The sequence below is a fragment of the Aplidium turbinatum genome, chromosome 10, assembly GCF_918807975.1.
Source record: "Aplidium turbinatum chromosome 10, kaAplTurb1.1, whole genome shotgun sequence".
Taxonomy (NCBI): Eukaryota; Metazoa; Chordata; class Ascidiacea; order Aplousobranchia; family Polyclinidae; genus Aplidium; species Aplidium turbinatum.
The window spans coordinates 17,862,129-18,006,307 of NC_137481.1; the positions used below are offsets into that span (position 1 = coordinate 17,862,129).

The 144,179-nt window shown below is 37.6% G+C and overlaps 5 protein-coding genes and 1 non-coding gene across 11 annotated transcripts; 3 read left to right on the top strand and 3 right to left on the bottom strand.

Moving 5' to 3' along the window:
* Positions 1-3,976: 3,976 nt before the first annotated feature.
* On the top strand, positions 3,977-4,079 carry LOC145779185 (U6 spliceosomal RNA). The gene has a single exon (XR_014290533.1). It is a non-coding gene; the product is annotated as a U6 spliceosomal RNA (small nuclear RNA).
* A 1,399-nt stretch (positions 4,080-5,478) lies between these two features.
* Positions 5,479-11,683, top strand: LOC145779023 (uncharacterized). Its single transcript, XM_082590605.1, has 9 exons — positions 5,479-5,615; positions 6,016-6,165; positions 6,605-6,791; positions 7,884-7,977; positions 8,491-8,550; positions 9,393-9,542; positions 9,875-10,092; positions 10,673-10,962; positions 11,458-11,683. The coding sequence occupies exons 1-9, from the start codon at positions 5,479-5,481 to the stop codon at positions 11,681-11,683; spliced, it is 1,512 nt and encodes a 503-aa protein (XP_082446731.1).
* A 5,867-nt stretch (positions 11,684-17,550) lies between these two features.
* On the top strand, positions 17,551-23,906 carry LOC145778848 (uncharacterized). 3 transcript variants are annotated; one of them, XM_082590432.1, is made up of 5 exons: positions 17,551-17,660; positions 17,739-19,053; positions 19,420-19,539; positions 21,221-21,313; positions 23,638-23,906. In XM_082590432.1, exons 1-5 carry the CDS (start codon positions 17,552-17,554, stop codon positions 23,852-23,854), a joined length of 1,854 nt encoding a protein of 617 aa, XP_082446558.1. In that variant the 5' UTR covers position 17,551; the 3' UTR covers positions 23,855-23,906. The 3 variants fall into 3 exon arrangements, with proteins under 3 accessions (XP_082446558.1, XP_082446557.1, XP_082446559.1); XM_082590431.1 differs by having other exon boundaries at positions 17,551-19,053; XM_082590433.1 differs by lacking the exon at positions 21,221-21,313 and having other exon boundaries at positions 17,551-19,053.
* A 1,059-nt stretch (positions 23,907-24,965) lies between these two features.
* On the bottom strand, positions 24,966-46,539 carry LOC145778136 (papilin-like). 4 transcript variants are annotated; one of them, XM_082589559.1, is made up of 30 exons: positions 46,443-46,539; positions 45,123-45,157; positions 44,892-44,912; positions 44,193-44,225; positions 43,895-44,009; positions 42,500-42,578; positions 42,052-42,184; positions 41,305-41,482; positions 40,058-40,177; positions 39,427-39,478; positions 38,321-38,453; positions 38,051-38,216; positions 37,180-37,299; positions 36,746-36,785; positions 36,352-36,484; positions 36,076-36,241; positions 35,194-35,313; positions 34,760-34,799; positions 34,368-34,500; positions 34,100-34,265; positions 33,242-33,281; positions 32,850-32,982; positions 32,582-32,747; positions 30,846-30,965; positions 29,950-29,989; positions 29,183-29,315; positions 28,014-28,179; positions 27,520-27,639; positions 26,449-26,769; positions 24,966-25,215 (listed from the first exon to the last, which is right to left on the bottom strand). In XM_082589559.1, the coding sequence occupies exons 1-30, from the start codon at positions 46,486-46,488 to the stop codon at positions 25,145-25,147; spliced, it is 3,339 nt and encodes a 1,112-aa protein (XP_082445685.1). In that variant the 5' UTR covers positions 46,489-46,539; the 3' UTR covers positions 24,966-25,144. The 4 variants fall into 4 exon arrangements, with proteins under 4 accessions (XP_082445685.1, XP_082445684.1, XP_082445686.1 ...); XM_082589558.1 differs by having other exon boundaries at positions 40,058-40,180; XM_082589560.1 differs by lacking the exon at positions 30,846-30,965 and having other exon boundaries at positions 40,058-40,180.
* A 14,480-nt stretch (positions 46,540-61,019) lies between these two features.
* Positions 61,020-91,646, bottom strand: LOC145779024 (alpha-1,6-mannosylglycoprotein 6-beta-N-acetylglucosaminyltransferase A-like). Its single transcript, XM_082590606.1, has 14 exons — positions 91,638-91,646; positions 90,424-90,597; positions 73,825-73,986; positions 73,373-73,542; positions 72,760-72,897; positions 72,172-72,305; positions 71,714-71,835; positions 71,162-71,308; positions 69,735-69,866; positions 67,611-67,668; positions 63,072-63,154; positions 62,741-62,863; positions 61,736-61,926; positions 61,020-61,380 (listed from the first exon to the last, which is right to left on the bottom strand). The coding sequence occupies exons 1-14, from the start codon at positions 91,644-91,646 to the stop codon at positions 61,257-61,259; spliced, it is 1,767 nt and encodes a 588-aa protein (XP_082446732.1). The 3' UTR covers positions 61,020-61,256.
* A 13,402-nt stretch (positions 91,647-105,048) lies between these two features.
* On the bottom strand, positions 105,049-132,189 carry LOC145779025 (alpha-1,6-mannosylglycoprotein 6-beta-N-acetylglucosaminyltransferase A-like). Its single transcript, XM_082590607.1, has 14 exons — positions 132,178-132,189; positions 131,804-131,968; positions 130,839-131,000; positions 130,515-130,684; positions 129,918-130,055; positions 129,110-129,243; positions 128,512-128,633; positions 127,982-128,128; positions 113,834-113,965; positions 113,282-113,339; positions 108,138-108,220; positions 106,319-106,441; positions 105,686-105,876; positions 105,049-105,189 (listed from the first exon to the last, which is right to left on the bottom strand). The coding sequence occupies exons 1-14, from the start codon at positions 132,187-132,189 to the stop codon at positions 105,060-105,062; spliced, it is 1,767 nt and encodes a 588-aa protein (XP_082446733.1). The 3' UTR covers positions 105,049-105,059.
* Positions 132,190-144,179: the final 11,990 nt, after the last annotated feature.

The following is a 144,179-nucleotide window of genomic DNA, read 5'->3' on the forward strand; positions in this document are numbered from 1 at the left end:
AGGCTGTTGTTCCTCAGAGACGAAAGTCACAGAACGATCAACCAATCCATCGTGATAGCAAGGGAGGAAATTCGCCAGGTATGGAAACATCATTTTGGCGTGGGTTTGGTATTTAGTAAGAAGAACGAGAAACAATCTGGAACAGAGAAGGAATCGTGTAAGGTTATTGTTAAAATGCGGATATAGACCGGCATCTGAGGAGTTTGTATGAAACTTGTTATCAACTAGAACTTGATTCTAGGCGTGAGAGGAATAAAAGTGATTTATTTAAAAAACGTTACCGTGATATAGAAGAAAAGCTCAAGGATGCTCTGAATATATCTAAGACTACCTCGCAGTCAATTCTCATGCATTCTGGTATCATTGACTGGGAGACAGATCTGGAACATCTGAAAAATCAGCTCCAGCGAGATCAATTAGGTTGCGCATTGTGCACAGATGCTCTGCAGAAGAGATGGGACTTAGCTAGAGAAAAACTACACGTGCAGCTGGTGAAAGGAAATAGAAAGAGGATGTTTCTGACCTTAAAACAGTGAAGTTGGAGTAGGCTACAGATGAAGAAATATAAAGCGACAACTGGAAAACTCCTGAAAGGAAGAGAAAGAAAATGAATATTATGTTGCCTACAGCTTTAACATCTGATCGACTTGGATTGAGCTATCGGCAAAGAACAATGTTCGTGGCTGCTGTGGCTCGAGCGTCCGGCATACAAGTCTGATATTAATATCTCAGCCACAATAGCTCATACTGGCTAATAAGACTAGGTCCTCTCACTCCCAAAATATCAGAGATGAGTTCCAGGCCCCTGATTTGGAAATATTTCACTGAGACGGTAAGATTCTGAAAATGAGAGGATATGTTTCATCAGAACGTCAGAAACTAAACAAATTCACTTTGAACGTAAGGGTGGTCAACGATATTGCGGAACGCGGGATTAAGCTATTCACTGATTCTATTGACAGGTGTTCGGACGAGAGCCACCGGCAAGCACTCTTGCTTGTTGTGCAAAGGCACAGAGAACAGTTTTCAGATTACAAAATGCTACGTTAGCCAAACTCAATTGTCAAAGAAATTCGTCAAGAATTTAGTGAATTGGGTGTTTGCTTAACTCTGGTATTGTGTTGATGATAATAAAGGAATAGCATGCAGAAGAAACAGGGATGGATCATGTCTGAGAGTGATTAACTCAAATTGTTTGTAAATGAATCGTGTTGTCATTTCAAAAGTTTGACAATAGTTCAGGATTATTCATTCTGGCGTGAGGTATTCTTGATCAGGTTGTGTCCATGTCTGTAAAATTTCACCATTAATTTCAAGGGGTAAAACTTCACTTTGCAAAATTGTTCTCGTAGAGCGTTTTTGATTTCAGATTCGTGTTCTTTGACCCCAAAAACCCTGTAATCGACATATTACATGATCACATTGCGCCAGTTTAAGGCTGTAGATCTTCATGATATCTCATCCGGCCGCCATTTTTTCAAAATGGCGGCAGAACCACAGTTTTGGCGGGAAAATTCTGAAACTCCACCAAAATACTTTTTAACAAAAGTGGAAACCCGTGATACATAGCCGCACTAATTTCTAAAAACTTTTTGAAAAATGGTACACCCTAATATACACCTTTATCGATACACTCATTGAATAAGTTGGTGAGGAAAGGGGCGATTATTGGTGAGGATAGTTTGACAAATTTTATAGGTGTTCCATCGTGTCCTGTACTTTTAGAGACAGAAAGATTATTAAGATGTTTTAATACTTCTTCTTGAGTGACAGGTTTTAGGAAAAAGGAGAATGGAACACTTTGCAATTTCAGTAATGAGCCAGGAGACGGCAGAGGGATTTTAGATGCTATGGAAGGACCAATTTCTGTGAAATAATCATTAAAACAGTTACTTATTTGTGCAGGGTCAGATATTTTTTCATTGTCAGTGCTAATTATTTCTTCTGGTATGTGAGCTGTGTGCTTATGTTTGTACCTGATGATTTCATTTATGGTTTTCCATATTTTTCCAGTGTTGTGCTTGCTTTGCGTAATAAGAAAACTGTAATGCATTTTTTTGCTTGCTTTTTGGTATGAGTAAGTACATTTCTGTACTTTTTGTATGTTGCTTGTGCAGAAGTGTTTGTTGGGTCTTTTATTTTTAAGTGATATAGTCTGTTTTTAGTTCTGTTTTTAGTTGGTTCTGTTTTTAGTTCTGTTTTTAGTTCTGTTTTTAGTTCTGTTTTTAGATTTAAAACGTCTGTTCATTAAATAGCCTACAACACTCCCATTTCTTCCAGTGCTGCGGTGGAGAGACTTTTCTCTGTTGAGAAAGATGTACTTAAAGCCAAAGCGGGCAGGACTTAGTCACTCTCATTTTGAAATGCTCGTGTTTTTGAAAGATGCGTAACAAAAAATTTCCCCTAGAATGTGTTTTCTATAACGACGTTAAAATGACCGTATAAACGAATGATAACATTCGTTTTCAAGGTCATTTTTGCGTCACTAGGCAGTTGAAGAGTGTTTCCTAGTGTCATTTTAAACAAAAGTAGCGGAAGAAGTAGTGGTAGAGCGCGCTACTTTAGTCCGAGTAGCGGTAGCGGGTAGCACGCTACTTTTGCAAATTGGTAGCGGGTAGCAGTAGCGCGCGCTATTTTGGTCCAAGTAGCTGTAGCGGGTAGCGCGCTACTTTAAAAGTAGCGGGTGCCCACCTCTGGGCATTGGTTTGGTTTTAAATCTTTATCCTCGGAATGACAAAACCGTAAGTTATTCCTGGTAGTCTACTTGTAGGTCTGCTGTCCTGTCATGCACTTGAGAGGATTTTGACGAAAAGCGGTTACCGAGATTGGCAGATTGAAGTTTCCGATAATTGAGGTGTTGTTGCCGGGAAATTATTCCATTCATTAGATGCCGCTGAAGCAGTTCTTGAAAATGCATTGCTTAAGCGCACACCCCGAGAGTCAAACCAGCGCCGCTTGATCTTGAAGCTTCTTCGTTCACGAAGTCACGCGCTAACTAACTGAGCTTTCAGGGCACGACTTCGACGAATACCTTCAGTTTTTTTGGCTGGAATGTAGGCATCTGGCATAATGAGTGGGCGTGTCAATTAAGGAATCCAAATAACATGAAAAAACAAACGCAGAACAACGCTATTTAAATGTCAAAAATCCTACAGAAAGAAAAAAAGGTCAGCCAGGTAAAATAATTTGAGGTATTTAGAACCACTGGTCAAGAACGTTTGCATCCAATCTATTTTATTTAGAGGCGACCCGTCTGCTTTTTGAGGAAAATACATGGCTTAGGCCAGGGGTCACCAACCTTTTTTGCATGCGGGCCACTTTCGCACTAAGGAGAGGTGTGGTGTGGTGGGCCGCACTAATAAAATGTTAGGTAGGTTGACTCTTATACTAAAAAAGAACGCATTTTGTACCTAGTATCCAGCGTTACATGTTGTTCATATTTATGTTAGAATACCGCAGCAACAAAATTAATCGAATAACGCTACTGCCAGGCCAAGCTTCTTTTACAACACTTTTAGCTTTTTTTAACAATGCCTAATAAACGAGGCCACTGGTTTTGCGCACTTATAGCGAGGCGAGCGGTTTCATCAGAATATTCATCGCCAAGCAAGAGTGGTGTTGTCACTTTGCTTCACAAAAGATATCTTGCAATTAACAATTTTAGTAAACAAGGAAATGTTTGACACATCGCAATACAGGCAACAATAGTGACCTACAAACACATCAGCGAAAAATAGGCTCCAATAACAGGGAAAAAGAAACCAGGCACCATGAAACAAATGCTTGTAGAAATCACCCAAAAATCGTAATTCTATTGTCATTCATGAACAGTCTTCCCTTTAAAAAAGCAATGAGTTGGTTTTTCATCCTTTTTGTGAGAGTCTATAAAACCGTCTTTCTTTTGTTATAGACAACTGTCACTTGCGATGCTTATCAGCGTGGCAAGAATTTGTTGATTAATAACATTTTGCAGAACTTGCTTCGGCAGTAGATATACTAAATTTGGAACGATACAGAGAAGATTAGCATGGCCCCTGCGCAAGGATGACACTCAAAATCATGAAGCGTTCTATATTTCTTTAAAAAAGGAAAAAAAAAACATTTTGCAGTAGGCTACTAAGCTAAATATTTTCATAATAGGCTACAATCAGAAAAAGTCCTTAAATTTATATGTAATATTTTGCCAATTTATTATAAATTGAGTTGGCACACCGACCTATTTTGCCAACAAAAACTTGCATAAAGAGAACACTGATCGTGAAACACAATAACGGTGAAGCGCACACTAGTGTTCACATAACATTTGCAAACTTAAAATAATCAATCCTATGCTCGACATTTTCGAAATTCGAAAACAGACGTTTTAATCAATCACTGGGACAGTGTGGCTGGACATCGCATTGGAATAGCTTTAAGCAACCCCCACCTAGAACTATAATCTGCTTGGTCGGTCGGTGGAATCGTATGCAAAGCGAAAATATGCTTCCCGGAAAGTATTTTTTGCCTTCGTGCTCTTTAACTCTTCAAAAAAAGTATTTTTGGTTATACTTGTATGCTGATACCTTCCGCGGGCCGCCATTTGGGGGCCCCTGGCTTAGGCTAGCCTATAGCCTATAGGCTACTGGTAACTTTTTCGATGATTTTGCAGGCACAGTACGTATTGTCATGTTCTTTCTTTAATGATTTGTCTAGTTTTTTTGCTTTTGAAGAGATGGCTTGTTTTTTTAGCTGTAGTCTAACTTGTTTAGGTGACTTGAAAATTTTATTGGCACCTAGCCCATACTAACCTTTCAATGGCCCGGCTGCCATTATCGTCATGTTGGGCAATAAATCCGTTCTGTTCATTTTTGGAAGATGAAAATGCAACTAATTAGATGGTTAACATTCTTAAGTGTGTTCAAAGTCTAATATAGTGTGTTCAGACGAAAATATCGTATTGCCGGAGGCGGTTAGAAGACGTTGGTTTGAAAATGTATGTTTTAGTTGCGGTACAGTTTGATTTTAACAGAAAACACGACTGTATTGTAATATTGGTGTTTAATTGGTGTTTAGTCTGGTTTTGTCTGTAAGAAATTTCTAAGAAGTTATCTTATACGAAAGCAATAATTTCTACAAAGGTGCGGCCTAACATGTTTAGTCAAGTAGCCTATTCAACTGTAAGCCAAAGAACTAAGTTTATATCATTAAACACGACTAAACTGCCGCGTAGGCAGTAAGCTATCTTTTTATGAAACAAGTTTAAAAAATGAAATGGCGAAACAGGCGTAGGCTATTAACTAATGTAAATTTTAAGAAGTCCTACGCCTGCCAAGAAAAAGCAGCTCGATTTACAATCAAAGCCCAGCTTGCTTGAAAAAAATGATTGGTTCAATGGTCATTATTGTTATGAGTTTCAATAGCCCATAAACTTCACTTAAGTGACAATCTCTTGCAAAGTTTGACCGGCAGGCCTAACCTTTGCAATGGAAAGTAGAAACGATGTTTCATGAACTCATGAATCATCAAGCAAGCAGAGTTGATGAGCTGCTTGAGCTCACAGTTGCAAACACCAGTTACGTTGCAATATGGGGTCCATTAAACCGAGTCAAACAAGCGGGATTGAAAAGTAGCCCATTGTATTTATTTGTGTTTTTTTAATCACTGAAATCCATTTCAGATTCTTAGTTTTTTTTTTAGGTTGAATCAATGCTTTCTATAACAGTTCCATGAATGAAGTTCCTAGCAGAAAATTTGTGCTGATGTGTTTGCTTTTAAACCAGCTTATAATTCAATGATACGAAGACGGCGCAAAAGCATAGCTGCATTCATCACATTTTTTATAATATTTTATTTATCTTTTGACTATTTGACTTCAACTGCTTTGAAAAAATTTAATGAGGTGAGAAGGTACAATGCCAAGTTCAATAATAAGCAAAGAAGACATGGTTATTTTAAACGAACTAACATACTGTCGCTTAACGCCAAGAATTTTCAAAAAGTAGAATCAACAGACATAAAGCATGAACCCACGTTTAGCTCTTGCACTCGAGAAAACTCTTCACCAAAAATAAGACCATTTTACAAAACTGATCCAAAGAAACTTCTTATCCCGTCTCTTTCTAACGGACCCAGTAACCAGTTGATTGGATTTCATCAAAGCATTCTCTTGGCTATAATGTTGAACAGGTGAGTCTGCCGATAGAAAAACACACAGCCGAAGAGTTGAATCATTATATAACTTGATCTTTGGCGTTTCTTCCTCAACAGAGCTGAGTAGTTAGGCTGATCACTGAAGTTTCCTTCCCAATTTTCTGGGTGCTAAGCACTTGAGCAGTAGCGTTGATAGAAGGGGTTCATAGGGTAATATTGGACCCTGGTTTGAAGTGGTTTAAGGGGTCTGGAAACTTGAAAAAAACATCTCGTATTTTTTGGATATGGCGTGATTTTTCTTAGAAATGCCTTAATTTAAGGCCTACGGGTCTAACGAGCCCAAATTCGTACCTGATCCAAATTATCCTCTTCATGGCCGTGATGCTGAATGGCTATACGTAGCTTACTCATAGAAAATTACTTTTATAACCTATGATAATATTTTAATGACCATTTTGTTTTTTCTATATTCCAGAACGATTGTTATTCCTTTGTTTTATCAACATGAATTGACCGGAGGAAAACGAATCAAAACAAACGCTGAAGATAGATTTGACGTAAAAGCTTTAAAAAAATTGGTTTCAACTATTTCCATGTCAGAAGCAAAACAAATTTGTCATGATACATTTGATACATTCTTCCAAGCCGCAGATCTCGGTGAGGTATGCATTTCAGTAAGGTAAAGGTCTCGTACTCAGTTACTGAGCAATGGGGAACGAGAAGATAAGGTTCTCATCACACTAAGCCTTGGCACTAATGAAAGTAGGGTGGCCAGTTCCTTTCTCTCGGCCGCCTTTCCTTCAGCAACTATGCCCACCCAATTCATTACACCCTGGGTAAAGGTGAGCAGTGTTTATCGACAACCAGCATAAGCTGGGTGTCGAACCAGGTTTGCATTACTGGAAAGCCAACGCCTTATCCGCTGCACCAACCCAACCGCTGTTTCAGTAGCTAACATAAATTAACCCGTAAGTCGAAAACTGGTCTCATGTCACATGTTTTTACCGAAATGCTTTGTTGATAAGCTACATTTATTTTTTATCTAACAAACTGTAAGACGAGATTCACACCGAACATGCACAACTGTCTTTAGTAGGCCATACAAAAACGTCGTACCAAAAATGGCGCATGTTTGTTTCGTTTTACCATTCACACCAGAAATAGTATTGCTAGTGTGAATGGTAAAATTTCACACCAGGAATACAACTCACACCATTTACACCAGGAATGCAATTTTTGGTGCAAATGGTATGAGGAAGCACACATGCCCCAATTTTGCGCCATTTTTCGTGCGATGTTTTTGTATGCTGAAAACAGTTTTGTATGTTCGGTTCGGTGTGAATCTCGCCTTAACAGAACTTTGTTATTTAACCAAAGCTCCTTGAGCAGATGCGAGGTATTTTTTAATAATAAATTTTGTGCTATATATAAATTACGTAGTCTAGCTTATGCCTGATTTTGTCTCTTTTGCTGACAGTCAGATAAGCTCAAAATGAGGCTGCCCTTTCACTGGGCAGGAGCAGTAAGGTTTGCGGAGGCATTCTTCTCATTTGTCTGAAGCATTTGCATAAAAAAAGCTGCAATTGCATGAAAACATGAGGCCGGTAGAACACTTTCTGCTGCATTACTTTTTTTCTCTTGCTCCAAACCTTTGGTGAGGTAATCGATGGCCTAAAACTCCGGGACTTGCCAAACCTATTTTGATTTCTGGCTGATATTTCAAAAGTCATTGTATTTTATATATTTCACACCAGGTTTCTTTGCTGAGACCACTTATCAAGACTGAATTGGAAACAGGAATAAAAGGACTCAATTACACAAAAGGCGTCACCATTGCAATGCTTAAAGGTAAAAATTTGTAAACTTTTTTTTCATGAATTTTTAGTTGTAAAGGTATTTTTATGCAAAAAGTTGTACTTTATATATTTTGAAAACGTAAAGTGTGTGTTACGATATAAACTTTGCTCTCAACAACTTCAAAACAAAGTCAATACTTTTTTGTGTTGCTTACTATTGAAATTGAAAGCCTGAGTTCAAAAATTAGATAAGTCAATATTTTAAGTTTAGCTAAAATTGTTTATATTTTAGTAGTGAACGCATCTTCCCGTGTTAAAGCATATTTGGTAAACACGTTGAATACGTCACACCATGGGTCACACTAACCCACACAATATCGTTCAATGCCTAGTTTGACAAATTTTGTTTGTCTTTTCTCACAGTTCTCTTTTGCTACCTTAAAGATGGAAGTAAAATTACAAAAGCCAATTTTTTTCATGTTGATACAGCCTTCATTGTGAAACAATAGTGGTCAGATGTCAGCCAACGTGTAGGCTTGATCAACACAAATCATCTATATTTCAGAATACATTGCTGTCGAAGGAAAAGATGTTGGGCCACTCGTTGTTCGAAGCGCTTACTCAGGTTTGATTGCATCGAACGTTGTTTCACCAAATGTATCAATAAAGTATATTTGAAGTTATTAACTTCTTCTTTGTGTACCATGTCTGTTCCAGGCTTAGGCGTTCACGCATGGTTCTTTCCAGTTATCCCACTATTTAACTGTATAAAAATTGTTGCGGTTGGAACGTGAAGATGACCCTTGAGGTTACTGAGAAAAGTGAGAAGCTGTTTTCCACGAGCTCGTTTTCCTTTGATCTTTCCACAAAAAGCAGTTTGTTCTAATTGTTCCATTCCTCATGACATGGCCATTAACAGTTAGCCTATATTGATGCTGCTTCTAAAAATATTGCTCAAAATTTAAACCACCTATACTAGCTATCAAAGATTAGGATATTATAGTCAAAAGTGTAGGCTATTAACCTGGCACATTGACTTTTTAAACATTTAAATACAGTATAAATTAACTTAATCCATTTTCTGGGATGTTTTATAAGCTACAGAGCCTGCATGTTCGACTCCAGCCACCCACACTTGCTGTTGTTTCTCTGGGCAAGAAACTTTACGATAATTGCCTCTACCCAGTGATCGATTTAATGGGTAGCACCAAATTTAAGTCATAAGTAGAGTAGACAACCGGAAACAGACATTGCCGTCGGCTGCAGCGTGGGTCAGGTGTACGTCGGAAGGCGTACACCGATGCATAGCGCTCAAGTCCGCTTTCCCGCAATGCAGGATAAAGATATGAAAAACAAAGAAACAAACATAGGCTATAGTTGGTTCAAATTCAAATTAATATTAAATTAATAATAAAACTGTAACAGCCTGCAGGACACCACCAATTAAATTTAATATTTTTCAACTAGATTTTAGATTAAATGGGCCTTTTCACAGAGGAGCTCGTTGGAAAGGAAAGAAAACACTTCGAGAGATATTAGCATCTTACGAATCGAGTGCCCCTTGTGCTTTCTACTGCTGTCCTTTTCGACAGTTGAAAGCGGACCCAAGAAAAAAACGTAAATATTTTGAATAGAAAGGTATACTTAGCTACAATGTATTTAAGCCGTCTAGAGTGTAATAAAAGTAGGAATCAATTTTTTAAATTTTTAATTTGATAAAACCTAGGCTATTTGTTGTTCGCGTTTTGATTTTATTGTCAAAACGAATATGAATCTAACAGTTTTTATTCTTCATACCAACTATTAAAATTTCTTTTAACAATATTTTCGAATTGTGCCATTGCAATAGTTTAACGCCATTTTAATTTGGTGAGCCAGTCCTCAATTTTTAACACTTCCTTGCATTGTGTAACCTAACTAACGTAATTCATAATCTATGGTTTCACAAGTTCCGGTACCTTGGCCACGAAGTGAAAAAGAAATATTAAATAATCCATGGAAGAACATAAGAACAAAGGAAGATGCAGGAATTATGCTGAAAGAAATCATTCTCCATACACCTCCAATTCATTTAGTCCGTCGTATACAAAAGGATTTCATTGAGGAAATTTTGAATAAAAACACTCAGTCGAGCTACCTGGCCATTCATTGGCGTTATGACGAGGAGGTACGCTGTTTTACGTTTAGTATAAACTAAACTTTTGTGCAGTTTTGTGTCGATACTTAACGTTATTGAAGAATATTCTTTGCTGAAGAGTTACAAATTGTATGAGTTAGGCTATGCGGCATGGACTTGTTGTAATCAGGCATTAGTATGTATTTGAAACTTATATAATTCCTTTCCCATTTTCGAAGCGGCATGTGATCAAGTGCCCATCACTCTTGGATCCCCGCTGCATATATCGTGTTTATCTAAGAGAATGTAGTTTGTATTTACTGTAAATGATTTTAAAGAAACTAAATTGACTTTAAATTACTCTAGCGTTGTTTGTCTAATATTGAAATAGATTTAATGAAAAGGCATTATAGGCCAATTACGACTTTATTGAGAATAGTGGGCTATATAGGCAAAGACTCTATTTGGAGTAAGTAGCTTCACATCCTGTGCTTCTGAAAGTTCATACTCTTACTGAATTAGCCTATTTGGTTGTGGACACAAAGTATCGAGTCGTAGGCTTTATGTCTGTTCCAATATTGGCTAACGCGTGATATATTCTCCTATAAACTACAAAGGCTTTTTTACTCAGGATTTTCTCAAATACCTTTGCGGAAATCATTTCCACAAAAAGCGTAAAGATTCGTGTGATAATGTGAAGAAGGCACTGAACTCCAGTGCATTTGCTCAAGCCATCGCAGGCAAGGTGTTATCCCTTCAAAAAAGAGAAATTCCAGTTACATCAGTTTATGTCGCAGCTCCCGGAACATTGAAGAAATTCATGGATGAAACTAAGAAACAATTTGAGTCCTTATTTCTTACTACCGTTGCAAAATTCTTCAGCGTTAAAGATCTGGAACAATACATAGCTAGCAAAGCAAAGTGAGATTTTGCCGTTACTCTTACTTATTTATTTTTAGTCATATTTAAATCTTGTTATCACCACATCTGCGTGGAAGATTTCTGAGAATGAACTCAGGCTACAGCATATTTTTGACATATAACTGACTTTAGTTAAATTAAAATATCTTCACCGCAACGCCAGAGCATAAAAGTCACTACTGTTAATGCAACTAGGCTTCGGGGTAATGCAGAATACGTTGCAACTAAAACTAAAATAAGCACAGCCCATCCTGTTTCTAGAAAAATATCAGGTGATGTGTATTGTGTAGCCCCCACGTGGTGGAGAATGGGCTCACAATTTTTTTGTTGGCAGCCATAATTCTGGAGTTTTTAACTAAATAGATTAAGAGACTAATGCACAGACCAATTCCCATTAAAAACAAAAAGTCGTGATAAAAAGTTATTCAACTTTGTTTTTTCGAAACAGAGGAAGCCTATAATCTATTGATTACGTAGACAAATTTTGGGTTTCAGATATGGAGTACGAGTACGGAAAGATCGCGAGTTTTTAGAAAATGTAATCTCCGAAGTGGAAATGGAAATTTGTGGGAAAAGTGACGTGTTTATTTGGTCCAAACAAAGCACGTGGTCGCAGAGAGCTTTAGCGAAAAAGGAAATTGTTTTTTCAAAGGACAATCCTGAAGGTGAACCCGTGGTAAAGATGGTTTTGAATTCAATGAGCCTGATGAAGCACGATTGAAATATGTTACTTGGTCTTGCTTATAAACAGGCCCATCGAGTATCGGACTATCATCATAGAAAGGACATTTTAGCAAGAAATGGAAATTTTAAAAACTATTTTTTTTTAATTAGGACCATAGCCTACTACTTAGATTTAGAATAAAATTTCCAAGCGGTCACAGGTAGTTTTTTTATTTATTTAATATTAAAGTGATGGGTTTGCTATTTATTTGACTATTGCCTTTCACATGTTTCGGTAGCATCCAATTGTTCTAACAAGCTGTCTCAAATGAAATCGCCGTCTCTGAAATCGCGATATGTATAACGATAACTTGCTACTTGGAGTTTGTCATGGCCTACATTTATTTTGATTATTGAATTTCCAGGCAAGGTATCCTTTGTATCCATAATTGGGCTTCTCTCTTGCTCTGCTTTCACCAGGCGTACTGTTGTTCTTTAATATGTTAAATTTCTTGGGCTTACCTCATTTTTTTGCATCCTAAAACAAACTCTCAAATCTAAATCTCATGTTTCTAAATACATCATAGATGTGAAAAGAGAAAACAATTTTACCTTATACTGTAATTAACATAAAATTTGTTTAGATTTTCATCAAAATTCGAATTATTATTGCTATACTGTAATGAACCTTTGTTGTCACAAAAATGTATTTGGCTTCAATATCAATATTGCATATTTTCAATATGCCTCAACTTAATAACCTCTAAACCCTTAATAAACATTATGTCTTTACTTTGTCCTTTTACTTATATCATTGAAATGGGACTGTCCAAGTATAGCCTACTTTAGATTTAAAAGGCAATAGAGCTGTAAATTAGTTATGTAATTAACTAATTATTATTCCTTATTTGAATATAGCCTAGTCCTGAAAGAAACTGTGAAAACTATGTAGGCCTATACTATGATAAATGATACTTCACATAGATAATTTTTTTACATAGTTACAAAACTTCTTTCGTTTTTGTTGTAACCTAAACGAATAAATGTCCTGTTGCTTTTCTGTTTTGCGTTTTCATAGGTAGCCTACCAATTACAGCGGTGTTTTGAATTGCATATTTTTATTTCGCATTTTTTCGCTTTACTATGTTCGACTATTGTACTGCTGACCACAGACTACGTTTTTCAGTTCACTGATTAATCAGCACAGTGGTAAAGTGATAAGCTTTCGATTTCAGCCCGCCTTACTTTAATTCAAAGTTGGTTCTACCACGGTGCTGGTTTCCAACCTTTTTTTAGTCACGAATCTTAGTTACTAACTTAAATTTTCAAGCCTGCGGATTTTTATCTAAAAATTTCCAAGAATTCGATCAGAAAATGTCTTATGCATATACTACTGCTAAATTATGCTACTGCTAGCGATTCCTATGCTGCAGGAGGCATGTAATCAAGCAAAAGTGTTTTGCAAAGAATCGGGATAAAGTTAAGTTTTTTCTCCGTTTTGAGGGGAAGCACTTGACCAAGTGTCCTTCTGGATTCGTTACTGGATATACATGGTAAGTGCTGGACATTTTAATAAAATATTGTAAAGTGCCTTAAACGAAACCTGCGAGACTTGAACGTTCAAGAAAAAGATCTACAGCGTATGAAAACAAACAAAACACAAAAAAACAAGACACAACAAAAACGATGATGATAGCTTGTTGTGAATTACTTTTTTTATTTTATTTTTTTACTATTTTCTTCCTTTGTTTCGCAAACAATCGAGATTTAAAATAGCGTACATGCAGCCAAATACCAAGAAACTCACGGATTTTTTCCTCTATCTCAAAGACTCCCAAAGGGTCCGCGAATGCCAAGTTGGGAACCTGTGCTCTACAACAAACAGAACGGTTGAGAAAATACTTTGGGCCCGGTACCAATGAGATCTTCAGATCAAAATGAAAACACTTCTTAGAAACACTCACTATGTTCAAAGAATAGGCTGCTGTGGTCTTTGCAAGTTCCTGGGCCCTTTGGAAAGGTTACGGGCCCCTAAAATTATTCCGAACCCGAGTTCAAAAGTACCTTCTGGACGCCCCTGCCAATGCTACTGATTACAAACCTTTTGTTATATAAAGTCAAGATAAGGCCGAGTAATACTGAGATGGCGTTGTTAAGCTGTGATACAATTTTGATAAAAAGACTATACTTTGTAGACAAAGAGCAAACAAAATCAACCGACACTACCGGAGCTTTTGAGAAGATAATTTGGGCCCCGTAAACTATCGATGAGATCATCGGGCCACAAATCATAACATTTCTAAAACAGCGCACTGTACCCTAAGAATACGTGGTTGCAAGATTTTTGTTTTCCAGGTCAAAGTCGTTCCGTTTGCATTTTTTTGTTTTTTTGCAGCCTATTTACAGTGTTTTTTATTGCACGTTATTTAACCGTTAAAATTGGCACAGTCGCAACCCTTCAGAAAAATTTATCATAAAAACAAAAACAATTACAAAAAAATAAAAACAACAACATATATCCAGGCTATAGCTTTATCAGCTCATATGGCTTTTAGCTGATTATATGTTTAAGACTTTTATAAATATACACTTCTCAGACAGCCACTTGATCTTGTTCTGATCTTCACCAGGTCGTGTACGCATCTGACCAGATCTGGACCAGATAAAGTGGCTGTCTGGGTTGCTATGAAAATCGGCCATGGTGTGTTATCAAGAGTGCTGATGGTCATGAGGGAAACACTAGGGCCTACACCAGTGGTGGCGTTAAGGTTTTGTGGGCCCTGGGCCAGTGCCGGTCTTAGGGTATTTCGGGCCCTGTGCGGAATATGCTTTGCGGGCCCCAATGACAATGATCCAATTCAGTAGCATAGCTAGGTATTTTGAAAGGAGAGGGGGTGGTTTGACAGTCGGCGGGCGAAGCTTGACAGCATGATCGCCGATGGCGATACCCAGTGGCGGGGGGTCTGAGGGGCCTCTCCTTAAATTTTTAAAAAAATTACTTTAAGATTGGGGCATTCTGAGAGCATTTTCAACAAAAATTTGGGTATGAATATTACTGTAAAATGATGCTGTCCGGAGGCATAGCAAAAGGATAAGATCATGCTTTCTTTGGCATTTTTTGGAAATAAAGCTATGTCTCTATGTTGAGTCTGGATGCAACCTATTTCGTCCCCTGAAAAATTCGTACCCCGATTTCGTACCCTGAAATCGGATTAACAAAATCAAAATTCTACCTATTTCGTTCCCTGAAAAGATCAGGAGAAATTTTGAAATGTTTGCGGCAACTCCGATCAGCGACTTTGGCTATGTTTTTTTTTTCTCGATCTTTTTAGGGTACGAAATGTTCAGGGGACGAAATAGGTTGCACCCGTTCAGTCTCCATGTTTTCTTGTTGCTAATACCTTTGTTGAATTCACTTTTTGAATTTTCCCATTGGAAATGACAAAATTACTGCATTTTTTGAGTAAATTTCGGGCCCCCTAATTTGCGGGCCCTGTGCAATCGCACGGTTTGCACACCCCAAAGACCGGCACTGCCTGGGCAAGAAGTAATATGAGAGCAACTACAGCCCGGTATCGACAAATTAAGGTACGCAAACTCAAATAACCATAAATCACAATAACAGAAAAAAGGAATTAACATGATACAACAACAAACAGCGATGGTAAGTTAGAAAGGTGCATGCCATGACATCTTCAAAGAATACCATCCATTCACACTTAAAAGAATGTCTAGTTTCCACCATAAATTCAATCACAAAACAGTAGTAGGCCTAGTTACGTGCAAGCAACGGAGTGTCTGCAACTGAAATTTACAAATTTCCAAATCAACAATCAAAACACTACAGTTCAGGAACTGACTGGGCCGCCCTAATGACCGACAAATAGGATTAAATTTAAAAAAAATTTTTAATGTTTGTAATGTGTTCTAGATGTAGTTTACTACTAAACATTTAAATGTTTAAGTTAGTAGTAAATACATTACAAACATTAAACGTGATTTTCATCTTAGGCTACTTGTCAGTAATTTTTAGTAGTTTAATAATTAATTAATTGTTGTAGTTTAATTACAGTCTCTAGACTGTGGTTTATAGTCCTTGACTTTCCTTGTCGATCATTAGGATCACCGAACTGACTATCAGACTTGGACAACTAGAATTTTTGTAGTCTTTCGAAATTAGATTAGAATTATAATTAGAGTAATTTAAGCTTTTACAAATTATACCAGGATTAGAATTAGAGCTATCCAAGTTTTCACAAATTAGAGTAGAATTTAAACTAGATTAGAATTAGTTGGACGCAGTTGTCACATATCATTTTTTGGTTGGATAAAAACGCCAGTGTGGCAACTCGAGATCAAAGTGTCATTCCACCATCACAGCAGAGCCACTATATACATGTATATAGTGGCTCTGATTACAGCGCCAAAACCACTTACGTCATAATATACATTGTAACCGCCAGTGAATTGATGAATTAATCGAATTTTTCATGACTTTGCTGCTCAAGGGATTGAATGACACTTTGATTTTGATGGTTTTATTGCATTTTTTGTATAACGTTGATAAGAGCGCAGTATCCTTCCATTTGCCAAAAAATACTGTTGGACAAACTAAAATTTTTAGCAAAAGTCGAGATTAGATAAGATTAAGAACTACAATTATAGCAAACAAATTTTTACCGAATTAGATTACAATTAGAATTATCGACATTTCGCTCTAATTTATTGAATTAGACAACTAGAATTGTATAGTTGCCCAAGTCTGCTGACTATCATGAAGAAAAAAACACCTATAAAAGTAAAAAAACGAAACACCTTCAAACAGGGTTGCCAGGTGCTAGTTGAAAAAATATGCAAAACCAACTCTAAAAAAATAGGGAAGCAAACTATAAACTAGGATGGAAAAGTTTAAGTTAGCCTACTGCTTTCTGCTAGTGCTTAATGTAAATTTTATTTGCGCATATTTTGGATAAGCAAGGGTCCCATAAATTTGCATCCCTGAGCGGTCGCCCAGTTTTCCCACCCCAAAGCCCACCACTGGCCTACACATCTTGATGCGTTTTGCTCATAGCAAAGAAGAGCAAGATGCATAAAATTCTTGTATTTCTCAGCTGCATAACAAACAGAAAAAAAAATTGTAAGAAATTCTGTTGTTTCCTCTTTTACCGATTTTGAAGTGAGATTTCTTTAAATTAGAAAAAAAGTGTAACCTCTGCGTCTGCCTGAGTTTGGAGGTAAACCATTACACATGTCCATAAAATTGACAAGAAAGAAATTTTAAGTCGTCGTTTTCGAAACCCACGCTTTACTTTCCTTACAGTGCATGCTTCTCTTTGGCCCTTGTTAATTCTACGATCATGTGTAACGGTTTACCGAGTTTGATAGGTTCTAGTAAAATCTGTAAATAGTCCTTGTTTTGATAGTCCGTTATGTAATTTCAATATGTGTGTGTAACTGTGTATATTAGTTTGTTTTTGTGATGTTGGGTTCAGTCGTGTTCTCATTGCTTTAAGAATTGGCGCTCCAGTTGTTCCAGGAACGAGGAGGCGACTGATTCTTAACTAATTCATCAACTTATTTTAAAGTATCAGGTTTGGTGGCCGTGCTTGACTATATTTATTGATGCATATACCGCAATATTAGATCCTTTCACGCACGTCTTAAACCATTAAGGTTTTGCCACCTTTTCCTTTTGTTAGTTTTGTTACTGTATTTCTTTTTCTCAATATCATTTCTTTTGCATTCTGACAAAGAAAAATAAATTGAATTGAATTGAATTGAACTAGTTTGGAAAAGTAGCAAACAGCTTTGTAACTTTTTATGGGCTGTAACAGTAATCATAAAGAATAATTGTTGCCTAACAATGGAACAATGTCGATTTCTATCATAGGAAGGTGAAAAATTGTCAAACAAGTTGTAGGCTACTATGAGGATAAGGCATTTGTTCAATATGAAAAGCAAAAAATCCTTGAATCAAAGAAAATGTAAAAACAAAGACAAAACACAAAAAAGAAAGGATGACAAGATTTGTGTCAGTAAGTTTGTAAAGAAACCAGCTAAAACTAGATCAGGTTTAAACTATTTGGTAAAATTTAATGCTAAACCTTTTTCAGAATGCGTATTTGGCTCACATCAACATAATAAGAATATCAAGACCAAGAGGTTTTTCAGAAGTTCTAACGCTCTGCTTTCTTTGAAATCTGTTTGTGATCCGTGCCGTTGCAAATCCTCAAAAGAAAGGCATGAGAAGGAAGAAATTAATACTTTGGTTTGCAATAGCAACAGAGCCAATGCCAATTTGAACAAAATTCATACACACAAAGATGTTGCATCTGCATTTGGTCCAAAAGTAAGCAGCGCTTCACAAAATGACTGGATTAAAAGTAACGAAAATTTGGAAAATGAGTCATGGTCAAGAAATGAGACAGAAAAGCAAAGCAAATTGCTTTTGAATTACGTGTTAAAGAAAAAACGAAAAGAAATCAACAGCTCTTCGACTTCTGACAACTGCATATGCTGTTCTAATTGTATGAACAAATTGTTGGCGTACATCACAGAGGAGATTTCGAAGCAGCAAACGAAAAAAGCAATAAAGCAAAGATGGGTTGATTCTGAATTTTCTCTTAATCGACATCAATGTCACAGCAAAAGTAAAAATAGATTAGTTCCGATAAGAAAGCATAAATCTGATACTTCTGTGCCACAAGCAAGTGCAGGAATAGTTGGTTCACAAAATTTTAAAATTATTCATTTAAGTGACCAAAACAATATTGTTTGTCTCAGTGCGAAACCTCGAAAACGTAAGTGTAGGTTTGTTGTAGCATTTGTGCTGGTAGATAAAATTGCCAGCAAGAAAAAGCCTCAGAGTAAAGCTAAAAGCAGAAAAATAACAAAACCAAAAAAGAAAAATACGGTCAGTCCTTCAACCAGATGTGTAAAAGTTCAACAGAAAAAACAAGCCCATATAAAGAAGCGACTACGAAACCATAAAAGAATGGGCCACGGAAAGATTCGTGGTAGAAAGAAGCTGACGCGATCTAAATGGAAATTGCTTTCCGTAGCGGCTATAAGGAAGTTAAAAAAGCAGTTACAGGAACGCCTCGTGACTAACGATGTAAAAGGAAACGAAGTATCCAAAGACAGACTGCAAGTTCCTATGCCAAGAGCTGGCAGACGAGGTCCTGCGAAAAAGACCTGTTTGCAAAGCGTCAATTCCTTGAAGAAAAATCCCTCATCTTCAAATGAGCGTAATTGGCCATCCGCTATCAACAAACATACATTAAACAAACAATATCAAAACATTGCGAGTAGATTTTTTCCTGCAGCTCCTGCTCCGAATGGTCGTGTCCCCACATACATTGCAATGGTGAAGACAGCTATTCGAGATCTCAAGCAATTTGCTTTGACGGGAAAAGATGCCATTTCTAAGTGAGCTTTTTACATTTTATTAGAGATGTTAGAAATGAGAACAACCTTTTGCAAATTTTGTTTCGACATAAAACTTCTTTGTTTCGAATTTCTTTTAAATTTAGTTTTTCTTAACTGTGAAAGCGAATTTCTTTGGAACTACCTTTCAAAGAGTGATCCTTAATAATTGTTTTGTTATTCCCAAACATTGTTTTATTTGTTATTCTTAGTTGTTTGTTTTCGTTCGCTTATATTTCAAATAACATACCACTGGCAATTTGTTTTCTCCTGAGTGCGTGTCGATCAACGGTTTTGTTATAGACATGTAAAATGTAGATCATACGATCCGATTATGTGACAAACGATGATAAATTCGTTTTTTTGCAGATACATACATATTCGATATAACTTGCAAAACGACCATCTTTTAACATATGTTCTCAAATGGATGTGCGATATGGGAGTTCTGCGTTGCAAAGAAGGGCAATACAGCTATAGTGGCAAAAAGTAAGTTATTATTGCATGAAATTAAATCAACCCTGATTTGGAACTGAAGTCAACAACTGCGTTCTTTCAACGTTGTTTAATCGTTTATTTCTAAGCAAACACCACGGTGTGTCATAGCGAAATTAAGCCGTTTATTTTTCAAACCATATTGAGCACGGGGACAGGCATTGACCAATTGACCATTACACAACATATTTTTGGTGATAACTCAATTTTCACAAAATTCTTAACCACAACTTCGGTCTTCAAGTTGTAATCAAGGCCTATTTTATTGAATCTGACAATGTAATAAGTACTTTCGTACAAACAAATAATTTATTTAATATCAAATTCGGTTACTACTCACCAAAGCTCTTCTTCGCTTTTTTGCTTGGCATTGAGCACTTTTGTAGTATCAATAATATTTATTGTATAATTTATTTAAAACTCCACTATGCAACAGCCAGAGATGTACGTATACGCCGCAAATTCTACGTCGTAGACTTTCGTCGTAGACTTTTTTACGGCCACATTTTTTGGATAGTTGCCGCTTGAGGCTACGCCGTAAAGTTTTCGCGTTTTTTTAGCGTATAGCGTCAATGTATACTTCTGTCTTAGCTGTTGTTTGCATTTTTTTTGTTATCAAACTGCGAAATTTTTTTTCGCTACAATACGCCTATAGGCCTACCTTCCAGCGCTGCGGTTGAAAGAATGTTTTCAATGGGCAAAGACATATTGAAACCAAAACGCAGCAAAATGTCAGATGAACACTTTCAGATGCTTGTGTTTCTTCGTGGAAATTCAAAATAAAACTTGTTTGTTTCAAGTGGTTTATACCGTGTGAATGTTTAGCACCTAGTCAGGGATATCTAAAGAAGGGGTTACGAAGGCTTTTATTACGTGTGACAATAGAAGGACTATTGTTCATCGCAAATAATCTCTGTTTATCGTAAAATGACAATTGGCACCGATAGTAGTTTAATAAATCTTGTTATGATAACCTGCATTGCGCTGTTAGCATCAGGCCTGGATACTCACTGCATGCTTATGGTTACTTGTTAATTCAACTACCCGTATACTTGCTTTACATTTAGCCTACCGCAAAGGCTTTGTTAGAAAAAACAGCATTTTGGTAACTTTTCAACTGTCTTTCCAAACAAGTATTCTTTAAATATGTTCTATGTAACATTTACTAATTGTCTTCTGTAGCTGACTGTACCAGTTGCACTACAAAACTTTCTGCAATTTTGAAAAGAACCGCATGTTTCACGCGCTGCAAACTACCGCCCTGGTAGTGTCATCAGAATAAGGCAATCGCTGTGAGCCTTCATATCCCCTTCTCTAGATATCCCTGCACCTAGTAAACAAAATGAGAGTTTACGCTAGTGTATGCGCTGACGCCGCCAACTTTTTTTACAAGTTATGTTGACGCATATGGCGCATGGTTTTTCGAACGTTTGCGTTTACGCTGACGGCGTCAATATTTTTTGTATACGCGTACATCACTGGCAACAGCTTTTGATATTTATAATCAAATCATTATTTTTATTCTACTTTCAATTCGTTTTTTTTTTGCATTTTTTTTAAGAATGAAAATCTAACTTTTCATTTCCTGGTTCTCATCAAACTAAATGGGTTCAGCAAATGATTTGATATATTTTATTTTGCTGGACAAGATCTTTCAATTAATTCGATGTTGTAGTATTTTATTTAGATTAATCAAAAAGGACACAGCTACGGTGTTAAGAAAATGCAAAAGAAATGAAATAAAATCTCTTCTTTACCGAGACACAAAGTGAGATGTTGGTTTCTTTTAATTGCTTCAAATTGCGAATTGTCTGTGTGGTTTATTATGTCTTATTTTACTGTGATATGACATAAGCTAACGAGTCTTCATCCTGCGTGGCTTGTCACTAAGTTTTCACTAGTTTTTGGTTCCTTGGTTGTTGTTACAGTTTCCCATTGGGCAAGACATATGTAGGCTAATCGTTTTTTGTTTTTTTGTCAACGAATACCTTTCAGAGTTGGGACGAATTGGTGTCTTGTTTTATCAGCCGGCGGAAATACCCATAAAGCAGTGACGATCGGTGAGGGAAAGCAAGGAAAGCAGTGCTTACCTGAGCGAAAACTATGCAAAATATAATGACTGAATTCTAGGTTTAACTTTTCATTATTTTTATCACGTCTATTTTAACTTGAAAATTACTGTGTTCGTGACTAGAATTACTCGTAACGGTTGTGAGTAGTTTAAGTCCTTACCAAACCGCAGGTCTTGCCTATAAATGCCAATTAACGCAAACGCTCCTGTCAGAAACAATCACTGAGGCTCCAGGGAAATCAACTATCAAAGTTGCTTTCCCCACGTTCAAAAACGTCAAAAAACGCCTTCATTTTATCCAATTCTCACTCGTTTTGCAAAACGTCACCAGCTGCTTACCCAATCAGATGTGTTATGGTTAGAGTTGCTTTCCCAGTGACGTCAATGCGTACAATTGCTAGACTATCTCGTCATACGCACAGAATGGTCTCTCGTCACGGTACACAGCACAGCATCATAAAGACGAAAAGATTGTTGCTGTTTTTTTATGTCTCCTCGCCATGTACTTTAGCCTACTAGCTTTCATAGTCATGACTTTGCCCTTTTTACAGCTTTGATATAACGTTACTTCGCCAATGAACTTTCAGGTGCGGATGCAATATTTAGTTCGTTAAGCTTCTATACGCAGGAGGCAAACTTATCCAGCTTTTTGTACAAATTGCTTGCGGTTGTAATGTTTAGGCCTAAGTGTTAAGTTTTGTAGTGTGGGCCTAACTGAATATCTGAGAATGAACATTCATGACAAATTAAATATTTAGACAACTATTATTCCATGTCTAACACTGGATTTTGGTGCTGCAACGTTAAAATTAAGATTGTTCATGACTTCTAAACATTAAATGGATGTATGATCACGATATAGGCGAAGCACAATTTGACAGATTTTCATTTTTGATTTGTTTTGGAAATGCTCTCAGAGCGCACCAAATTGGAAGTGTTTTTGAAAAATTTCTGGGGGAGACCCCCCAGACCCCCCGTTGGAAGTGTTGCTTTCGGCAACATCGGGCATCGCCCCGACGGTTACGCCCTTCGTGCCTACTACCTTGCTGCAGCATATTTCCAAGTTGCTTTCCCAACGGTTTAAGCCACCGAACGTCACTGCCATAAAGAGATCCATACATTTGAGAGTGGGGCAAGATGCTCTTGTTTTCAGTGTCTATAGGGCGTAGCCGTAGACCAAGAGAGAAAATACTGTTTATTTTCCGCGGAAAAAGCTTAGCGGGTTGTACACTTGTACAGTATGCTTGCAAAAATAAGTATATTGTCCAATAGTGTGAGACGTAGGCACCTATGGTCCCAAAGCGCGAGGTGTCATTGACTGGCGTTGTTGTGACACTGTGACAGTGGTACGACACCAAACAGGTGCATAGTATACACTCTCACAAACGTTGAATCATGATGTTTAAATTTATAATAACTTGAAAACTAGTTGTAATAGGAGCTAAACTTGTCCTTGTATAAAACGCAGGTTTATTTTGTTGTGTTTCTCACACTATACTCGGCATATTTTAAGCTTGTTAAAAGAAATGTTTTTCTTAGTAGGCTGTACATTTTTTTCTATGTAGAGTAAGCAAATATTCCATTAGCATAGTATCTTATAACAATTTTTATTATCATTGTCTAACTTGCAAAGATGTAAACCTATGATCATATATCAGGATGATAGCAAATTAACTGGAGGTAAAACGCTTTCTCCTCATGGCAAGTCTACAGTTGTGTAAAACTTATTGCCTCTCTTTGCTTATATTTTGCCTCATAAAATTTAAATGCTTTTGCCCACCGAGGCTATTTTTGCTGAGATGCGCTGTTATTCCTGTACTCTGACAGGAACAGCTAGTTTTTCATAACATTGCTCACGTATCACCTAGTCTTTTGTGAAGTAACATTTGGATAAGTCATATGAGTAAAATGTTGAATCAAGTTTCATTGTTGAATCAAGTTTCATTAAAAAACACTCTTATAATGAACAAGCTCCATTGGTAGTTATAAATTTTTCAAAGCTTTAATGTTTTTCTTTTTAGGCCGGTGGAGAGATCATGTGGTTGGAGAGCGCCCGGAAAGTGCTGTAAGAAACAATGTTCAAAGCATAGAAAAGGTGTCAGCGGCAGGAATTACTTACTACGCAAATCGAAATGCCCGTGCTCTAAAAAACTGTGCACGTTGAAGAACCGAATCAAACTCAGAACTCGTTACGTAAGAAGCAACGGAAAGATATACAGAGAAGAAGAATTCATATAAGCCACAGCATGTTTTTCTTGTGAAACAGCGCAATAAATAGATCATAATCACCTTTATTGTTTGTTTTTTGTTGAATTGTTTTTTATTGATAGAATAAGAGTTGGTCATTTTTTCTGCTGTTCAACGGTAGGTAATCATCATACTTGCATCTATCAAATGGCTTCATAGTCGGATTTCTCTTCTTGGTGTGAGGAGGCTACCCGTTAAAAAGTTAGCGGATTAGCTTTGGCTATGAATCATTCTTTATTGCCAAAGTTACTTGACAAATAACAAGTTATTTTTCGCTGTAAAGCTGGCTTATCAATAAATTCTTAAACTTCGCTCTTTTTATTAAGATTATTAAAATGTCTGTATTTAGTAAACTACTCATAGCCAAAAGTATTTTTGAAAAGTCACAATTTGAAGCCTAAATCAGGGGTGTTCAAAGTTCGGCCCGCGATAGTTTTTTTATGGCTTGTTGTTTCACAATGTTTTGTTTTGGCCCGCACACACACAGAAATCATACCAATTCAACTTGCATCATTAAAAAAAATATTTAAGATAAAATTTCCTTACAGACAAAAGAAAAGCCGGCGAGAAAAGTCAAAATCCTTATTGCGAATTCAACTATTGTTGTCCCGAATGACCGATATACGTTCATTCATTCATTCCTTGCTGGCGAATTCAACGAAGGCTGTAGGGATATTGCCGTAATTGAAACGTACTTATTGCTCTTCACATTTTTCTGCGTGTTGCCTGATGAGGCTCCTGCTTACCTGCAGTTAATATTGAGCTTCACTGCAACGCCGAAGTGGACAGTAGCCTACATATTTCCCTTGTGTTTGTTTTTTTACCAGCAGTTGTATAGCCTAAAAGAAAATCCAGAAATGCGAACGTTTACAAAGAAAACGTTGATCTTGTTCGACTCAGCATGTTTATGCTTGTCCACCACTAACCTCGAATTAAATTTGACCTGGATATTGAAATCAAGACGTCAGTTTCATCCTTCACATCCTTCACAAGTGTTTAATTTTTTCTCACAAAACACTCGGTATTTTGACTTAACCTGCATATAGAATTGCCTTGTTGCGCAGTATATAAAATTGCTTTGTTAGACAGCAACGAATTTGTTTTGAACGAACAATCATTTTTATTGTGTACAGATGCAAAAACATTAGGCTACAATACAGTCCATAAAGCAAAAGTTAAGCCCACAGCAGATCTCTCACATAGGCTAAGCTACGGTATTCAAAAAGTTTATTTCTAAAAGACGTCCGATTTTGCTAAACTTTCGGAAAGTGACATTGTGCACTACTCCAAATTGGCTTCTTCGACCATCTTTTCTAATGCGGCTTCAACCTCTCTTCTTGCGACTTGCTCGTCTGCAAAAATAAATCAATTTCAAAATTGTGGTTTACACAAGAAGAATGATCCACAATTGCAAGAAGGAAGAATTGCATGCATGCTTCTGATTTAAGTTTCTTGCATGCAAGAAGCTAAATTAGCTTATTTTTAATTGCTTTATTCATAAATAGGCTAATATTCTAAACTTAAGCTACAATACATAAGTAAAAAACCATGCAACATTGTACACTATTTTCAACTCTTGCTGTTGCAATTCTTTTGTCTAAACTTTTGCCTTTGGACATAAAAAAAAAGTGGCCTCATACTTGATGTCAGGCGGCGGGGATAAGAAGATAAAGTTCTCATTTACTAAGCCTCAGTGATTGCCCAGTTTGTTTGTCTAGGGCGCCTTTAGCAACTACGTCAGCCAATTTGTTACGCCCTGGGTAGAGGTGAGCATTTCTTTTTGAACAATCGGCTTACGCTAGGGCTCCAACCAGGATCGCATAATAGGAAAGCGCTCGCTTTTCGAAAATTTGGCGTCACATGTCAGCACTGAAAAAGCTGATCATCAAAGCAGCTCACATGCTGATTAATTATTAAAAGTCACAATTTTTTTCAAAATAAAATCCAGGACGTAGGACTAAAATGTATCTTGGCCATGTAAATGAAAAACAACTTTGTTGTCACAAGCTCATTCCATGGAAGATTAGTCGGCAGCAGTGGCCGAGTGGTTATCGCGTTGGGCTCGCAGTCGAGAGCCTGCACGTTCGACTCCAGCCACCCGCACTTGCTGTTGTTTCTCTGGGCAAGAAACTTTACGATAATTGCCTCTACCCAGTGATCGATTTCGAGTAATGGGTAGTACCAAATTTAAGTCATAAGTAGAGTAGACAACCGGAAACAGACATTGCCGTCGGCTGCAGCGTGGGTCAGGTGTATGTCGGAAGGCGTACACCGATGTATAGCGCTCAAGTCCGCTTTCCCGCAATGCAGGATAAAGATAAACAAATAAACAAAAGAGCCAATGGATTGCCTTTCAAGCTTATTCTAGGTAGCTTATTTCTCGTCTAGAAAGCACACGAATTATGTTATTTCAATGCAACATACTGTGCATTCTAACAAAGTAAAAATTGCAATACCAAGATAGTCGCATACCACAACAACAACATCTGAGCAAACATATCGGTCGTGTTGGTTGTAACTACTAGATTTGCTATATATCATGCTATTGAATGGATTTCATTTATTAGAATAGCACTTTCGATTACCTAACTCTTTTTCTGGTATTGGTTTTTCCGCTGGTTCTTCATAGCATGCTAAAGTATTCCTTTGGGAATTAGGAACTCTTGTCCCTTTAACTTCTCGTCCATCCGGATTTAAGACACACCAACAGTCATCCCAATAACATTGCATTGAAGAAAATGTACCATCATCATCACAAGATGGAATGAATGGCCCATCTTGTACTTTCCCACTCAAAGCCAAGCCTTCTTCTCTTTGGCTTTGACATTCAGTCAACTCGACTACATCTTCCTCTGGTTCTATATGTTCAGGCGGAAATTCCGTCGGTTCCACTGGTTCAGGATTTTCTGAACAATTTTCATATGAATATCATCATAAAAACAGAAAACTTTGTTGCTTTCTTGTTTTTGTTTTTACAAATTTGTGCAAGCTTTGGTATGGATCGAAAACAATTTACCATTATTTATGCTAACATTTTTTCGGCCAGATACTTCATACGCAGCTGAATGTTATTCAACATAACCATATTACCAAGATTTAACCAGATTTTTACATAACCAAAGTTGGACTTGCTAATTGCCGATTTTTTTTTTGTTTGAAACGTGCAACAAATGACAATAACATCTCTGCCGGTACGCTGTACCAAAGAGTTTTAGCACAGCAGTAGGCTACAGCACATCTGATATGGTCATCGAGAGAAACACTGCCTTTGTTTACCACAAATACAAATGTAGGCCACCGCATCTATAAGCAATCAGTTCAACTTCAAAGTCAATAAGTCCTTTTCTAAAACAAGAATATTTCTGCACAGCTCACAGAAAGCAGACTTTTCCTTTTTGATTATTGCTAAGCCTTAGTCAGTTTTTGCCGACAAGGCACAAAACAATGCAATTCTCTTAAAAATAAAAACAAGAAAATTAAAAATGCAAAAAAAAAAATAGGACATTTGAGCATTTATGAGGGTCCTCAGGGGACAATTTGTTTTTCTCGTCAAAAGAAGACAAATCTTCTTATAAGAGGACGTAAGGTAGCCTTAACGTATGCTATCAATGGAGTAAATCAGATAGTTTTTGGTTTTCTTGATCTGCTCTAGTTACCTGCGCATTCACACAATTCACATCCATTTTCATTAACAGCGAGTTCTCCTGGGCATTCGAGCATTTCTTTTGTGCAACCATGAAGAGGACAAGGAAGAGGTTTTTCAATTACACCAGCATCTGAATTGCAATATCATGACATCATTCTGACATATAGTCTTTTAATTAACTATTTATGTTACAACAATAGCAGCATTTAATCCACGTAGCCTACGTTTGGAAAATGACTAATTGACTATGTGCATTTTTGGTGAATGTGCTAATCGTAGGCCTAATGAATGCCGAGATCACAGTTTTAAATAAATGAAATAAAACAATATAAAACAAAATTACATTAAAACATTGAGAAAATAAATAGGCTATTGTTTGTTAAAAAAATTGTATCAAAAAAAAAAAGATAGGGATAATAGTATGTACTCTAAAACTAATTTGTGACATCAAAGTTGTAACGCATTTTGGAATCAAAGATATAACATACGATGCAATTCAAATACCTTCGCATTCGCATAGTTCGCATCCATTTTCACTCCTAGCAAGCCCTGTTGGACATTTCAACATTTCAGCAGTGCAACTGTGCAATGGACAAGGAACGTCTGGAGTTTCAGCAAGATTATTTGCCTCACTTCCTCCTTCACATGAGATCTCACATTCTTTTTGAGTCTGCGAAGCGGTATCAAGGTAAACGTGAAAATATACTTTAGCCAAGTGGTTCTCAAACTTTTTCAAAAATTTTATTTAATGATCCCCTTGCGATTTTTTTAATGACTCACCGTCCAACATAAAATTAAGACAAATTCGCAAGAAAACGGCAAATAGCCTGATCATTTATTTGTTACATGCGATTAGGAATTCACTTGTCAATGAGATGGGTACAGGACTGCACGTGCACCTGTTTGGGTGTTATCAGTTCATCCATGTTAGGTTGTGTTTTGCACAACGCAATCATATCATGCATCACATCCGACCTGTTTCAAGCTTTTGTTTTGATAGTGATTTGTGTTGAAAAAAACTGTTTCACATTCGTAAGTTGTTGGAAATAGAATAAGCAATTTTAGAGTCATCTATGCAATGTCAGGATAAGACTGAGCAATTTCAACCCAAAAATCGCAACACATCCCCCAGAAAATGGGTTTTGCATCAATATCATTCATCAAACCAATAAACTATTCTTTATTTAAGTTGTCTTCCGAAGAAAGCTTGCTACCATTACTTCCAAGTGGATTGTTGATAAAACTATTTGAAGATCATGTAGGTTGGGAAAGTAGGCCTAATGGCAAATTTTATCTCCATGAATGGAAACGTGAGATAGCTTGGTAAAGAAAGGTAGAGCAGAGTCCAATTGCTATTGGGCCTATGTCATCAACAAAAAAGGCTGTTCACCACTCAATCTGCCTTAATAAAGATGATGTGAAAAGGCGACTGTCTGGAGGAAGAGAAAGAAAAGATAAAGTTTGCTGCTTGGATATTACAAGCACATCTAAAAGATTAAGAAAAAAACTTATCGCGTATTTTCGGAAGTGCTTCGCAGTCCCTGAATAATTGCTTCGCAAACCACTACAAAGGCCGCGAATCCCATTTTGAGAACCACTGCTTTAGTCGTCATTTCAGCAATGGAAATATTATGTAGGTCATTGCATCTAAATGAAATACTGAGACTACAAACCTCAAAGTTGTTTTTGTTGCCATGGCATCCTCCATACACAAACTTCTTGCATTTATTTGCAGCTCGATCAAAGTAATATCGTGTGTGAGTTGCTCTGCATGGACCGGCATCGGGAATCAACAAGCAAATGCCTCTGCACAAACATAGAAAAATTAAATACTACTTTCAGTATTATAGGTTACTGTCAGGGCCAGATTTAAAGATAAAAAGACCCTTAGCTATTCCTCTTTTAAGGCTTCCAACTTGCATCCTAACAGCTATAGAGACGAATATATCAAACAACCACCAATGCGATAGTAAATTTGAAATTCTACAAATAGGCTATATTTGTGTAAACGCTTTTAAATAATATAGTTTTGCTAGTAAATTAAATTTGTTGTACCACTGACATACAAAACAACTACAAAAACACCACAGTGTTAAACCCGTTGAATTTACTTTGTTTTGTAGGCTATGCCGTTTTTAAATTCACGTGACACATCTTAAATTTTACGGCCCTAAATCTTGAGACCTTAGAATTCTTTCCAGTCTAATGGTAAATCCGGCACTGGTTACTGCGTTCACAGCGAAATGTTGCACAAGCAAGCTTTTACTTCAAACAACTAATTATTTTTTTGTAATTTGTAGCAAACTAGCTCTAATTGTGTATTAAAACAGTACCTGGGTTTTAAATCAAAAAAGACATTACTGATCCTAACGTAGGTTATTTCAAATTTGCAAGTGGCAAAACAAGGTTGGTAAAATGGTCATAAATATGTTTTACTCACTTGTTGGTTGGTTCGGATGAACGAGTTTTTGCACTAAATTCTGCAAAAACAACATTACAAGTTAAGTTATATGAGGTGGCATAGGCTATAGGCGACAACTGCTAACATTTTGATTTCGTGTGGATATTTTGTTCTAAATTAGGGCTACTCAACTGGTGGACCGCGGTTCGAATCCGGACCTTCTGGGTGTTGATGGTGGATCTAGAGATTTTGGAAGAATAACCTCATTGCCACTTTTCAGGGTTTCTTTAAACAGATTTGTACTGGGAGAAAGCAATTTTTATTGTGATTATCCTAGTTGCTGGGGGGCTTCGACTCCTAGACTCCCAAACACTTTCTCAGAAATTTAAGTTGAGTTACATTTTACCTAAAAAGTGGTTTAGTGGTTTGGTACATATAGTTTAACTTTTGTGGTTACGTGTGAAATAACTTATTAACCGGACCGCTAAAAATATTCAATTTGTCAAACTGGACCTTTGTTAAGAATAGTTGAGTAACCCTGTTCCAAATAATTCAATTTATGTCTACTTAATGATATAAAATGATAGGCTATATTTGTTTGATAGTCTGACGTCAGATTTTGATTTACTATATAGCCTATAAATAGCCTGCTTCTGCTTTGCAATTTTTATCATATTGACAAAACTACAGTAAAATAAAGGTTAATCATAAAAGTGTCGATTTTGGTAAAATACCCTTGGCACAGAGGTAAACCCAATTAAAAAAAGCTGTGGCAGTCAAAGGGTTTTAAATGAAAATGTCTGTAACGGACAAACAATATTTCATTCCGAATTTGTACATATCAATTTCTGTACCACCTAAATAAGGAACATTAACAGCATGTATTTGTTTATTTGTTTCTCTAAAATTATGCAGCATCATTATAAAAGCTATACCTGCGCATTCACACAATTCACATCCATTTTCATTAACAGCGAGTTCTCCTGGACATTCGAGCATTTCTTTGGTGCAACCATGAAGAGGACAAGGAATTGGTTTTTCTACCACACCAGAATCTAAAATAGAGTTTAAGGTAAGGGTTTCATACTCAGTCACTGAGCCTCGGCCAGGAAGATAATAGCCTTAAGCCTTCGGCTCTGGTCCCCAGCATAGCTTGGTCATCAGACTCTTTCTTTCGGCCGCCCCTTTCCTTCAGCAATTACGGCCATTCAATTTAGGTTATTACATCCAGGGTAGAGATGAGCGTTGTTTTAAAAAATGAGCTTTATGCGAGTGTCGAACCAGGATCGCTTAAATTTAACAAAAAGCCTATTGTGGCTTACTAAACATAACCGTAGGTTGGTTTTGAATCTTTATCCTCTTACTGACAAAGCCTTGATTGGTTATTCCTGGTAGTTTCGCATACTTGTAGAGGCTCTTGACACAGGGCCGGTTACCGAGATTGGCAGAGTGAAGTTTTTCGATTGTTGAAGTGTTGTTGCCGGAAAATTATTCCATTCACTAGAAGCAGTCCTGAAAATGCGTTGCTCAAGCGCACACCCCGAGAGTCGAACTTGCGCTGGGGTCTTGAACCGAGCGCGTAACCACTGAGCTATCGGGGTGGACGGGGTGGACGGGGTGGAACCGTATATGCAATAGCAGGAACATAGAGTAGCCTACTCTCTAACACTGAGACAAATGTTCTTTTTTCTCCTACCAATAGAATGTTTCGGTTTGTTTTCATGTGTCCACCTACAGGTCTGAGGTAAAATGAATGCTGGCGATCGCAGCTTTAAGTAATGAATGGAAGTTGTAGTAAATTATTTGAACATTGCAAATTTGCAGTTGAAAAACTGTTTCTAAAAAATGATAATTTGAGTTACGCTGGCATGACGGTTACTTATTGGCGATAGATGGCAATTGGTATAACTGCAAAAACAATATTATAAATATGTTGATTTTGTGTGGATGTTTTTTTCTAATTAATTCAGTCTATGTCTATTTAATGATATGTTATGATAGGCTATTTGTTTGATAAACTGAAGTCAGATATCAGATTTAATGTATTACTATAGCCTATTTCCGCTTTGAATTTTGAGCAGATTGACAAAACTGCAGTGAAATAAAAGTGAAGTGAGAATGTCCGCAACAAACAAATAATTTTTTATTCCAAATTAGTACATATCAATTTCTGTACGACCTAAACAAGGAACATTAACAGCATGTATTTGTTTGTTTGTTTCAAATAATCTACTGAGATATGTTTTAACAAGGCAATTTATTGTTGTTACAATGTTAGTTCCTTCACAATACTACTTTGGTAAATATGTGTATGTATTCTTAATAATCGTGGCTTACTAACCATAACAATGCATGCAGTAGCAGCAACATAGCCTACAGTAGCCTATACTCTCTAACACTGCCACAAGTGTTCTTTTTCTTCTACCAATAGAACGTTTCATTTTGTTTTCATGTGTTCACCTACAGGCCTGAAGTAAAATGAATGCTGGCGATCACAGTTTTAAGTAATGAATGGAAGTTGTAGTAAATTATTTGGACACTGCAGTTGAAAAACTGTTTCTAAAGAATGATGGAGTTACGCTGGCATGACTCTGCGTTGAGCAATGCATGATTCGAAGCTTTTCTATGAAATGTTAACAGTAGGCTATAACAAACGATGCAAATCAAATACCTTCGCACTCGCATAGTTCGCATCCATTTTCACTCCTGGCAAGCCCTGTTGGACATTTCAACATTTCAGCAGTGCAACTGTGCAATGGACAAGGAACGTCTGGAGATTCAGCAAGATTATTTGCCTCACTTCCTCCTTCACATGAGATCTCACATTCTTTTTGGGTCTGCGAAGCGGTATCAAAGTAAATGTGAAAAAACGTTAGTCATATTAGCAATGGAAATATTTGTCAGCTATTGTATCTAAATGAAATACTGAGACTACCAACCTCAAAGTTGTTTTTGTTACCATGGCATCCTCCATACACAAACTTCTTGCATTTATTTGCAGCTCGATCAAAGTAATATCGTGTGTGAGTTGCTCTGCATGGACCGGCATCGGGAATCAACAAGCAAATGCCTCTGCGCAAAAACATTGAAAAAATTAAATTATACTTTCAATATTATAGGTTAATGCGCTCACAGCGAAATTGTTGCATAAGCAAGCTTTCATTTCAAACAACAATTTTTTTACAATTTGCAATCGAGTAGCTCTAATTGTGCAGTAACAGTAGTTGAGTTCTAAACCAAAAAAGACCCTAAGAAGCCTAACGTAGGCTACTTAAAACTTGAAAGTTGTAAAACAAAGTTAGTAAAATGGTCATACATATGTTTTACTCACTTGTTGGTTGGTTCGGATGAACGAGTTTTTGCACTAAATTCTGCAAAGAACAACACTTCAAGTTAAGTTATATGAAGTGACATATGCTATTGGCGATAACTGCAAAAACAATATTATAAATATCTTGATTTTGTGTGGATATTTTGTTTTAACTGATTCAATATATGTCTATTTAATAATATCAAATGATACGTTATATTTATTGGTAGACTGATGTCAGATATCAGATTTACTGTACAGGCTGTTTCCACTTTGCAATTTTTAGCTTATTGACCAAACTGCAGTAAAGTAAAAGTTAAGTGAGAATGTTTGTAACGAACAAACAAATTTTTATTCCCAATTAGTACAAATCAATTTCTGTACGACCTGAATAAGGAATATTAACAGCATGTATTTGTTTGTTTGTTTCAAATAATCTACTGAGATATGTTTTAACAAGGCAATTTATTGTTGTTACAATGTTAGTTCCTTCACAATACTACTTTGGTAAATATGTGTATGTATTCTTAATAATCGTGGCTTACTAACCATAACAATGCATGCAGTAGCAGCAACATAGCCTACAGTAGCCTATACTCTCTAACACTGCCACAAGTGTTCTTTTTCTTCTACCAATAGAACGTTTCATTTTGTTTTCATGTGTTCACCTACAGGCCTGAAGTAAAATGAATGCTGGCGATCACAGTTTTAAGTAATGAATGGAAGTTGTAGTAAATTATTTGGACACTGCAGTTGAAAAACTGTTTCTAAAGAATGATGGAGTTACGCTGGCATGACTCTGCGTTGAGCAATGCATGATTCGAAGCTTTTCTATGAAATGTTAACAGTAGGCTATAACAAACGATGCAAATCAAATACCTTCGCACTCGCATAGTTCGCATCCATTTTCACTCCTGGCAAGCCCTGTTGGACATTTCAACATTTCAGCAGTGCAACTGTGCAATGGACAAGGAACGTCTGGAGATTCAGCAAGATTATTTGCCTCACTTCCTCCTTCACATGAGATCTCACATTCTTTTTGGGTCTGCGAAGCGGTATCAAAGTAAATGTGAAAAAACGTTAGTCATATTAGCAATGGAAATATTTGTCAGCTATTGTATCTAAATGAAATACTGAGACTACCAACCTCAAAGTTGTTTTTGTTACCATGGCATCCTCCATACACAAACTTCTTGCATTTATTTGCAGCTCGATCAAAGTAATATCGTGTGTGAGTTGCTCTGCATGGACCGGCATCGGGAATCAACAAGCAAATGCCTCTGCGCAAAAACATTGAAAAAATTAAATTATACTTTCAATATTATAGGTTAATGCGCTCACAGCGAAATTGTTGCATAAGCAAGCTTTCATTTCAAACAACAATTTTTTTACAATTTGCAATCGAGTAGCTCTAATTGTGCAGTAACAGTAGTTGAGTTCTAAACCAAAAAAGACCCTAAGAAGCCTAACGTAGGCTACTTAAAACTTGAAAGTTGTAAAACAAAGTTAGTAAAATGGTCATACATATGTTTTACTCACTTGTTGGTTGGTTCGGATGAACGAGTTTTTGCACTAAATTCTGCAAAGAACAACACTTCAAGTTAAGTTATATGAAGTGACATATGCTATTGGCGATAACTGCAAAAACAATATTATAAATATCTTGATTTTGTGTGGATATTTTGTTTTAACTGATTCAATATATGTCTATTTAATAATATCAAATGATACGTTATATTTATTGGTAGACTGATGTCAGATATCAGATTTACTGTACAGGCTGTTTCCACTTTGCAATTTTTAGCTTATTGACCAAACTGCAGTAAAGTAAAAGTTAAGTGAGAATGTTTGTAACGAACAAACAAATTTTTATTCCCAATTAGTACAAATCAATTTCTGTACGACCTGAATAAGGAATATTAAAAGCATGTGTTTGTTTCTCTAAAATTATGCAGGATTATTATAAAAGCTACCTGCGCATTCACACAATTCACATCCATTTTCATTAACAGCCAGTTCTCCTGGGCATTCGAGCATTTCTTTGGTGCAACTATGAAGAGGACAAGGAATTGGTTTTTCTATAACACCAGAATCTAAAACAGAATTTAAGGTAAAGGTTTCACACTCATTCACTGAGCCTCGACCAAGAAGATAATAGTCTCAAGCTTTCGGCACTAGTCATACTATGGTCACCAGCTTCTTTTTTTCGGCTGCCATTTCCTTCAGCAATTACGCTCACTCAATTTAAGCTAATACATTTAGGGTAGAGATGAGCGTTGTTTTAAAAAATGAGCTGCATGCGAGTGTCGAACCAGGATCGCATTATTGGAAAGTGAGCGCCTTATCTGCTGCGCCATAAAATAAAAAGTACAACAAAACAAGACATGTAGGCTACTTAAATTTAACAAATAGCCTACTGAGTTGTGTTGTAACAAGGCAATTTATTGTAACAATGTCAGTTCCTTCACAATACTACTTTGGTAAATATGTGTATATGTGTATGTATTCTTATTAATCGTGGCTTATTAAACATAACAGTGCATGCAGTAGCAGCAACACACAGTAGCCTATACTCTCTAACACTGAGACAAATGCTCTTTTTCTTCTACCAATAGAAAGTTTCATTTTTGTTTTCATGCGTTCACCTACAGGCTTGAGGTAAGATGAATGCTGGCGATCACAGTTTTAAGTAATGAATGGAAGTTGTAGTAAATTATTTGGATACTGCAGTTGAAAAACTGTTTCTAAAGAATGATAATTGGAGTTACCCTGGCATGACTCTGCGTTGAGCAATGCATGAATCAAAGCTTTTCTATGAAATATTAACAGTATAACACACGATGCAATTCAAATACCTTCGCATTCGCATAGTTCGCATCCATTTTCACTCCTGGCAAGCTCTGTTGAACATTTCAACATTTCAGCGGTGCAACTGTGCAATGGACAAGGAACGTCTGGAGATTCAGCAAGATTATTTGCCTCACTTCCTCCTTCACATGAGATCTCACATTCTTTTTGGGTCTGCAAAGCGGAATCAATAATAACGTGAAATAATACTTTAGTCATTTTAACAATGGAAATATTATGTCAGCTATTGTATCTAAATGAAATAGGCTACTGAGACTACAAACCTCAAAGTTGTTTTTGTTGCCATGGCATCCTCCATACACAAACTTCTTGCATTTATTTGCAGCTCGATCAAAGTAATATCGTGTGTGAGTTGCTCTGCATGGACCGGCATCGGGAATCAACAAGCAAATGCCTCTGCGCAAAAACATTGAAAAAATTAGATTATAATTTCAATATTATAGGTTAATGCGCTCACAGCGAAATTGTTGCATAAGCAAGCTTTCATTTCAAACAACAATTTTTTTACAATTTGCAACAAAGTAGCTGCGTAATTGTGCAGTAACAGTAGTTGAGTTCTAAACCAAAAAAGACCCTAAGAAGCCTAACGTAGGCTACTTAAAACTTGCAAGTTGTAAAACAAGGTTAGTAAAATGATCATACATATGTTTTACTCACTTGTTGGTTGGTTCGGATGAACGAGTTTTTGCACTAAATTCTGCAAAGAACAACACTTCAAGTTAAGTTATATGAAGTGACATATGCTATTGGCGATAACTGCAAAAACAATATTATAAATATCTTGATTTTGTGTGGATATTTTGTTTTAACTGATTCAATATATGTCTATTTAATAATATCAAATGATACGTTATATTTATTGGTAGACTGAAGTCAGATATCAGATTTACTGTACAGGCTGTTTCCGCTTTGCAATTTTTAGCTTATTGACCAAACTGCAGTAAAATAAAAGTTAAGTGAGAATGTTTGTAACGAACAAACAAATTTTTATTCCCAATTAGTACAAATCAATTTCTGTACGACCTGAATAAGGAATATTAAAAGCATGTGTTTGTTTCTCTAAAATTATGCAGGATTATTATAAAAGCTACCTGCGCATTCACACAATTCACATCCATTTTCATTAACAGCCAGTTCTCCTGGGCATTCGAGCATTTCTTTGGTGCAACTATGAAGAGGGCAAGGAATTGGTTTTTCTATAACACCAGAATCTAAAACAGAATTTAAGGTAAAGGTTTCACACTCATTCACTGAGCCTCGACCAAGAAGATAATAGTCTCAAGCTTTCGGCACTAGTCATAGTATGGTCACCAGCTTCTTTTTTTCGGCTGCCATTTTCTTCAGCAGTTACGCTCACTCAATTTAGGCCAATACATTTAGGGTAGAGATGAGCGTTGTTTTAAAAAATGAGCTTCATGCGAGTGTCGAATCAGGATTGCATTATTGGAAAGTGAGCGCCTTATCTGCTGCGCCATAAAATAAAAAGTACAACAAAACAAGATATGTAGGCTACTTAAATTTAACAAATAGCCTACTGAGTTGTGTTGTAACAATGTTAGTTCCTTCACAATACTACTTTGGTAAATATGTGTATGTATTCTTATTAATTGTGGCTTATTAAACATAACGATATATGCAATAGCAGGAACATACAGTACTCTCTGAAAATAATGTTTTCAACACTGAGACAAATGTTCTTTTTCTTCTACCAATAGAAAGTTTCATTTTTGTTTTCATGTGTTCACCTACAGTCTACAGGCTTGAGGTAAAATGAATGCTGGCGATCACAGTTTTAAGTAATGAATGGAAGTTGTAGTAAATTATTTGGATACTGCAGTTGAAAAACTGTTTCTAAAGAATGATAATTTGAGTTACGCTGGCATGACTCTGTATTGAGCAATGCATTATTCAAAGCTTTGCTATGAAATATTAACAGTATAACAAACAATGCAATTCAAATACCTTCACACTCGCATAGTTCGCATCCATTTTCACTCCTAGCAAGCCCTGTTGGACATTTCAGCATTGCAGCAGTGCAGCTGTGCAATGGACAAGGAACGTCTGGAGATTCAGCAAGATTATTTGCCTCACTTCCTCCTTCACATGAGATCTCACATTCTTTTTGGGTCTGCGAAGCGAAATCAATATAAACGTGAAAATATACTTTCGTCATTTTAATATTGGAAATGTTTGTCGACTATTGCATCTAAATGAAATACTGAGACTACAAACCTCAAAGTTGTTTTTGTTGCCATGGCATCCTCCATACACAAACTTCTTGCATTGATTTGCAGATCGGTCAAAGTAATATCGTGTGTGAGTTGCTCTGCATGGACCGGCATCGGGAATCAACAAGCAAATGCCTCTGCGCAAAAACAATATTGGCAGCGTTTGATAATATTGTTGAAGTTGTAGATCTACTATGTGCATCTATTTAATCATTAGCTAAAATGTTTTATCCAACGCATGTTTTAGATTTAGAATATAATTTAATTTTAAGTTTACTCGCTATTTGGAAATATAGAAGACTTTGTTGATTAAAAGCTGAGGTTATTTTAGTAATTTTGGCTTTAAAGGGTGGTGAATTTAAAACCATGTTGATAAAAATGACTAAAGTAGGCTACTTTAAATGAAAATTTAAGTAGACACAGCAGTATTACAGCCAAAGTTTTTGTCTTGTATAAACTTTACTAATGTGCAACGTAACTCTACTCCTTTGCTGCAGTGGTAAAAAGAGTGTGTTGCAAATGCTCATGCAACATATTTTTGAGATAGAAATACTTGCATTGGCATGGTTTGTCTTACGGAACAGGAGATTGATAATTACCCGGCGTTTCGCATCGAAACAAAAATAGAATGACCATACCCAACAAAATGTAATTGTAAGTTGAAAACGTTCAGTGCAATGAGATTGAAGAGTAAGGTTTTAATCAATTGATACATTGTTAAAATTTCATATAAAGTGGTTATAAAACAAAATAATTCAATGTAAATTTTGGATTTAGTAACCAGATAGAGAGAGAGAGAGAGAGAGTGAGAGAGTGAAAGTGAAAGTGAAAGAGAAAGAAAAAGAGAAACAGAAAGAGAGAAAGAGAGAATATCAGAAACTTATAAGCATAAAAAGACGACATCAGAAATCAGAAACTGTAAGCACTAAAAAACTTTTGCCTCAAGGATTTAATATTTTATTGGATTTTTTATGCGTCCATTTTTAAATGAATTTCAATGCAGAAACAGTTTTTCTGTCAAAATTACGTAACATGCGCAAAGTCATCAATCAGTTAGTATTGCTTATGTTTTGTTTGTGTTTTTAACAAAACGAAAAGTTTTTGACTTACTTATTGGTAGATTCTGAAGCTCGTGCATGGACGGCAAACTCTTCATCAATGTCTATGAAAAATATTGCTTGTTAACTACAATACATTTGAAAAAGGACAAAATGTCAACAAGCTGTAGCCTATATGTAGGGTTACATCAAATACTGTTCTTATAGCTACCCTTAATGAGAGCATTCTGATGATCCCAATTAGGGAGCAACATGTTGCAAAGGTTTTTAAGTGACTAGAAACAACGTTTGACATATATCGCCCTGCTTTGCTTAGCCTTTTTGCTTGAAATTGAGCATTTTTTTAGTGTTAATAGTATTTATTGTTTTATATACAAATGTAATTGATTAAACTACCATTCAACGTTTTATAGGCAGAGAAAACTTTTTCTCGAACCCTAGAAAATTTCATGATCACATCACCACCATCATGAAATTTTCTAGGGTTCGAGAAAAAGTTTTCTCTGCCTATAAAACATTGAATGGTAGTTTAATCAATTATTTCTGAAAGTTTCTTGGTTTCATATTATCTGAATATACTGTACAAATGTATATACAATTTGATTAATTTAACGTAGTTGAAGCGCATTTTGTCTTAAACTAAAGCGCATAAAATCCATCGATGTGACGTTTGTTGGGCCCACCTGCACACTGGCACAGTTCACATCCATTTTTATTTCGAGCCAATTCTCCAGGGCACTCCAATATCTCCTTAGTGCAGGCATGAGCTGGGCAAGGGATTGGTTTCTCAATGACTCCTCCTTCTTCTACATGTGACAAAGTGTTAAATTCAAATAACGAAGTCTGCCTAATTGTATTATTTTGAGAAAAAAACTTGAAAAACTTAAATCGACATAATCAGTTATTTACCCAAGAAAATTTAATATAACGCAGCACACTCACATTGAGATGATTGAATCTGTTAAAATGTTATTGCGATGCTATATTTATATTTCAGCAAACTTGCTCACAAGCCATCTTTATGCAATAAGAAATTTAATGAAATAGTATACTGTATAATCCGTTGTATAGCCTAAGTAAAAACAAGTTAGTTTTGTCTGACATTAATATTTTTAGCTTTATTGAAACACCTGCTATTTTAAAGTCACATCACATTCCATAACACAAAAATAATCAAAAAACATATTTTGTTTCTTCACAAAAAATGAACTGCATGCTGACTGCATCAGAGGATAATTAATAGCAGATGTTCAAGAAAGTAAATTGAACGTTTTTCTTTGTTCAACTTCAACTACAAGATCTCATAAACCCTGATAGGAAGACATTGCACTGGTTGCAACAATTGGGAGATGTAGCCTGAATTACTGCCTCATAAGCAAGAAGAAAAACTACAAAAAGAGATTCAAAGACCGTTGAGAGAACAACTTAGGTCCGGTACCATTGAAATACTCTGGCCTAAAAAAACAACAGTTCTTTCAGAAGTTAAAAAACGACACCTCTCGAAACAAATCATCAAAAAAAGAGACAGTTTGTCCAGAAAGGCAGTTTTCTCATGACTTTAGCAAAATATACATGATTAAAATTTTAAAAAGAATGAGTACCATACAAAGTAAACCAATTCATTGCACCAAGATTTTGAACACAAGAAAATAACTACATAAGCACAAGGATTTGAAAAAAGAAAGCAGACCAAAGTGATGATGCAAAAACAGCTTAAAAATGAATTGGAAATGATAAAATTGAGAAAGGAAGACGGTGATGCCTAACATAGAATACAGAAGAAAAATGAAAAGCGATCCACACCAGCAATCCAATCTAAATTGGAAACAGCCTAATGTCAGTAGAAGAAACTAAAATTGATTAGCATGAAAATATTTAATTATGTCAGCCAAAAACAAACTAGGCTACAAGAAAGCGCATTGTAACAAACCTGCACATTCACACAACTCGCATCCGTTTTCATTTAAGGCAAGACCAGTTCCTTCGGGGCAACTTAATATTTCGGCAGTGCAAGAATGAAAAAGACATGGTACTTTTTCTGGTGAGGAAGCAGGTGCTTTTGACTTTGTCAAAAAGTAATTACATGTTCTTTGGCATTCTTCCAGTTTCTGAAATTATATCATCTTAACTTAGCATGTATAACCTACGTTTGTGCCAATTACGTTTTGAAGCTAAGTTTTACCATAAAAAAGCTTAAAACAAGGTACAACAGGCATGGAATCATCAAGGTAATACCGCAGGCTACTCGGTTGCCTTTTCATACATCTGCCCTGACACTACTTGCTCTGTAAGGCCTGAGAGCAACGCGTAGGCTATCTGCCATAGATACAGCGCTAAGTAAAACAGACATTACTAAATCGAATCAGAAGTATGAAATTATCGACGTTTATTTCTTAAATACTATATAGAATACAGTAGATCAGCCAATATGAACTCGAACTCCCTATTTGAGACGTGCACGACATAGTAAAATACTAGCCATGTTTAATAGCTATTGTTTATCATCTGCAGTGATCAGTGATTGCAAAATTTTCAAAAAGAAGATTTTGACATCATAAGTTCGTCTTTGCCTATGCTATAGTCGGTATGAAAAGTTTTACAGTTCACTGCAACGGCGCAAGCATGCAGCAGCAATTCCGGTTTTTGAAATGTGAAAGTTTTGTAACAAACGTATCACCTCAAAGTTATTCTTGTTTCCTTGGCATCCTCCATAAAGAAACTTCTGGCATCGATTGGAGGCACGATCAAAATAATAGCGAACTAAAGCAGCTTTACATGGGCCAGCATCGGGAATAAGCAAACATGAACCTCTGAAAAACAAAAATCAATAGGTTATGAGCCCACTGCTGTTTATAGTCCACTGTCATATTTTATATTGTAACAAGCTATAGGGATTTCATTTGGCATCATAAAACAAACTTAGGTTGTAGTTGGAAAGTTGTGTTCAAATTTGCCATAAAATTTCATTTCGAAATTGTTTTGCTGACATGGCTTTCAAATATAACATAGCCAGTTGTAAGTAACTTTTATTTATTAAATGATTGCATTTTGTACGATACAGTTAGGCTATAGCCTATTACATAATATTTAACATGAACCAAGAAATATAAAATCTATCCACTTACTTATCTCCTACATCTTCAGCTCTTTTTGTTTGTTTTGTGTGTTTTACATTAAAGCCAAGGTCTACTGGAACTGGAATATCTGAAAAACCAAAATGATAGGAAGTTATAGTCTATAAATATCCTGCCTTCTGTATAGTAGGTTATGCTTATAAATATAGCATTGTTTCACCTCCAACATGCCTTGCTTTTAGTTCCTTATAACAACCTGTAAAAACCTATCACGAAACAAGCCTAAAATGGTGACTTCTTGTGTCTGTAAACCACAAGACATACTCTACATTTTATTTTTTGAAATATTTTTAGTGAACTAATTAAATTTTAATTATGCTTATGTTTCTAAACAAATTCAATGCAAATGGCTCATTTGAAGACAAAGCGAAATAGCTTGGTCAAGGTTACATACGTAACAAAAGAAAGGAAATTGTCTAATTCCCCAATCAAGCAGTGCTGTTTACAGTAAAGGACGACATGCATTAGATCAGTGGTTCTCAACCTTTTTGTCTTGGCAGACCGCTTTCGGTGCCTTCGAAGCGGTCGCGGACTCCTAAAAAATTTCATCTGAAATTTTGGTATATCACGTCTCTTAATGGAATCAAATGTTTCATAAGTTTCGAAGCAACACACGCTTAGAAGAATTTGCTGAACTCGCGACGCACTTATGACGATTGATGAAATTGACGAAGTTATTTTGACAAACAGGATCAAACGTTGGTACTGTTTGTGTTAGTTTAATGTTTTTCTACAAATTTTATCAAAAATTAATAGAAATTTCGCTATCTTGACAAAGAATTTCTCCCTTTTTGATTTATAATCAATATTTCGTTCTTGGCATCACAGTCTTGACAAAACTGTAAGTGCTGATGGACTCCTAACTAACGTTTGTATTTCTAAGTTAAGCATTGATCAACAATCCGCTGTCTCAAAAGATAAGTTGAGCATAGCCTCATTAAAAGATTTAACTCATTAGATGATTTTTTTAGTTAGGAAACGAAACCTTAATTGTGCGATATCCTTTGAAGTTTCAAACGACGCACCAGTGCGTTGCAACGTACAGTCTGAGAATCACTGTAGCTAGTGAAAGCACAACCCATTTTTAAATTTTGTAATTTATCAATTAGGCTACGCTGCAAACTTTGAAACTTTCAAGGACCTCCTGAAATCGCTGCGCGGACCTTAGTGGAGAACAAGGGCATTAGATTTAGATCACAATGGATAAATAGTATGCCGCACAAGTCACGTCATAATTCGAAGGTTTTGCTCAACTTCGTGTTTTGTTGTTTATTTTTAATCTTCTGGAAAAAGTTTTAAAGAACTTTGTGAAATTTTTCAAACTTTTTTACACCAAGCTTTGATTTTATTCTGAAGAGCTCCCCCGAGATAGCATTATTTTCTTACCTTCAGCACATTCGCAAGTTGAACATCCATGCGCGTTCAGCTTAAGCCTTTTGCATCCCATCAGCTCAGCTGTGCATGCATGGAAGGTACAAGGGTGATCTTCAGAGCCCGCTTTCTACAACGACAACACTCAGTGACAATTATCTCAGTTCTGTCGATTGATCGGAAACTGTGAGTAATTTATCTCAGGCTTGATTCTCTTATTCAAAGCGTTTTCATTGAAATACAACGGGCCTACATTTTACGACACAAAACTAGGTTATAATCCAAATAGTTTTGCTAAGTAGCCTATACTTACTTCATGCTCGTTGTCAGTGATAATTGCATCGAGCTGAAAATGAATTTTAAAATAAAAAATTACTCTACAGCAATGTAGTGAGACTTTAATAGGTAGCCATGGGCCTTGGCTGGGAAGTAAGTTTGATGAAGTAATAATTCAACAGATGTCAAGGAAATATTACGCAATTGGGATTATAAACTTGTCATGTAAAGTCTTTGTCAAAATACGACGTTCACATTTTGAATCAATGGAAAGTTATTTTCAATAATAAAACTTCAACTTAGTCATGTGTTTGTTACGGGTGATCAACAAAAAGTATACAGAGATAGCGCGCGTATATATCGTTAAATAATGCAACCAGCACACTCTTCGATGATAGAATATTTCATGTACTTTATGGGTTCAAATGTAAAGATAAAAGGCAGTAAAATACTGTAATGTAATAAAATACTTTAAAACGACTGTAAACACAAATGGTCTATAAAAACCACAGTAATGCTAAATAAAACTTGTCCATAAAAAAGAAAAGAATGAAAAGATCCTCTTTGATATTATTTCATTATTGCATCGTTAAACTGAATATCTGAAAAATTATATGTGTATAGCCTAAAAGCTGATGGAGGTTATTTGGTATAGCCTAACTAGCCAAGTTATGCTTGTTTCAACATCTAAAAAATTGATAAAACTCTCGGTCAATTACTAGATAAGTTGACTTACTGCATCACGAAGCTCAATCACCTGCAAAAATTGAGTTTCAATTTAACATGAGATACGAGCTGATTACAAAGCAGTGGAACAATAACGTATCAACTTAAGGAAGACATTGACAAAACATTTTGTTTAAAACTTTTACTTTGACATTCATTTCGATTGATTTAGTAAATAATTATTATCACTTATATTTAAAATTGCTTATATCGTCACAAACGCGCTTGCTTGGTCACTTACTTTTTCTTTCGAGTCACTTTTTGCTGAAGAAAACCCTATAAAATAAATGTATAGTTGACAACCAATAGCTTACGTTTCAAAAACAAAACTTTCCGAATAAACTCGTTTATGGTTTAATTAATTAACTTTCAATGTTTCAATGGTATTTAACTTCACTAGTGTCCTTTTGATACACTTTTTTGAAATGAAAATATGTTTTGTGGTGTTGGTTTCGAATTGCTCGTGAGGGAATGTCATCCCTTCGACTGAAAATGAATTTGTCATCTAGAATGGTCTTTAGCTTATGATAATAAAAGTAATTTTTCAGTATTTTTCATTATTTTTTACACAATCGTACAAATAAATGTTACGATGATAATGATATCTGCAAGCATTTTATTATCACGAATAACTTTCGATACCAAACGGAATCATTTTGTGACCCCGTTAGAAAATTAAAAGGACGGACCAGGACACAGTTTGAAAGCCTGTTGTGTGGAGAATAGATAATGAGCTTGACGTGGGATATTGTACAGTACAGTGAAAAGAACAAACTATTTTACTATAAAATAATATATAAAATAAGAAAAACAAGGAGATTTAAGAAAATTGGAAAACATACTTTTCTTGTCAAATTATTACAATGCTACTTTTTCAATAGAGTTATCAGTAGCGGATCCAGGAGATATTGGTTACACTTCTCTCTCTTGTTAAAATGCAAACAAGGGAAAAAAAACAGCAATTTTTTTCAGGTTTTGCAAAAAATCTATCCTTCGCTTTGCTCAATCATAAAAGAAGTAGCCTAATGCTATTTTTATAAGTAAATCAACCTCATTTAGCAACATAAAGTTAGCAAACGGAAAAAGCGTCCGATGTTTTTATTTCTTTCGAATATTGAGATTATAATTAAAACAGCGGCAGGCGTAGCCCACCTTAAACGTTATCAAAAAATAAATGTTTGAAATCCCGATTTTCACTTGTCAGTAAAAATATAGTTTTGAACTGTAAATTCCACTTTGAAATCAAAGATTTGCATCTAACGTTTATGGAAACCAAACTTTAATTTGAAGATTGTGGTTATTTGACATAAAGTGTAAATCTAAAACAAGAACGATTTTTGGAGTCAAAACCACTTCAAAAAGCAATCTAATAAAGACAGAATTTGTCGAATTTTTCTGGAGCAAGCTTCCAGACCCTTTGTTTATTTATTATTATTACTTCAAACGAATATATTATCTGTTCATCTCAAACAATTTTGCTATGATTGAAACTCTAGTGCCTCCAATTTTAGATTTTTGATCCGCTACTGAACGTTATTAAGCAATGTCTACAATGCAATACCTGCAATGGTAACTAGTACCAGAACTGTAGTGAGTAATTGTTTCATTTCAACCAACTTCAACTCAGAATAACCGTCTTCCTTCTACAAGTTCGATAATGAAACTAAATACCGATCCTTAACACCAGACATACATTTATAGGCCTTGTCAGATATAGTCGTCATAGGCATTGTTTGCTTTGCGTGATTTTATCATGTCTGCGTTTAGATTACCTTTCCTTCGGAGGTGAGTTATTTTACCATGATTTTTGTTTGCTCGGTCAACCCATGGGGCCCCGGTAGTTGTTACCAAGAAAGCAAACGGTGACTTTCAACTAATGATCGTTAAGTTCGCATAGTTTTTTGATTCCTTAATGTCTAACCTTTTTGTTTGCACCCGTTATCCGGTCGTAAATGTTTTGCTGCAGTTTCAGACAATCTTTGTAGACAAAGATAATTTTCGGCCAAGAGTGATTAACCTTGTTAGCTTAAGACGCCAAGTAGGTTACAATAAAAATACCAAAAACTGTTCAAGAAGCAGTGTGTTTGACCATCATCATAAGCTTGAATGTTCACAAAGTCTTTAACATTTTATCTGCACGTTTTTATATCATACCAAACAGAGAATCATCGTCAAACAAATCTAGAGGTCATATGATAATGTTTCAAAATCATTTGCACAAGGTGGTAACCCTAGTGAGCTAAAATCAGGTCAGCTTCTAAAATAATAAACCTTTAGGTTGCTAGCTTGCGCAAAAAGTTTGGAGAATAGGCTGCTTAATTTTATCTCCTAACTTCTTCAGAAACCACTTGTTGGACGTTGTTGGGTCAGAAAATGATTCAACAACTATCGCAACGTCTCTGCATTAATCATAGTATGCTTTGTCTATCTTCATTTGTGAAGTACCAATCATTTATTTATCAAAATGTTTGCCGTGTTTTGAAAAAAAAGCACTTTTACGTATTTTTGCAGTACCACTGTGAAAACGTATAAGCATCATAAAAAGTTGTTACACATACTTGAACTTGCTTAAACTAGCATCACAAGTAGGCTGCAATCAACTAAACCATTGCCTTATTCGCTATAAAAGATGGATCAGTTTGTCAAAAACTATGCTTGTTACAGCTTTTAGGCAACCAGTTGGCCTATCATAGGAATAAATAAATTAATTTCTGCTTTATTTATTTTTATTACAACATACGTCACGCATTGTGGGAGACATATGTCACACTTTCTAACACTGGTTTTCTTGTAAACTAAAATGTTTCAATAAGTTGGAATTATTCTAAACCAGGAATATCCAACCTTTTATTATAGTGGGCCGCATTGTCACTCAAAATAAATCAATGGGCAGCAGGACCTATTAAATTTCAAGAAAAATAGGCACATAAAAGTACAATATTAAAAACCATTAATTTCATCTTTGAAAATAGGAACAAATAACACACACATAGAAAGAAACAAAAATTTATTTCCACAATACAAAGTCAATGAGATTTTTGACATTGTTTTCCAGCTAAGAGATTATCAACATTTTACATTGAAGGACGTTGTCTTGATTCTTAGGATGTTTGCTAAGTGTTTGTCGGTCAGTCTGTTCTTTCTGCAGTTTTGATGTTTTTCATGGATAAAAATAACTGCTCGCAACAATATGTGCTGCCCCACATAAACAATAATTTTCTGGACAAATTAACTAATTTAATAAATTTATTACATGAATGTAATTTTTTATAAAGTAAAGGAAGAGTGTGTTCTCTATGGAAAGTTTTTAAACTTTTTCAACTTCGCAGTTCAAGTTGGAATTCGGCTGGCGCTTTATCACACTGAAATGAAAATGGGTCACTGAAGAATTTTAATTCAATTTCAATCTTTTTGAAGTCAGAAAATCTGACTATAAATTCTTCAACCAAATCTTCACATAACTTAGCATACTTTTCCCAGTTTACAGACCTGTCTTGAGCTCTTTCAGATAGACTACGAAAATGTACAACTTCGCCAGCTTCCAATTGTGCTATGAAAAGTTTTAATTTCCTGGTAAAGCTACTTATTCACTCGAACATTGAACTACACAACTGACCTTTCTCTTGTAAATGCAAATTGAGCTCAGCTAGCACATCTGTGAGGTCAACTAAGAAAGAAAAATCATTCAACCATTCTTCATTTTCTATAAAGTTCACTTTTTCTCCATGAAGTTCAAAATATTATTGGAGTGAAAATGACTAGCGGGCCGCACAAAAATTTCAGGTGGGCCGCAGTGCGGCCCGCGGGCCGCAGGTTGGACATCCCTGATCTAAACGAAACAAAAATATAAAAAGCTTTTTACTGTACATTTTGAAATAGCTTATAAACAATTTTAAGTCATGAATGTTAAGTTAATGGTAACTCTCTAGTTAGGAAAAAACTATTCCTTTATTGTGATTAAATTCTTTGCGTGAAGCCCCGTTAGCTCGGTGGTTGAGAGTCAAGATCATGTGGAGCTGGTTCGGCTCTCCGGATGTGCGCTTGAGCAACGCATTTCAAGACTGCTCTCCATTCAGCGGCACCTAATGGATGGAATAATTCCCCGGAAACAACATTTCAACAATCGGAAATCTTCACTCTGCCTATCTCGGAAACTGTGTCAAAAGCCTCTACAAGTATGCAAAACTACTAGGAATAACCTATCAAAGACTTTGTCACTCCGAGGATAAATATTCAAATCTATAACCAACATACCAAAAATACCGTCCCTTGGTGAAACTTTTTTTTGTTTTGTTTTTTTCTAGAATGGGTATACGGCATTCATATTCATGAAGAACTTTACACAGCCTCTATAGCCAAATACTTTTATTGTTACTATTTAAAGCAAAACAAGCAAATAGATCAAATAAAGTCTTAGTAAAGCATTCATGATGTCCAAGCTATAAACGTGGTAACTTATCAAAAACGTAGGCAGGTTCAAACTACGTTGAACTTTCATTGTGAAGCTCTATTCTTACCTTTTTAGTAACTGAAGAGCTGAATATACTTCTCAGAAGAGTGTTTTTGAGAAAAAGATAAAAGTCTTTCAAAGCTATGACAAGCATTGAGCGATAGCCTGTTGGGGCTGTTCTGACGAAAATCAATCTATTTGCTAAAGAATTTTTTTACACGGAAGATGCTGTAACCATCAGACCATAGGCCTACAGGTTTAAACTCAATTTAAAACTGGAAGGGTAGCTCTTCAACACAGACCACAAACTCAATTTTAATTGCTTTTCCACTGTTAACCACTATACAGGTGACAATGCCAATTATCTTCAAATTGAGTTATTACTAGAGTGTATCATTAGTCATTACAGAAAACACCGTTTCCAAACTTTTTCTTAAGTTCTAAAATTATAAAAATAAAAACAGTTAGGTGCCCGGGATTTATACAAAATAAATTCAACAGACGAAACATTCGAATGCTTTCAGCTAATATGGAATTATCGAAAAATCTCAATACTGTACAATAATGTCAAAGTTTCGGAAATTTTCTGTGCTTAACTTGCGAACACTGCTCCTGAAATGGATTTGGACAAAATAATATCAGATCTCAGGAAGAACAGATGTTACACCACTCTGCAACAAACATATTTACCCAAAAAAAATTTGATACTTGATCTACTGTACCAACAATATTAAAATTTGAGAAATTGTTTGCTCTTTTAAGATTTTGTAAAATAACAGCTGGGTATCTTCTGTTAACAATTAATAATTTTTGCTTACTGTTGGTAATGTTCACTTTAGAAGTACTTTCACTTGCTTTTCTTGGTTGTAGCAATTTCAATAAAGTTATTGATTAACGTTGTCTGACTCTGGTGACTTGTGACAGATCGGTGACGTATTTATGACGTAAGAGCTGACGACAGCACCATTTTTAAACAAATCTGTAAAAGAGAAATGCTCCACATCAAAACATTATCTCTGTTATAATTTGTCCTAGAGGTGATTCTTTTCTCCTGTGGGTCATTCGCTGCTCTCAACACTTCTATAAAAATGAAAACTTTTATTGAAGAAGTATGTTAAGCGTAATTTTATTGGAGTTTTATTGGCTGAATAGAAAGAGAAAATCAATTCAGTTAACTATTTTTTGGGGTCAATTTTATGATATAAAACAACATTTATATTGCGTCATGCAATAATGCAATTCATCAACATTTTTGTTGTGTATAAATCATTCATTAACTATAAAAGTAAAAAAGTTTTATTCATATTTCCTGTAGCCTACCGCAGACCTCCTTTCATTGTAATCACATGTAATAAAAATGGCGCAATGAAATTAAAGAAGGTTGGGAAGGTGCGATCTTCCTGGCGTCAGCACTACCTGACTGATGGTGCGATACCGATAAGCCTCATGGGTGTATCGCTGTTAATTCTTGCTGCGCTCGACTGCCGAGAAACACAATAAATAAGGTGTTGTGGTGATTTTTAAATAAAAATACAGGATAGCAGAGGAGAGTAAAACGTTGTCATATTCAAGCTTACGTCCGGTGGTTGAAGATTTAGAATTTAGATGAAGTGAACAGGAAGGTAACAAAGTGTCCATCTTCAAACATGCCTTTGAATGTCCTGCCAATGACACAGCTGCATGTTCTTGAGTGGTATCGAACCGACGCCTTTTCGAGAGCCCTACCAGGGCCCTCACCACTACACTATGCTGTCCTAAAATGTAAAGTGGTCAGATGCCAACGTTGGTATTGATGGGTTGGTGACGATGGCGCAAAGACATAATCAGTTTTACAAACAATCACAAAACTCCTAAAAAAGCTTCTTGCACCAATATTAGGTCTTTACAAAGTCTAATAATCTATAGCCTACGTTTTAACTTGTCATCTTAGCTTTTTTTTCTTATTTAGTATCACACAGCCACCAATGCAACAACGTAACAACATACTCATGGATTGGCTAAATAAAAACTGCTTGGACTTGGTTGGTTGGTTTTGAATCTTTATTCTCGGACTGACAAAGCCTTGATTGGTTATTCCTGATAGTTTCGCATACTTGTATAGAGGCTCTTGACACAGCGCCGGTTACCGAGATTGGCAGAATGAAGTTTTCCGATTGTTGAAGTGTTGTTGCCGGGGAATTATTCCATTCACTAGGTTCCGCTGAATGAAGAGCAGTCCTGAAAATGCGTTGCTCAAGCGCACACCCCGAGAGTCGAACTTGCGCTGCGTGATCTTAAGCCGGGCGTGTAACCACTGAGCTAACAGGAAGGACTAACTTGTACTATTATATCATCAGACAAAACAGCAAAAACAACATTTTCTTTGCTTGTCAAGTTTAAGTTATATATTTCAATGGAGTTTGTTACATTTGCGTCGAATTTGTTAATACCCACAGGTTACATACCGGAGTTTGTTAATTGCGAACATGAAATAAAACGAAGTTAATATTGAATAAAACTGTATTGCCACCACCTTGACGGTCGCTAAGCCAAACAAATTCTGTGTTAAGGATCAGTACTGTTGACAGGGGGTTCAGGGGATACTTTTAGACCCGGGCCGGAAATATTTTAGGGGCCTGTAACTTTCTAAAGGGCCTGCGGTTTTGAATAAACCACCACTCATTCTTTGGATGTAGTGCGTTTGTCTTAGAATTATCTTGATTTGTTGAGTTTTGTAGCTTCAACTTTTTATTTGTGTGTCTGATGTTGAGTTGTGTTATTTGGTTCCAGGTTTTCTTTAGTAAGATTAAAAAACAACAATAATTTTAACTGGTATTTTTTATTCAGCTGGAGTTGGGTTATACGAGGGGACGCTGGTGAATCTAAAGCATTCGATTTATTTCGCTTTCTTTCGCTTTTTTTTGTCTACAGTGATGTGATGGGAAAACCTGGATACGACGACGACGACGACCATTACTCATGCATACTTTGTCCATAACAACACAGCTAGGTGTTAATAGAACCTAGGGATGGTAGAAATAGAACCCCCTAAATGAAATGCTAGGAATACACCCCTGGCTGCAACATATCTTTTGGCTTACTCTATTAAGTCTTGTTGAGGAAAATCTTTGTAATAAACCAAATTATACTTGTGACTTGTCTGTGTGATATTGTATAACAGTAGTTTTGAGTAGTGTTTTTACTTTGAGGTAAAATGACAAGTTCCTGCTCTTATGATGGTTTAATACGTAAGTTATATAAAATTTCATACAGATTTCATCTGTATCATTATGCAGCACAACATTTAGCTTCTTAGAAAGTGTTGTTTAACCTTTTAATTGCGATCATGCATGCAACACACCAGAAAGCAAGGGAGGGACATATAGTTTTCTAGTCAGTCTGGTATTAAATGTCTTGCCGAAGGAACAGCCGCGTTCTTTGGAGCGGTGTTGAACCAACGCCCTTTCGAACGTCGTGCAGACGTTCTCACCACTCGACAGCATAGCCTTCATTCACGTTGTCGCATGCTCAAAGCAAATCTTTCCTGTTTTAAGACAAATTTAGCAACTCGTAAAAACTAAGATAAATAAATTTTAATTAAGTTGGTGAGCCATTTTTTGATAAAAATCTCACAAAGCCGTGGCTTCTCTTTCATGTTCTCGTGTTGGAGCATTTGCAGTAGCTCTGTCAATGCTTGCACGTAGGCTACACAAGGCAAGCAAGATAAACGTGGGTTCGGTATGCCAACCACAGGACTTAATTAAAGCCTTTGATTCGGCTTGTTTGTACAGTGTACATATTTAAAGAGCATAAAAAAGATACAGAAAAGTGGTTATTCTCGAGGGACGTTGGCAAGTTTTTTATCAAGGCTTGGTTTACTTTTGATGAGATTAATTGTTTTGGACACAGCGTGGTTGCTGATACCAAATTCACAAGCCTCCTTGAACATTAGCACGTAAGCTAATACGTACACATTGTATTCTTTTTGCACTTTTTTATGTCATTTGCAACCCGTAAAATATGAAAAAGCGCAAAAGAGGTGTTTAGAAACACGTTAAAATATTCAAAAGTTTGGTTGATACCCAAAGTCACATCCGTCTGTTTGCAAGAAATCAATATTTTTGCAAAATCATATTTTATGACAACATATTTACTGCAACGAACACGTAGACTGAAGTAAAGATCATAACAGGTTTCTTTCTCTTATAACGTGCATCAGTGGCGGCTGATGCAGTTTGTGAGCAGTGGGGCTGCAATAAATAATCTGGAGGGCGAAGCGCGTCTGAGCTCTGAGTTCGCCGAAGACGAACGATTGCCCCGGGGGTCTGGGGATCTCCCCCCAGAAAAAAATTGAAAAATTACGATAAATTTGGTGCGTTCTGAGCATGTGTTTACCCCAAATTTTGAAAAAATGCATTCAAACTTTGTTGAAAAGTTGATGTATTTCAGCTTAGTCTTGGCTACTGGCTAGCCTAGCCTTTGCATACAAGGCTCAAGTGATTTTGAGATGCCCTAGGCTGGAGTAGCACTTTCTATAACCTGTTGCATACCCTAGCTATATAGCTAACACTTCTACGTTCATGGCTCATCGCTACTCTGCGAAATAAAACTAACTTTAAAAAGTCTGTAAAGTTATTTGGTTGGGGGAGGCTGTTTTCCATGCCGGCCTAACAGATTCAAAAATTGCTGTTCTGTGTGCTGGAAAATATCAAAAAAGGTGAAACTTCAAGGATAATTTATTGCCAATCAGAGCGCTTAAAATCCAGAATCTCGGGCTGCAGAGAAGTTTGCCCAAAATCCGTGTAGCCAAACGAAACTTTTAATATTTCAATTTTCGATCCGCAATTCTTAAGTGAAAAAAGTAACCGGGTCGGACAAACACAGAGGAAAACATATTTTCCCTCTTCTCTTTCCTTCAGGTGGGGTTGTCGCCCTGCAGCTCCATGGCACAAGCCGCCACTGACGTGTATGATACCAAAACAGGACAATCAGCTTAAAATATGGCACGGTCGCAACACCTCAATCATTTTTTTATAAATTTAGAAAAAAGAGAAAAAAATAGGCTAGTAAATTTTTTTTTAACAATTTACATATGAGTAAAAAAATAAACAAAAAAAAACAAGACAAAAAGACAGTTGCTATGCTGATCGACCTTTGACGCTCCATTGACTGTGGAGAACAACATATCACGCTCCACTGATCAACACCGCTCCGATTGGTCAAACTATTGTTGAATCTCGGTATAGGGGATTTGTTTATGGTAGGCCTAACTTTTAGAAAGTTGCTCCCAAAACCCCAATTTGAGAACAACTGATCTAGTTTCATATTGCATTCTAGAATTGCGTTGGCTGATGTCCACCTATTATTTTAAGTAGAACAGGTAGGTAGCCTACAGTAGTTTAGGGACACTGTAATTTTAAAAAATCCTCTGCAAAACTAATCTGTTCAGAGGAAGTTGTTGGTAGCAAAATAAAGTGTAAGAAACTATGGTTACACAACAAATGAAGGCAAGGCGTGGAAGACTGGAATTGGTTGGTTGGTAGGTTTGAATCTTTATCCGCTACTGAGAAAGCTTCGGAAAGATTATTCGCATACTTGTAGAGGCATTGGCCCACTGAAGCAGGCCCGGTTACCGAGATTGGTAGAGTCAATTTTTGATTGTAGATTATGCTTAAAAATAAATATGAATTAAAGGCTACTTGAAATGAAAACAGGCTGTGTATGAAAATAGAAAATTTTACTACGTTGAAGCACATAAAAAGTAAGTTCAGTCTATCAGCCAACTAGTAAAAAAAGATCACCTTTGACATTACAATCGACTTTCATTCCAGTTTCCAATGATTGCTCATTTGGTTCAATGCAAAAACATGTATCATGAGAGAGTAACGGAATTACGATAACAGATAGCACAAAACACAAATGAACATCTGAGTTGAAGAACTACTTTAAGTCCAAAATACGACTATTGAGATAAAGCTAGTTAAAGTTGTAGGCTACCACCGTTGTTTAATCGTTCATTTCTAGGCGAACACCAGCGTGTGTTATAGCGAAATTAAGCCGTTTTTTAATTAAACCTTGCGCGGGTACAGGCCTTGACCGTCATGCAACATATTATGGGTGATAACTAGGGCCGGCAAAAGTCAATAAAGTCAAAACTTTTTAAGGACCTAGTTTATCCACGAATCAAAGAATAAAGTTGTTTTCTGCTACTAGGGGACTGTTTCTAAGAAGTTTATAGGTCAAAATAAAGTCAAAATTGACAATAAAGTCAAAATTTTCAATAAAGTCAAACTTTGTTAAATTATGACGTTTGACAAACTTTTTGCGTTTCTTGAGAGTAATTTTTGTCAAAATCCTCGTGGAAGCATTGTAATCAAGAACTGCGACACAATTAAACCATATTGACAAATAAAAGCAGGAAACAGTGGCGGCTGGTGTTGTTGTGAGCAGTGGAGCTGCAATAAATAATGGGGGAGGGGGGGCGAAGCCCGACGCTGAGTTCGCCAAAGGCAAGTGACTTTGTGGGGGGTCTCCCCTAGGGATCGGTCTCAACCCAGAAACTTTTGAAAAATCGTAATTTTACCGCCTATTAGAAAGTGTGATTTTTTTTGAGAGAATTTGTGCTAAGAAATGACTGGAAATTGTTAAAATAAAAACTAGAAAAAAGATAAGAATTTACAGCTGAGCTAGGACATAACAATCATCTGAGATGAATCTAAAATACAAGAAATTAGATACTAGTGGCACATATAAGTATTAAAATTCAAAGAAAATGAAGGGGTGTACCAGCAAACATCTATAGGATTGGCATATGAAACTAGAAAAGGATCCACGGAGGATACAAACTGATATGAATGAATCAACAAGTGAATAAAAAAATAACAGTTGACCTCTCAAGTAGGCTACATGTAGCTCCACACAAAGCGAAATTTACATGTCTTTTGACTCTTTTTTATTTCTTTAAAAGTAATGTCTAAAAATACATTATTGTCCAAAAAAGAATGTCTAAAATGATTAAAAATTAAATCCATTTTCATTGTCTAACAACAATCACTATCAAATCATCATCTCAACACACTTCAAGACAACTTTCCACTTTCACTTTACTAAGCTGAAGAGATCGGAAGATCGAAACTCTCGCCACTGTCCGTAGTTGCTTTTAATAATGTCTTTTTAGACATTCTTTTTGGACAATAATGTCTTTTTAGACATTACTTTTAAAGAAATAAAAAAAAGTCAAAAGGCATGTAAATTTCACTTCGTGTGGGGCTACATGTGCTTGAGAGGTTAACTGTTATTTTTTGTTCATTTGTTGATTCATTCATATCAGTTTGTATCCTCTGTGGATCCTTCTCTAGTATCATGGGCCAGTCCTATAGATGTTTGCTTGTACAACCCTTCATTTTCTTTGAATTTTAACTTTAAAAAGCCTGAAAAGTTATTCAGTTAAATGGGACTGTTTTCCATGCAGCCCCAACAGATTCAAAAATTGCTGTAACATACCAAAAGAAGTGGAGCTTCAAGGATAATTTTTATCCAATCAGAACGCTTGAAATCCAGAATCTTGGGCTGCAGAGAAGTTTGCCCAAAATCCGTGTAGCCAAACGAAACTTTTAATATTTCAATTTTCGATCCTCAATCCTTAAGTGAAAAAAGTAACCGGGTCGGACAAACACAGAGGAAAACATATTTTCTCTCTTCTCTTTCCTTCAGGTGGGGCTGCAGCCTCATGGCACGGGTCGCCACTGGCAGGAAATATGCCACAATGCCCACTTAGATCAGCAGTAACTTTTATCCCAAATTGTCCCTTGCTTATTCATTGTTACGTATTTAAATAATTTTTATAAAACACTTCCTATTCACAAACGCGGTCTTTTCGAAGATCAGCCGTTTGGATTTTAGGAATAGCCTACTGACAATCTGTAGTACAAAAATGCCTAAGCAGTAAGCAAGCTAAATCGTCTTCAGCAAAAGTTAGCCAGATTTGTCGAGATTATATTTGTCCATAAAGCACCTTGATTTTTCAACAAAATATTACGTTTGGGTCTGAAATCGACAAATTATCATGTTTGGGTAACTGGTAACAATTCAAGGAAGAACTGTGCCTTCTAGAAATAAGAATTTTTGTTAGGTCAAAATAAAGTCAAAATTTGATAGAAATAAAGTCAAAAAAAGTTTTTTTAGGTCAAAATAAAAATGGCCCTAGTGATAACCCAATTTGCACACAATGTCATTTGCGTAGCTCTACAACTCAAGTCTTCAAATGAAGATTTAGAAAGAGGTTCAAAGTTCAAAATGTTGACAGTTCAAATGCAGATTACTTAACTTTTTCGCAACCACCGAGGTCACGACATTTTAATCTAAATAACCAGACATTTTTCACAAAAACCTGTTGTATTTACGACGTAATAATATCTCATGTGATCGACGTAGACGCACAATCTTGACATCAAATGAAAGCATACATCTTCAGCTACCCGAAGATCAAAAGTTTTGCAATAAGATTTGAAACATTCATTGTACAACTAGCAACTTTCCAAATGGTATTTTTTCTAATTTCTAAAAAAAATTAAAAATTGGCAGAAAAGTATACTTCATTATAATCTTTACTACCCAAGCATGATACAATAATATGAAAATATATGTAGCTTAATCGAATGCCAAAACAATTCTGCACATGAGTAAAATTTTACTTTGTTTCTGCGCGCAATGCTTTAGGACAGTGGTTCCCAACTCGTTTTTAAGGCGACCCATTTTTAAAAAAAATTCAGTTCGGTAAAATCTTGCGACCCAAGCAAATTGTCGTAATATTTTAAAAGCCATACAAGATTGTGTTGACAAACAGCACTACAAAAGCAATAACTTTTTCCGAAGATAATCATCATCATAATTCATCGTCGGTTTGTTCCTCACTAATGAGGGTGGCCGATTGTTTCCGCGCAGCAATTGTTTTAATCCCTTTTCTCCATTTCACCCTGTCCCTTGCATCTTCCTCCTTCAGTCCGACTTTTTTAAATTCATCCTTCACTTGTTGTTTCCACGTACTTCTTGGACGACCGCGTTTCCTCTTCCCATCCACCTTTAGATCTAGTGCTTTTCTAAGAAAACTTCCTTCCTCCCTCCTTATCACATGTCCATACCATCTTACTCTATTTGCCCTTGCCAGTTGGTCTATGGTCTCTCTCATCTCTACTCTCTAGCATATCTAACAATTCTTCAGTCCTTCTTTCCCTTCTCGTTTTCACCCCACACATTGCTCTCACCATTGACCTTTCCGTTCTTCTCAGGATTGCCAGTTCACTATCTCTCAATACCCATGTCTCGCTACCATATAGCATTGCAGGCCGCACACAGCTCCGATATACTTTTCCTTTCATCCTTAGTGAACATTTTCTGCCATGCAACATTTCCCCACATTCCCTGAACTTTACCCAGCCCAATCTTGCCCTTGTTGTCACCGCTGCTTCACATCCACCACTTCCATTTATCCGATCACCCAGATAACAGAAGTCTGTCACTGTTTCGATGCCATGGCAGAACTCATCATCATGGCCTTCCACTTCATTCCTTCCTTTACTGCATTTCCCACAAACAAAACACTTCGCCAATCTTGTTGCGGCTCTCTTGACATTAGCACATCTTGCATGTACCCACTTTCCACATTCCTTGCATTGCATTGAATTTTTCATCACTCTCTTGCCACATATTCCACAGGGATCTACTTTGTTCTCAACAACTGTTCCTTCTGCTCCACTCACCATCACTTTTGTTTTTTCAAGAATCACCTTCATACCCTTGGTTTCAAATGCTTCTTTCCATTTCTCAAACTTTCTCTCCAGTCCCTCCACACTATTACTTGTCAAGACCAGGTCGTCTGCATACAAAATTTCACTCAATAAGCCCTCCCTCACTCCTTCAGTTACAACGTCAACCACAATAGCAAATATCAGAGGTGACAAAACTGATCCTTGGTGTACACCAACCTTTACAGAAAATATGTTTATCAAATCACTAATGAGATAACTGTGATGGCTTGCTGTCAGTGAGTTTTTGAAATCAAGGCGTTATTTTGCTTAGGCATAGCCGCATGTCGGCTTTAACTTCCAGCCAGTTTCGTTGTTCAGTTTTCAATACACACATGGCGCTAATCCAATCTTACAAAGCCAAGTTGTTGCAAATGGAATCTGTTTTTGAATCCCTAATTGTGAAACTGTGGGATACCTACTTTGTACATGGAAGCCCAAAAGTGGATGTTTGGAGATCTTTGGGGTATTTGTCTTTGAAGGACGCAAAAGAAATACGGTTTGCTATTTCTATCGTTATGTCCATAAACTGTTCTGCAACATGGATGGAATGTTGAGGCAGATCTTTTCCAACAAATGGATCAATTATCCAATCATTTTGGTTATTAAGTGTTAGAGATTCTCCATAGTAGTGCACAAACGTTTTGGCAAACTGTTCCAGATGTCTAATTTTCGTTTGCTTAATATCAACTTCATTGCCACAGATATTATATATTGCGTTAGCTGAGGAAATGTATTGTAGGCTACTCATCTCTCGTGACATAACTTTTCCAGAATATGAGTTTTTTGTGTTAAGCAGAAACTTTTGCGGCGCGATCAATCACCGTAAAACCGTTGCCTTGCATAGATAAATTTAGAAAATTTATAGAGTCAAATATATCGGCAAGGTAAGCAACTTTTGCCTTGAAATCTTCTTGCAAAAACTTCTCGGCTAATCTCACACAGTTCTGTTGTCTCAGGAAGATAGCAATCTCCTTTCGCAAATTACAAACTCGCTTCAGGACACGACCTCGTGACAACTATCGCACTTCTGTGTGCAAACAGCAATGCGTGAAAATAATCAGAATCCACAAAGACGAAAACAAATGCCGATTTAGTGGACTTGTTTTGATGAAGTTTACACACTTCACATCATTCAACACTTCGTGCAGCTCTTGAGACAGCTTTTTTGCAGCAAAGGCCTCTCTGTGGAGAAAGCAATAAGTCCATACAGCACTTGGGGCTTTGTCTTTGATGCGTTTTACCACACCATGCGTGATCCAACGTGTGGAAAACTTTGTCATAGTTTGTCCGACATAGCGTTCGTGACATATAGTGCACGTTACAATATTATATCCCGTAACTTTGTCAAGTTAATGTATGTTTGAGACTGACATTTTTGTTGGGTTTACATTTAATAATAATAATAATAACACTAATAAAAGCAAAAATTGTTAAAACTTCTTGCACTACGATCATGCTCCAATGTCTCGACATGAAACGCTTCATGACTTGTGTTTATATTTTCCAGTTTTGTGATCGATCTCATCAAGTTTTAGATTTTTTTTATTGTTATTTTTTCGCCCAAGATACAATATGCCTGAAAAACAAGCGACCCAAAATAATTATCAGGCGACCCAACTTTGGGTCGCGACCCATGAGTTGGGAACCACTGCTTTAGGAGATACAGCAGAATGAATAAGGACAGGTAAAGACTATGGATGGATCTGCCATCATTTACATTTTTTTTGCTTGAAACACCTTTTAAACTTGCACGTATGGATACGTGCTTGGTCATCATGGTTAAAATCTCAAGACGTGTGTATACGTCCGTGGTCGCGAAAGAGAAAAACTACCCAATATAGGGTGCTTTACTACTGGAAACATATGAAGAACCTGTTAACAATTAAAAGAAAACTAACCCCTTTTGACAAATTCAGGCTACACCACTGGTAAAGCGTAGCCTACCCTTAGAAAATTGAACTGTCAAAGCTGACAGGTCTCTGCGTGCATGCACTTTACCTAGCACTTTGCATTACCATAAGGGAGGTTCCAAAACGCTTTTAACAACTTCTTCAAATGGTCTATAAATGCGAATAAAGCCACCGAAATGAACAGATTTGCAACAACCTCTAACTTCTGAGTAAAGGAAATAATTTTACTATTATAAACAATCTTTGCACAAAGCTACTTGGCCTTTGATATAATCCCTGCACGGACAAATGCGACGAGTGTTCGTGTATCGACCAGCACAACTGAAAAGCTTCGAGTTACTCTGTAAGTAGCATCTGAAAATCATGCAGAAAGTTTTAATAGAGTTTGATGGAACCCATCAAATAAGTGTTCTCTTGGTTTGGTCGATCATTATTTACGTAAAAAAGATCCCCTTAAGTTGATTTGAAAGTCTGATCAAAATAAAAGCATCTCATTTTTTATTTATATTTCCTAAGTAGGCTTCCAAGCTCAAGCAAAACCGGGTAAATAGAAAAAAAATCTTTTGATGCAAGCGGAAACGAATTATATATTGATTGCATTTATAAGCTCAATCTTCAAGTTTAGTAAGGTAAGTAGCTGCAGAATTATCCCGCCTGGCAGCAAAATCCATCCTTTTTTTAGTCTCTTCATTGAAATTTCAGCACTTACGTGTTAAATTGATAAGATGGGTAATCTATCTCCTCCAAGTCACCAGCAGGTTGTTGATAGCTGTTGCACTTTATTCCAAGATTTTGAAAGATGCTTTGGTTGTTGATATCAGAAAAGAAATGTGGTTCACATATTAGTCCCTTACTTAAACATGTCTCAACGCAGTCTGATTCTTCATCTGATACTAAAACCTGAAAATTAAGTTTATAGATTGAGACACCGCCAATCCACCATGTTTCGTTTCAACTTCAAACCAACAAAAGTGAAATGATTTGCTTAAAATGCTCTGAGGCCAACTTCTGTTTGGATCTTCATATTAAATAGTTGGTTCTTTTGAGCTCAAGTTTGTGATTTGCATTCGTCTTGTTCAATATTTTACTTCGATGAAACTATAGTGGCCTAGCTGAAACAATCCACTACTGATTTTGGGTTTAACAACACACCAACTATAAACAAAATCTGCCCGCTAGTAACATAGCCTCGGTCAACCATGTGGTGACTAAATTTCATCACTGCTATCAACCAAAGTCTCTTACAAAGTTGAATGAGTTTCGCTTTTAGCAGCATGATCGTTGCTTACTTCACAGTGTAGATTCAAACGATCTGTTATAGCCTGATGCTGCGGGTTCTTTTTGGCAATATCAAATTACACTAGCTTTCGGAACACAGTCAACCTCAAGGCTAAACCAAAGAGCCACTTTAAAGAACCACTCACTGACTTCAACACCATTCGTCATAGCACATGACTAGGGAACTGTGTTCCGAAAGCTAGTGTAATTTGATATTGCCAAAAAGAACTCGCAGCATCAGGCTATAGCAGATCGTTTGAATCTACACTGTGAAGTCTCTTACAAACTTTAACTTTATGGCTCTGAGCATTTAGTTGTTAAAAGTCACTTCAACAATGAAGCCATATGCTGTTGACAGCTTCTTGACATAAATGTTTTTTCAACTCAAAATCTGCAACATAGGATATCGTATTTTTATTTAAACCAATAAGTCGACCTTCAACGACGAAATGGGAGGCCATTTCTTTTTTCTATAACAAAATTCTTGCTTTTCGACAAGAAACCCAATCCTTTCTAACATTCCTTGAAACGTGAACTCGTACGGTTTATATGGTCTAATCTGAAAAAAATGTGGATATATTATCACCAAAACTTACTCGTAAAAAAACTAATTTGGCATCGATTAAAAAGTCTGAGAACGATTAAACTATGAGAAGTGTTGGATTGATAGCCAAAGAGTGTGAAAAAAATATCGTAAATGAGCATCGCTGATTAAACATAGAGTCGATTACAACTGCTGAAAGAAGTTTTTATTTGCCAAAACATACTGGTGGACTGTTCAATATATCTTCAACGGTCGTTTTCACTTCTTCAAGATTTTCTATATCAATAGTTCTCACATGAGGTGGTCCTGTAATGATAAAAAAAAAAAAATTGTAAAAACAAAATAGAACAATAACGTAGACAGAACAAGCCAAAGATTAGGTCAGTGCTTCCTAACCTTTTTAGGCTTAAGGCGCCCTTCAGAAAAGAAAAATATTTTGTGGCACCCCGTGGCAGACCAACGATCTTTGGTACTAACAGTAGAGCTACCATATGTCCTCTTTTAAGAGGATCTGTCCTCTTTTTCAAGAAAAATGAATTGTCCTCCGAGAACACTAAAAAATGCTCAAATATCCTCTTTTTTGACAATTTGGGTTTTCATGCTTATATTTTCAACGTGATTATATTGCTTGATGACGTTTCAACGACGGCCTGTAGGCTATTTGTTTTCTAAACATTTTGTATTCCAATGTAACATGCTGATTTATAAATTCTACAAGAAATTGGCACATTTTATGGAGCCGTTGTTGAACGTTCATTGCCTGGTTCACTGTAAGATATTAAATGACATTTCAAAGGCCATGCTCATTGCTCACACTTTGACAAAAAATTATTCTTTTACCTAAGTTACATACGGTACGTTTTATATTGATACCGTACAACGCTTGTAGACGTTGTTGATTACCAACTCAGTTTGGTACTTGAACAAATCGAAACGAATGTTTAAAAGTGCAATGTGTGTAAAGTAACACCTAACCTACAGCAAAAGAAATCGGGGCATGAATAGGATTACAGCTTTGCAAGGAAAGGAACAGCTTTTTAGTTCACGCCGTTTTTAGCATCTTAATGGTTATGTGCAGCCTAATGTTTTAGTCATATTTCTTGCAAATAATTTAACAATTTCGTTAAGGCTGACCAGTGACCATTTCTTGTTGAAAAAAGTTAAGACTTGACCTGGAGGTCGTGCCTGATTTGTCACATTTTGCAGATTTTTGCGATCATTGCTGTCTGACTGAAACTGTCCAAAAATTAGGTATTTTTTCACTTTTTGCTTACTCTTAAAAATATAAAATCATTTGTTGTCTTCAGGAAGCACTAGAAATGAGAAAAAATAAGTTGAACGTTCAGTCAATCTGTTTTCTTGTTTTTTTTTGATAACTTTTGCTACGTAGGGCTATACTTTAATGACCTAAACGCATGTAAAAGTTTCTTCAAGCGTAAAATTTACTTGCTAACGAAACGTGTACTCTTTTTAGGCGATGAAAATAAGGTAGGCCTAACTAACAGCTAAATGTTTTTTTGCCATCTTGCTCAGAGCCTATATATCTTGGGGTAACACTCGAAAAGTCACTCACATGCCGTCACCATCTACAGTCACTACGCAAAAAGATGACATCTTGCGTCGCCTTGCTGAAACGTTTGATAGGCACAACTTGGGGTGTAGGTGCTGACACCTTCCGCACTGCAACCCTGGCTTTGGTTCACTCCACCTCTGAACACTGCATTCCTACCTGGTGCTGCAGTGCCCATCACACCCGCCTCATCGACCGGCCAATCAATGACGCATTGCGTACTGTGACTGGATGCCTGCGCCCAACTCCAACGGAGTACTTACCAATCCTTGCAAACATGCAACTTGCCGGGCTTTGTCGAAAGGGAGCCATTATATGCCTGGCTCGCTGGACAGAAAAACCTTGGACCTGCCCAGCCGACTTGCGTCAAGCTTAATAGAATTCAAACAGGAGTAGGCCGCTTCCATTCCAATGGGAAATGCACAAGTGAGGTTTGGCTCCCTCATCGGCTTGCGAGTGCGGCGGAGGAACAAACTGCTCGCCATGTCGTTCTTGTATGTCTCATGTACAAGGCACCAAATAGAATGCATGGTAGGCTACAGCAGTGGTTCCCAACTCGTTTTTAAGGAGACCCATTTAAAAAAAAATTCAGTTCGGTAAAATCTTGCGACCCAAGCAATTAATTGTCGTAATATTTTAAAAGTCATACAAGATTGTGTTGCAAACAAACAGCACAACAAAAGCAGTAACTTTTTCCGAAAATAATATGTTTATCAAATCACTAATGAGATAGCTGTGCTGGCTTGCTGTCAGTGAGTTTTTGAAATCGAGGCGTTATTTTGCTTAGGCATAGCCGCATGTCGGCTTTAACTTCCAGCCGGTTTCGCTGTTCAGTTTTCAATACACACAAGGCGCTAAATCCAATCTTACAAAGCCAAGTTGTTGCAAATGGAATCTGTTTTTGAATCCCTAATTGTGAAACTGTGGGATACACTTTGTACATGGAAGCCCAAAAGTGGATGTTTGCAGAATCTTTGGGGTATTTGTCTTTGAAGGACGCAGAAGAAATACGGTTTGCTACTTCTGTCGTTATATCCATAAACTGTTCTGCAACATGAATGGAAAGTTGAAGCGGATCTTTTCCAACAAATGGATCAATTATCCAATCATTTTGGTTATTAAGTGTTAGAGATGCTCCATAGAAGTGCACAAACTTTTTGGCAAACTGTTCCAGGTGTCTAATTAATTATCGTTTGCTTAATATCAACTTCATTGCCACAGATATATTGCGTTAACTGAGGAAATATATCGTAGCCTACTCATCTCTGGTGACATAACTTTTCAAGAATATGAGTTTTTTGTGTTAAGCAGAAACTTTTGCGGCGCGATCAATCACCGTAAAACCGTTGCCTTGCATATATAAATTTAGAGAATTCAGAGAGTCCAATATATCAGCAAGGTAAGCAACTTTTGCCTTGAAATCTTCTTGCAAAAACTTCTCGGCTAATCTCACACAGTTCTGTTGCCTCAGGAAGATAGCAATCTTCTCTCGCAAATTACAAACTCGCTTCAGGACACGACCTCGTCATCACTATCGCACTTCTGTGTGCAACAGCAATGCTTGATAATAATAATCAGAATCCAAAAACACGAAAACAAATGCCGATTTAATGGATTTGTTTTGATGAAGTTTACACACTTCACATCATTCAACACTTCATGCAGCTCTTGAGACAGCTTTTTTGCAGCAAAGGCCTCTCTGTGGAGAAAGCAATAAGTCCATACAGCACTTGGGGCTTTGTCTTTGATGCGTTTTACCACACCAGACTATGCGTGGTCCAACTTGTGGAAAACTTTGTCATAGTTTGTCCGACATAGCGTTCGTGACATATAGTGCACGTTACAATATAAGTTATATCCCTTAACTATGTCAAGTTAATTCATGTTTAAGACTGAAATTTTTGTTGGGTTTACATTTAATAATAATAATAACAATAATAAAAGCGAAAATTGTTAAAACTTCTTGCACTACGATCATGCTACAAAGCTTTCCGATGTCTCGACATGAAACGCTTCATGACTTGTGTTTATATTTTCCAGTTTTGTGATCGATCTCTTCACGTTTTAAATTTTTTTTATTGTTATTTTTTTTCTCCCAAGATACAATATGCCTGAAAAACAAGCGACCCAAGAACAAACCCCAGACCCATGAGTTGGGAACCACTGGGCTACAAGACTCGACGAAGCTACACTCACCTGGCTTTCCATCACCTGCTCTGAAATCTGAACAATCCTGTCTCATACAAAAGAAAAAGCTTCTCTGCTAGACTTTCAGCTCTAATATAGCGTGAAAAAAATAGGCAAGTTCGCTTGTTGTGCCTTCGGGAAAGACAATTATAACAACACCTTCAGAAATCAACGTTTTGAAAGTAGCCTACGTATTTCGATTAACATTCGTGTGAAACTTAGTATAGCCTATACTGATCTTCTCCTAGCAGACAAAACGGCTTCTTTAATTTGCACAGCATTCACCTACTGAAGTACAATCGAAATCGAATCAGAACAACCTGTACAGTGTACAACTACAGACACTGACTGTGACATCACAAAACCACAGCAACAGCAGGGTGTCACACTGAGAATCTGTGACTACGAAAGACCGTGCACGCCAAAATTCTCTGAATGATGTAAACCTAGCTAACCATTTGAAAATAGATAAAGTAAATAAATATGAGAAATAGCTCGCAACACCCCAGAGTATTGTAAATGGCAACCCAGGGTGCCGTGGCATTCCGGTTGGAAACCAGTGGATTAGATAATAATTGCTCTCAGAATCAAATTTACATTCACACAAACCTAATTAATATTGATTTTTAGTTGTTTCAACTTTTCGTTTTGCCATCTTTGCCATGAACAACTCATAGGCTACAAATGTTTTACCCATGGTACACCAAACCGATAACCACAGATATACGGTAGTCTTATATTTAAGCCGGATCTCAATTCAGAGCTTTTGATCAAAGCTAGTAACAGTGGATTTTACATTGCTTCAACTTTATTAGACGTAAGGGGGTTTCAATAAGGAAACTTTGTTTGGCAGAAGTATTTAAAAACCAGTATTTGGTTTTGAATGTGAAAGTTTAATTGTGGAACCCGGTGGTTGTCGAAAATGTTAGGCTACTGATAACGCTCAAAAACTCTACTCTGTACAATTTAAACGTGTTCTAAAATGATTGAAGAGAGCGATCCCACCTATAAACATTTCCCCGTAAGAATGCTGTGATCTTGGTCTTCTGTTTGTAGGCTTTTTCTGCGTTGGAAAACAGTAATGGAATATCAATAACCAAAACTCTTGTGGTGCAATCATATCTAAAATGTTTCTGCGTTAGATCAGGGATCTCTTAAAAACGGGATGACTCACTTGAGAATTTTCGGTGCTTTAGTGGACACTAGTAGGGTAAAAAACACACACGATTTTGAGAATTATGAATGTGATTCTTTGAGGTCGGTAGTGGTCTGTTTTTTACAAGCAAGTCATGAATCTTCATGATGTGTAATTTTATTATAATAGATACAAAACAGTGAAGAGTTGCAATAACTGTTTGTGGCTTTTCGGAAATGTCCCAGCATTACTATGTTCAGGCTATCCAGTATCCACACCTCCTTACTATTTTTATTAAAGAAATGTGGCCTATTGCACCAAAATGGTTGGGTGTGTTAAATGTCATTATCAAATCAACATCGTCTATAGTTTTAGTATAGTGGGCCTACTGGTATTTAAAGAAACTTTCCCTTTCACGCATTTAGGCTACTGTTAAATCACTATCTCTGCAAATCGTATTATATCCTTTTGAAGCCCACTTTGCTACCACTTATTATAAGCTACTTGTGATAATCTCAAAAATGTGGTCTGACGAAGTGGGTTAAGTTGCCCTCAAAACACCAAAAAAATAAATGGGAGTGAATCAGCGTTATATCTTGACTTCTTAGAACATTAATTAAAAAACATTAACAAGTTTGCAGAGTTTTGAAGTTCTACCCTACTAGTGTCCGGGGCAAAAACAAGTAAGTCATCCCGTTCTTCAGAGATCCCTGGTTAGATAACATATAGGCCTAATAGCTTAGGAGTTAGGAAGAGTGCATTGCAAGTAGGCAAATGTAAAGAAACAATGATCAAAGTTAAACTTAGCAAGTTTTTGCCATAAACTAGACTGCTAAAGTGTCGGAAAAGCTGTTGAATGTAAAATTCAAATGAATCGAGCACAACAATTATGTCTTTTCTGGTTTCACAGAGTCACGTCACAACAAAAGCAATAAATATTATTTTGATCGAAATGTTTTGTTGGCATTGTCAGAAGATATTTCATTTTCTTGATTATATTGATTGATTGTCGAAATCTTTATCCTTAGACCAAGAAAGTCTCTTCCGAAGCTTCTTGATAAAGCCTTTTAGCTTGAAAATTGTTCTATCAACTAAGTGCGGTGAATGGAAGGCTGTTCATGAAGTGCGTTGCTCAAAGAGCGTACACCGAGAATCGAACCAACGCATCGCTTTGTCTAGCTGTGTCTCCGTTTACCAAGTTATACGATGCTACACTCTATAATGGACTGCACTGAACGACCGGCCACTAAAAACACTGTAAATCTGGAGATACAAACCAAGATATACCTTTGTCAACTCATTGAAAAATCAATGGGATCGAGTAAAACCAGATATTATGCAATACCGCCTTGCGAGGCCCGGTAACTAAAGGCATGGGGTGCGATTAACCCATATCCTTTACAAAAATATCTCATATTTATAAGCATACTGGTAGTCCAGCTTTTGGGTTAATCTGATAATGAAGAATTAGCTAATTAATTATTTGACCAATTAACCCAAAAACTAGACTTCTAACAGCATCAGTAGCCTATGTTAGAAATCCTTCTTTTTGTGTTTTCAGGATAAACTGAAACTAGGAGGATATGGATTAAAAAAAAAAAACTACCGTTAACTTTATTCAACGAGGATTCATCACAAATTCGAAAGCACTAAATTGATTTTCATAAAATTTTGGGAGAAAACCTAAAACGTTAGTAGTGGATGAAATGTAGCGCAGGAAATTTAACGAAAATAATACTCCACTGGCTTGTAGACCTATGACCAGTTCCAGCATCTATTCTATGAGTTAAATTGTTTTTTCCTGATACAACTCCTAGACATATTCATCAACCAATGATAAAATTAACAATTTAATTAAAAACAGCATTTGTTAAAGGACTTTGCGTTTTGTCGCTGCAAAGCAATTTATTGGTTTTGGTTGTGTATTTGTAGCATAGGCTACGCTTTCTTGTGAACAAAGGGTTACCGGTAATCAAATAAAAATTGTGGTTTACCGCGTAAAACTTTTCAACAGCACCTTCCATGGTGGAATTTTTTTCATATTTTACATTAAGAAACACAGCTCCATCTGCAATCGCTTCTAAAGGAGCAGGTCCTTCATAAGGAAACCCCATTCCGACAAAAATCTGTCAAAAATAAAGTTCGCGCAAAGTTATTGTGCAAGTAACAAACCTACAAATAAGTGTGGCCTACACTACATTGCATACAAGCATACTAATGTACATTTAGATCGTATGATTTATTTCACTCCATCTACTCAAAGCGTAAACCTCCAGTAAATGTTCCATTATTCGGTCAAAAACGCGAAGGCAAGGAAGTCAATTTTCTTATAGATTGTTAGGTAAACCATTGAGTTTCAATATGCTGCCAAAAACGTGCTTGGGCACTGGGCAGTGTTGAACTGTCACTCTTTCCGAGTTGCACAAGGATTATTTCATTTGGCTGCGATTAACCAGAAGCTGAAACCGATTTGAGTTTTTTTTGTCTATACTGTTTGTGAAGTTATTTCAAATGTCAGTAAATTAGATAACAATTTCCAAGCAATGATTTAGAAGTAAAAGATAGGTAAACAACCTTACAAACTTCATTAAGGAATTGAGAAAGTGACTTGGCTAAAGCTACAGTATATAAATTAAACCCAAAAGTACAGACATTAAACCGGTAATTCTTAAGCTAAGCAAAACTCTGCATTAGAGAATGGTTTGTAATGAGTCGAAAGTGAACGGCTGCTTCAGGACAATCAATCTGTACATTGGACTGTAGGCTACGTAACGAAGAATACAGACTGCACAAGTCAGCTATTTTCGCTTGGCTGTCGTAGTTGTTTCATGTTTTGTGTTCAAAAGCGTCATTAATTACTTAACTAGCATTAATACCAGTGGCTGGATTTGATTCTTTATCTTCGAACTAACAAAGCCTTTGATGGGTTATTTCTGACAGTTTCGCATACTTGTACACTGTAAATTGCAGGGTTACTCAACTAATGTTAACAAAGGTCCAATTTGAATAGTTGAATATTTTTAGCGATCCGATGAATAAGTAATTTAAAACGCAACCACGAAAGTTAAACTATCAGTAGGCCTAACAGTACCAAACCATTTTTTTAGGTAAAACGTAACTCGACTTGGATCAGCTACTAGGATAATGACAGAAAAAATTGCTTCCTCCCAGTAGAAATAAGCAAGAGAGCAGTCATGAAATACGTTGCTCAAGCGCACACCCCGAGAGCCGAACCAGCGGCGCCGTTATCTTGAGTCGAGCGCGTAACTGCTAAGTTAACGGGGCAGTGCCTGCTAATGAAAACTGTTACGTTAATTAACTACACCATACGTTTTCTATTTCTAATCGTCATCGCAGCTGGAGAACATGCAGCAATTTATAGTAAAATAAGCCCACTCAAACGAATGCATTGTCGACTTACTTTGGTTGAACGCAATAATTCATGCAGCTTTTCTCCTGGAAGAACCCCATGATTTACGACATATTTAGGTACATTTTTTTCTAGTTTATGTACTGTTCCATGAAGAGAAATTAATTCTTGAATAGTGTCCAAATACCCAGTTTTGTCCTGGTATACAGTGATGCGTTTAGATTTACTATCAAACATTTTTCAAGTCATAGTTTACCCTTTGTCAAAAATGCACTCCTGATGATCTTCCTTCATTTAAACCATTTAGATGAAAGATCTGTGTGTACAATCTTAGGCTAGGTCGGCCTACCCATTTTACACTCTGCTCAAAATAATATAAAATTAAAAGTTCATTGAAAACACACTATGGCGATTTCAACTCGAAAATACATAATAATAGTGATAAAATTTATGCGCAACACTGAAATTAAAAGAAAGTCGTTATTGGTTAGTAATGTTAAACTAATATTTGGTTCATTGTGCTTATTTTCCATGTCACACCATAAGGCTTACTGACAACAAAATCAATAACATTTAGGTTACCGTACTACACTAGGTACTTACTTTCCAAAATTCATCTAGCTTTCCATACACAAGAGCTATGTTTTTTTCTCCAGTCTTGTTTACACTGTCATGTTCAATCACTTCGTTTACAAAACCGAGAAATGTGTTGTCGGGGGTGTGAGCTGTAATGTTTCCATATGGAACATTAATCGTTTTTTTACTATCGTTCTTTGTAGTAGACTGCAGATATCATGTAGCAAAAAAGCCACTCTAGTAGCAGAGAGATAAAATAATTCTATAAACCTTATAGGCCTACTGGGAATTAAAGAAATGAGAAATCTTTAAATGATATCTATAAACTATATTTGTATAACATTTTGTTTTCAACAATTTTGAAGAAAAAACATGCGTAAATTTTTCACTTTTGATTTTACTTGAATTATTATTTGTATGGTTGGTACAACAATCAATATTGTATCGTATACGTTTGCAAATATTTTGATATCCATTTGACTTACGAAACATCGTGTTATATTGCTTGGGGTAAAGATCCCATACTCCCCAATCGGACTTGAGATTTTTCCTTTTGGCATATTCTGGGTTATTGTAGCATGGTTCCGTACCAAAACTGTCCACAACACGGAGATCGCATCTATATGTTTTAGATTTAGACAGGTTTTAAATTAAAGTTAATTTAAAACATATTTCGAAAACAATTAATTGAGTTGATTGAGATCTGACTTGAACAGTCAATTATGTTGTAGGCTATGCGAGGCTAGCAGTTTTCAAACTTTTTTTGGACTACGATCAGCCAAAGAATTTTGAAGTCTACCGCGACACATTGACTAATTACGCTCTACTGTAGAACGAAGGTAAATGTTTCCTTTTCAACTAATTTGAGCTGCGTAGGTTTGACACGTCCACGATTCCTATGTAAGTTGGAAGTTCATCTTCCGCTCAAAACATATGGATATGCACCACTAATGATCCCAAACAACTGTAGAACTCGAGTATGGCGTCTTCCATTTTAGTTCAATCAGAGTCTTAAGGAAATGTGTCAGTGTAATGCTAATGGTTTCCTTGTTGACTATAATTCCTAGACTTACTTTAGCATTTCGAATTTATCTTTCGCAACTTTCTTCAAAAGCATCAGTCCTGCATAATCAGTGTAAATTACATCAAACGGTTTCCGTTTGGGAATGCAATATGTGGAATTTATGGATTTCAGATGATTTTCAAAATATCTGAAAAGTAAATTTATCGCATAACCAAATTTTTTGAAATGATTGATTATAAGAATTTAGAAAAATTTCCATGGCTTTTGTACTAGCCGCAAAGCTAGTTGCTACATCCAGAGCTGGTCAGAGTAGGCTAAATAGTTGTTTACAGCATCTCCGCAGCAGTCCCAGAGGAAAGTAGTCTCAAGTTTTAAAAATTTATTCAAGAGCAATATGAAACACAAAGCTTTTGTGAAGCTCAGTGGACTTCATGATGCACATAACCTTTGTGTAGTCTGGCTAATGGAGAACATGTTTAAATGTTACAGCTTGTGCAAGGCGATTCCACTGAAGTTAGCTTTTGTATTCTACAACCGTAAACACAGGATATAGTTAAAAACGTAAACATTTTTTACGATGATATACAGTGAGGCATAGCCTACCATGCAACTTTGCCTACTCTGTAAGTCTCCTAAAATAATTGAAGTATAAAATTACACACTTAAGTAAATCTTTTGACGAAAGTGCAATAAAGAGTTCATGGCCAAGGATATGAAGAGAAGAAAGAAGGTCCGACCATTGTACCAATTCACCAAGTGCACCACCCTTGTAAGCTCCTTGAGCAGTACCCCAGCCAATTTCATCCGCTAAGGAACCCGGAAAAATTAAAATCTAAAAATTAAGTTTAAATTAAGTTTCAGTTTTAATTCATGCACACACTGCAAGAAAAGTGTTTTTATCTTTCATCAACTTTCATAATGTTTATTCGTTAATTCTTAAAACAAACCAACGATCAACTTAATGACTTTGGTAACATGTTCTTATTCATTCAACTAGGCCTATCGTCAATTTTATTAGCACGTGAGCGCAATGAAGTGATTGGCAAATGCCAAGCACGGGGGACAAGCTGATGTTGCAAGGTTCAACATCGCAATAACTTATTAATCTATTCACTTTTTTTCTTTTCCACGTTTTAACATATGTTTTCAATGCAAGCTGTGATCCCGCTTCTATCCAAGCTTTTTCCATTCGTTCAATTCTTGTTTGAATCCATTTAAAATGAATGGTATCTCCCAGAGTTTGATGCAAACTTGCAAGTTCATCGCGAGGACTTAACTGCAAAAAACAAAATATATAAAATTCCTATAAATTTTGTTTATCTAACCATGTGATAGTAATGTCTGCACTTGTTACTATAGCCTATAACATTTTTTTTTAGACGTGGGTTTCATAAGAAATTTAAAGGGTTCCATGAGTTACTACCTAAGTTTAACGGTTAACCGAGTAGCCTACTTTGCAAGTTTGCAAAGCAAAAATAAATTTGGGCAGAATTTCAATTTGGGTAGACTTAGAAGAATCTCCAAAGCTACAGAAATTGCTAAAAGAATTAGCAGAAACAGACGAAGAACGTTTGTAAAACATTGCATCTGACAGTTTCTCGAAACTTAGTTTGAAGAAGTTTCTACAACTATTTTTTGTGGCAATTTGATTATCATAACCATTGTGCAAATTATGACTAAAGCATGAAATTTTCATCAGTGTTAGTACATACCATAAGGTTCATTTTAAGATTGGGGGGTAAGTCAGATTTGACCCCTGATGACCTTGAGAGGTAAATAACCTAAATTACAGTTTTTCACGATTCTGGTGCAGTTTGTTTATCTCGCGAATTATTATTTGAAAGACATGTTAAAGTGCCCCTGACAGGTTGGATCCAAGTATAGTAACTTTTTAAAGCATTTCCTAGCGCAGAATTATACTTAGCGAACTTTTTAATCTTAACCTCGTAGCTCGACTGGTTAGGGCGTAATTTATATCAAACGACTGTTCCGAAGCGCCACCACAGGCGAAACTCATATTTCACTGCTCTGGGACGACTTTGGTGGTATTACGTCATCCTAAGTGGGCGTCGTTAACGACGGATGAAACAAACGCTTCCTAGATGTAATTGGTGGATCACAGTTTGGTCGGAGTTGATACAAACGGTTGCTTTTTTCAAAGATTTATTGTTTTTTGCAGTTTAATCAAACTGTACTGGATACGTTCCTACAAAACCTAAAATATACTTGAAGTGAAAAATGAAGAAATTTACGAATCATCATTCATATTTAATTCATCATCACTATTCAAAAATAAATAAAAGTTCTCTCTCTCTCATCATGTGCCTTCAGTTGGCCATTGAAATCCGATGTAACGGCCATCTGGATCTAGAAAATTGTTTCGGATTCACCAAACAATGCATGACGGCAGCACAATCCGACTGTTGCTTCCGAGAGCATCAAACTGCAAGCAGTGAGCTTTGCGCAATGCAAGTTGTCAGTGCCAGTGTTAGCAAAATCTTAGTTCACAGTTACGTACATAGCAGAGTCTATACATGTAAAAGCCTACTTTACCTGTGCAAGGGTACGTTTTTGTAAACGTCGTTGTTTAGAAGTGCTGGAATCATCATCAGCAACTGGTTGCATCTTTACTTTTATAGATGGAATGGCAGATTTTTTCAAAATGTATAAAGTTCGCTCAAGCCCATTTTTACTTGAGTGGTATTAACAAAATCATCTTCATTGAAGTGAAGAAAACATAATGCGACTAGTTTTGTATGGCCCATCCCACTTTCGAACACTTGAAGAAAACTTTGACCATTTTCTTCTCAGCACCTTGTTTTGTGGGAAAGCGTGAAAAGAAAGCACAGCACGGTCTTTGTCACTGACACTGTCACATAAACAGCAATTTGTAGGCATTGCCTCAACCATAAATTAAAGGTAGGCTACTGTTTGGGAGATACTATTGTTACACTGCAATGGCTATAGCCAGATTAGGACAAATAAAAAAGTATCAAAATTGTAGCCCTATGAAACTGCAATTTCAATTGAACTGAGATGCTGTTTGATAAAAATAAACTCAACCTATTTGATCGAAACCTGATAGTAATAATAAGTTCACTTTTTCATTTCGGTAATTCTTATTTTGCACATGCTTTAGACCAACAGAGCCCCACACATTCACGTTTTGCAGTAGCCGTACTATACTTTACAAAGTCACCACAGAGAAAGAATGTATCCTTCCCGCTTACTGTGACGTCACAGCGGTGTTGCCGTTTTTATTTTCGTAATTGACTGATTGCCAGATTCGCCGAAAGTGAACGAAAGTTTGCAAGCGTGTAACTTAGTAACCTGTTGATATTTTTTACAATTTACTGGTCAGTAAAGTTTGTTAGTGTCATTATTTTTGTATCTTAGGTAAATTTACCGAATTTATTTACCTGTCAGAGGCACTTTAAGATAATTTGCTGCAGTGTAATTTTTAATGTATATTAGACAGAGGCTATAAAAGCTTGAAGTTCACTGATGCCAGGCGGGGCCTCAGACAAGTGAATATTGAATAGCACATATCGGTAATGATACACAGACGAATTAACTATATTGCCGCATAAATGTCGAGGTGTGTCATCGCAGCTAACAATCTCCCGAACATGCACATAATGCAGTGCACTTCAGTGCAGCCTTGATACACTTGCAGTAGCCAGTACACTCCTTCTTGTAGTTGCAGTGGATCAGTTCTTGGAAAGATTTTGATGACTCTGGCAATTTCGTCCAGAGAGGCTTCCTCCCAGAAGCCTCCTTTGTCCAGCCCCAGTCAGATGGGCTCGGAAACTTGGGATTTAAGACCAGAGTTTGGTTCCAGCAGTTGGCCTGGAAAGAAGCCCGCTTGATGTGTTGCTGGAATGCTGCCTGCGTAAGAGGGATGTTTTCTAAAGCTCTCGACGTGTGCGAAGAGCTGTTTCCAAGCGTTGTTCACTTCCATGATGTCGCTGGTGCGGTCATACATCAGCAAAACGAAGCGTTCCAGCAGTGACATTGACTCCTCACTGACATCACTTTGCATGCGTAGTAAGTTATAGTTCTTCGAAAGCCTCAGTCACCTCTGGGAAAACTGTCCAAATCTCCCAGGCAGTCTTCTTCAATCTGCTAGCGAATGCAGACACAGTGTCGCACCCTATGAGGGCATGAAAAACCGGGAGAGTAGCACATCATCTGGGGTTCATGGTGGCAGCGAAACGGTGAACAGTTATGTTCCAGAAGCTGGATCCACTATCAAGAGCTATCCACAGCTCGTCAGGGTTAATGTGGTTAAAGGAAGCCACCGCCAGTACCATAACATCAGTATCTACAGTGCGTATGGTCACCTTTCTCATCCCTTCTGGACAGCATTTTCCACGTAAAAGCATGCGTGTATTCACCTCCTCTTGAGAACATGGGGAGAGCACAGGACATCAATTCCACAGGTCGCATACATTTCCTTGCCATCATCAATTAGAAGACGAATGGTCTCTCGTGACAAGAAACCAAAAAGTTCAATCTTGTTTTGGTCAACACGAAGGAAGTCCTTCCAGTTTTTAGGCATAACTGCAGAGAGAGTTACTCTTTTCCTGATGTCCTTACCCTTCCTCTATCTGGTCGTCGCCTTCAGGCTGTCAGGCAGATATACATTCCAGACGAAATCCAGTCTTTGGACCTTTTCCAGTTGAGTGAAGATGTAAGGTGCAAAAATTGTGTTCATAATTATACTCTTCAAAGGTCTTTGCCGCAACAGGATTAAGCATTTGAACAATAGCTGCCCAATCAAGGATTATGGCATTAACCTCATGTGCTCTTGTGGTTTCAGTTTTGCCTAATTTCAGGCAGTGTATAGTAGATCTGCTTTGACTCCAATGTCTAGTTGGTCTCCGGTTGATAATGAAGGTGGAGCTGCCTGTTTCTCATGAGAGAAGAACTGGTCAAGATCCCCGTCACGTGATTGATATGCAATATACAGCCTCGAGAAGAGACTGCAGTCACTCTTCACTGCTTTGACTGTGGTCTGTGGCCGACTGAAGAGCGGCAACTTGTTCTTGGTCAGTGTGTCTGTAATTGGCTTCGTGCATAGTTCCAGCCTTTCTTTAACAAATATTGTATTTTGCTTCTCACCAAGGGATTCAATCTTCCTCACAGTTTCTGCCACTGGAGTTTCCACGATGTCCCTAGTGTCAAGGACCAGTAAACCTTGAGAGCTCTCTAGAAAGGGATTTCCCATCTCTTGAAACACTTCCATAAGCACCCTGGCATCCTTCACGAAGGCTGTCTGTACTTCAGGTTTCTGGTCATGGTGAAGATGCCTGATGTCGTCATGTCCTCTCCTCGTGGCCTGCTCTTCAACCTCTGTAATGATCTTGGCTATTTCTGACCCTTCCATCACGCAGCGCCTGAGTGCTCCAGGATTTCCTGTCAGTACTATAGCTCCACCAGACCCTTTGACCATAGCGTTGTTCTACTCATGACATTGGTCGATCGTCGTGGCAGAGAATCTATTGCTGGTCTTGTGTACCACAAAGTTTTCAGACTTGAATTCTGCAAGGACATTTTGGTGCTTGTCAATGAGGTTTATCATGTCACGGATGTGTACAGAAAGCTACCTGGAATAGTGAATGCGATCTAAGGCGAACATCCAGGGCATGATCTGTGTCGGGGTTGCACATAAAGCTTAAAGTTTCCTCCACGAAGCGATCGAATGTACACCAGCAAGAGAACCTCTCGTAACAGCGCCGCAAACCATACAGGCAGACCATGACACCCATTCCTCTATGGATTGCTTCTCTAGAGCTGAGGTCACTCTCCTCAACCACCAATATTCTTCGCGTACATTAGCTTAAGCAGTCAGCAGGTCGAGAGGTCTTGCCGGACGTTGTACAGCCGGTGCAGTGAAGTGCTTCGTCTTCATGGCAACGGGTGGCACACTTGTGTAAACTGAAGGCAGAGGTGTTACCGTCTTAGAGATGAAGATGTCTTGCCCAAGCACCAATACACCAAGGTTGTGTCCACCATTTATGTGTGATGGATGTTGCACTAAGGATATGCCAGTGCCATGGAAACAATCCTTCGCCGTAGCAGAGCTAGGGCTATGGTCAATATTATCGACATACCCAGTAGTGAACAGCCCCTGGCGCAGCTTGAGTGGGCAAACAACTTCTTCCATGTTGAAGCGCTGGCAGACGCCATTGGCAATGTCGGCTGTGAGCTGTAGTAACCTATCATACGAAACACACATCCCTAGGCCGAAGAGTGTTCCGATCAGTCCTATGCTTCTGGCCACAACGTGAATATTGAGGGTCAGGTAGAGTTTGAATGGGGTTTCTCTCTCGCGGTTGTGGCGCACTGAGGCTGACTCCATGCAGCATGCATGCTTCACACTGTTGAACACCAGTAACTACGATAGTGTAAGTGCAGCAGTTGTGTTGGTTGGGTTGGCCAACTGAGTCTGGTGCTTGATGTTTGCCCCATCGAGGATCTTGTTAACCAGATCAAGGAAGGATGGTGTCACAGAATTTATCTGAAAATCAGCTCGGAACGCACTTGCTCAGCTCAGAACGCAAAATCAGCTCAAAGGTGAATGTTGTCTCAAACATTTTTCTACGGACTACCTGTGCTGGTCTTACTAGGTAGTAGGTACATCATATCACTCTCATGACCATAGGCCTTCACCAGGGCGGGAGCGGGATCTATGTCTTTCTCAAACAAGAGAAGTGTGTCTTGGCCTTGCGAATGCGCTCTCAGATCAGAAATGCAGAAAGAAGCCTATCCTTCAGTCTGGTTGTGTGTACCCTGTTGGTTACCGTGGCACCCAGCTGCTCTAATCTGGTCTTGTAGAGGTTAGCCACGGGTAGAGTTTGAATACAGGGGCATTTTCCTCATCTTCATGCATGTTCTCCATAAACACCACCAGCGCAAAAAAGGCTATGCCATGCAATCGATCATCGACCTCGTCTTTGAGTGATGCTGGTCTGATTTTGTTGTATAATGCACGGAGACAGTTGTGATGGTATTTTGCCTCGATGGCAATCAGGTCTTCTGCAGACAGCTTGGCCAGCAGTTCAGTGTCCTCCAATTCAGTGGCACATCTTCGAACGTTCTTGTCAATTCCCATTGTAGCTTCTTGGTGCAAGTCTGCTGTGCCAGCTGGCTTATTGCAAACAGATAGGCTCGGTTGACTGTGGAAGCCTGTTAGTCCGGCAGAAGTACGACTGAACCTGGAAATTTTATGCAAAGTTTTTTTTTATTGATTTTGGTAACCTAGAGTCTATTCTTTCAGAATCTGCCGGGTGCACTCCGCGCACCCTTGAGCGTTTTGAGAAATTCAAGATGGCGTCCAAAATGGCTGCCGTTTCAGATAACTCCCTATAACTCAGTTAGTATTTGACCTAGGATGATAATTTTGGTGTCTAACCATATGTTTTGAGGGGCAAGGAATACATTGAAGCTATTTATTTGACTGGTTGGGGATTGCATCATGTATAAATGCAATAATGCCGCTAATAGGGCTGCCATATTACAAATTTCAAGCAAAAACAAACAAATTCACTTGTATTTGGTCTAAAATGATAATTTTGGTGTCTATCCATATGTTTCGTTGACAAGGAATCCATTTAAAGGATTAAAACATTTGCATATAAATTATATCACAGCAAAATCCAAAATGGCTGCTGATAAGTTATATTTGCTGAATACTTATAGAAAATCATTATTTCTGCGACTTTTACTTGTGAAATACCATCGAACATATAACATCACTCACAAATGTAACCATTAGTTATCACAAATGTTACCATTAGTAATGTACAAGCCTCTCTCACAGTCACAAGACAGTCAGTTGTGGTTATCATCCCGTCATTAAATCACCTAGTCCATAAATCTGTGATGTTGTCCAATTGAATTAAAATGCTAAGCAAGAGTCTGGCTGAAACCTGCAGCATAACACGCACAGAATATTGCACATTTCAAACCATCCCTTGTGCAGCTGCAAGAAAGCGTTTTGCAGGGGTTGTCACTCTTGCATCCACATCTGATCATGACAGTTTCTGGAGTGAGTTCAACATTTGCGGGAAGGAGGACCGGTTGTAGCGTTTTAAGTTTCGAGTTTTTACCCATCCGTACATTTCTGCATCAAGTTCAGGCGGATTGCTGTCTTCCAGTGAACGCCACACAATGGCTTGGTGATGGGCCCTTCTTACATTCTCTTTAAAGGCCTCACTTGTAGGAGGAAGGGAACAAAGTTTTGGTGGTACCGCGGAGGCCGGACCCGTTTTGGATGCCCATACCCTCCAGCGTGCTTCGGACATTGATTTGCTCGTAGTATATTGACCGTAACAGGCTGACATGAATGTGGTTGCCTGCGCAATCATTGATTCTATGGGAGAATCAATGACCCCTAAAAGTGACAGTGAGTGACCATCTTTCAGAACCTTCAATGCAGTACCTTTGCCAACCCCGTAGCAGCATGCTACCGTATCACACCCAGTAAGAGCATGGGCAGGCGTTCATTCACAGGCGTTCATTCACAAAAGACACATGCTTTTCATTCATAAAAGACACATGCTTCTCTACGGTTTTTCCAATGTCAATGACTGTTCGTTCCTTAATTGGTGATTCCATGGTGATACGGTTTTTCATGCTTCCAACATGATAATAATGAAGCAAGAGAATGAAAACGTCAGTGTCATCGGATATCACAGTTATATCACTCTTTTCATTATTTCGAGCAGACAGCATCACCTGTTGGACAATGATATTGTCCGCTTCCTCATGACTACTTGAAAGGTCCGCCCTTCTGATCACTACACCACCATGGCTGATCTCAAATGGGGCAACGTCCTCACCAATCACTATCAACTTGTGACTTTGGGTGTATTCATAGAATGACTCGTCTTCAATCAGAAGTTTGACAATCAGGTTTATCGACTGCTTCTTGTTTTCGGTCACCGTCAATACAGTTTTTTTGAGGTGGTAACTTGGTGTTCAACTGCAGCTCGTGGACTCGGCTAACTCCAGTGGCCCTAGCACTTCTGGTGACACTCTTAGTACTGTAATCGTAGTACCGATCGAACACTAGGTGAACGTCCCCAACTTTTAGTCTCTTGGCAATGGCTTGTTTCAAGTTGTTTGCGTAGTCTGTAGTGGTGCCCTCTGCAGGCCAAGAAATCACCCAGAGTAGGGCTGAACCATCAATCACAACTACTGAAGTTTCACTTGCTGTTGTCCGAGCAGATACCTCAACCTGAAGCTGTCGCTTTAAGGAAGACTTTGATGTTGCAGCTCTCATTTCTTCTGTGGGGTCAAACATAGACGTTGGTACTGGGGCCACTTCGTAGGATAGGACATCTTTTATGTCAACATCACGCCCACTAGCCTGTTGGCCTATGACCCTGGAGTATATGACATTCATGTCGTACACTTTACTACCTCCCACATTCACATGTTTCTTTGTAGCCACCATGGTAGTCACGGTCTTGTGAATTGTTTCATGTAAGCCATCAGGTAAATTCTCTCCAAATTTGCACATCTGTTTGAATCCTTTATGCACAGCCTCCTGCACATTCACTGCCGGGGTTCCATGTTGACCATTTGCAATGTTCACTAGATCCTCTGGATGTTTCTCGGGATCAAGTGGATCTATACATTTTGAAGCTTCGTTCTTATGGCTTATCGGTCCTTGTTGTCATTCTTTATCCGTGCCTTCTTTTCTTCCTTATGCCCACTTCCCTGGTCTCCAGAATCTCCAAGCATTTCGCCCAGAGCAGCCTCCACAGTACTACATGTATGAAGACTCAATGCCCAGATCTTGAGCGTATCCGTCTTCAAGGTTATTCCTATGATGCCATTTGGGGCATGTCCATATCTCATGAAAGTAGTTTCTATAAACATATCACTCCATAGGCCATTCCATAGTCCGCGCAGGTGCCTCATCACATGCTCCCCTTTCATGAACTGGACTAGTACCTCTTCTGGGAGGGCTTCCATTGCCCTTAGGTAGCACATCCTATACCTTGCATAATGCACATGACCAGCGGCAAAGAAATAGGGAAGCACTTGTTTGCATGCCTCAAGATGCAACAGCCGATCAGCCTCCCGCTCAGCTCGGACAAACCTCGTGATAAGGAACACTGGTTTGATCAACATGTCCACCCATAGTTTGGCAGTCTTATTCCTTTTGGCTATGTTCTCCAAGACCTCTACGAAATCCTCCTTTGACTCAAGTGTATTTCAATCAAGTACTCCTCGAAGAACTTTTTCAGCCAGCATTCTCAATGCTTGAACGTTCTGCAGAAATTTCTTTCCAGTCAACATTTTTGCGACTCCTCCAAGCACATCACTCAGAACTTCCTCCAGTCCACTGTTTTCCATCAGAGCCCCGATGCAGTCTATGAAACTCATCAAAAAGTGCATACCACCCAAGCGCGGGATGACCTGAAAACCTTTCTGGGTAAGCCCACTTCACATGTAATGCAACTTTATATTGTTGTAAGTCACAGGTGAATAACACAAACTTTTGGTCAGCATTATGTGTCACCTGTTGAGCTTCCACCATTGCTGTCATTATTGTATCTGGGTGGGATGGCACAGGATCAATTAAAGGTAGGTATGCCGTCTTAGTTTTAGGTTGTTCTGTTTGGCCTTGATTGCGTGTAAGAGCTGTGTTGTAGCCATTGTACTCGGGACAATTCTGTTTCTGAACATCCTGAAAGGAGGCGAAGTCAGTTTCGTCCGCTCTTTGTTTTAGAGTAGCCTGTTGCGCAAGTAACTTGAGTGAGAGAACTGTTCAAACAGCAACACTCTCGGGCATTTTGGTTTCTTGGAACCATTATATCTCTGTATAGTGACATCATGTTCTATTGCCCCCGACATCTCCTCCTTTGAAATTCGTGGGATTGTCTCTCTATGGTATCGATCAGCATCAGATGGTGATTCAGGATGTGTAACCAGAACAGCTAACGAGTGGGTGGAAAGTTTCAATTTTGCGACGAGATTTCAGCATCAAAAGTATCGACAACTACTTGTACCTAACCGTCTGATGCATCAGATATGCCAAGACAGGATCGTTCCATTGTTGCAGTTTTCACAGCTGAACGCTTAAAGCGTAATACCTCGTTATAAGAACACTTTCTTACTTTCTTACTTTTCTTATACTTATTTCTTTATACTTATTTTACGATATTTCTTACAAGCCTGCTGAGACGCAAGTTCGCGCTTATCAGTCAGAAAGCAAAGTGATTACGTAGCATAGTGGGAGTTCGAGATTAAGAAATTTACAGTAAGTATTCAGCAAATATATCAGCAGCCATTTTGGATTTTGCTGTGATATAAATTATATGCAAATGTTTTAATCCCTTAAATGGATTCCTTGTCAACGAAACATATGGATAGACACCAAAATTATCATTCTAGACCAAATACAAGTGAATTTGTTTGTTTTTGCTTGAAATTTGTAATATGGCAGCCCTATTAGCGGCATTATTGCATTTATACATGATGCATACCCCAACCAGTCAAATAAATAGCTTCAATGTATTCCTTGCCCCTCAAAACATATGGTTAGACACCAAAATTATCATCCTAGGTCAAATACTAACTGAGTTATAGGGAGTTATCTGAAACGGCAGCCATTTTGGACGCCATCTTGAATTTCTCAAAACGCTCAAGGATGCGCGGAGTGCACCCGGCAGATTCTGAAAGAGTAGACTCTAGGCTACCAAAATCAATAAAAAAAAAAGTTTGCATAAAATTTCCAGGTTCAGCCAAAAAATTGGATTTGTCAACCGGACTATGTGGGCCGCTGCTGATCGTGTGCTGCGCAGGGTTGGAGTACCGGCAGGCCCGGATTTAGGAGGGGGAAGAGGGGACAGTTTCCCCGGGCCCCCCGACTTTTGAAGGGCCCCCCTATGTGGAAAAAATGTGATTTTGTGTTATTTTTTTCCTTTTGGCCTTTAAAGTTTCTTCAAAATGCTGTGCAGTACTGGACTGATGCTACTGTAGACGTAGAGATGGTTTTTCGCGCCGCAGGCCCGAAAAAATTTTTTGCACGGGGGCCCCCCGATCTAAAAGTGCCCCGGGCCCCCCATCAGCTAAATCCGGCCCTGAGTACCGGTGCCAAATTGTTGTCCTGAAGCGGATTCTGCTCTGTTTTGCTAGTCAAATATTTTTTGTTGAACTTTAAACGACATTTCTTGTGCCACTGAGCACTGTGTCTCTTCAAGTTAGCTTCTATGTCATCGCCATCATCCAGCTTGTTGACGTCGAGTACCATTGGCATGTGACGAAGTCACTTCAACTGGACGAGGTCTTCTTTCAATGATGCATAGCCAACACCTCTCGGTTTCATGGTAGATCTTAGTAGGCACTGCAAACTAACAACCATCGCTACAAGAGCAAGAGTGCAAGACTTCCATCGGTGCTGCCTGCACACTCTGCACATGCTTGTTAACTAATAACAATCACCATTATTGAAAAAATAAAAAAACAAGTGTTGCCATTGTTGTTTCAATCTTACAAAATACAATAAGCTAAATGCAAAAATCCAAACAGATAATTTAGAGCCAACCCAATATGAAAAAAGCCAAAATAAGGCCAAAAGGCCTAACCCAAATTTTTTAGACGACTTCAAAAAGGGCCAAATTTGTGAAGTTTAGCCGTAAAAGGGCCAACCTGGCAACTCTAATAATAAAGGCCAACACACTAACACAGTCAACACTCTGTAGAATGTGTAGACACTTTTATTATAACACATATGCATGGTTTGTAGATCATACACACCTTTAAGATTAACCAATGACGTCAAATATCAATATTCTGATACTTTGAGGTCAATGACCTCTCAAGGTCATCAGAGATCAAATCTGATTTACCTCCCAATCTTAAAATGACCCTTATGGTATGTGCTAACACTGGTAAAATTTTCATGCTTTAGTCATAATTTGCACAATTGATTTGATTATGGGAGGTTGTCAGCTGTACTATGAACAATTAAAAGTTATGGAAACAAGCTATTTGGGAATAATTACCTTTGAAACCAACGTAGCCTACTTATGAGAACCATAATTTTTCTGATATATAGCCTACGTAACGCCAAGCTTGGTCACTACCTCAGATATAAAAATCCAAATATCAAGCAAAACTATCCAGAGTTGTTGCAGTCAAGTCGTGGTTACTTTTATTCTGTCTAAATTTTTTATTACCACAAGCTTTAGTGACGACAAGTCTGAATTCAGGGGTTTTCGTCTGATTTTCTTCATTGACTCTCTTCTTCGATCGCTTGGTTTTGAATTTCTATGATCATCCAAATTTACATTTTATTTTTTCTACTATAAATACATCACCACTTTTATTCTTATTTTATTCTGGCCGTAGCTCCTGAAGAAAGCCAGAGGAAACCTGCAGCTTCGAGCTACCACGAGCAACCTTCTACTCGCAATCTTCAAGTTTTGTACCTCCAATCAACTCTTCAAGATTTTATTGGCTATACCAGCCACCTCCACGACAAGCGAGCGTTTGTGATCTGCTGCTGGTAACATTGTGATACCAAATCGAGCAACCTTAAACACATTACGGGTTTGTGGCATGCTCTTTCTCAGAGTGATAATCAAGACCTTCATTGGACACGTGCCTCCTTTGCACGGTTTTATAACCTCCATTGACTGTACCCTTTCTTTTTACTGCATCGTTTTTGTATTGAGTAAAACTTTTGTATAATTTAAAACACTTCTAAAACCTGACAACGGCGTACCCTGAATCTCTGTAAAATACCTGCAAAATCTCTTGATGTTACTTGTATAAAGATTATTGCACAATTCTTTCATACCCGCAAATTAGCCTTAATATTATTACTAAAGTCATCATCATCATCATCATCATCAGGGGGGGAAGAACAAGCACCTTCTCGTGGTCCCTCCCGTCAGTACCATATCTTTAAGAAAAAAGATATGCGAAGCTAAGCTTGTCACACTCGAGCAAACCAGGCCCAGGTTCAGCGCAGGATGGATAGGGAAACGCCCTTCTCAGGGCGCGGCAGCTCCTCTGTCAAAAAGTACCGACGACCCACCGTACTGCAGCTGAACACCGAGGGCATTACGATCAGCAAGCTCAGCATCATCGAGTATCTGGCCACAAAACATCAAGCCCTCGTTATTCTCCTCCAGGAGACCCACTGCACATCTGTGGATAAGTTGGTATTACCCAACTTCACACTCGCAGGCGCAACCATCAGCAGGAAACACGGCCTCGTCACGTTTGTCCATGAGCAACTGAGCTGGACGCCAATAGCCAGTCTAGTGCCCAATCGGAGAAAGAGTGGTTATAGACATATCAGGCTATCACATCATCAATGTCTATAAGCCACTTCCCTCACGCTTAACACTAACAGCCATCCCAGTGTTCCCCCAACCCAGCTTCTATGCTGGCAATTTTAATTACCACCACGTTGATTGGGGCTACAACAACACCAACACCGACGGAGAAAGCCTGGCCTCATGGTCAGCCAATAATAACCTCACCCTACTGCACGATCCCAAGGGTGCAGCGAGCTTCTTCTCCGGACGCTGAAACACTGGTACAAACCCCGATCTGGCTTTTGCAAGTGATGACCCCGATAATTGCCAACCGGACAGACGTGTTCTAGAGAAGTTCTCCAGGTCCCAACATCGACCCTCGATTATCACGGCTCCAACGCTCATAATGCCTGTCCCGAGCAAGCCTGTTAAGCGATGGAACTTTAGAATGGCTAACTAGGAGTACTATAGCCTCCTCACCAATGAAGCCACACATTATCTCCCATTCCCTCACACCAACAACGTGGAAGAAGCCTACCAGGACTTTTGTGATGCAATAACATCAGCGGAAAAACAATCCATCCCCCGCGGCCGACGAAAGACCTACTTACTGTGCTTGGATAAGGAGTGCGAAAGCCTCTACTCCAACCTCCTCCACGCCCCTCAGGGCAATGACACCAACAGCTCAGCCACAGCTCTGCTGGCAAGGCTGGACTTAAAGAGGAAGGAGCGCCGGACAGAAGCCGTTGAATCAATCGACTTCACGCACTCCAGCCGCATAACATGGAGTACACTGAACAACCTAACTGGCAGATCATGTGCCTCTCGTCAACAATGTCCCGTTTCAGCAAATTCCATCGCCTCACAACTTGTGGAGTACCGGAAATACAAATCAAGAAACCTTGAATCAGATAGATCCGTCTTGCAAGAAATGACGGACCTCTGGAGGGTAACAACTCCAGACGGGGACAACATCTCGGGTGAGTTCACCCCGGAAGAATTTTCCGCCGCCCTCCAGCACATAAAGCCAGGTAAAGCCCCGGGCCCTGACCACCTATGCCCGGAGTTGATACTCCATGCTGCTGCCTCCTGAAAGTCCTGGTTAAAAGACTTCCTTTCTTGCTGTTTGCGCCACCTGAGAATTCCCAGAATCTGGAGAAGAGCCCTTGTGGTTGCAGTCCCTAAGCCGAAGAAGCCCCCAGGGGACCCGAAAGTTACCGTCCAATCTCACTGCTCTGCATCCCCTTCAAGATCCTCGAGAGACTCATCTACGCCCGTGTCGAACCAATAATAGATCCGCAGCTCCCCCGTGAACAAGCTGGTTTCCGACACGGACGATCAACTGTAGATCAGGTCACACTTATGACCCAAAACATTGAGGACAGCTTCTCGGCTAAGAAGAAGGCTGGCGCCGTGTTTGTTGATCTCACGGCTGCCTATGATACCGTATGGCATAGCGGCCTTACCTGCAAGTTACTCCGTCTGCTCCCTGACAGACACATGCTCCATATGATGATGGAACTTGTGCAAAACCGAAGTTTTACCCTCACAACCGGTAGCGGTTGTCGAAGCAGACTACGCCGACTTAAAAACGGCGTCCCACAGGGCTCAGTCTTAGCTCCTCTCCTGTTCAACATATACACCTACGACTTGCCCCCCACCATCTCCAGGAAATATGCTTACGCAGACGACCTGGCACTCCTGCACTCAGCAGGAAACTGGCAATCAGTGGAAAGGAACCTCAACCAAGACATGCAAACACTATCAGCATACCTCCAGAAATGGAAGCTACAGCTCCGCAAGTCAAAGACAGTGTCGGCGGCCTTCCACCTTAACAACCGGGAGGCACAGCGTGAGATAAACATCAAGATTGATGGAGAACGCCTGCCCTACTGTGCCGAACCTACATACCTCGGCATAACCCTGGACAGGTCACTCACCTACCGCCGGCACTTGAAGTCACTGCGCAAAAAACTATCTACACGCGTCGAACTTTTGAGGCGATTGGCGGGTTCCGGCTGGGGATCTGGTGCTAAAACTCTTCGTACAGCTACCCTAGCCCTTGTTCATTCCACCGCTGAGTACTGCGCGCCAGTCTGGTGTCGTAGTTCTCACACTCACCAGATTGATACCGCCATCAACGACGCACTGCGTACTGTGACTGGATGCCTGCGTCCCACTCCAACGGACTGCCTACCCATCCTAGCAGGCATCCAACCCGCTGAGCTACGCCGTAAAGGAGCCAACATTTCTCTCGCTCGCCGCGCTTTGGACCCGGACCATCTCCTCCATGCAACATTCAAGAGACTACCACCTATAAAGCAGCGGCTGAAATCAAGACGCCCCTTTATGCCTGCCACACAACAACTTCTTAAGAACGCAGAAGAACTTGGTTTAAGTGCGGCACACTGGACGAACCACATGTGGAACACGGAGTGGCCAAATCACACCTCCACGCTCCGTGACTTCATACCCGACGCCGATCCACGTCCACCAGGGATGTCCCTCGCAAGGCTTGCGTGGGTCAGGCTTAACCGCCTGCGAACTGGCGTCGGCCGCTTTCGTTCGGACATGCACAAGTGGGGCCTGGCTCCTTCATCAGAATGCGAGTGAGGTGCCACGGAACAGACAGCAGACCATGTCATCCACCACTGCCTAACCCACCGGCCTCCACACGGTGCGCATGGTCTGAGGGTCCTGGACAACGAGACTGCTGAGTGGCTGAAGATTTCCTGTCCTCCAATCTAGCCTGGAAAGATCGCTCATACGCCATCATCATCGAACATGCCTGAATAAGGCGTCGGCTACCGTGAGTCTCCACAACGATCGGTTGTTCATAGTTCTTATTAGGTTATCAAAATTTTGGTTTGTCCATGTTGAAAGATTTCCAAACGTGGACGCCCCCGGTGCCTCTGACCAGGAAATCGCCCCATCATTGCCGAATGTTCAATTCCGCGTTTGCGGTAGACATGCCCGATAAATGTCATTTGCCTTTTTTTGATAGTTGTGATGAGGACGCCAAGGGTGCACCCAGAGCGTCTCCACACTTCTTCGTTAGTGATCTTATCCATCCAGTTAATTCCCATCATTCTTCGAATGAACCAAATTTCAGCACTGTTGATCTTCTTTTCTATCTGCGGGCATACAGTCCAGGATTCACAACCATATAGCAGAACTGACCAAATGTACACCATGTAAAATTCTTATTCTAGTGTTTAGAGAGATTGAGTTAGATTTCAGTATTTTGGCCATTTATAAATTACTAAAGTAATCTATGCAAGAAAAACTGTTTGTACCTTCTCCTTGGCTTACGTTCATCACTAAACTAAACGAAGGAACGCTCTATTTAGCCTATCTTCTGTTCCATAACGGTCTTTAGAAAATGTTTACACTGAAAATTAAATGCTGTCTGCAGCACAACTTACTTGTTCAAACCAATCTTTCCTTTTCGTCTCTTTATTCACCGTTTTGACGGTTTCTCTCCCAAGAAGGCATTCATGCTCGATTTCTTGTAAGTATTTAGCTATTGAGGCATCTGATCCATTTATGCCCCAATCAGCGAAACAAGATTCGTCAGTTTTCAGATTTATTTTGATTAACTGCAATTTTTAATGTTCGAAATGAGTATTGCCAGCATAATAACCAGTTTTAACAAGACAAATCAAATCCATTAGGACATTAGACAACCAAGAACATTTAGGGACACTGCACGACAGCGAACCCTGGAAAGATATACGAGCTCAGCACCTATAGTTCGTCAAAGGCGCATCAGCTATGGTGAACGCGAAGAATGCACATTCAAATGCTGCGTAGGCTAGTTACAAACTTTTCTACAGTACCCTACGTTTAATAAAATTCAAGTTAGCTATAAAAAAAATCCTAGAAGACATAATTTAAAAAGTGGTAATCCTCAATAAATCACCACAGTAAACTTAAAATTATCGCCTCAATACTTATAATACAATTAAAGTAATTTGCTTTCTTCTGGTGACTATTTACTAAGTTACCTCCTGATGTTAAAGATGATAACTAGCTTTTTGTATTTTCGACGTTTCGTCAGTCAGCACGACTGACTTTATCAAGGTGGCTAAAACTGACTTTATCAAGGTTTGCTAATACCCTTTTTTCTGTCTTGTCTGATGTCTCTTCAACGTTTCTTGACGGTGGCCCAATAGATAGATAAATTTACGCTGTTGGAAAGTAGCCTACTGGTTTTAGGCATTCACTTCATTCAGTTTAACCTCTAGGTATCTTGTTGCGTGTTTTAACTCTGATTCTTGCTGCTTTACTTTATTCATTTTATCAGTATGTTTTTGTGTTGTGCCATCGTTGCTGAACAGGTTGTGTTAACTTTGTTTTAGCCACCTTGATAAAGTCAGTCGTGCTGACTGACGAAACGTCGGAAATACAAAAAGCTAGTTATCATCTTTAACATCAGGAGGTAACCTAGTAAATAGTCACTAGAAGAACGCAAATTACTTTAATTATCAAATGCCTGGTGAACAGCCTCTCTCCGTTTTTACTTATAATACACTTAAAGTTTTTGACCTGGGTAGCCTAGAACTTTTTATAAGGATAAATTTTTCTAATGATTAGAGGGCCTGAAACTTTTTCAGGGCGCAGTAACTTGAAAACACACACTGCGCATTTTTTAGTTATAGTGTAATTGCATACAAATCATTTTTAAACAACAACCTCTGTTTCTCTTTCCTCCACATTTTTGAGGCTCGGGGATCTCTATTGCATCGGGTCAAGTTATTCCAATGACCCTACCACAAACTATTTCATTTACTAGATGCCATCATGTAAAGAGCTCTTTTTAAGCTACCCTATTCTTTATGAACTCGAATACATGGAGTTTATCAAGGGTTTATCAAATGAGCTACTGTATAAGATTGGTCTGTCTGGAGGACTTAACTGGAGGACTTAACTAGGTCTGGAGGACTTAACTATCATCGGAGTGATTAGACAAAACTCAATCAAGAAAGAAATATAATATAAAATATAACGTGATAGCAAGTGTTAAACACAAAACATTAGGCTAAAGGCAAAAAAAGTCTTTATGTTTTACTTGCCCATTTCGCTTTACTGCAGGAATCATTACTTTGAAGAGTATACGACTTTAAGTCTGTTGCTGTAAAAATAAAACATGATTTTTATTTTAAACTGCTGTTTTGGCATAGCCTACATTATAGCCTACTTGAATCAGGAGACTAAGCGACAAATTTAAAACGAAACGTTTACGATTCGGGCTACATTGTAAAGTGTTATCACTATCAGTAAGATCTTAATATTCATATCTTTTCAATCGATTGGTCTCTTATTGTTTTTTTTTGCGGATATAAGAAATTTTAATGCAATTTAGTGAACTTTGAACATATATTTTGGAAATTTTGCGCTTGCACTTGTGAAGATAAATGATGGTTTTCTTTGGATGCTAAATACGAAATCTAAATATTTGCTTTGATAATCTTGTGTAAATCGATGCTTGCATGTGTGCCAGAACATGCTTCTTTGTAACGGACCTAAATTAAACAATGCATTTCTTTACACACGATAATTTCAGGGTTGTATTCCTGCGAGGCTCGGGGAACCTCAGCCCTCGAGATAGATAAAACCTTGGTAAAGGGATGGCTCTGATGGGGCTCCTTTAAGTTTTCATTTTTCAGCTCTTCTGGCTAAACAACAGTTTCTCCATTGAACGGTGGACACTTTTCTCATAATAAAACTAGGCTATAAAAACTACGACAATTAATGGGTGACAAGCGCTGTTTTCCATTGTTAGCTTAATTATATCAGGGAATTTATACGATTTTATACTAGACGCAGTAGGCTACTTGTTTCTAACTTGTATAAGATCTGGCGCTTTCAAAAGATCGTCCTCGGCAGTTAGCGCTTTTGTCACACTTTCTATACCAAGAATATAAACTGCGTAAAAGCAAATGGTCACGTTAAATAGAGTATTAATTCTCTAACTCAAATCATAAATCCGTTTAAGAAAAAAAATATTCGTTTGATGAAGTTGTTAACGAGTCATGGAAGTAAAGAAAACTGCTCCTTTAAAAACATACCGTTGGGTCAGTTTAAAGCTCAATGTACTTAGAAACTACGCTTCTTCTGATCGTAACTGGTTTATTAAAGCTCTGATCGACAACATAAGAAGGAGGATGGTGGAAACAAGAAGTGAAATTCTGTAAAGAACTAGAAAATTGTTGTACCAGAGTTACAGCCTGCTGCAATCAAAGTTTCATGGTAAAAAAGTAGCAACTGTATCAGTACAGAGAAGCTTTTCTACTTGAAAAAAAGGCAAGACACAGAACTTCAAAAGCGATAAAGTGAAGCAGTTGCCTACTTGCTGTTAAAGTATTGGCCTAACACTGCAGAACACTCTCAGTAATTTTATGACATCTAAAGACACTATATATTCACCTCTTACGTTTTTCAAGTGACTTTCGCTACCTCTGGTGTCGTGGAGTCTGCCACATTTTGAATTGTTTTATATTTTATCAGAAAAAGATAACGTCGTCGCTTGATGGTTTGATTTCTAATATGCTTTGTATTTCGCATTTGAGTCGCAAACGCATCAAGCCATTAGTCAAAAGTAGGTCAAAATTTGTAAAACATAAAATCATAATTGGATAAAGTCATAAGTCAAAAAATCGGTTGCCCTAGTCATAAAATGTTCAAAGCTCCGCTTGAAAATATGACATTATTTTTGTTTCTCACTTCAGGCCCTAAAACGACTTTTGTCAACATTTTCTTTACTTCGCTTCTTCGTGTCTATGTGACACTGCATAAGCTTTTTACCAAGGTTGTCGACCTATCCGCTGAAAATTCTTTAAACTTTAGACTAAATTGGTGTTGTAAAAACATAAATTAACATGTAATTTAAACAAAACTACACAAAATTTACAACCGAAACCATTTTCCCCAATCATCAGTCAACTATAAGCGCAAGACCTGCAAGCAATTTTTTCGGATTTTAATCGAGGAAAGCCTATATAACACCGAGCTTCAATTCCATAATCCTAAGCTACTGTAACCAGCTCAGTGGCCGAGTGGTTTCGCCTTCGGCTCTGGTGCTGGTAGATCTGAGATCGATTCCAGGTCGGGTCAAACCGAAGACTTTAAAAACGGTACCGATTGTGTTCTATCCTGCATAGCGCAGTGAGAATGAGTCGGGTAATAATGTGATAACATCGTAAACCTGATACAAATTAAAAATGAGCCCTGTCGCTAAAAGACCTTAGCTGTTGTAGAGCGACAATAAATAAAACCATAACATTATTATTATTAAGCTACTGTATTGACGTGTTATTATTTTAATCTACAAATTTTTCAAGTAGGTTGTAACCGATGGCAGCAGCCCTTTGAAATTCTGATGTGTTTTTTGGCAGGTTAAATTAAGATAATAATATTTAATATCTTTTCAGGTATTATCGATTATTCCAGACAATCGATCGTTCACCAAATCAAACGTCACATAAAACCGTTATGGTCTACTTAACCTAGCTAGTCTTACGTCATGGAAATTGCTAGAAAATGTCCAGAGATTGCAACATACTTCGTAAGACCTGTAAATTAAAGCATTGCACCTGTAGCATAACATTGCACAGCCGTTTGAACACCTGTTGAGAATTGCATAATAATGCATATCACTGTTACGTCACATAAGCTGATTACGTGCAGTTGAAATATCGCAATCAATTCGTCATTTTAGAATTGTCGTTTTGATAAGTTGGTCAAATATTTAACTGTTTGCTTGTGCTTACCAACTAGACGAAATTTCCGTCTTTTATCTCAGTAATTTGTATTGTGGTGACAAGTTTTTAGTGGTGTATCACGTTGCACTCCATTTTCGACAGCCAGTGGCTATTTTTTGCTGAAATACAATTCTTGAAAAAAGACGTTTCCAGAAAAGTATTTTTTCGGTGTCATCACATACAGACGAAAGGATCCGGGAAATTTATGTTACAACTTTCCCACGAAGATATTATGGTTTACCGCTGTGACCACCGATATATTGCTTTTGCATATTTTTCAGGAGGTTTCATAGAGTTGTATAGAGCAAATAGAAGTTTCAGAGAGTAGTAACTATATTTGATGTAATGGGCCTACAATATGTATAAATTATTTACTGTACTTTTTCAATTAAAATTATTGAAATTTTTGTCAAATTTTGAAGGATATGACCAAGGATATGCTTTAAGATTTGTTGCTAGTTGAGTATCTCACAAGTCATACACAATAATACTCAGTGACGATCGGTGAGGGAAAGCAAGGAAAGCAGTGCTTACCTGAGCGAAAACTATGCAAAATATAATGACTGAATTCTAGGTTTAACTTCTTATTATTTTTATCAAGTCTATTTTAACTTGAAAATTACTGTGTTCGTGACTAGAATTACTCGTAACTCTTGTGAGTAGTCTAAGTCCTCACCAAACCGCATTTCTTGCCTATAAATGCCAATTAACGCAAACGCTTTTGTCAGAAACCATCACTGAAGCTCCAGGGAAATCAACTTTCAAAAGTGCTTACCTTACATTGAAAAACGCCTTCGTTTTATCCAATCCTCAATCGTTTTGCAAAACGACACCAGCTGCTTAGCCAATCAGATGTGTTATCTGGTGTTATGGTTAAACTTGCTTTCCCAGTGACGTCAATGCGTATCTCATAGCGGCTGCTTTTGGTTTCAGGCGAAAGGAATACAGCCTCTACGCATGAGTGATTTTCGGGCTTGTAACTATAGGCTACTGAGTACGCTGAAAATAAAGCTGGTTCTCTTACCAAAAAAAACATAGATTCTACAATAAGACATGCAATTCCAAAGGGTACATTAACCAACCAGTACTGAAACAGCACAAGTGTTTTTTAAATTCTTTGGGTCAATAGACTGACATCACAAGTTCAGAGCAAATATACTTGTGTTCTTCAAGAATGGACTAGCTTAATTTATAAGCTAATTATTTGCTCTTTACTAGTGCACCAGTCCAATGCATGTCGTAAATGCTTACAGATGACATTGACAATAAGTTTTTGTGCTCAGTCTAAAAAAGCAGCCAACATTCTAGACTAATCCCAGTTTGATTGATTGATTGAATCTTTATCTTCGGACTGGGAAAGTCCGAAGATTTTGTTTTGGAAATGCTCTCAGAGCGCACCAAATTGGAAGTGTTTTTCAAAATTTTCTGGGGGAGGCCCCCCAGACCCCCCGCTGGAAGTGTTGCCTTCGGCAACACGCCTTCGGGCTTCGCCCGACGGTTACGCCCCTCGTGCCTACTACCTTGCTGCAACATATTTCCAAGTTGCTTTCCCAATGGTTTAAGCCACCGAACGTCACTGATAATACTATTGATGCGTGTGCGACTGTGCGTTCACAAATCACAAAAATAATAACAAAGGAATATCTCAAATTTTGGTGTTATTTAGTTCTTAATTGTAATTGAAGTTTACTATAACATTTGACTTAAAAGTCGTCTGTTGGATTGATTTGGAAGAAAAATTGTTTACTAAGACAGCTAAAATATAGCCTGTGGTAATATTTGTGTGGTAAACCAGTGGCCTGTAACTTGTGATTCATCTATTATATTGCTTCTAGTGTAATTTAGCCTACTTACCTCTTCTTGTAGCATTTTGATGAGCTTGAGTAAGGATATTTATGGCACCAAGAAATACGATACAAACAAAAGTCAAAAGCAGCAATGTCGATGGACGGATATGGAATGTTTTCTTCAATCGAAACCATCTCTTTAACATTTTGTCTTCAATTTAGTCCTACAGTAAACTGTTCCTTTTGCTTTGTTGAGATTTTTTTCTAACTGCTAATCTTCTGTATAGCAAAGCACAGGTGTGGTAGGCCTATACCGACTGCTTGCTTCGTCTTGTACTGGCCCCATAAAAAATATTCTCTATTACTTCAAATTCAACAGACACAAATAGTAAAGAAGCCTTCTTTGCAGTAACATATAGCGCTAATCTTGACTTAATGCATGCTTAAAACGTTATTTAGTTTTCAAAAACAAAAAAGAGGACACTACTACTGGAAGGATTATCTAGCTGTTGTAATTTGTGTGCGTTGTATACGAGCAGCTTGATATTTGCTAACGACAGATTGTTTGCTCCATCGATGTTTGTGCAAACAAATCGTCCTTCTTCCATCGACGTCACAAGTTTTACTTCAAATTGCTGAGTAGCCAAGCACAATTCAAAAATTTGGTATTTTACAGTGACCGTACAAATCTGCTTACACGCAAAAAAATCATGAACTTCGTCTTTTCAATGTAAATTTCCTCAAACGTGGCATAAATATTCCATGATTGGCTTTGTCACATAGCTTGATGTAATCTGAAAACATTTTTATATAACTCGTGGGTCGCTGGTGGCCCACCGCGCTGTTACCCATGGCCAGCGGAGGGCAACAACCTATCAGAATAACGAAAAATACCAATTTCGTTGTCGTTCTTGGTGTTATCGCTTAAAGTTATTCAAATGCGATATCGAAGATGTTGCAAGGTATCATTGTGTATTATTTTTAAATACAGTGGATGGGCCCCTGAAATCAATCAAATTTCCTCAAACAAAATTTAGGAAAAACGACACAAAGGAAGAACAAGAAAAATTAATAAAAATTGATTTATAAGGCCAACATGAATCAAGTTGGATTGCTCTTTTGCGGCCCTCAGTCTGAGGGGTATGATAAATCATGATAAATCTTAATGCTTTAAAGTACAGTAGTTTGTCTTGTTCATAAATGGTCTTTTTTGTACTAATTTTTAACTTCTTCTATTGTCGTGTGTTTTCGCTAGGCTCCAAAATTGAAACAAAGTGCGTAGGGGCCCGTCTACTGAAAAAATACCCATTTTTGAAGCAAAGAGACAACACTATTCTTGGTTGGCAAATAATGTTCTAATGAAATCACTGGCCTCGCTATAGTTACACAAAAAAGTCGTTTACTAGGCATTGTTAAAGTACTGGTACTCAAAAGTGTTGTTAGGGAGCTTGGCCTGGCAGTATAGCCTACTAGCGTTGTTCGATTATATTTTTGTTGTTGCCATGTATTCTCAGATAAACATTAACAACTTATAGACCGAGAGCCTACGACAGAAGATTTCACCCCATAAGGTACAAAAGGTTTGAGCCCTTGAAGTTACTGGGGTCAACCATGTCACTCACAAAAAGTATGGAAGATTGACCGCACCGGGTGGATCTGGACCCTAGAGCCCCCTAAAAAGCCCAAAAAGGGGGTTAATTTCACCCCATAAGGTACATGGACCAAACTTGGTGAAAACGAAGTTCTATGTCAGGACATCACAAAAATATCAAATCTAACAATATTTTCGAGTGGAAAGGTGATGTAAGACTCCCCCCAAAGTGACCCCCCAGGGGGTTAATTTCACCCCATAAGGTACATGGACCAAAGTTGGTCAAAACGAAGTCTTATGTCAGGACATCACAAAAATATCAAATCTAACAATATTTTCGGGTGGAAAGGTGATGTAAGATGCCTTCAAAGTGACTTCCCTTAATGTGACCCCCTCGGAAGGTTTATTCCACCCCATAAGGTACATGGACCAAACTTGGTCAAAATGAAGTCTTATGTCAGGACATCACAAAAATATCAAATCTAACAATATTTTCGGGTGGAAAGGTGATGTAAGATGCCTTCAAAGTGACTTCCCTTAATGTGACCTCCTCGGAAGGTTTATTCCACCCCATAAGGTACATGGACCAAACTTGGTCAAAATGAAGTCTTATGTCAGGACATCACAAAAATATCAAATCTAACAATATTTTCGGGTGGAAAGGTGGTGTAAGATGACTTCAAAGTGACTTTCCTTAATGTGACCCCCTCGGAAGGTGTATTTCACCCCGTAAAGTACATGGACCAAACTTGGTCAAAACGAAGTCTTATGTCAGGACATCACAAAAATATCAAATCTAACAATATTTTCGGGTGGAAAGGTGATGTAAGATGTCATCAAAGTGACCCCCAGAGGGTTTATTTCACCATAGAGTACATGGACCAAACGTGGTCAAAACGAAGTCTTCTAGGGCACCACAAAATATCAAATCTAACAATACTCTCAGTTGGAAAGGTGATAAAAGACCTACCCAAAAGTGAATCTCCTCCTATAGTTTAATTTACTTCATCCCTTTCTCGAACCAACCTTGGTGTAACGAAAGTGCTATGCCAGGACAGTACGAATGGATTAAATTTAAAAATATTTTTATATAGGTTTTGATGAAATACATTCACAAGCTGTCCCATGATGCATGAAATGGAACTATAGCCTACTTTACAAAAAGTTTTTGTATAAATCATATTAAGTCAATCGAAAAAAGGCAACAGGACATGACAATACATGGCTTTGTAACACCAAAAACAGAAAGTACGTAAGAAGCATATAGGCTACAGTAGCCAGAAAATTGATCCAAGATCTTGATACCACCACTAAATGTGGACTTAATCGAACAACTGACTATCCAAATCAAAACGTTTCGAAATGAATCATTTGGAACGTTAATTTAGGCAGTAATGAACATTTTCCAGCTGCTACAATAAATAACCCAATAAACCCAATGTAGTAAATTTTTGTTTAATGCCATTTGCTTCATGTCTCCAATCAGTTATTGTAACTGTTCATTCATAAACAGAGATTGTTTGTGTAAATGTAAACGGTAACTCAATTGGTTAGCGCGTCACTTCTGGAACGAAGAAGCTTCAAGATCAATAGCGGCGCTGGTTCGACTCTCGGGGTGTGCGCTTGAGCAACGCACGTTAAGGGCTGCTCTCCATTCAGCGGCATCTAATGGATGGAATAATTCCCCGACAACAAGCCTTCAACAATCGGAAACTTCACTCAGTCAATCTCGGTGACCGGGCCTGCGCCAGTGATTCAAAGCCTCTACAAGTATGCGAAACTGCCAGGATTAAGCTCTGCAAGAAGCTTTCCCAGTCCGAGGATAAAGATTCAATCAATCAATCAATCACTGGTGTCGCTTTTACTTTCTTCGTCTTATTCTTCAGATTCATACAATTCTCCTGTTATATACAGAGAAATAAAGACTGTACGAAACAATTGCTATTATGCACTACAGATATGCGTAACATACAATAGTAATTTTATTATCTTTTACAGACGTCTATTTTTCTTCGAATAATGCAACATTGCAACTTACTATTAACTGGAAAAAGTTCAACATTTATTTGTTATTTAGTGCACCCAGGCATTTTTCTCAAGATTGCAGAAACTATTGGTTATAGGTTCCTAAAACGAAACTTTACAGCCAGTTATTGGCTAATGTTTACAGTAAGAAAGTAAACGACTGATAGACCAGGAGAAAGTTTTATATTTATAAAGGGTAACCCAAGCGACATCCAATGCTGTTTACCTTCTTCTTGACTTTCCTGGATGAGATCAGATTCCACGCAGAGACATCTAAAGATGCTTTATACCTTTACCTTCAAACCACACCACTTTATAAGAACCTCCTTCTTCTTTCCAGCCATACTCTAGCAGCAACGTTGCTGCTTGTTCACTTCTAGTTGAAGATAACCACCATCTTGTGATGAGATGTGTGCGCCTTGTCTTCTGGAGAAGTACTCGTAAACAAAGTGGTAGAGTACTACTATCTACAGTAGCTTCTGGTATGCATGATATCCTTTCATTTTCTTTTTTGGGTTTGTAGCCGTCTAAAAACATTTGTAAACGGACTTCGTTGACATAATTAATTTTCTTGTTTTTGTACATGTTACACACAAAGTTCTCTATGGCGATGATAGTGTCTTCACTAATTTCTTTGTCGTGTCCGAGTTGGCTAAAAGCTGCCTGCGCTTCGTGGTTTCCTTGGAGTAATTTCAGCGGCCGCACTTTCCCTTTCCTGCTAAATGACGAGGTGTAATCAGAATCTGTAAAGGCATGATATGCAGGTAAACACTTGCAAATCGTCACTCCAAGTGCGGTAGGCCTATGCAGCTGGTTGATGTTGATGTACCGCTGCGTGTTATTGCTTTGCAAGCCAGCTTCTATCCATATCTTTAATGAAGGATCAAAAGTTCCATAGCAACCTAAGCCAATTACAAGACAGTCAGTGTCAGACGTGCGGATAACCACATTGCTTGGGGCTGGTACATCGCAGACAGCTTGCTTTATCTCTGTATATAACAGGAGAATTGTATGAATCTGAAGAATAAGATGAAGAAAGTGAAAGCGACAGCAGTGACAATGAAGAATAAAGAAACGACCGTTTACATTTACACGAACAATCTCTGTTTATGAATGAACAGTTACGATAACTGATTGGAGACATGAAGCAAATGGCATTAAACAAAAATTTACTGCATTGGGTTTATTAGGTTATTTATTGTAGCAGCTGGAAAATGTTCATTACTGCCTAAATTAACGTTCCAAATGATTCATTTCGAAACGTTTTGATTTGGATAGTCAGTTGTTCGATTAAGTCCACATTTAGTGGTGGTATCAAGATCTTGGATCAATTTTCTGGCTACTGTAGCCTATATGCTTCTTGTGTACTTTCTGTTTTTGGTGTTACAAAGCCATGTATTGTCATGTCCTGTTGCCTTTTTTCGATTGACTTAATATGATTTATACAAAAACTTTTTGTAAAGTAGGCTATAGTTCCATTTCATGCATCATGGGACAGCTTGTGAATGTATTTCATCAAAACCTATATAAAAATATTTTTAAATTTAATCCATTCGTACTGTCCTGGCATAGCACTTTCGTTACACCAAGGTTGGTTCGAGAAAGGGATGAAGTAAATTAAACTATAGGAGGAGATTCACTTTTGGGTAGGTCTTTTATCACCTTTCCAACTGAGAGTATTGTTAGATTTGATATTTTGTGGTGCCCTAGAAGACTTCGTTTTGACCACGTTTGGTCCATGTACTCTATGGTGAAATAAACCCTCTGGGGGTCACTTTGATGACATCTTACATCACCTTTCCACCCGAAAATATTGTTAGATTTGATATTTTTGTGATGTCCTGACATAAGACTTCGTTTTGACCAAGTTTGGTCCATGTACTTTATGGGGTGAAATACACCTTCCGAGGGGGTCACATTAAGGGAAGTCACTTTGAAGTCATCTTACACCACCTTTCCACCCGAAAATATTGTTAGATTTGATATTTTTGTGATGTCCTGACATAAGACTTCATTTTGACCAAGTTTGGTCCATGTACCTTATGGGGTGGAATAAACCTTCCGAGGGGGTCACATTAAGGGAAGTCACTTTGAAGGCATCTTACATCACCTTTCCACCCGAAAATATTGTTAGATTTGATATTTTTGTGATGTCCTGACATAAGACTTCGTTTTGACCAACTTTGGTCCATGTACCTTATAGGGTGAAATTAACCCCCTGGGGGGTCACTTTGGGGGGAGTCTTACATCACCTTTCCACTCGAAAATATTGTTAGATTTGATATTTTTGTGATGTCCTGACATAGAACTTCGTTTTCACCAAGTTTGGTCCATGTACCTTATGGGGTGAAATTAACCCCCTTTTTGGGCTTTTTAGGGGGCTCTAGGGTCCAGATCCACCCGGTGCGGTCAATCTTCCATACTTTTTGTGAGTGACATGGTTGACCCCAGTAACTTCAAGGGGTCAAACCTTTTGTACCTTATGGGGTGAAATCTTCTGTCGTAGGCTCCCAGACTATTATGGCGCTGGATAGTAAATGCAAAATGCGTTTTTTTGCATAAAAGTTAACTTATCTAAAAAAAATTGGGTGCGGCTCGCCACAGCTTTTCTTAGTGCCGAAAGAACCCGCATACAAAAACGGTTGACAACTCCTGATATAGCTTATTATTTCATAAGAAAAGCGATCTTACCAGTCTTAAATATTTTGCAGTGTTGTACGTTGACGGCGTCAAGTTTTTGTTGACGCTGAGGCTAGCGCCGTCAGTTTATTTTTTAGTTGACGGAAGTGATAGCGCCGTCAATTATTTTGCCGATTTTAAGCGTCACGCGCTATGCGTCATTTTTTGTTTTCATGGAAAATCTCGTTTCACAAGGTATTCTGGCCAGCGCGACTCATCCGAATTACCGGTTTTCGCGTTAGCTATAATGGCTACCTGGAATACAAGTGGAAGAAGTTCGTCAAATGGTGATCACTCATATCGTGAGCAGTATCGAGAACGAGGGATCAGAGAAAGAAAGCGAAAAATCAATGAATGTCATCGCGGAGGTTGAAGATACTTTATTTCAAGAGCTCTATGCCCCTGAAAAGAGCGATTTTGTTGCAGTGGACCTCGCTAAAAGATTTGTATATGCTAAACCATCACAGCACGCTTGGAACAGTGATACCTGTCCGAGTAAACGTTTCCAAAGCTTGTTTTTGAAATACAACACACCAATACCATCCAGCGCTGCTGTGGAACGCATGTTTTCACTTGGAAAGGATATTATGCGTCCCAAACGCAGCAGATTGTCAGACAAACATTTTAAAATGCTTGTGTTTCTACCGGAATAACTAATAGGCTAAGCAGCTACTTACAATACAATTTCATAACATAATACCTGCTCTTTATTTATAGCTATTGTTAGCCTAAACTTGGTTGAAATACTTCCGTTTTGTGAGACCCTGGCTAAAATAGCGCTAGAAATTAGCGCTGACGCCGTCAATTTTTTTAAGAGCTTACGCAGTACTTTACGCCGTGAACTTTTTAGACAATTTGCGCTGACGCTGACGCCGTCAATTTATTTCATTGACGCGTACAACACTGATATTTTGTAATTCGGCCATGTTGTCCTAAGTACTTCTGCATTGTGAGCATAGCCTACTGGTGTGCCTTTGTTCTTAGAATGTTACGGATGTAAATGTTGAAAAGCATGAGTGAACACTTCCATGAGTGAACACCCCACGAGTGAACACCTCCATGAGTGAACACCTCCATGAGTGAACACCCCATGAGTGAACACCTCATGAGTGAACATCTCATGAGTGAACGCCTCACAAGTAAACACTTCCATGAGTGAAAAACTGTTCTCGATTGTCTTTGGCTATGTGTTAGATTGTACATTACAACAGACTATGTTCAGTCTGATATAAAATCAAAGAAACAGCCTATACTTAGGTACTTGTTGCAAAAATGATTGTTTCTTGTTTAGCAATTTGGGTGCCTTCCCAAAACTAATGTTTAAATCGTCTTGAATCGTAATCAACTGGTGTTTAGGAGTTCTTGTTGGCCGCGAACGCATTTCGTTTAACCTGCAAGTGAGCGGGCATCCTTCGACACCAAGAGCAGGGGCTCAGTGGTTGTGAACAACGTCGGAGAAGTACATTTGTAACTTAAACCAGGGGCTGCCTAAGCGCGGATGGCAAGCAGCACGCGAAAGCAATATCTGCGACTTCCAAATCACATGCGATGCATAAAAAGGTAATGTTGGTTACGTTTCATCCAAGCAAGGGCTCTATCCACTTTTAGAATTCGAGGGGGGGGATGATTTTTGGACAGTGGGCTAAAATCGTTATAGTCATTTCAACAACAACTTTCAACTCGTCTTAGTCATTCCAACTTGGGTAGAGCCCATGCATCCGTGTGCTGTTTTAAAAGTCAAATTTTATTTATATGATGCACATACACAATTGCACATATAAGACAACCAAATAAGGACTTGATAAAAGGTAAGTCATGAAATAAAGAACACTGTCTGCCTTACACAAAAATGCATATTTTCTTCTTTGATAAACAAATACAAAACAACATAATGTTATTCGTGAAGCATAGTCAGGCCTGACGCCTATTTCTTTTTAGTTGAATATGCCAGCAGTATTTTCCACAAATAAGCATGATGATTTTTGTTTCACAATTACACGACATAGGCTGTATTTTATTGATGCTTTTGTCATCAAACTATCTTAACTTTGTGTATCTTTTGACTTTTTTTCGTTACAAAAGAAGTTTTCCATCAAAGCCACCACCGCTTGAAGGCTAGTTGCAACAACGGTGATACATGAGCTAGCATTATTAAAGTGGCTCGGGGAATGCTGCATCACATAGGTTTTAGAATTTATTCTGTCTTAGTTAGAATCTTAACGATAAAAGCAATCTTTGCACAAAGCGACTTGGCCTTTGACATAATCTCTGCACGGACAAATACGACGAGTCTTAGTATGTTGACCAGCACAACTGAAGAGCTTCGGACTATTCTGCAAGTAGCAGCTGAAAAGAAAATGCAGTAAGGTTAGTACCAACCGGTCTGACGCAATCTAGCGATATGATTGAGATTTTAAAGTCCAGAGTTCAGACAAACTTTTTCATCGACTAACACGCAGTTGAAGGACGATGTACTGTAATGGGGTAGTTTGTTATGCAGTTTGAAGTGCTCATCGACTCAGGCTGACGGATTGCAAATTGTTCAGTGAAATATATTGTTTTTAAACAGGGTAACTCTGGTAAAGGCTAGTGGAACTAGTGGTGCGGTACTGATGAGCCCAGCCTCATGGGAGAAACATGTGTCTATCGCTGAGTTCTTGCTAGACTCGACTGCCGAGAAACATATATGAAAGGTTTTTGCATAGGCCAACCATGAGCACATGGTACGCATAAATCCTACCACAAGGTGAGAAACACTGAGAGAATATTCAGCCATTTGTCATTGCAATACAAAAATTTTTATCAGTTTAACTAAAGTTTACAATGAGCTTTCAACACTTACGTGTTCAGTTGATAAGATGGGTAATCCACCTCTTCCGAGAAGCCAACAGGTTGTTGATAGCTGTTGCACTTTATGCCAAGATTTTGAAAGATACTTCGTTTGTTGATATCAGGAAAAAAATGTGGTTCACATATTAACCCTTTACTTAAACATGTTTCAGCGCAGCTTGATTTTTCATCTGATACTAAAATCTGAAAAACGATTTACTGTCAGCAAATTTTAAAACCATATTTGGTTGAAAATTTATTGCAATGTAATAGACGCGATTGGTTTTACCTATCGTTGTTTTGCTAATTCAGTTGTTATTAAACGTAATTGACTAGCCTAAATAATGCAAATCGCCAAAGTAAATATTTAATGTATCAGATAAAAATAAACTTTTTTTTTCTGTAACTTGATTCAAACTTTCAAAGTTAAGTATGTTACTTGATGAAAGGGTTAACACAAATATCACACAAAGGCCTAAAAACTAAAGAACAAAGAAAACTGAAAACTCTTAAAAATTACTTCAGCTTCTAAAATAGTTCAAATTTTCAAAACAATATTTTCTACAGCATCCTTTTTTTTTTTTTGTATCTAGGCACTGTAGTCTTTTGATAATTTGTTATTCTTTGGCTAAAAGAACAAGCTAACCTGCAACGATGAAATGGGAGGCCAATTTTTTCTTTTCAGACAAAACTCTTGCTTTTCGACAAGAAACCCAATCCTTTCTAGTGTTCCATAAGTTGTGAACTCGTGAGGTTTGTATGGTTCAACCTGAAAGCAACATGTTCAAAATGTAACCTGTTACGAGTTTATCATTTTCATTGTAAACATAAAGTTTGACGTGCAAAAAGGCATTTCAATCATAAGTGATATGTTATCCTAAGAAAAAAAAGAATTTTAAGGATTAATGGTTGATGTTGAATTGACGTCTTTTGGCGAGTGAGATCAACATTCTTAACACTTAACGACCTTTGTCACAATTTCACGAGATACAATGTATAACTATGCAATGTACCTTATGTAATGTAACTTATAACTATTTTTCTTTTTTAAAGGTTTGAAAAAGACCATACGTATAGTCAAAACCGTTTGCTTTATTTTGTTTTTGTGTTATAATATTAAATGTCGTATTAAAAACAGAGAGAGACTGTTCACCAGGCATTTTATAATAAAAGTAATTTGCGTTCTTCTGGTGACTATTTACTAGGTTACCTCCTGATGTTAAAGATGATAACTAGCTTTTGTATTTCCGACGTTTCGTCAGTCAGCACGACTGACTTTATCAAGGTGGCTAAAACAGGTTAACACAACCTGTTCAGCAACGATGGCACAACACAAAAACGTACTGATAAAATGAATAAAGTAAGCAGCAAGAATCAGAATTAAAACACGCAACAAGACACCTAGAGGTTAAACTGAATGCAGTGAATGCCTAAAACCAGTAGGCTGCTTTCCAACAGCGTAAATTTATCTATCTATTGGGCCACCGTCAAGAAACATTGAAAAGTCATCAGACAAGACAGAAACCAAGGGAATTGGCAATAACAATGATAGAGAAGACGCACTGAGAATGGAAAAGGTGAAGTTAAAGTTAAAGACTTTAACTTCACCTTTTCCATTCTCAGTGCTTAACTTAACTTTAACTTTAACTTCACCTTTTCCATTCTCAGTGCGTCTTCTCTATCATTGTTATTGCCAATTCCCTTGGTTTCTGTCTTGTCTGATGACTTTTCAATGTTTCTTGACGGTGGCCCAATAGATAGATAAATTTACGCTGTTGGAAAGCAGCCTACTGGTTTTAGGCATTCACTGCATTCAGTTTAACCTCTAGGTGTCTTGTTGCGTGTTTTAATTCTGATTCTTGCTGCTTACTTTATTCATTTTATCAGTACGTTTTTGTGTTGTGCCATCGTTGCTGAACAGGTTGTGTTAACCTGTTTTAGCCACCTTGATAAAGTCAGTCGTGCTGACTGACGAAACGTCGGAAATACAAAAGCTAGTTATCATCTTTAACATCAGGAGGTAACCTAGTAAATAGTCACCAGAAGAACGCAAATTACTTTTATTATAAATGTCGTATTGTTGCTGAGGTTTGTTTGTTTACTTCACCAACTGAAATTACTAAATTTTTATGTATTTATTATATTCCCCATTCTTTCGTCAATAATTTCCATTATGTTGATGCTACTGGCAAGGTGTCTATACATTGGGGTAGGGCAATGCAAACCAGCATTTCATGACTGTTGTGTACGCATGCTATTGTTTACCATATGTTGGATAGTTGGATTATTGCCATTTAACTGCCATGATTTGCTGTACAGTATGTCCTCTTCAAGATATCTTGTCACTTTTGATGTATTGTAATTCAAATGACAATCTTTCATGAAACAGTATAAAATACATTTGTTATGCAAAAACTGTAAAAATCCACGATCAAAAGGCGATAGCTATTTTTGTCAAAACATACCAGTGGACTGTTTAGTATGTCATGAACGGTCAATGCCACTTCCTTGAGATCTTCTAAGTGAATGGTTCTTACATGAGGAGGTCCTGAATTGAATAAAAACATAAATACAAAAGTTTTTGCTGGAGCAATATTGACAATAAAGTTGAATATTTCCTTAAAATAAATTTATCAGTTACATCGGCTTAAGTTATTTCAGAATTTTTTTAATTTGAGATATTTACAAGTCTGTAGGTAAAAAAAAAACGCTTGGTTGGCCGCAAATTACGCTACTACTTTACAATTTACTATGACAAAAGTCATCTCTCAAGGAAAACTGAATGACCAATGAATGTACAACAAGTTAACCATATGAGCAGTCGTCTGTTTTGACCTGTATCTGATGAGCACAGCATAGTGTGGTTTACAACAGTGATTCTCAACGTGGTCCAGGTGGACCACTAGTGGTCTACCTGGAATTTCTGTTGGTCCACAGAGAGTTCTATAAATCCTTGATAAAACGTTCTTTTAAATTGCATCGTTTACTACAGTAAATTATGTGAGGATTGCATACAGGTGTAAGAAAATTATGTAGCATGTATGATTGTATGTCAGCGTGACGTAATGATCATGTTTACTTCGTGATTTTTGCTCTATTTTTCTGGAAATGCTAGATAAGCATAAGCTCAGCAATTTTTGAACTTATTTTACTAGTTTACGACAGGGGTGTGCAACCTTTATTACAGGAGGGCCAGATATAAATATCTGGGTGAAACCACGGGCCGCACGTTTATTTAAAATATGCTTTCTAGTAGTTGCAGGCACAAAAAAGTAGTTTTTTTGATATTCCTGTTATTCTTATGGCATTATTAGGGGATATCTTCTTCCAAAAATAATAAGTTAACACGCATAAACTCATTTCTGAAGAAAACTGCTATTTAAATTTATTATCACACCGTCTGTAAACGAGTTCAGTGAGAAAATTACAGCTGGCTTCTTTTCCCGACGACTTTTTCCAAATTTACTTTAATAGAAGTGCTCGCAATTCGAAGTCCATTTTCTAAGTGTTCGTCTGTCTGAACCGATCAATATTGAGATTTTACGACGCCCATTTTAGAAAAAAATTGTGGACAGAATTACGTTGAGCCAAAAAGAGCCATTTTTGAAGCCATGATTTTTTTCAGATGTGGAAGTCATCTTGGTTGAGATGTTTTCGGTAAAAATTGCCAAGATTCATTTTAAATACTTTGTCAATGAAATCCGTTTTCTCTTAAAGATCAATCAGTTCAAGTTGGATATCAGCTGGTGCTTTGTCCATGTCTATATGTTGAATGGCTAAGAGAATACATCAAACAAATGTTCATGAGATTTGAAGTCCTTGAAACGAGCCAAAAAATTATGCAATAATTATGCAATAATTTTTCAAGTTGGTTTGCAAATTCAGTTTTCTTCTCAAGACGCATTCCATTGTCTTTCAAAGTTGGAAAATGGAAAAGATTTTCTGTCTGTATGTGGGCTTTCCAAAGTTTTAATTTGTTCATAAAACCTTTTATGTGACCATTTATTTTATTCGCATAGCCTACTGATTTTTTCGCTGCAATCTTGTATTGAGATCATGCAGGTGCGTAGTTATATCAGCTAAGAAAGCTAGATCGCATATCTCACTTTTGTCTTCCATATCAGTTATTGGGTGCCCTTTAAGTTTCAAAAATTCAAGACTTCTTTCCGCAGTTCGTAATATTGTCGCAACATGCAGCCCTTGCTTAAGCAATACACCTCGGAAAATTAGCCTACAGTAGATTTTTATGTGCCATGTTGATCATCCAGAAACTTTTGAAACTGACGATGGTTGAGCCCTCGTGCTGGAATGAAATTTACTGCCTTAATAACCGGGATCAAGGCGTATTTGAACTTCAAGGATTTTGTGCACAGGTTTTGCTGGTGCATGATAGCCCACAATGAAAAATTGCTATGTCATCATCGATTTCTCTCCCTCACGGCAGATTTCAAGAGACTTATGAATCCTCAATGCCAGTTCCGGACATAGATCGAGCACCATCAGTTGCGATTCCGCATAAGCTGGACAAGTCCAGTTCGAACTTGTCAAAAGCAACAATTACTTCAGTAAAAATGTCAGCCCCAGTTGTCGTGCCCTTCATTGACTGTAGTGACAGAAGCTCTTCCATTTCGTTCAAGTTTTTGTCCACTCCTTCTACAAATATGGCCAACTGTGTTGTGTCCTTCTGGTCCGTACTTTCATCGATCACAAAACTGCATGAAACAAAATCCTTCACCTTAAGGTGCGTCTACACGACGACTGTTTTCTTGCTTAAGCTAGCCAAACTTCTTGTTTCTTTAAGTTAATCGCAGTTTGTGCCGCTTACTTTTAAGAAAATGGGCGAGTAAGCGAGCCGTCGAGAAAAAATACGCTCCAGAGCGAAAAACTGGGCGCTTAAGTGAGTTCTCTTGCTTAAAAATGTTTTTTCCCGCCAAAATCTCAGGTCTCCTCTCAGCTCAGTATCCAGACAGGGCAGGGCGGTATCGTTAAAGGATTTCGTTAAGTTTTGATCCCAACCCGTTCTTATTAATGTTGCGGGCTGAACTGGCGGTGACCGTACTCGAAATAGCCCATAGAAAGCACAATATTTTCCAATTTCAAATCCAAAACAGGATCTCAGCAGAAAACCATTGCCATTGTACACTGGGTAATAAAAATAGCGGAGGAATGATCTTGCTGGTTGTTACCAGTCACCCACGCTGACACGAAATTCTGTTTCCAACATTTCAACCTCACTGAGGTGTCTGAATGCTTCAATAAGCAGTAAATTGCGGGTTTGCATTCTTCGCTTTTTGCAGCATTTTTTACACAACTTCTGGGAAGCGATGACTGAAAGACTGCAACAACTTCAAATGGTTAAAGAACAGTCAGTTGCTTGGTCTACTCTGCTGCACTTTAGCGCGAACTGCTATGCTTTGGCGCGAACTTTTTAAAACGTGACGTCATTGGGGATTAGATACTCACGTGACCGCGATTTAAGCGAGCAAAATCTTCGTCGAGGTTGCCAGTGTAGACGAAACGACCTTAATCACTAGCTTAAGCAAGAATTTCTAAGCAAGAACACTTTCTCGTGTAGACGCACCTTTATCCCTGAGAGTGTCACTAATATCACAAGCAAGATCATCGATACGCCTCGCTATCATCCACCATGACAGACTTATTTTCTCGAACTCTCTCTTCATTTTAGGGCACATTTCTTCTGCGACATTGATAAAACACTGCTTTACAAAATTACCGTCAGAATAAAGTTTCATAGTTCAGCTATTCTCTGTGCAATTCTGTGCCTCTGATCTACTGACGTTCCAAATAATTAAATACAATCGGATTAGCGGTGGCCGGTGGGAGATTTCTAAAATGGTTAACAGAAGATGCGAAATGTACAATGATCCACTCTACAATGAATTGTTCGCACGTACCAGGCTAAACTAAATTATAAACACGTTTCGCGGGCCGCACACAATTCAAAATTGGCACATCTTCGCGGGCCGCACAATTTTTTTTCGCGGGCCGCACGTTGCACACCCCTGGTTTACGAGTAGGCTATTGAGCTGTAGTTCAAGGCATAAGTGAAGTGCTGGCAGGCTTAATCAATAAATCATATGTTGCTGTAATTGTTGTGGTGTTGTCGGTGCACGAAGATTGCGCCTCTTCATTGTATAGACAAAGTTTCTTTAGGGAGAGTAGAGCTATTCGCTGTTTTACTGATTATTAATTAAATTATTTTATGAATGTCACATGTTATATATTTTCAGACGCTAAATTGAGTACTGTATTCAAATTAACAAAATGTCAGAAGCTCCTATTGCTAAGAAAGCAAAACTGAGACATTACTATTCTATTGAAACCATTATGTGCATGATGTTTTGTTAGAATAAAATTCGAAATTAAAATTATGTGTATTCAAGTAGTTAAGGTTGAGTGTTCAAATTAAGAGGGTTTGCTTAATTAGCTAATTACGTATTATTTTATTAAGGACTAACGACTAAGATTGTACACGCCCTTCAGTTTTCTGACCTAGGCCTATGTGCAATATAGTTTCGACTAGTGGCGTTCATGCGGCGTCAAAATAGCAAAGTGGTCCATCGGTTTTTTTTTTAAATATGGTCCATGGGCCAAAAAAGGTTGAGAATCACTGGTGTACGATATTCGGCACATACTGTGCTGGGAACCAGAATGCTAGAGATTGGGTGACTCCCAACCAACATCGGTAAAAGCAAAACGACCATTTGCAGTACATAACTATAAGAAGCTAAGTTAAGACACTTTACAAGAACAAAATATAGCCAGTTTTTAAAGTGCAAAACGTATAACACGCAGTTCAAGGACGATGTAATGGAGTAGTTTGAAGTGCTCATCGACACAGGCTGTCGAATTGCAAAATTTTCAGTGAAGTAGGCCTATATGTATATTGTCTTTAAAGCGGGTAACTTTGGTAAAGATAGGATAGAGTAATTTCTTTGCTGATGACCAAGTTCTATCTAGTTTTTGAATAGCTTGGAGTTGAATAGGTCTTGTGGCTTTTTTCCAAAAAGCTCTTTATGATTTTATCAGACCAGCAAGATCATCGTTTCGAAGCAGCACAGCGTAGCTAGAGAAAAATCATTAGAAAGCCATGCGTCAAAGTCTATGGGAGTGTGTTACATGAAAAACTGCTTTGTGGAGTAGATGGTGATCCTTAGTTTCCTTTAGTGCAAGCCAATGGTAGAAGTTCTCTCTGAGTGCCTTTAGTAAAGCAATATCTCATAGCGCAAGTACGGTGTTAGATTTATCTGTTCAATTCAGGCATCTAATGAGGTTGAACATATGTCTTTAAGAGGGACGTACTTGGAATTTCTGCATTGATTCTTCATCCTATTGAGCCTTTAAAGATCCTCATAAATGGTTGTTTCATTTTAGCTTTGTTATTAACTTAAATTGATGCAGGAATTGTTATAGTCTACGTGGCAGGTCTCTATGGTTTGCTGATTGTAGTTATGCCCAAAAATTTTGTATGTGCTTATGAATATTTAGTTTTAATTCACTATAGTTTAAAACTTTAATTAACCCGTTATCGCTTCAATCAGCATTTCAGTAGTTAATTACATGTGATCTTAGACTTAGAGCCTCATACCTATGAATATTTCTCCATAAAAATGTTGAGACTGTGGTCTTCTGCTTGTGGGCTTTTCCTGTAGTTGCAAAAATTATTTAGCGAAGAGGAAATAGCCTATTTAACATTGGAAAAGTTCCCCTAACTGCAAAAATAAAATTTTCAACTTTTCAAGGACCTTGACTTTTTAAAACTGGAGTCGGGGCATTAATATAACTTGCTTTAAATTCAAAAAGGAACTAAGACAACAATGATTTATGAAAGAATAGACTAATTTCTACGACTAAGCAGGCAATAGGCTACTTTGGGCATGCAGACTACAATGATATAATCTTTATGTAGATCGTAAAAAATTAAATCCATGGGTTTTAGGTTGTTTAAATGCCTTTTTATGCACTCTTCTTCCTTGCTTGTTTTAAATACAGTAATTTTTACAGCAATCGAATACCGATTGCTGTAAAAACACAACATAAGGATCAAAATAATCAAAGTTGACGGAAAACTTAATATTTTGCTTGATATGATTATAAGTAAAAGCTAAGAAAACCCCATTACGTAAGTAGTTAGGGCTACCATGTAAAAACTTTCAACATCAGCTTTCAAGGTAGAATTTTGTTCATATTTGACATTGAGAAAAACAGCTCCATTTGCAATTGCTTCCAAAGGAGCAGGTCCTTCGTAAGGAAATCCCATTCCGACAAAAATCTGTCAAAGAGTGAAAGTTAAACACCTTATAGGCTATGCATTAATGACTTTGTAGATAATATTTAAGTTTATTTTTGAAAGCATTACGGTATTAAAACATGAAATGCCATATTGCCTTTATATACTATCTCATCTACCAAGCGTAGCCTGATGATGATGTTCGCCCTTCGTTTCCGAAGATGGCCAATGAGACTGAGATCAAACTTTTTTAGTGTGGGCTTTGGTCAGCGAAGGCTACATTAGTGCGGAGATGGCTGATGAGGCCTATCTGTGCGGTGAAGCTTCTACTGCAGGATGGACATTGGAAGGATGGTTGGCTAGGACCAGGGTTGTTTGAGGCTCGGTCCTTGCGATGTTCTCATTTTTTGACAGCAGATAGCGTACGGTGTTTCTCAGCTGATTGTGCGCCTTTACAAATAAAACTGCGCCATGTTGGTCGTTCTGCGGCTAAGTCTGCCCACGAATCTACATCGATGGCGAATTTTTTTATGGAAGCTTTTAAAGTATCTTTAAAGCGTTTTCTTTGACCACCTACATGACGTTTGCCGTTAGTCAGTTCTCCGTAGAGCAGTTGTTAAGGAATGCGATGGTTCGACATCCGGTGGACGTGGCCAGCCCATCTTATTTGTGCCTTTTTTATGAGGGTAAGAGTGCTGGGCATTTTCGCTTTATTGAGAACTTTGGTGTCTGGAACTTTGTCCTGCCATCGAATCTTGAGAAGCTTTCGGAGGCAGGAAAGGTGGAAGTGATTCACCTGCCTTTCGTGTCTTCTACAAAGAGTCGAGGCCTCACACGCATACAGAAGGGTCGTCAGAATAACAGCTTTGTAAACTTTTAGCTTTGTGGGCAGCTTGATTCCCCGCCTCTCTCACACGTTTGACCTCAATTTACCGAAGGCGATAGAGCAGGGCTTCCCGATTCGTTTATCACCCCACACCCCTTGGGATTGATGAAGCCAATCTCGCACCCCCTGTTTTAAAGCAGAGTGTTTCTGAGAAAAAGTTCAAAATATGTACGAAGACCACGCAGAAAAGCAGCTCACCGTCCTTTATATGGCTAACAAATAGGAAAAAGGGCAGCCTTCTACAACACGATCACACAAAATCAGCAGCGTAGCCAGGAATTTTGAGAGGAGGGTTTTTGAAGACCGGCGGGCGAAGCCCGACGGCGTGTTCGTGTAATACGGCACCCAGCGGCGGGGGGGGGGGGTTGGGGGGACTCCCCCAGAAAATTTTGAAAAGTTACTTTGAATTTGGTGCATTCTGAGAGCATTTTAAACAAAAATGTGGGTACGAATATTCCTGTAAAATGGTGCTATCAGGTGGCATAGCAAAAGGATAAGATCATGTTTTCTTCGGCATTTTTCGAAAATAAAGCTAAGTCTCTATGTTTTCATTTTGCTAAATCCTGGCTGAGATGTTTGAATGTTTGGTATTGCCAAAACTCGCTCTTTTAATGCAGTTTTGCTTAAAATTAGGCAATTTTTTTTAGACTGAAAGCATCATTCTCAAGCATAAAGAGACTGAAAGCATCATTTTCAATATCGTGACGTCACACGCGTGCCAAAAGGGTGGGTTGTAACCCCCAACCCCTCTCCCCCCCTTGGCTACGCCACAGCACAAAATGCAAAATCGAATAAATAATGAAATAACACAAACTGAGAACACAATGACGTTAATCAAGATCTATGACCTTTCTCCTTCCTTTACGAAATTATCTGTTCAACCAGTGGCTGACACTTTCCTTTTCGTAAGTCAATTCACAGTCTATAACGTGAAAAACTTCGTTCTCGCTTAAAATGCGTTCTTTCCCAATGCGTATGATAAGAAATTGCCAACAATGAGCAAATTGCTGATATTATTATTATTACTATCGATACAGTGTATTATTATTATTATCGCAATATTATCGCATTATCCCTCCACCAATCACGTGACGTTCGGACCACAGTCTTTTTGTTACTTGTCGGGTGATATTTTCTTGTTGTTGTGCATTGTGCTGTATAGGCCAACATAGAATGCTCTAAGAGATAAGCACCACCTCCCTCGTTAAAAAAAATCCATCTCTACGGTATAGCTGTTTTTCCTGGGTGGATTCTCGCACCCCTAGAAACAGCTACTCGCACCCCCTGGGGGTGCGAGCACCCCCAATCGGGAAGCCCTGCGATAGAGGATAGATGCTTTGGCGATTCTGTTGTTGATTTCCAGGTCAATGGTGGTTGTGTTAGAAAGAGTACTACCGAGATACTTGAAACTTTGACATGCATGTAGTTTCTGGTCGTTTACAGTGATGAGTGATTTGCTATAGGATTTTTTAGGGGCTGGTTGATACATTTCCTCTGTTTTTTTATTGCTGATTGTTAGTCCAAAATTATCGCAAGCAGAGGAGAACTTATTTATTTGTTGTTGGATTTTGCTTTTGGAGCAGGCATTCAGGGCACAGTCATCCGCGTACAGAAGTTCCTTAATGACAGTTTCGATCACTTTGGTGATTGCTTTGAAGCGTCTCAGGTTAAATAGTTTTCCGTCACAACGATAGCGAATTGGGACCTACCATTATAGTCTTCTTGCGTTTGTAAATGTGCACTATAGATGCATCTTTGAAATCCTGAGGAAGTACACCTGCAACCCACATTAACAGGAATGAGTCAGTAAGACTGTCAACAAGGCCTTTTCCACCTGATTTGTAGATCTCTGCTCGTATAGAGTCAGGTCCAGGGGCTTTTTCCAGGGGTAGAAGGTCGATGACTTTCTGAATTTCATCAACTGTTGGGAGGGCGTCAAGTTCACGATTGATGGTTACCTGAGCGAGGCGATCAATGGCTTCGTCGTCTTTATATACTATCTCATCTACCAAGCGTAGCCTACACTGCAGCTGTATGAGAAGTTCAAGCCTGCAGAAAAAAGTTGCTTTATATAGTGTAGGCATACTTTTTTACACATTCTGTTTTTCTTTTCATTCAAACATTTGTCTTGCGTCACAAGTATTCTTGTTAGCAGTGACGGCTCGTCCTAATAGGCTGCAACCCAAACAGCCACTTTATCTGGTCCAGATTTTTTCGAGATAGAGTCCGAATCTGACCAGACCTTTATCAGATCTGAATCAGATAAAGTGTCTGTCAGGGAAGGCTGCAGCCCACCTTCGTGAAATTGGTGAATTTAAATGTAATGTAAAACAATGTAAAACATTTCTGCAGCCTTATCTATTAAAACTAGCCGCGAGTCGTCACTGCTTGTTAGCGTTTTTACTGACATACACATAACCTTAAATAGAAGTCAATACGAACTTCCTACCCTCCAATCTAGCCTGGAAAGACCTGCACATACGTCGTCGACGATGATGACGAATATGGACTCATTTTGTTATTTGCAAATTTTATCTTAAACCATGATTTTCGAAAGCCATAATTTCATACTTCATGCACTCCATTGTCTTTCCGATCCCTCAGTTGGATCCATGCCTGACTTTGTAAACATAAATAAGCGGAAAGATCAAGCAACGCTGGTTCAACTCTTCTGTGGTATGAGCTTGAGCAAGGCACTTTAAGGATGGCTCTGCCGTGATTTGGCTGAACCTAATATCCGCCATTTTCAAGTTTTCTAGATAAATGACTTTTTGTGTTTATAGCTGTAAAATTACCAAGGTAAAACATTCAAAGTTGATTTTTGTAAGGCTGAAACGGACAACCAAACAAAATTTTTAAGAATGAAATTTGAGCCAGATTTTTGTTTGTTTATTAAAACATGGCGTATATTTGGTTTTGCCAGATAACTAGTTATAAAAAATGTATTAGGTTTGTATGATAAAACCTAATACATATTCTCGATGTTGGCTTTAACCGCCTTATTAGCTTATTTAATGCTATGCTTTTGTATGGTAAAGTCTAATAAAAGCTAAATGTTGGCTTTGACTACACTATGTTGGCTTTGTAAGCTTAAATCAAACCTAAAGTAAGCATCTGGATTTCTCCCAGAACTGTGTATCATTTTGTCACTGTAATCTGTCGATTACTTTGCTGATATTACAGAAGCCTGCTAGGTTAAAGGCTATTGCCTATTTAACACTTAGAAGGTTGGGCTCCTTGGAGTCTTGCTCAGTTTGGGGGGGGGGGGGGGGCTGTCGATTCTTCTTATGCTTTAGGAGTGATATCTCTGTTATTTTTTAAGGCACGGTTTCAAAATTTGGGATTAATTTTGTAAAATTATTCACAATGAGCATATCCGAAAATTAAAACTATGTGAATTTTAGAACTGCTCATATACGTTGAAATGTTGAGGTGACTTATGACTTTTAGATTATTTTGCGATTAAAGCAATTGTAGCGTGAGTTTACACATTATTTTTTGGTAGAGTAATGAAGAACATGCATTGCAATGTTGTGATTAATTTTTTTTTACATAATCTCAATTTGAATCTATATTTTTCATGCAAAATAATAACTTTTCCCACGCTCAAACATCAGGTCGCTGCTTGACTAAAAGAACAATGCTTCATCAATTACATACAGTAATGAGATTTCTGAACGCGTGTCACACCAATTTGGATTACGAACTTGTGACCTCGGTTCTTAGAACAGCAACTTCAACGCTTTATTAACAAATGTAGACCAGCTGAAGAAGCAGGGTGGCGTTTATCAAATACTATTATGTAATCCACGAAACAAATGGAAGATCATGCGACAAAAAACGCGGTTTAAATGCAATGTATTGTAGTTGCAACAGCGTCTCTCAATGTAAGTTCAATGTGAACTCGGCTAAATACAAGACTAGTACTAGGAGTAAGATTACCCGATAAAGTCGATGATGCTCTAAACAGAAGTCAGAAAGAAATTCAAAATAAAACAGTTACGGTTCATTAATTAACAGAACGTCACAACGCTTTCTCTGTAAATGTAATGCCTCGGGCAAAACTGGTTATTTTCTTGTGGATTCAATAAGCTCTCTAAGATTCAATCTTGACATAGCAAGCTTGACGTACTCGTATGGAATGTGCAGGGCATAAAGGCTTTTCACAGCATTGACATTGGCCACGGTTTTTTGGTAGTTTATTTTTTCTGGCTTTGGCACCTTCTCCCATAAAAGCGTGTTTGCATACGTCGCATTTACGTCGTGTCGTTTGCCGCTTGGAGTTGATACAGGGGTTGTTGAAGGTTGTTTCCCTATTACTGCTTCAATCTTATGTATGGTGTGATAGTTCATGCCCTGGAGAGATCGCGACTTTATCAATGGCTTCACGAGCTCCATGGCCAGTTACCAACCGAAGTCGAAGGATTTTCGCTTGCGTGGATCAGTCCCTTCGTTTAGTGCTAAAACTGTAGATGCGTTGACGCGGCAAGTATCCAAAAAATAAGTAAACGTAGTAGTTGTCCACCGTGGGGACTTCGCTTTGCAAGTGAATGAACCCATCCTTTGGTCGATGATATCGGTGCCACCCTTTGTGAAGTCGTAAAGCTTATACAGGCCTGGCTTCTTTTTGCCGTCATCCTTGGTAATCCCCAATATAGGTTGCATGGTCGTCAACATCAACACATTCCGCATGCCAGAACTCTTCGTTTTTACTACATAAGAATGTAGGCTGAGATCAGCCCCACATGTCTGCCAATACATTTTGTACGAAAATTCCTTCCTACCACTCACTTGCTTCACTTCCAGGGGTATTCCTCTACGTATAGCTTTGAGAGTTCCCACTGACGTTATATCCCTGTCAAGTAACCACTGCGCGAGTGGTATAGAGATGTACAAGCGGTCATACGAAATATTCCGACCTTGAAGGTCACCGTATTGTTCCAGGCTCATCACCATTCCTTTTACCACTTCTTCTGTTCCACGAACGTAAAAATGAAATGGCTCTTCCTTCGGTTTACCTGAATACACCGATGCCGTAAATGTGTATGGGAATCTGCTGGCGTTTATCGACTTGAACAGAAGGCCATATTTCGCAGGCTTGTTTGGATTATATTGCTTGAAGGCAATTTGTTTCCTCATGGGGTATAGCGTTTCGTCCAACGACAAGTAGTCACCTTGAATGACATGTTTGCCGCAGGTTTCGTTAAACATTTCGAAAACGACTCGAAATGCGGCAAACCGGTCGTTCTTCCAACGTTGCGATGTAGTATTTTGGTCGTCGAACGAAATATTCGAAAATAAAAATTTAAAGCGGTTCTTGCTCATTGTTGCACTAAACACGGTGTTCACGAAATTATGGCCAAGTTGTTATCAGAAAGAAAGAACATACGGGATGCCCTTGCAGTTGATTGAACAATACATCCGTGGAATGACCAGCCAGTCCTAAAAGCCCCCGAAGATACCTCAATCGAACAAAGGCCAGCATCTCTTCGTTATTGGTAGGCCAAAATAGCAGTACCTGCTGTCATCGAAAATTCTCTCTGGCAATTGAGAAATGAGTGTGGCAATTTTTCTATTTGTTTCTTGAACAATAACGTTCAAAATGTTTAAAGAAAAACATAGTTCCTATGCTTGCCGAGGGGTCTTGGCTTCTTTGGCTTCTCCTCTAACACCAGTCGGGCCAGATATAATGTTAGCTCGGCCCCTTCTCCCATTGTGCACCGGCCTCGCATTAGACCAAGTAATGCTGACGCCATCGTCTTGTCTGTTCTTTGGCTTTTCTACAAAAGTTGTATAAGACTTTAGTGTGTCTGGAAACTCAACATCATCGTAGTTCACTAGTCTTTTCGATGTTATAATCCGTCGTGATGGTGCAAACTCCGGTTGAACATCGCCCATACAAGGTAACTTTAAAAGTAAAAACGAAGTAATATGTTTTTATAATGGCGTTGAAATACTAAAGAAAATGTATAATGAAACAAATTGTTAGTCACATACAAACTAGTTAGAAAAAACCTGTTACACATAATTATAAAAGTCAAGAATAAACCAAAACGTTGCAATATAATAAATTGTCAGACTGTTGTCAAAAATTGTGAAGTTTTGCAATCAGAGGGCACTTTACATATTTACTGATGATGAAACTATATGAATATTATGGTTATCTAAGGTGATTTAGATTAGCTTCTTGAGCAATGCTTTCACGTTTGTGATAAACAACACGTAGATGGGAAACCCAACAGGCCTTTGCACAATTTCGTCGTTTAGCGACGTAGATTCGACGAAAGCGGCATAATAATTAGTAGGCCTTCCTGGTATCAATATTGGCTGTTTTTGCAATGTTACGTTATGACCATGAACGCCACGTGGCTTGAAAAACAACATTATAACGCTGCATGAAACCATGTGCATGAAACTGATAATCTATCTAATACAATTAGCTCTGATGTAAATTCACCGATTAGGCAATGGTATGTCTCAACAAAATTACCAAATATTCCGTCATTTTGACAGCTGGAATGCATTGTTGAACTTAAACCAAAAAATATAGATGTGCTGTTCATCCATAATTTTTGATATTCGTTTATATGTTTAGTGAAAATAAGCTGTCATTCTTGTTATTATATTGAAAATGAAAAGAGCAGTTTGTGAAGTTCAATTCAGTTGGTCAGTTCAGGTTGGCAGTTATACCCGCCTTTCCGTCGATTCAACGTTGCAAGACGTCGCATAAGTTCATATCTTCACTTTGGTAAACGGAGATAAGATTTCATTGTGACATTGCTATGTAAACTTATATTTCACATGAGACAACTTCACAAGTAAATACACAAGTTTTCACAATTTATGACGAGTTATAGCACATGGCAATGTTACGCTACAATTGCTTTGCGAGGTAGGCTACTGCATTGCGTTTTAGTTTATCAGTGACAGTGAACCTGGTACAAGAAGCCTCGAATATATTGATTCAACTAAGCCGCATCACGTAAGTTATAAACGTGGTTGGAACGATCGTCCTTTTCACAAAAGCGTGATGTTCTAGTTTATCTTACACAAATGAGAAGCGTATTGCATTTCAAATCTTTACATGTCGACTTGGGAATAAATGTCTACAAGTATGTATTTGAGAAGTTTTGGGAACATCGACGCCTTTTCTGCTTTTGATAGTGTGTCGGACAGAAGGAAAGATTTGAAACCAAAATCATAATATGTTACAGCGCAGCTTCTACAGTAGCCAAGTTTCAAATTATTCATAAAAGCGTTGTGGCCCAAACAGAGCAATATAAAAACAGTCCACAACGTTGAATATGTCACGAGAAAGGAAAATGCCATCAAAAGAAACAAGTCGATTACTTTCAATACTTATCTCACATTTTACATCAAATCTACTCCAAATGACGCTGAGTCATTGAAATAACGTTGTATGCTTTGTTTGATTGAAAGGACATCATTGTCTGCGAAAAACAATTGTCGCGCTAGAACTAGATGCATTGGCACCAAGTCTTATGTTTAATTTTACGCAATTTCAACCGCAAGCGACGGTAACACATCGTATCAAAGTTGAAGCTTTTCCTGTATCGACGTCGCTTATAAGCCATGGTGAAAACAAAGGTCAACGCATACAGCCAATTCCCTTCACGCTGTGAAGCGGTTAGGATTAACAAGACATGGGCCAAATTAATTACTTTCATCCAGCTGATGGGAAAATTTTGAACAATAGAATATGAAATATTTCAGAGGATGTGCTGAGAAATGCCTTATATCTCTAAATTTATAACCTTTATTTGCTCAAAATTTCAACTCAATAGAGGTGAATAAAAGTTAGGAAAAGTCAAGAAATCTCGTAGTCGCAGCCTCAGTGGTTTTAGAGATACAACTGTTGATACAAAAAAGTTGAATTGACAGCCCCCCCCCAACCTTCAAAGGGTTAAAATCAGTTACTGGTAGCCAACTTGATTACCATGCCTTCATTTAAGGCTACTACATTGGCTACACAGCATCTGGTAGTCTACGGTTGATTAGAAATGATCAAACACACTGAGTACCGTACTCCCGGGCCTCTGCTTTAAAATCTTAATAATCGTATGCAAGCTAAGCAGTTTAGTGTAACGTAAAGTCAACTAAGTCATCAGTTCACCGGTAGGCTACGAAAAGTCCAACTGATCGACGAGACGTAGGCTACGTGATACGCATTTAATGAAAAGAAAATCTAGTGTGTTCGGACGGACAATTTTTAGGCTAGACTACATAATTAAGCTTACCTACTTAGTGCTTAAAAACATTTTAGCCCAATCTACTTTATCGAACGCTTTTAAATCCGCTTCAAGCAACTCAAAAAACAGGCAGTGGTGGATGACATGGTCTGCGGTCTGTTCCGTGGCACCACACTCGCATTCTGATGAAGTAGCCAGGCCCCACTTGTGCATGTCCGAACGAAAGCGGCCGACGCCAGTTCGCAGGCGGTTAAGCCTGACCCACGCAAGCCTTGCGAGGGACATCCCTGGTGGAAGGGGATCGGCGTCGGGTATGAAGTCACGGAGCGTGGAGGTGTGATTTGGCCACTTCGTGTTCCACATGTGGTTCGTCCAGTGTGCCGCACTTAAACCAAGTTCTTCTGCGTTAGTTGTTGTGTGGCAGGCACAAAGGGGCGTCTTGATTTCAGCCGCTGCTTTATAGGTGGTAGTCGCTTAAATGTTGCATGGAGGAGATGGTCCGGGTCCAAAGCGCGGCAAACGAGAGAAATCGTGGCTCCTTTACGGCGTAGCTCAGCGGGTTGGATGCCTGCTAAGATGGGTAGGCAGTCCGTTGGAGTGGGACGCATGCATCCAGTCACAGTACGCAGTGCGTCGTTGATGGCGGTATCAATCTGGTGGGTGTGAGAACTACGACACCAGACCGGCGCGCAGTACTCAGCGGTGGAATGAATAAGGGCTAGAGTAGCTGTACGAAGAGTTTTAGCACCAGCTCCTTAGCCGAAACCCGCCAATCGCCTCAAAAGTGCGACACGTGTAGATAGTTTTTTGCGCAGTGACTTCAATTGCCGGCGGTAGGTGAGTGACCTGTCCAGGGTTATGCCGAGGTATGTAGGTTCGGCACAGTGGGGCAGGCGTTCCCCATCAATGCTGATGTTTATCTCACTCTGTGCCTCCCGGTTGTTAAGGTGGAAGGCCGCTGACAGTTCATGTTATGGTAGAATAAAGATTAGTATTTTGCAAGTTGTGTATTATTTATCATTTTGGAAAATCTGACAGTATACCCTGTGCTTTTTTTACGAATACAGCACTGGGCATTAGAAGCTATGACTTGGGCACCCGGGTTTTAACCTGGGCTCTGGATTGTGGGTGATTGTTGCTTGAGCCACTTTAGAAAGAGGTGAGAAAAATAGTTGTTGATTTTAAAGTGGTACCAATAAGAAAACAAGTTAAGATCCATTGTTCTTCAAGGAAACAAAATGCCAATAATTAATAACCTTCCACTGATTTTCACAATCAGAGAACAAAAAGTCGATCAGCTATGTTCAACGACGTTTTTTCTGTAGGATTGATATCAGCGACTGTTTAAGTGTCTAATGCATAACGTTAATTAAACACTTTCAGTATTTGTGTTTATGATACATAGAAATTGACCTTACATACACAGCGAAGCATCAGATCTTCAACAAACGTATTTAGCTTACTTCACAAATGTAGATACAATCGACATGTTTTTGCCTGATGCTGCGGGTTCGCTGTGGTAGTAACAATTTGCACTAGCTTTGGGAACACAGCTCTCTAGTAATGTGCTATGACGAAGGTTATATTTAGAATAATAGAATATTTAAAATACATAACATATTTAGAACAATTAGAATATTTAGAATATATAGAATACGATAAATGGTATTAACACTTTGCGTCTCAAAGGGAGGCCAGATTTGGCCCCCCCTCATATTTCCTTTGATTATTTGAAGCACAGTAACGCCATGCACTTGGTTTTTCTTGATATTTCCTAAAATTGCCAGGCGGATCTGATGATATTAAATTTGATGCTAAAAGTTGTGTAGTTTTCTTGTAAATTCAAGATTTTGGTGAATTTTTGCTATTTCTAGCTCACTTCCAGCAAAGCGTGAAATGGATTACATTGCGATAACAAGCCATAAGCTCATAATTGCTTCGTGCATCGATATGCGCGAGCAGAGAGAAACATCCTCTTGTTTTCCTTTGTTTGGTTTGACCTCAATAATACAAAGTGCGTTATTTCTTATGCTACAAAAGAAAAGCCAGTGATCACAAAGCTGTTAATTAGAAACAATAATAACAAACGTTTTTTGCGTTATCAGCTCTACAAAGAAGAATAGCAATCCACGATCAAAATAGTAGGCTATGTAGGCCACAAACTATTCAAAACAGTTGTTTCAAGCAGATAATATTCATTGATGAATAAAAAACGTACAATAAGAAATCTTCTCTTGGGTAAATGCACGAAAACCTGACTTCGAAATAAACGTTCTATGGAAATGCTCTCATTGACAAAACTTGCAATTGAGGAAATGTATCACTGCAAATGCTTTTGGGAGAAGCCGGTGAAATAGCGTTTTTGCAAACAGTAATTGTGAGATACACTCAAAATTATGAGATAGGCTCCATTTACACGTAGCAGCTAACTCGATGGCGTCCCATCCCTGCTTTATGTCGCCTACTTGTTGTTATGTCCTGCATTTTTGTTTCACAGTGCACTGCGTGTTGTTCCAAAGAGCGCAAAATAAAGATGATAATGCCTCATCTACATTACTAAATATTTTGTAATGTAGAAGAGGCATAAAGCTAGGCGTCACATAAGACAAACAACAAATTAGCTTTTTTTCATCATTAATTCAACATCTGAATACGTTGCGCCAATGTATAAGAGGCCGGCTATTGTGAAGACCGGCCATTTATAAACGATCCGATTATACCAAAAGTGGGACAAACTAGTGGATCAAAGAATGAATAAACAATGCTGAGCAAACTAAATCTAAGTGACAAACAATACCGATGTCTTCATTTATCTTGGAAAAATGCTGCCTAAACTTATCAACAAAAATACCGTAAATAACGGCAAAGATCCCGAAAGCAGAATTTGCTCGACTTTGGCATGAAGTTAGTCAGACATCTACAGTGATAATTCTACACATACAATAACGGGCTCTCAACGGCTGTAAGATACATAATAATCAACCTGGTTCTGGGCGGTTTGTGTAACAGCTTAGGGGAAGACACTACTTGAAATGATGCACCACACAAAAGATTTTCAATGAAGACTGAGTCTAAAAACCGATGTGGATTGTGCTGCACAATGACTTCAAGTTTAGGACAGAAAAGGCGCAAAAATATTACGATAAAAATAAAGACCTTGTGGGAAATTTTCGAGAATCATAACACGATGCAAATACCATAAACGCGTAGTTTGCATGCTGCTCTAAGCTGGCCGGCAACCACAAAGGTAGACAATACAGGCAGTTTATAATTCGAACAACGCAATAAACATTATAAATACGTAAACCGACAATTTTCTTTTACAAACGTTTTACGTCTAATGGTAAATTTTCCCCCAACAATTTTTTGTGAAGCGCTTGCAAACCACGGTTTTGTAAAATAATTTATCATTATTATTTTTTACTTTTCGGATATTGTAAAACGTCATCAGCAAAATCACAAAAAAAATTTCATTACTTCAATGTAGTAGGCCTAAGAATTTTTTATAGAATTGTAGCCACGTTGTTTCAACAAAGAAGCCATTTTTTGGCAATATAAAGTAATAGAAAATAATTTGCAATCCTGCAAATGTTTGGAAAGAATCTAGGAAGTCTTCTCACAATCTGGCACAAAATGATTATGTTTATTGTATCTCTGCAATATTTTTTACGACAAACGTTGAAGCTTCGTTATAATCATTTTTATCTTTGAAGTCAAAAGTTAATTTTTTTTGGCCAGAAACATAATCGCTGCCTTGCTGATGTTGTCGCCTTTACGCGTATTTTTTGTGTTTCAAACAATGACGACCCAGTCAGCAATCCAGTCCTTTTACATTGATTCAACATTTGTAAACGTTAAATTTATGTAGCTTTGCTGACTGTGGGTTATTTCACAGTTCCTTTGTTTGCGCATGTTCCTCAATTCGCTGTTGCATTATTTCGACGCTGGCGGACTAAAAATGTATTTTCAAATTGATTGACACAATCTTCAATAAAAAGTGAGCTTCGAACTTAGCTTTGTTGATGTAAATGCTGTATTGTTTGTGGATTTAATTTATGAGTCATGTTTATAAACACCCGTAAGCGAAATGACTAATGATGTAGCCTGCATGATATTTGTGATGCGACTTGACACAAATCCACAATTTCAAAAGCACCTAATTTGAACTTAGAAATTTCAGATAATTTCAACAACTTGTTCAATTGTCTTCTCTCTATTAAAAATACTCATATTACAAACTCAATTGTAGACCTAAAATACACAAACGAAGATGTAAACAGCTATTCAAGCAGGCTAAGCTGTTACTTATGAGAAATTTAGTTCCATAAAACTAGAAGCTAGCCATGAGTTTGGGAATGCATTAGTTTAGGACAAAAATGTAAGACAACAAACGCAGTTTTGTTTTTTTTCAAATTCGTGTAACAATATTACTCTGATTGTAACTATTTTAGAATCAGTGAGTAGCTTACAATAAGATTTGCTCGCAAGTCGTAAATCTTTATCAATGCAATGATTCGGCACACCGCACACACACTTCGTGCCTTCGATCGAGCTCATTGTTTTTCAGAACTTTGTATGAAATCGGATTAGCACGGTAATTAAATTGCGGCAAGATAAATCAAAATAGTCGTTTTTGGGTACCTTTGCAAAAATTAAAATATCAAGTTTAACATATAAAATTTTAAAATAATGACTTTTCAAACTTATAGACAAATGATTTGTTTTCACACCAGTGCAACTTCTGTTGAAATAGCACCAGCGGATAACACGTAACATCTGATTGAATTTGATCCAAAAACGGCCCCCCCTTGAGCAGTTAACTTCCAAAAAAACGTTGAAAAGCAAAGGGTTAATACTACTAAAGAAAGCTCAGTGCCAAGCGCAATGCTGAGCAGAGCTAATTTAAGTAGATTGTAATTTCAATCAACTTGAATATTTATTAATAATACTGTATAAGCTTACTTTGGTCGAACGCAATAATTCATGTAACTTTTCTCCTGGCAGGACGCCATGATTAATGACGTAATTCGGTACATTGCCTTCTAGTTTATGTACTGTTCCATGAAGCGGGATTAATTTCTGAATAGTGTTCAAATACTCACTTTTTCCCTGGTGTAAAGTACCTATAGTTAGTCATATTAAAAATACATTTTCATCATTCTAGTAGACAGTAGTGAATAAAACTTTATTTCATTACTTACCGTAAACGAAGGGTAGGTTAATCAATAATCACTTCATATTTTTACACATTATTGAAAATAAAATCTCTTTATTGAAACAGTTTTAGGAAAACTAGAAAATCTATTTTGTGCAAGTTAACGCTGTTTGGTTTAAACTATCAGTTCTATAGCTTCTATAGTTCTATAATTTAAGGATCTTACAAGTTTTTCAGCTTTTCTAATTTCAGAAAGAGCTTTTATTTTGCAATGTCGGTTTTGATATGCTTTTGCCCGTAAAATATTGTTTCGATAAATTGAGCAACAAATCATTACTTTCCAAAATTTATCCAGTTTTCCGTAAACAAGAGCTATGTTTTTCTTTTTTGCATTTCTTCTACTGTCAGGACTGATAACTTCATTTACAAAGCCGAGGAATGTGTTGTCTGGAGTATGGGCTGCAAAAATTACGTAAAAATAGTACGATATAAATTAAATGCCATACAAAGGCAGAAAATAAAAAGGAGTATCATTTAGGCCTGCCTATTAGGTACCACTCATTTGGTAAATTTTCCTTTCAGTAACTACTGATAGCGTAGGCTATATTGTCATATACATTACGATATTTTTAATAATAACTTACCTTCTAAATACTATTGGCTTAATAATGATTGCACATTGACTTTTAAACTCGTGACAATCTAGTATCAGTTGATGTGATGTTTCGAAGAAATATGGTGAGCTATATATGCTATGCTGCATCAGTCATTAGTCACACTTTCGTCAGTGGTGTGTCTTAAAACGCATTTAAACATCTTAATTTCAATTTGTTAAGTATCTTAAATTCAATATCACATCGTGTATCAATATTTAATCGTTTACCTTAAATTTCAAGGGTGTTTTTTTTTCGTATAATAGTCTAATTCAAACTTACGAAACATTGTGTTGAATTGTTTAGGGTTGAGCTCCCATGTTCCATAGATAGTCTTGAGCTTCTTTCGTCTTGCATACTTTTGAATATTATAGCTTGGTTCAGTCCCAAAACTGTCCACAATTCGCAGATTGCACCTACACATTTATGCAACCGGCTGTTGGTAAATATTGCATAAATAGACTACAGACAATATTAGAAGCTAGAGGCCGCGGCAGTGCTAAACTTATCAAATTTTGTCTTCGGAGCGTTGTGTAATCAAACACCAATATTAAATACCGGTAGTTTAACCAAATCTTACTATCTGAATTCATAAATTTATCGTTAAAATATAGCCTACAGCACACAATGGACCCTCGTTTTTGTAAATTTTCCTTCACAATTGCAACTCAGCAGTCAGCAGGTAACATATCAACATGTTTAGAAGATTTATTCCATTTGTTTCATCAAGGTTAATCCCTTGCTGGGCTGAAAATAACCAGCAGCTGAAGCTGTAGGCTAACGAAGAGCCCATACCAATGTCTTTCAACCTTTTTGAGCCACTGAACACTTCATGCATTAAAATAATTTTGCTGAACACCAATTAAACAAATAACAATTAAACAATATAATAAACAACACAACAACAATTTATTCACTTTCGGGTTTTCTCATTGCGATATCTGGGCTGTTTGGATGAGTACACAGATGATATTCTGGTAGTCATTGCAGAAAAAGAAACGCAACCCTCTTGTGATTATAGTCAAACTAATAAATTCCTAAAAAACTTTCACAAAAATCCGGTTGAAAGTTACTGGTCAAGGGTGCTTACTTTATCGTGCTGAACTTTGCTCCTGCAACTGCACGTAAGAGTCGTAGTCCTACATAATCCGTGTAAATTATATCGAATGGTTTTCGTTTAGAAATGCAATGCGTAGGAGTAAATGAACTGAGATAATCTTGAAAATATCTGAAAAAAAAAACATATTTATTTGTGTTAAACTAAGCAAAGTGTGCCTATTCAAGTATCGAATTTTGATGCATTTCTGTACTTTTTGTATTGAATTTCAATGTAGGCCTATAGACCTTTACTCAGCAGTGGGCTACCACAGGCTAAAAATGATGATGATGATGAATGTACGGACAATTCTACTTTGATGATGCGATGTAGGCTTGTTAATTTTTTTTTCGAAGTTTTTTGCTTTGTGCTTTAATACAGTTAAATCTAGGCAATATTTGCTTTTAAGCTATAGGCCTACAGCATGTTTACAGCACAAATATTCAAAGATGAAATTAAAGCCTAATATAAAACATTCAATTTGAATTAATATGCGCTTGAGACTGCTTAGTGGGAGATTTAAAGCCGATTGCTTAATTTATTCTTACAATTACTGTGTTATTGTGAACAAAAAGGGTATTTAATGCTTACTTAACCAAATCATGTGAAGACAGTGCGAAAGATAGATTATGGCCAAGAATATATGAAGAGGAAATAATGTCTGACCACTGCACCAATTCCCCAAGTGGACCTCCTTTGAAAGCGTTTTGAGCAATACGAAAGCCTACTTCATCTAGTATTAAGCCCGGAAATATAAGAATCTAAAAAGAAAATCAAATTTATAAAAAAAAAAATTTTTAAAGTAATTTTATGACATAGGATTAGGCAAACGGTGAAAAGTTTTTGAACCATAATATGTTTAATAAACATTAAACATCTTAACAATAGCCCATATAAAATTAATCATTCATTTACTTTTTTTCTTTTCCACGTTTTAAAATATGTTTTCAATACAAGCTGTGCTCCCGCTTCTATCCAGACTTTCTCCATTCGTTCAATTCGTGTTCGAATCCATTTGAAATGAATGGTATCTCCCAGAGTGTGATGCAAACTTGCAAAATCTTTGCGAAGATTTAACTGCCACAACATAAAACGGTTCTTAATTGATGCATTTGTAACCTTTTTAAGCATTATGGCTTACAGCATCTTTCGCGTGGGCCTATTTGCAATTAGCAGGTCGCTGCAACAGATGGAGTGTTTTGACCAATCAGAAGGCAGGATTTGACGCGGCTGAAAGAAATTTTGCGAGGAAAAGTTTAGTACATCAGGCTTCTTACAACTGGCAACATTTTCCTATGATGTCGAAATTTTCATAAGCATGCCAGCAATACACTTTGATAAATCTGACAAACAGCCTGCTTGAAAAGATAGCATTCGAAAATTTGTAGGCTATACGCAAACTGTATTCAACAAAATTTTGTTGCAATTGTCTTCAAAATTCGCCTTTTGATTCTTCCCAAGTTCAATTTTGACAAACAATGGAGAGAATTGTGAAAAACCTGATCTCTTGAACTCTTCCCCAACAAATTTTTTTCTCAGCTGGATTAAGTCTTGCCTTCTGATTGATCAATAAACCTCATATGTTGCAGGGAACTACAAGGGATTACAAATACGCTCACCGTTCCTACATCAGCTTGTGTGATGAAATAAAAAAAGGGCAATTTTTCAGAATGCTGTGCTTTGCATAATAAAGTTATCTAGCGATTGAATTAATAATTGTTTAAAATTGTCTAAAAAGTAATTTTTGGTCAGGTTTATAAAAAATATGTATGTTCCTACAAAAATAAATACGATTGTTTAATTTTAGAGTAATTTCTATGATAGATTACAGTTCTGCACCTACCTAGTTGAGCATTTACGTTGTTGGTGATATAACTCACAGTTTGAAGGAGTTTTTGGTCAAACTTTTGTTCAATTTCGGCTTCTTGTTCTGTAAGACATGGATCTCCAATCTCTATCAGATATTTAATTATTGAAGCATTTGATCCATCCACTCCCCAATCGGAAAAGCAAGATTTCTCAGCTTCCCAATGCTTCTTGATCAGCTAGAATTAATTAAACAAAACAATAAATATCGAATCTTTAAAACAACCAAAGTTCTACAAGTAGGACTACCTGATACGTGGCCTTTCTACAATTACCATAACAATGAAACTACACAGTACACACTACAACACAATCCAAACGATAGAAAGAATACAGATTATGTCTATTAGAAATTATTCTTGTTGAATTGCATCATTATTGCAGTCACCACATAAGCCATCCTTAGCTATACCTCAGCTCAATATTACTAATTTTTTTTCAACAAGACAACCAAACGGCACCATTCTTGGTTTTTGATTGGTCTTTAAAAAGTAATCAAGAACCCTGTCATGGCTTAGGCAACTAAAAGTTGTGCGAATAAAACATCAAATTCAATAGCAAATGTAAAGAAGCCCTTAATCACCTGCTCTTTACCTAAAAATATCCCTAATTTTTTCACTTTTTGAATGTTTTTTCCTTGCTTTGCTTGCTCAGACACTTCAAATTAGTCTAGCTAATCATGTGTAGTCCCTTATCAAAAACTGAGGAAAAATACAGTAGGCTATTCCAAAGACGAAAAACACTGCTCACTTAACCTAACAATTAAATGAATTTCCTCAGTGCTAATAGAGTGTAAGATGAAGTAGGCCTATGCCTGTTGAGGCATGCATTTACTATTCACTTAACACCTTAACAGGCTATTTAACTCTTTTTGAAATCTTCAAAAAGTGCTTATTCAAAGTTTTTATTGTATTCTTTTCTTGATTTTTAAGTAACAGTAAAGTTTTAAACTTCTGTCTAAAGTGTCCTGTTCACTTCGTTGCTGTATGTAGGCTATGACAGATGAACGATGCGTTGAAAATAATGGAAAGCGTTTTTGCATGGACCATTGTTTACAGCAACCTTGCACTAACACCGTTTGCTATTAGTCATAAATTATAATATAATTAACACCAAAAAGTCAAAAATAAGCAAAATAAAAATTAAGAAGGTTCAAAAGAATAAGCAAATTTTGTATCGAGCCACGCATTAAGTTAACACAAAGGTATTTGGTATAGCTTAAAAATCTACAGGTAGAAAGTAACTGCCAATACTTGCCAATATTGCTTTACCGCATAAATCGTTAGTGTGAAGTAAATCCGATCTTTTATGGTTGATTTGCGAAGAGTGGCTTGCTGGAAAAAAATCATTTGTTACTAATACTTGGAGAAAACGGTTAGCCCGTAAGCCTTCAATTTTTCGAATTTCGATTGGTGGCCTGCGTCAGTGGTGCAAAGCCTCCGCAAGTATGTGACAATATAACACTTCCATAATTTCAAAAGAATCTTTTTACGTCCGAGCATGAAGAGTCCCACAATCAGTCAATGGAGGGATATTTTTGATCATAGAAGAATAAAAATGAGAGGAAGAAAAACTGTACAAAATTTAGCATTGTGGTTCTCGTTGTTGGCTCTCGCTGTACTGTAATGCCTTGCCAAGCAAATGTTTCACGAAACTCAACCATAAAACCATTGACTTAGATTATTTCCCTAAGCAACTTATGAATAAGAGTTTGCATTGTATTTTGCAAATTTGAGTGTAACGTGATAGATTAAGCTTTGTCTAAATCTTAACACTAATTGTAATTGCACAATCTAGAGCAGTGGTTCCTAACCCTTTTTTAGACCCTTTTAATAAATTTTCAAACCTGCGTACCCCTTTCGTGCTTTTTCCGAGAATTCGATCAGAAATGTAACCATGTACAGTACTTCAAGCAGTTTTCTCCATTACACTACCTTTCAGCTAAACGGTCAACGAGCATCAACAAAGCCAGGGTTTGCAAGATATTGTATTTTTAGACTTGCCTTCGCATGGCAGTACTGGACGTGAAAGGGTTGTATAATCTATCACTGAGAGATATTTATTGTAATATCGGATATACACAGTGGTAGATCTAGAAAAAAATTGGAAGGTACCAGATTTTTCAACGACTCAAAAAATCCTATACAGTATATCTACATGCAGCTGAAACAAACGGTTGCTGTCCCCTTGGTGATAGGGCAACGAAAAGTAATCGAGCGAAGCAAACGAACAATTTTTGAAAAACTGTAGGAAGTTTACATGTTTTTTCTGCTTTGAGGAGAGCACGTGACCAAATGCCCCCTCCTGGATCCGTTACTGTATAGACATGACAGCTGATGAAATTTTCAATACAATAAAGTGTTAAAGCTTTGGTAGAGAGTTTGCTTTGTTGAACCATAGAGAATGGTCCATTCTCTATGGTTCAACAATAAAGTGTCTTAAACAAAACATGCGAGAATTGAACGTCCAAGAAAAGGATCTGCAGCATTACTATAGATAAGCTTACAGGCTTACGCAAGATTTTTTTGAAAAACGGCATTTGTTTGTTTTTAAAAATGCCCTTTTGCTAATAACTTTCCAGCATACAGTATAAGATAATGTCACGACTAAACTATGAGACAAGTTAAGCTTCTCCGATTTTGCTTTTATTAGTTTTTCTTTGTTGGTTTTCTGTGTCATCTCCAGAAGTCCAGAAAAGTGAGTCAACACTAAAATATTTTTTAAATCCTTTCAGGAGAGAGACTTGTCAAGAGGCATAGCACTTAACACACAGTATCCCATTTATCACCTCGTAATAAGGCTCTAGGAATGAATGAAGTGATGGAAAATCAACACAATTACTGCATGACGTTTACTCTGGTATATGATATTGAAGTTGATTCTTTTTTCAACAGAAAATAAATAGCAGAGTCCGTCGATCAGTGGAATGGCATGGAAGAATTTTTTTTGACTGACAATGACAATTTAACTGAATTTTGACTGAATTTTTTTTGACTGACAATGACAATGACTTGAATTTTGAATGACAATTTCCAATAAAAAGTCTTCAACCGAAGAAGAGCATTGAATAAGTCGGGCCTACTTGCAAACAAAAACTTGCAAAGTTTTATACTAAAATGGTCAAAATGTTCAACTCTTTACTCGTATATCTTAAACGACACACATTGCTTGGTAACCGGAGAGCAAATCTGGTAGCAATATTTTGAATTTATATGTTTAATTTCAATGCACAAACTCTTCTTCTAGGAGTATAGGCTATATAGCTCTTCGGCCAAAGTGCCGCATTATTTTCGTTTTGTAACTTTCATTGAAGTGTACACCATTCTGCGTCTGATAGGCTATTATTCTAAATTACTGTAAATAAAATAAAGAGTTTTCTCTTTCATTGCAACTTTTATCAACTTTTAAGCAGCCTTATCTGCAGCCTTTTAAGTTGCACCTACTCAATTTTTATTTGTTGGATATAGGCTACTAGAGGCTACTTAGTTTTTGGTTTCTAACAATAGAAAGTGCAAAGTCAACAAAACATACCTTTACTGTTTAGATGGACTTTTTGTGGATTCGAACCAAGCTTTTCTTCAACTTTGTCATTTACACTAATTTGATGTAACTTTTGTATGGTCGAAGCTGTAAGGTTTATTGTACAATAAAAAGATATGGAAACTACAAAACTGCAGTATAGGTACACTAACAAATTACTTTCAAGCCATTTTGCATTAACAAAAAGTCTACATGAAGCAAAATCCACTTTATAGAGAAATTGATGTTTCATTTATTTGTATTGTTCTTTCTTATCACGCATCCGACGGCATGCACATCTTGTAGTTGCGTACCAGACAATCGGTGAACGATTATTTTTGTCTTGAACAAATATTATCCGTAGAAGACTAGAAAAGTATGCGCCGACCGAGCAACATTTCGCTCCTCAAAATCGACGTGTGGGGCATTTTCCTTCTTGATTTTTGCGACTGATTCAACAAGGTGTTGGCAACAATGGGCCGTCTATAGAAAATCATTTGGGTCTCAGGCCAATGGAAGAGCTGGTCCAAAAGGCTTGGTATTGAAACACTTTTGAACAATAGAAATTAAAGACAAAGAAAAAATACGAGTGACTAAGGCTTGATTTTAATATTTTTTTTTTATTTTAAAAAATCAAGCGAGCTCCAAAAAATACGGCGTTGTGTTTTTTTCTGGTTTCAGCCTCCCTAAAAATACTAGTGCCCTTAAAATTACTTTGGGTTCAAACGTATACCATAAACACAGACCATCATTGTCAACACTAAAACTAGCGTAGATTTACTAGCTACGCTGATTTGAAATACGTGCCTTCTGATTTTTGCTTCACAAAAATTCCATAATATTATAAAATTTACGAAATATCGAGCTTTTGCAGCATTTGTATTTTTTAGTTTAAATAGCCAAATACACTTGATAAACTAAATATGGGTTGGCTCCACGAGAGCGATGCCAGGGCAAGTTCTGTGGTTAGCACGTCTTGTGCAGTGTAATCTGTTGAATATCGAGATTTATAAAAGCTTTTGAATATTTTTTTTATGGTAACCAAAAATGTTAGACAACCTAAAATGAATGGGCACCTAGACGTTGTGGCCCGGTTTCTGTGTCTTTCATTGAAGTCAGGGATATCTAAAACAACGGGATTGCTGACTTTGCAAATTTCGATAAAGCGATGGACACTAGAAGGGTCAGCGCTGTTAACGCCGGAAAATGAAAAAGGCGAAAGCGCGTGTCAATTACGCTGTTGAGAAGTCGGCTTTTCTAGATATCCCTGCTGTAAAGCTAAAATAAGGTCTTGAAAGTGGGCACTCCTAGGCATCTTCCCTAGCAACGCCCATAGCAACAACTAATGGCTGGCCTTGTCTATAACTTAAGATCATCATTTTAAAGCAAACTTTTGCTGTTAGTCATCCAAGACTATTGAGTATTGAACACAGCTTTAGTTTTCATATTTAATTGATCATTGCATCACTTTTGGGCAAGTTTTAGTCATCAAAAATAGGAAATAAAAAAAACATGAAAAGAAGTAAGAAAATTCAATTTCGTGGTATTGCTAAACAAAGAAAGTTGGATAAGGTTGGTTGTAAGTCTAACAATGGTGGTATTCACTTTATCAATGGTGGTAGACTTGATAAACTGTTACTGTAACACAAGTGTAACCTTTCCTGTAACACCAGAAAGCCATCTAACAACAGAAGATCAAAACCCTTTTTGCCAACCTTCTACTTCAGCAAAAAAAATTAGGAAAACAAGACAGTGGCAAAATCTCTGCATATTCAGAAATCTGCCAAATACTCGACAAGTTTTGACTTGACAAATCAAGAAAAAGAAGCTTTGACACATCCAAGGCCAGGAGAAAAACATTAAGGGCGGAATTCAGATTTGCGTCTCAAAATAAGTCAGTGTTATGCGTAAGTCAGACTTATATAGGCCAGGCTTACACGAGAAGCTTATTTGCGATGCAGAAACTCGACTTACGCTCGACTTATATAAGACCGCATTAAGCCTCTTTGTTTTTGCGCGAAAGAGAAATTGCCATAGCAACTCTTTGGTTGAGGTAATGAAGCGTGAAACTGAAGGCTGTAAAGCTGAGCTACATTCCTGCTGAACCACCAAATAAGGCAATGTTGTGCTTTAAACTCACAACTAGAAAAAAGCACTTTTTTATGATGTTGAAATACGTTATAGTTGCATCAGTAAGTCGTTCGTTAACTAACGTAGATGCCAAGTAATCCATGACGCAACAGATCTAGCACAAAAATTTCATTCACAAGCAAGGAATATTCATTTAACAATGAAACAACGTAAAACAACGTTATGCCAATATGCACATGGCTTTCGTTTACAATAATTCATAAATTTGAAAGAATCAGGTTACTCAAGTTATTTTTGATGCCTAAATAGGAAAGTTTTGACTTTGCTTGCACAATCATGGCCAGGATTGACACATGATGCGCGGATTTTTGACAACAGCATCATTCGAGATAAATTTGAGAATGGAGAAATTGATGGAATCCTATTGGGTGACAATGGGTATGCACCGAGAAATACGTGCTACAATTCTGCAAACAGAACTTTGACTAACCCCGACCAAGTCGCCATCGCTTCTCTGGAAATGGCCAGTTGCAAAAAATCGAAGGCTTATCAATAGCTGCAGTATGGCGGTATTGTATGCGATCGGGCTGTCAACGTTTCGTCATTTTTCAACAATTCAAAGAGTTCCATAGTTGCAGTTTTGCTAAGACGGAAACGTTGACAAAACTGCTTGTCGCTAAATTGATTAAAAGGATCTGCATGATCGCGAACAGGCCTTTCAATGTGAATATTTGCATACTCTTCATCGAAGAGTTGCCGAAAAGCAATGGTTTGCAAATTTGTGAGAAAACGAAAATACAATTATATGCAATAATATACTGTGACCTAAGTATCAAATCAAAACCTGTGTCAATAACGCCATGTTTCAGATGGACTAACTAACCCTAACTTTTTCAGCTGATCTGTGCCCAGACAGCAAGATTCGTCATTTTTACATTGATTTAACGCCTGCAGACGTTGAATCAATGTAAATATAACGGGTTTTGCTCTCTGGGTGGTCCTTTCAGTAGAGCTGTTCGCGTTAAAAAGTTTAGTTAAATCATTTCTTTCTTGATTATTTTGGAAAGGGTTTTTTATCATTTTTTTATTTATTTTTCACCACTGGAAAGTCTTTGATGAGGTCAATAAGCAGTTGGCGTTCAGAATCGTTGTAATTAAATCCTCTTGGTATTTTTATTGAAATAAGAAATGACAAAGCAATTTACATTAAAGGGTTACGGGAATTTGTATAAACTATGTTTATCTAAAAGCGCAGTAAACTCACTCATCAAGTTGCTCACTGAATTTAAAGCAGTAGTTCATATCTTAGCGATAGTTAACTGACGCGAAGAAGTGCTTGCGTATAGCTGAGCTATATTCATGCTAAATCAACAAATAATGCAATGTTGTGCTATTTAAACCTACAACTAGAAAAAAGTCGTTTTTTGTGACGTTGAAATAGAAACGTTGTAGTTGCATCAGTAAGTCGTTCGTTAACGTAGATGCCAAGTAATCCATGACGCAACAAATCTGGCACAAAAATTTCCTTCACAAGCAAGTCATACTCATTAAGCACTGAAACAACGTTAAGACAACGTTATGCCAATACGCACATGGTTTTCGTTTGCAATAATTCATCAATTTGAAAGAATCAGATAACTCAGGTTATTTTTGATGCCTTAAAAGTTAAAAATAGTACAATTGTAGGAATACTGTTGCCAGTTTATGACTAAAAGGGCGGGCGCATAGACTCCCTTTAGTCTGAAAACTGTCAAATGTAAGATAGTTAACAGACTTGTTTTTTCCTGGCATTGCAGACAAAGGAAAAAGTATGACCAATCACAATTGTATGTTTGCAAAAGTGATGTTACAAGCAGTATTGCTAAACTGCGTGTCAGCGTCTGGTTATTCAACAACACAAAATAGGCATTTCAAAATTTACACCACCAGCAATAACACTAGTAACCTACTATTGTCAGCGTCTGAAAGAAGTCTAGTTATTCAACAATCAAGCCAACTGTCAGACCGAAACTTTGCCTGCAACCAAGCTAAGATAACAGGCACACCTGCTTCACATTAAAAACTATCAAAAAAGTCTCGTGGCCTTTGCACCAGACGGTCTATTTAAAAAAAAAATGCTGTAACAAACCTCCTACTTTCAATACCTCCAGTATTAGCCAAACACTTTTTCCTTCAACAGAGGCTTAAACCACCTCCGCAGGTGGCTTATATCTTTCGGCTTTTAAGCCGAGTATAAGCCTTGCTAAAGCGTAAGTCTGCTTTCTGAATCGCAAAATCGACGCTTAACGCAGACTTTTGTCCAGACAGACTTAAGCCGCCTTAAGTCTGGTTTCTGAATTCCGCCCTAAAAGCACTTAAGAAAAAATTACAAACCCAAGCAGAGGCAAAAAAGGGTCTACTTATGATAAAGGAGGCTTTAAGGTGTTGAAAATGTTTATTGTTGTTTTTCGTAAAATGTGATTTTTGACCAAGTACCAAATTTTAATCCCAAATATCTCTTTCATTTATTTGCCAATCGCTTTCAAATTTTTAACACTATCAGACAGAGTAAACATGCAAAGCCTCTGGTCAAAGAATTTTGGAAATTTTGTCTATGATGCTGTCGGCACCCATTTGTTTCATGTCCGAGGACCAAAAATTTTTGAAAAAATGCAACAATTCGAATAACTTTTTATTTTCTCGAAATATCTTCATTTCCTTCCACAGAGCTTCCTTCCTTCAGTCTTGATAGGGGAGGGTGGGGTAAGATGAGCACCTTTTTGCTTAAGTCGCTTTTACAAAAGAACGGTTTGTTTTAGAAAATTTTAATTGGGTGAACTTAAAGCACTAGTGAATCAGCTACATTTTAGATTGAGTTTTATCACCTTGCGATTTTTATATTTTTTTATATTGATACTTATTCGCGTGTTGCTCAACTTACCCCGGCATAAATTGTATGGGGTAAATTGAGCAGTGACCTGGGGTAAGTTGAGCAATTCGATTAAGTTGAAGCATTCCTCTGTCAGTTTGTTTGTATAATTGCGAGGCATTATGCTTCACAACACAACACTGTTTTTTTATCCAATACGAACCTTAAAAGACACAAATTCAACAGTTCAAACATTAAATAAGCTAAGGCTATTTCTTTTGGGGTAAGTTGAGCAACTGCTCCAACATACAGTACTTCAACTAGCATTGCACACTTTACCCCATCCTGATTTTTGTGACAAAATTACAAATATTTAAAAAACTACAAAACTAACCAACCTGAACGTTTTATTGAATATCCTCACACTTTATGCTTACCAATACAAAAAAACAGATTTGATTTACATAGTGTAACCATAAAGTTATTCAGTTTTTGGCAAAAAAATAAAAATTTCGAATTTTTGACATAAGCAATATAATCTGATATAATTGCGTGCCGTTGTAAAATGCAATTCTCAGTGGACATAGCAAATACATTGAATGAAGTGGCATTATGAGTGATACATCCAGAATAAAAATAAAAAAATTCCGCCGACCCGTTTTTCCAAAAACAGGGATTGCTCATCTTACCCCATTGCACACTTTACCCCAGTCTCCCTTACTTATAAACATTCTGTTAAAATTTGATTCAAATCCAGTAAGTGATGTTTCTCGGCAGCCGATTTGTAGCAAGAATTGACAGCGATAGACACGTGTTTCGCCCATGAGGCTGGGCTCATCAGTATCGCACCGTATTCTGCCACAAATTTATTCGACCACCGCTTTACCAGTCAGTTTAACTCTTATCTTTGTGGAAACAAAGAAAGAGCCAACAAAACCAGCAGGCGCCAGGGCAGAGGACATGTGAAGAGAGGGGCGTTCTTCCCGGCTATCAGCACAAGGCTGAGCACTCGCTAGTACAGCGAGCAGCTGCGATTCGCTAACCATAACGGTGTAGCTTCCACGCTAGCCATTCAGACTTTCCAATCAACGATTGAAACACGTGTCTATCGCTGTCAATTCTTGCTACAAATCGGCTGCCGAGAAACATATCGTTGATTGGAAAGTCTGAATGGCTTGCGTGGAAGCTACACCGTTATGGTTAGCGAATCGCAGCTGCTCGCTGTACTAGCGAGTGCTCAGCCTTGTGCTGATAGCCGGGAAGAACGCCCCTCTCTTCACATGTCCAGTAAGTGATATTAAAAATATTTGTGTTTAAAATTTGTGTATTATTCACCACTTGGTGGCGGTTTGGGGAAAACGGCCACATTTTCAAAATTTTTTTTGCTTTTTTTAAATTATTTCATCTTCAAGCATCATTTTAAAAACAAGAAATGGGTTGTATGTTGAGAAATTCACATTTTAGTTTGTGCAGTAATGATGCAGAAATGATGCAGTAACCCTCCTATTGTCCACTTCAAAACAGAGACAGCAATCCCGTTGTTCTAGATATCCCTGATTGAAGTATAGACAAGCGTTCATGTTTATAGTTCAAGAAAATTGCCTCATTATCAATATTGTACTACATTGAAGTATACACCATTCTTCATCTGATACACATTTATATAAATCGAATAAAGAATTTTTTTCTTTTTTAATGCAACTTTGTTTCAAAAGTTGAAGCTTTCACCTTTCCACTTTATAGAGAAAAATTCGTTGAAGCTTTCAACTTTCTGTATGCAGAATAAGTTCAAGTCTCACTTACTCCATTTTATTCAGCGAATACAGTGTAGGCCTACTTAGTTTTGAGGTTCTAGACAATGGAATGTGTAACTTCAATACGACATAGCCTACCTTTATTCTTTAGATGGGCTTGTGGATTTGAACCAAACTTGGTTTCAGCTTCGTGATTTAAACTCCTTTCATGCAACTTCTGTGTAGTCAAATCTGTAAGGTTTATTGTGCATTAAAAAGATATGAAAATTATGAAACTTTACGAAGCCACAGAAGAGTAGCCTATAGGCTACCTACAAATTATTTCCAAAAATGGAAGGCCTATATAAATTAAAAATCTCTTTATGTAGAAATTGATATTTGGTCTATTTGTAATGTTTTTTCTTATCATGCATCCGATGGTATGCATATCTTGTAGATAGCTGCGTACCATTCAACCGTAACATCATGAACTTGCTCCAACTAGATGTCATTCCAACAAGACTAAAAATCTGAGTCAACACAGCAGACAACTTAAACCCTTTTACAAGATAACTTGTCCTGGAAACATTACACCAACACAAACTAATCTTTCCATCCACCTATTCTTGGTAAAAAGCTTGAATTAAATGACATGAATGACAAAACAGCACAATTGCTGCTTGATTTACATCCTGGCATTTCGTTCAAACTACTTTTATCACTAAACAACAATAAACAAGGAGAGCTCTCAGTCAAAGTTTTAGACAACCAGATGTGAGCTACGGCTCCAGCAAAGCAAACCTTCATGCTTTTGATAGGACTGTTGTCGATTTAAAACTGGAACAAAATTACTTTGGTGCAACTCTAGTGCAGTGGGATCTGTAAAAAATTTTAATTAAGAGCAGGCAGACAGGCAACAGCTATTTTACTGTAGCTCTCCGCTTTATATCGACCAAACAGTTTGACCATAAGTAGACATATTAAGCAAACTCCTTTTCCTACCTCTTCTGTGATTGTGATTGCAATTATCGAAAATTTATAAAGTACCGATGGTTCGTAAAGCCGACCCCGATCGAATAAAAATGGAAGACGTCATACTCGAGTTTTATGCTTGTTTGGGATCATCAGATGCATATCTATGTGTCTCGAGCGGGAATGTGTCCACATTTGTCTCATTTCGAAACTTCGATTTCCGCTCAAGACAGACGAATATACACCACTGAGGATCACAAAACAAGAGGGATTCTCAAGTATAGTATCTTCCATTTTCGTTCAATCAGAGCCTTAATGATTACAATTAGTTATCTATGCTGGGACTGCGATTAGGTAAGCCTTATTCAACTCAAGTTCATAATAAAACCAAAACAAATTTTAGTACGGTCAAATACAGGATAAATGAAAAGAAGTTTATTTCATCTGTTCTTATTTCTGACCACCACCACAACAACAACTTCAGCAACAACAATAATACTGTAGGCTATATTCCTAATATGGGATAGGTCCAGAAAAAGGTGGAAGCGACAAAACGCGAAAGTCATAACGAGCTTAGATCCTTTTCTTCTGATTTTATCCCCACTTCAAGATAGAAAACTAAGACAAATCAATTTTAAATTTAACAAGGTTACAACAACTCAAAACAATTTTAAAATTGAGAAAACAAAGATAAAAAGGAATAATAAGGTGAATTTGTCGAAAAGTTTTATAGCACATGGGAGGAAAAATAGGCTACACAGTTTTTTTAATATTCTGCCTCATTGAGTTCGTAGAGAATCATTTTTGGTGGGTTTAGTTTATCCCGAAGAAAAGCAAGGTGCAAGAACTGTGCATAAACTCCTAATCGTGGAACAGACATCTAAGCACACAATCACGAATGTACAACCCAGCAAGCTACGTTGCTCCAAAGTTATACAAATTGTTTATAGTATTGGGCATAGTATACTGTAATGTAGCTATACATACCTGTGATTGAATATTTTACTTGGAAATGTTGTATCAAAAAAGCGATCACTTCCAGGAAGAAAATGCAAGTAAAAGTCATAAAAGCAACTGTAGAAAAATGTACATAAACTGCTGTTCCAATGCGTAACTTTCTGGCCAAACCCACTTTCATTTTGTTTTAAAGTTTTTGCTTCAAGATAACTCGATAGCTAATGCTGCAATAACACTAACCGTTTGGTTTAGACTAATACATTTCAAAAA

Excerpts from the sequence above, each read along its gene's own strand:
- LOC145779023 (XM_082590605.1), top strand. The coding sequence starts at position 5,479 with ATGTTTCATGAACTCATGAATCATCAAGCAAGCAGAGTTGATGAGCTG. Across the intron at positions 5,616-6,015 it reads GGATTGAAAAGTAGCCCATT|CTCTTGCACTCGAGAAAACT; the intron begins GTATTTATTTGT and ends ACCCACGTTTAG. Across the intron at positions 10,963-11,457 it reads TACATAGCTAGCAAAGCAAA|ATATGGAGTACGAGTACGGA; the intron begins GTGAGATTTTGC and ends TTTGGGTTTCAG.
- LOC145778848 (XM_082590431.1), top strand. The coding sequence starts at position 17,552 with ATGAGGATAAGGCATTTGTTCAATATGAAAAGCAAAAAATCCTTGAAT. Across the intron at positions 19,054-19,419 it reads GGAAAAGATGCCATTTCTAA|ATACATACATATTCGATATA; the intron begins GTGAGCTTTTTA and ends GTTTTTTTGCAG. Across the intron at positions 21,314-23,637 it reads CTTCTTTACCGAGACACAAA|GCCGGTGGAGAGATCATGTG; the intron begins GTGAGATGTTGG and ends TTTTCTTTTTAG.
- LOC145778136 (XM_082589558.1), bottom strand. The coding sequence starts at position 46,488 with ATGAAACAATTACTCACTACAGTTCTGGTACTAGTTACCATTGCAG. Across the intron at positions 45,158-46,442 it reads GGTACTAGTTACCATTGCAG|GGTTTTCTTCAGCAAAAAGT; the intron begins GTATTGCATTGT and ends TTTATTTTATAG. Across the intron at positions 38,454-39,426 it reads GCTTCAGAATCTACCAATAA|AGGCATTTGCTTGTTGATTC; the intron begins GTAAGTCAAAAA and ends GTTTTTGCGCAG.
- LOC145779024 (XM_082590606.1), bottom strand. Across the intron at positions 73,987-90,423 it reads GGAAAGATTGGTTTGAACAA|TTAAGTCCTCGCGATGAACT; the intron begins GTAAGTTGTGCT and ends TGTTTTTTGCAG. Across the intron at positions 71,309-71,713 it reads AGCTAGATGAATTTTGGAAA|GACAAAACTGGGTATTTGGA; the intron begins GTAAGTACCTAG and ends ACTGTATACCAG.
- LOC145779025 (XM_082590607.1), bottom strand. Across the intron at positions 130,056-130,514 it reads TCTTCACATGATTTGGTTAA|ATATTTTCAAGATTATCTCA; the intron begins GTAAGCATTAAA and ends TTTTTTTTTCAG. Across the intron at positions 113,340-113,833 it reads ATGTTGAAAGTTTTTACATG|GAAAAGCCCACAAGCAGAAG; the intron begins GTAGCCCTAACT and ends TTGCAACTACAG.